Genomic DNA, 136793 nt, shown 5'->3' on the forward strand with positions numbered 1-136793 from the left:
TGTCTCTCACGGTCCTCTCCAGCCCCTTCAGTTGGCACCTTTGCAGGGGAGGGCCCCTGGCCGTCAGTTGCCAGGAGACAGGGTGTTGGCCATTCTCTGTGCAGACACCATCACACTGACCCTCTAAGGCTCTGCAACAATCACACCCCCTTATACCACCACCTGGATACTTAAGAAATACATAGGGGAAACTGAGGCACCCACACAGTATTCAGAGAAAACATTAAGAACATTCCCACTTTGTCACAAAGGGCAGTCACAGCCCCAAGCTGGTGGTTCTCCACCTCTAAGGCACCAAACCAGCCAGACAGAGAGGACTTTGGTCTCACCCCACTGGCTAACCACAAGTCACACAAGCAATTCCCTTCGACACTCCAGTTTCCCAGGATCACCACCAGGGCCACTCGTTATGGGGACGAATGATTATGAAAACCAAGACCCCAGTGAAAGAAAAATGGTTCTCTCCATCCCAACGGATGAAGCCCCAGACCCAGGTCAATATACAAGTCAGATCTTACCCACAAATCTCGCTGTTGCCAACCCTTTAGAATCTAAAATCTAAAGGTTTATTCATAAAAGAAAAAATTAAGACGAGAGCTAGAAACGGTGAAATGGAATCAATGACATCCAGTGATGGCCAAGTTCTTGGTTCAGGCTTGTGGCAGTGATGGAATAAACGGCAGGTTCAAATCCAGTCTCTGGAGAACGTCCCCAGCTGGGAGGGGTCGTTCAGTCCTTGGTTCAGAGCTTCAGTGTAGCCAAGTCCCTCCAGAGGTCAGAAGCAGGATTGAAGACAAGATGGAGGAGCTGCCGCAGCTTTTCTCAGTCTCTTGCCAGGTGGTCTCTGCTTTCCTTGTCCCAGAGACAAGCTGCCCCTCACACGGCCTGGAAAACCCTCAGAGGTCTGGCCATAGGCAGGTGCCTGCGTACCTGGCTGAGTCGCAAGGTGTATCTGCCTTCTCTCAGTGGGTCAGGTGTGTCGCTGATGGTCCTTCATGGGCCAGCCAGCCGGCTAGGCAGAGCTGAACCAACATGTCTGGGGTGTCACCCAGAAGCAGAGCACAAGTTTGAACTACAGACAGTAGAGAGCCAATGCTTATAACTTTAAATACAACAATGATACACGCAAGCAGACAGCGTAATCCTAAGCAGCAAACCCTGACCTTGTCTTAGACACCTTATTTGACCCCCTTTATAGAAGATTTGGTGCCACTACAGGACCTTGGTTGCAACGCTGATCTATACGGTCCCAGTTCATGTCAATAACGTCACAGGGGTCTAGTGGGTAGAGCAGGGGCCGGGGAGCTGGGACTCCTAGGACTCCTGGGTTCTATTCTCTGCTCTGCTGGTCGCTGTGAGTCTGCCAGTGTCCCGGCCTGACTCACTGTCCCTTGTGCCAGGCGTTCAGCTGCTCTCTGGGGAGGGGTGGCAGAGGGCAGCAAAGGAGCTAGGGCGGGGGGGCACTGCACCCTGGGGCCCTGCCAGCTGGACTGATTGCAGGAGCAGGCTAGGAGGGGGGGGGAGTGGACGCAGGGCTGGGGGGGGCTGGCACTGCCTGCATGGGAGCAGGCGGGTCCAGGGCTGCCCTGGCGCTGACCCACCCGTGTGTCTCCTGTCCCCAAGGCCTGGCTCTCTGCAGACCCCCAGCCACACCCAGGGCCGGCCTGGGCCCCTGGGCAGGGACGCCGAGTGGAGCCGGGGACAGGCTGCCCCAGCAGGACGGTAAGGAGCGGGCACTCCCAGGGGGCCGAGGGACAGTGCATTGCCAGCTTGTGCCAGGCCTGCCCCCGGGGCAATCACGACCCCCCCCTCCCCTGAACTGGCATTCAGCCTCACTGGCTGGGCCACTGGGTCATGGGTCCTTGTCCCACAGCTGCCAGCCCCCCATAACTCCCCTCCCTGGGCCATGGACTGCCCTGGCAGGGGCTCTAAGGCAGGGTAGCTTGGGCTCCGGGGCCCGTTTACCCTGACCGTGATGCCCAGGGGGCACTGGGGACGCCTGGCCTCCAGACTGAGACTCCCACAAACTCACTGCATGCCTGGTCTGCTGAGAGCCGGGATCCAAGCCAGCTGGGTGCTGATGGGACGCTCTGTGCCTTGTGGGGGCTCATCCCTGGAGAACGCCCCCCCACAGGCTCTGCCCTATCTGTGCCCCCTGCCAGACACTCACCGGTCGCCCTCCCTCCCTGCAGGGTGCGGGCACCGAGGACAGCAGCCTCCTGGGCCCCTGGGCAATGCACCGGCCCTGGCAGCTCCTGGATGGGTAAGTCTGACCCCCCTCCCTGGCACTGCTGCCCTCCCCTCGCCCATGTCTGACAGTGCAGCGCCCCCCAGGACCTTTGCCATGTACATCAAGTGGGCGCAGCCAGTGCTAAGCCAGGAGACAACAGGGTGGGGGGGACGGGCATCGCCGACCTGCTCCTGCCCCATTGTAACCCGAGCAGTGCCATGGCGGGACACAGTTGGGGGGTCCGGGGTGAAGCCCCACCACCCCCTCCCCCTCCCCCAGCACCCAGCACCGCCTGTGGGAAGCCGGGCCCCGGACACTGGCACCTTCTTGGCCCAGGAGCCCCTGGCACCAAGCCAGGGCCCAGGGGAACCCACAATGGGGCAGGAGCCAGGCCAGACGGGCCCCATCCAGGGCAGAGGGTGGGACTTGGGGCCAGACGGGCCCGATCCATCTGGGGAAGCAGTCATGCGGGGTGGGGGGGGGCGGTCATGGAGCCCCAGAGCTGGGGGAGACTCCTGGCCTTGCTGTAACGTTGCCTCTTCTCTGACTGACGCTCTGGGGCTGGCGCTCTCTCACTACCCCCCAGGCTCAGGCTCCATGGCACTGCTGCAACCCCACTAAGGGCAAGTGGTGGGCACCTGGCTGGGACACCCTCAGCAGCACCAGGCAGGCCCGAGAGCCTGGAGACGTCCCCATCCCCCCCGTTCCTCAGTTTCCCCCCTGTGTGGCTGTGCTGTGAGGTGTCCCAGACCCCGGGGGGAGGCCGCGAGGGCATGGGGCTGGGTGTGAGTGCTCCCTGCGGGCGCAGGCCAGGCGGGACGGAGGACCTAACCCTGACCCCTCCGTGGGAAGGTTCTGGGACTCGGCGCCCTTCCAGGTGGTGTCGCGGCGCGAGGCGCTGGCCGGGCCCAGGCTGGTGGCGGGGCGGCGAGCGGTGCCTAGCTGGATGAGCGGGGCTCTGTGGAGCAGAGCTGCCCAGGTAGGAGCTGGGCGGGGGGCCAGCCACAGCCCGAAGATCCACACCCCCCTCCTACCACCCACCCCGCCACTGTGCCTGCCCTGGGCCCTGTCTCACTGTCAGAGGCTCTCCTGGGTACGGGTGGGTCCCCCCTTACTGCTCTGCCTGGCACAGTGCATGGGCAGGGCAGCCCCGCTGGGCCCACTCAGCCCCCGCTTGTCTTCCCATGGTGGGCACTCCTGGGTGGGTGTGGGTGAGCGGGTGCGGGGCACGGCCAGGGGAGGGGCTGGGGGGCACGGTGAGGGGGTGCGGGGCACGGCCGGGGGAGGGGCTGGGGGGCACGGTGAGCAGGCGCAGTGGGGTGGGGCACGGCCAAGGGAGGTGGTGTCTCCAGGGAGCTCGCAATATCTGGTGCCAGGGTGGCTGCCAGGCCTGGGACCTGGGTTGCTTCAGCGCCTCCTGGTTCTTGCTCCGTCCTCAGGTGTGAGCTCGGCCCAGCTCCCCGGGCTGGCCTGGCGCTGAGGAATCGCCTTGGTGCCAGGCTCTGCCGCTGGGCCATTGGCCTGGCTGAGCAGCTGGACGTGGCGTGGCCCGGGTGGGGCAGGACCGGCAGCTTGCACGGCCACGGGGCTCCGGGCAGCCTGTGCCGGGCAGCTCACAGCCACGTGCTGTGCGGGGCGGGTCCTGGTCACAGTGCGGTGCCATGAGGGGCGGGGGGGAGGGACTGGGCACAGCATGGAGGGCGGGGGGGGAAGTGGTCGCGGAGCCCGTGGCTGATCCCGCTGCTCCTGTGCCGTGGCCCCACGTGACCAGAGAAGGGGGGTCAGATCTGGTGGCACCAGGCGCCGGCTGATAGCGACGGAGGGGTCCCAGTGGGGCTGGCGCACTCTGGGACTTCCTTCCCCGGAGCCAGGGCCGGGACACGGGCTGGCTCACTGCCCCCACCCGCCCCCCCTGCCCTCCCCACGCTTGGCCGTCTCCTGCCCTGACGGGTACAGCCCCTCAGCAGCTACTGGGGGCAGCGAGGCCATGGGGGGCGGGGGGTGAGTGCCCAGACGAACCTGTGCAGTTATACCTGTGGGGGGCACCGTGCCCTCTCTGGTCAGCAGCCCAGCTGTGGCCCCTGCCTCGTTTCCGGGGGAGGGGGTTCGAGCCTCCAGAGATGCCCACCCAGGTGGACCCAGCTGGCTTCGGGCAGGTGACTCGGGACAGCACCAGGGAGCAGAACCCAGGTGCCCGTTGGCCCCGACCACCAGCCCTGCCGTGGGACGCAGGTCCCAGTGCCTGTCTGGCTCATGCCCAGCTCGCACGGGTGCCCCTGCTCCTGGCCACACCTGTGCTAGGTACCATCAGGGCAGCCACGAGGGGGTGCTGTGTCCAGCCTAGCCCCCACCCATGGGCTGCCCCCTGCTGGTCCCGAACCCCTCCCCCATGCTGCTCTGGGGCAGGGCTCCCCATGGCTGAGCGGGTGGAGGGGGGTCGTGGGGCCCCAGCAGCCCCAGGCAGGGCAATGAGTTTATCATCGGGCCACCACAGGGTTCGGGGTCCATAGAGGGTCTATAATGTCTGGCTGTGTCTCGTCTAAGCCCCAGGAGATGCCGTGCAGCGAGCCGGGGGCCCTTCCTGCCTGGGAGCTGCTGCAGAGAGAAACAGGGGCCCGGCAGCCCCACGAGCAGAGGTCGCCGGAGGCCCCGGGACCCCCCCAGAGGGGACAGCGGCTCCTCCTGGCCCCAAACGCGCTTCAGCGGCAGGGAACTCCACAGCCGGAGCCAGAGGCCCAGGAACGGGGGGAGCTGGAAACCCGGCAGCCGCGGGGGTCTCCACCAACGGCCCAGCGGGGGCTACAGAAAGCGCCGGGGGCCCAGCCGCTCCAGGGAGCTCCGCAGACAGAGCGGGCGGCTCCTGAGCCCCAAGATCCACAGGCCCTCGAGGCCCAGGACCAGGGGGAGCCCAGGGCCCAGAAGCCCCAGGGGCGCCCACACGGGGAGCAGGTGCCCCTTCCGGGGCAGTGGACCCCACAAGGGGACCCAGTGGCTCTTGAGCCCCCCGAACAGAGGGAGCCACTCGTCCTTCAGCCCCAGCAGCTGGACCCCCCTGAGCCCCCACAAAGGGAGCTGGGGCCCCGTCAGGCTCAGGGGGTGCTGCAAAGGAACAAGACTCCACTGGGGCTGTTGGGGGCCCTGGAGCCCCAGGGGTCCCTGGGGAGGGACCTCGCGGCCCTTCAGGCCCAGGAGCCGTGGCAAAGGGAGCCGGAGGCCGGCCAGCCCCAGGACCTTCGCGCTGGCCTGGGACCGATGGGGCTGCGAACCCCTGAGCCTGCCCAGAGGCAGCTGGAGACCTGGCAGGCCCCAGGGAGGCCGCAAAGGGAGCCAGGAGCTCCTGAGTCCCTGGGGGTCCCTGAGCTCCAGGAGGTTCTGCGGAGGGAGCCCCAAGGACAGCAGGCACCGCAGGCCTGTCGGCTCTGGGGGGCTCCACAGTCAGAACTTAGCGCCCCACACCTCCAGCGGGAGCCCCAGGCCCCTGCACCCCAGGAAGTGAGGGGCCCCCCAGAACCCCTTCAGCCTCAGGGATCTCTGCAGAGTGACCTGGAGCTTCTGCAGGGGGAGCAAGGAAGGCCCCAGGAAGGGAGGGAGCCAGTGGGCCCCGTGCACCAGGACCCAAAGGGGGCAGAGCTCCTTCTGCCCTGTGACACTCCCCAGAGCGAGCCAGAGCCTTGGGGGACCCAGGGGGCTCAGCTGATGGAGCCCTCAGGAGCCCCTCAGCCCCAGGGAGCTGTGCTGAGGGACCCCCCCTGGGCTCATCCCCAGGGACTGAGGGAGCTGAGACCAGCCCCAGTTCTGGGGCCAGGGAGCATCCAGGCCCAGGGGATGCTGCACGGGGAGGAGCTTCCAGCCCCTAGGCTCCAGCCAGCGCTGCCAGGGGAGGCCACCCCGCTGGAGCTGGGGCCGCTCTGGGCCCAGGGGCACCTGCAGGGGGACCCCAAAGTGAACCAGCCTCGGGAGCTGGGGGGGCCACGGATCCCACAGCTCCACAAAACTCCACTGGGGCCACTCCAGCCCCGGGAAAGTCCAGAGCTCCAGGAGCTGAAGGGAGAAGAGGCTCCCCAGGTCCCTCAGCTCAAGGGATGGGGGCCAGGGGCCTGTCAGCCCCAGGGAGCACTGCTGAGGGAGGCTCTTGGGCCCCGGGAACTTGGGGGTCCCCAGGTTCTTCTGCCCCAGGCACTGATAGGACCAGAGGTGGCCCAGCCTTGGAGAGCTCTGCTGCTGGAGGTGGAGCCTGCTCAGCACCGGGAGCAAGAGGCCCTGGAGCCCCTGGAGCCCCAGGAGCCAGAGACTGAGGAGCCCCAGGTGTCCCTGCAGCAGGAGCTGGAGACTGAGGAGCCCCAGGTGTCCCTGCAGTGGGAGCTGGAGACTGAGGAGCCCCAGGTGTCCCTGCAGTGGGAGCTGGAGACTGAGGAGCCTCGGGAGTCCCTGCAGCGGGAGGCAGAGACTGAGGAGCCCCAGGAGTCCCTGCAGTGGGAGCCAGAGGCCCTGGAGCCCCAGGTGTCCCTGCAGCCGGAGCCGGAGGCCCTGGAGCCCCGGGTGTCCCTGCAGCGGGAACTGGAGACTGAGGAGCCCTGGGTGTCCCTGCAGCTGGCTGGGGAGGCGCTGCCAGCCCAGGGTGCTGTCCAGTGGGGGCGGCAGGCCCATCATCTCCTAGAGCCAGCGGAAGCCACTGGGCCTTCCCCGCCCAGCCCCGGGCATCCTGGCCAGAGCCCTGGGGAGGCCCTGGAGTGGGATCAGGCAGTCCTCGGTACTGGAGGCTGTGGGGCGAGCCCTGGCTGGGCGGACCAGCACAGCGAGCGTGGAGAGGAAGCCATGGGGCCATGCTGGGTAAGGAGGGGCAGTGGGGAGGGAAGCCCTGAGGCAGGGGATGGAGGTGGGGACCATGGTGCAGAGGGGGTGTGGCCTGTGCCATGGGCTGGGGGCTCCATGCCTGGTGGGGGAGGGGGCGTGGCCCATGGTGCAGAGGAGGTGGGGCCAGTGCCATGGGCAGGGGGCTCCATGCCTGGTGGGGGAGGGGGTGTGACCAGTGCCATGGGATGGGGGGGGGCCCATGCCTGGGGGCAGGGGTTGGTGGCTGGGTTGGGAAAGCTGCTCAGGGATCTGGTGTTCCCCAAAGCGCCACAGCCCTGCAGCCCCCTGCCTGGAGCCCCCCAACCTGAAGGGAGGAGACCAGGGCTCCGCACGGCCCCAAGCAGCTCACGCAAGGAGCGCCGAGTGTGGGAAGCTGCCACCGGAGCCTGCCCTGGAGATAAGAGGGGTACACAGGCCCCCCCCCCACCAGCACGGGCACTGCCAGCTGGGAGGGGTTTGGCCCAGCCCCCAGGGAGCCAATTGTGCTGCTTCTCACTCCTGGCAGCGGGGGAGCCCCAGCCCAGCTGCGCTGAGCTCAGAGCGGGCCGGGTCCAGGTGCCCCCCAAGCCGACCCTGGCATGGGCCTATCCTATGCCCGCTAGCCATGTCCCAGCCCTGTAGAGTCACAGCTGGACCATGGCTTGGTGCCGGCCCGAATGCCCATCTTCCCTGGCCCGGGCACTGCGGGGTTAGCGTGGTGCCCGTCACGGTGCCCTCTGCACAGACCCATGGGCCAGGGAAGATGGGCATTCGGGCTGGCATTCGGGTCGCATCCCTTGTGCGGTGGGGGTGCTGCAGCCTGGGAAACCCAGGGGCTTGGGGGGTGGGCCGCGCTCAGAGGTCACCCGTTGTGGGGAGAGGCACATGAAGGGGGAGGGGTGTCTCGCTCAGCTGCCCAGGCCCCCTGGCACCCCCGTCCCTAATGCTTCTGGTGCCATTGCAGCCCGGCCTAGCCACCCCGTGGGGCCAGCTGCGGGGCAGCCCCCTGCGCCGGGAGAAGGCCTTTGTCCGCCCCTCCCGGAGGGAACAGCAGGAGGCCGTGCGCAGGCTGGCGGAGCTGCAGATGGAGGGGGGGCACAAGCGCCGGCGCGACAAGGAGCGGCAGCTGCTGCGGGTGAGGCGGGGGGCGGGGGCTGCCCGGACTCGCCCCGCACGTGGGCCCTGCTGTGGGGGCAGGGGACGTCCTGCCCAGGGCGCCCCCAGGGGTGAGGCTGGGGAGTGTCGCTGTTCTGGGCCCGGCCCCTGTGGTGTGGGGATCAGAGTGCCCGCCTCAGTGCCCCAGGGCCCGGCTGCCCCCTGGCGCTGCCTGGGAGGTGGGATGGGATCCTAGGGGCAAAGATCGGGCCAGGCAGGGGGTGTAACTCCGGGGCAGGCTGGCACCCCAGGGGGCGCTGCACCCTCTGCCCTGGCCTGTCCGGAGCTGGGGGGTGGCTGGGTCCCACTCTGGGCACTCTCTCCAGCCCCGTGGAGGCTCCGTTCCCCTGCCCTGGCAGGGCCAGGCCCCAGGAGCTCCCCGGGCAGGGCTGGCACAGCTGCTGTGCACCTGGAGAAGGGGCCACTCCTTGCCCAGCTGCCCCCTCCCCGGGCTCTCTCAGGTTCGGGTTCAAGCCCCCCCTTCTCCCCCCAGTTCCAGGAGCGACTGTCCATCGCCAGGCACAGGTCGGTGGAGAATCTTCTGGGGAGACCCCAGCCCCCTGCGGAGCCTCAGCTGCAGGCAAGGGCCCTTCTGCTGCCCAAGGGGGGGTCCAGCCCGGTGTGGGGCGGCGATCACCCCAGAGGGTGGGGGGTGGGATCCAGCCCCGTGTGGGGCCGGGGGGAGGCGATCACCCCGGGGGGGGTGGGAGCCAGCCCAGCATGGGGGCAGTAGGAAGTAGTTGCCCCAAGGGATGATGGGGGGGTGGGATCCAGCCCAGCGTGGGGGCAATAGGAGGGCCGGGGGAGGCAGTGGCCCCGGGGGTCAGGGCACAGATGCACCAGCAGCGGCAGATGGCAAGACCCTGTTGGCATCTCCCTAGACGGGGCAGGGGGCTGCCTGGGGCTCAGGGAGGTGGCCTGCCCCCCTGCCCCGCTCTCTCTGGGGCGCCGCTCCTCCACGCTCGAGGCTCTTGGCCGGCCAGGGCAGAAGTCCCCAGGCGGCTGGCTGTGCCCGGGGGGCAGGCTGTGCCTGGGGGGCAGGCTGGGTGGGGCAGCGTTGGCTCAGCCTGGCCCGTCCCCCTGGCAGGAGGCCCGGGCGCAGCAGAGGGAGGCGCTGAAGCAGCACCTGGAGCAGGTGAAGCGGGCGCGGACGCACGGCATGCAGGCCAGGGGCCACAGGCAGGTGTCCGTGGGGAGCGGCATGGCTGGGGGGCCGGGGGGGCAGGGGGGCAGAGGAGCAGTCCTGCAGCATGGGGCCGGGGAGCCGCGGGGGTGCCCTGGCGTCTCGTCTCTCGCTCCAGCCCACTGGCTGCTCCGAAGCAGGGCTGGGGTCCCTGCCATTCCCTCCCCCGCCCCCCGCATCTCTGCCTGGGGGCAGGCCTGGCCTGGGCAGGAGGGGGTCGGAGGGGAGTGCGGCTTGCGGGAGGGGATCGAGCAGAGCAGCAGGGCGTGTGGGGCCAAGACCCCCAGCTCTGGCCTGGGCCATCCCACCCCTGTGCTGGCTGTCCTGCCCGCCTCCCCCCAGGCTCATTCTGGCCCCAGGGTGCCCCCCCTCGCTTGCCCCAACTCTGGCCCAGACTGTCCAATCACAACCCCCCCATTGCCCTGCTCCCCCAGGGCTGGCCGCCCCTCTCCTGTGCTGCCCCAGGGCTGGCCGCCCCTCCCCCGTGCTGGCCCAGGGCTGGCTGCCACTCCCCCGTGCTGGCCCAAGTCGGGCCAGGCTCTCCGGCCTCACGCTGACCCATGCTGATCTCTCCACAGGAACACGCTGAGTTTCCAGGAGCTCTTGGAGTTGCTGGTGGCACCGGGTGAGGAAGGCAGCGACCTGAGCCGGGCTGGGAAGGCCTGAACGTGGGTGGGCACGCAGGGATGGGCAGCCCCCTCCCATCGCTCCCAGCCCGGCATTGCCCAGCCGCCAGGGGGCCGCCAGCACGCAGTCTGTGATGAAGTGGGGGATTTGCGTAATGTGTTGTATGAATAGTGTGTGCGCCTCAGTTTCTCCATGCGTGCAGCACGATTAACTAGGTGGGGGGACTCAGGTGTGAGCGTCTCGGGCTGCCTGGCCAGACGTTGTGACCGATTTTGCCGGAAAGACAACAAAGGACGGAGGAGGGGCACCTGGGCATGACTGGGGGTGGGGGGTGGGCTGTTGGCCACAGGACACCCTCCAGGTTTGGGACTCGGGGGAGAGCCCAGGGCTCTGGCCCCCCCAGATGGACTTTGCTGAAGGTTCCTGCTTTCTGTGCTAACAAGCTCTGTTCTCCGCTGTGTTCCCGACCACTAATAAACCTCCTGTGTCCCACGCTGGCTGAGTCCCTGCTGGCTGCGGAGTGGGGGTGCCTGGCCCCATTGGGGGTGTGTGAGGCTTCCCCAGGTGTCCCAGCCAGGTGGCCTCACTGTGGGGAGCATGGATGAGGGGGCTGAACGCTCCGAGGTCAGACCCCGGAGATGCTGTACCCAAGGGGGATTGCCCTGGTGAAAGCACGCCCTGAGGGGTGTCACACTGCCCCCAGGGTCCTGTCGGGCCCCCCCTGAGAGCGGGGCCAGAGCCCCGAGCGCCTGGGGAGTCCAGGGAGCCAGAGCCACCCCACAGCCTGCTGCCCAGCCACCCTGGGCTTTGACTGAGGTGGGGCAGACACCACGGCCGGGTGTGTGCAGGGCTGGCCTCATCCTTCTCGGCTCCCCCCATGCTCACCACGGCTCGGAGCTGTGGGGCTGGAGATCCCGGAGTGTGGGGGGTGCTGTGGGGCTGGAGATCCTGGAGCGTGGGGGGGGCGCTGTGGGGCTGGGGCACAGGGAACGACAGGAGCGGCAGCTCAGGGGCCATTCCCAGGGGCTGGAGAGGAGGCTCAGGGGTGCTGTGGGGCTCAGGCCCCCCTTCCCCCAGTGGTGGCTCTCTGGGGGGTCCCCACCAAGAGGGCGAGGGACTGCCGGTGAGGACAGTGGGCAGCCACCAGAGAGCCCCAGTGGATGGAGACACTGGCTAGGCAGGGGAGCCCCCCTGGCGCTGCCGGGGGCCTTGGAGAGGAGCCCGCAGGGCTGTGCAATGGCTCTGCCCACATGCGGCCCAGCCTGGCACAGCCTACAATAAAGTCACTCACCCTTCACCTTGGCACGGCCCCGGGGCTGTTACCATGAAGGATGTGCCAGGCCCTGCTGGCTGCCTGTGCCCACCCTGGACTCGCCGCAGGGCCTGGTGCCCAGCCTGCCCCTCACCGGCTGCCACTCCCAGAGCCTTGACCCTGCTTGGAGGGGCCCTGGCAGCCACAGGCTGGGCACTGGCCAGGCGGGGTCAGGCTCTGCCAGAGCCGGGTGCCAGGCCCAGCTGCCTTGGCATGCCGCTTTGCACAGAGGCGGTTACAGGGGAGGCCCCCGGGCCCTACATTTGGTTAGTGCCCGGCCGGGTGGGTGAAGGATGCACAGAGCCAGCGGGGCAGCACCAGGCGGTCGTGTTAGGAGAGCCCAGCGTCCCAAGCAGCCAGCGTGGTCCAGGGGTGGGGGGACTGGCCCGGTCCCAGGCCCAGAGCCCCATGGCGGGGGCGGGGGGTCGGGCTCTCACAAGGCCACATCGCGTGGGTCCAGCAGCGAGAAGACCCCATTCTTGCGGAAGAAGCTCTCGATGCGGCACTTGGGCGATGGGGGCACGTAGACGTTGGTGACTTTCCCTGGGCAGAGACACAAGGGAAGGGCGGTGAGCTGGGGGGGCAATGAGCTGGGGGGGCAGACCAGAACTCCAGACCCATCCCCCCCCCAAGCTGACTCATTGCCAACCTTCCCCCCCCTGGCAGCACTGGGCTCCCACGATCTTGCTCCGTGGTGAGTGTCCCCTGGCACAGGGGTGACCCCAGCGAGCCAAGAGGGGACCCCGGCTTTAACCCCAAGCCCTGGCGCCCTCCCCAGGCAGAGCCACTCGCTGGGCTATTGGCCGGCAGCTGGTGCTCCGACTGGCAGGGGTGAAGGGCTGGGGCATGAGGCCACCGTGGGCAGAGGAGTTGGCTTGGGGGGCAGCTGGGGAAGCTGTTGGGCCAGTCTGGCTGGGAGCCCTCCCACCCCCGGGAGGCAGGCCCAGAGCATGTGAAGGCTGAGGGGACATGGTGACTGTCATCGCAGTTCCAGAGCCCACGTGGGACCTGGCTGCAGCCGCAAAATGCTGAGAGCCTGGTGGGCTTTGCTCAGGGGGTTGTCACAGCTGGTGCTGGGCTGCAGGCCAGGCCCCCTCAGCACTAGAGCCTCCTGGCCAAGAACCACGGCCCTGCTTCTTGAGCCAGAGGGGAATCTCCATCACACCCCAGCACTATAGGGCCTATGACACACAGAAGACGAGCTCTCATCCCATCCAGCAGAGGGCAGGGCTGCCCCCTCCCCCAGGTCATTGCACTATTAGCACAAACCCAACCTGTGCCAGCCAGGTGCCCCGACACCGTGGGGGAAGGGGCTGGGGAACCCCCGGCGCACAGCGCCAGCCACAAGAGATCTGCTGTATGCAAATGAGCTCGGGCCGGCTGTGCTGATTGGCCCAGCCCGCTGCGAGGTCACAGCCGGCGTCATGGAGCCGTTCCGGGGGCACTGCCCCGAGGGGAGAGCGCCACCTCGTGGAACCCCCCCACCTCTGCGCCCCCCCACGCCAGCGCAGCCCCGGGCTATGGGGCGAGGTGGCCCTGCGGGCACAGGCGTGAGGCGGGGGCAGGGCTCTGCCCCCCAGCGCCCGCTGCCCCGGCTCACCCATCTGCCAGCCGTAGACGAAGTTGGTGGTGACGGGGGTGTAGTACTTCTCCTCGGGCCCGCGGGTCGTGCGGAGGCGCAGGTACCGCCGCCGGCCCTCGCCGTCCTGAGAGATGCCCTGGTACAGCAGCTTCCGCACCTCCGGCGCCACGGGCTTCATCTCCCCCGCCGGGACGCCCGGGGCGGCCTCGGCGGGGGCCTCGGGCGGCTGCTGGGCCTGGGCCACGGGCGCCGGAGACCGGAGGGCGGGCAGCTTGAGCGGCTCCCTGGCGGCCCGGCGCCGCTGCTCCTGCTTGGCCTTGACGGAGGCCCCGAAACGCTGGTGCCAGCGGAAGCGGAGTCTCAGCTCCTTGAGGTACTCCTCCTTCCAGAAGGCCTGCTGCTGCGTGTCCATGCTCAGCTGGCGTGCCATGCTGGCACCCGCCGGCCGCCCCCGGGCGCCCTGCGCTCAGACGCCCCCCCCGAGAGCTGCTGGGGGCCCCCCTGTGGCAAGGCTGAGCTGCGCCCCGAGGGCCTCCTGCACCGGGTACCCTGTGGGCACAAGTCCGGGACTCGGGTCCCGTCCCTGCTGTGCCCCCCCCCCCAGGCCAGGGGCAGCTGGTACCATTGTCAGCTGTGTTGCCATGGCAGCTGCATCACACCCCGGAGCTCACAGAGGCCGGGGGGCAAGGGGCTGCCTGGCACTGACCCGGCTGCTGCCCTGCTCCGGGGCCCCAGCAATGGCTCCAGGGCAGGGACGTCTGAATCTCACCCGGGGCAGCCCCCCAGCGGTGCCCTCCATCAGCAGCGGCTGCCCGCGGCCCCTGCTGGCCAGCCCAGGGGGCACTGAGCCTGGGCATCGCTGCTCACATGCTGGCTGCCCCGTGGCACCTCGGTGAGTGTGTGTGGGGGGGAGACCAGCTGCCCCAAGGATCAGATGGGCCAGGGCTGTACTGGTGCTGATGGGAAAGGGGGGGATGCTCTGGGAGTCACCCCCCCCCCCCCCCGGTGACATTATGAGTGTAATATAACGTCTCATTGAAAGGTGACAGGGCCAGAAAGAGTTAATTACCTCCCAGCCTGACCCAGGGCCAGACCCCACCCCAAACCGCCCTCCCCTGGGATCCCACCCCCTATCCAACCCCCCTGCTCCCAGTCCCCTGACTGCCCTGACCTTTATCCACCCCTCCCCAACAGCCCCCCAGGGACTCCCACGCCTTATCCAACCCCCGCTGTGCCCCGACCGCCCCAGAACCTCCACCCCATCCAACCGCTCCCTGTCCCCTGACTGCCCCCCAGGGCCCCCTGCCCAACCCCCCCACCGCCGCCCCCTTACCCTGCCGCTCAGAGTGGCAGGAGCTCGCAAAAGGGGGGACAGCGGTGGAGGGGCCGGAGCTCAAGGGCCGGGCAGGATGGTCCCGTGGGCCGGATGAGGCCCACGGGCCATAGTTTGCCCACCACTGGGTTAATGGATAAATGACCCTGTGCTAATTGCCAGGATGTTTGGGAGAAGGAAAGTTAAGCGTATTGTTTTCTCAGGCCAAGAAGCTGCAGGAAATGTATAAAAACCCTGGGACAGGATCCTTCTTCATCTCAGATCTGCTTTGGGTTCAGGAGGGGGAAACCCTGAGCCATAAGGATGGAGATCCCCAGTCACTGACCGGAGTCACCCTGAATATGGACATTCGGCTATAGCCTCTGGACTATTTCTAAAAGGACTTTTGGCAACTACAAACTCCCCATCTCTGCTCTGCATCTGGACCTCAAGAAATTGAACCCAAGTCTGTCTGTATCTTGATCTTTCAACCAACTCTCTCTTTTCTTTTTAAATACATTTTAGTTGACTTAATAAGAATTGGCTGTAAGCGTGTATTTTGGGTAAGATCTAAGTTATTTGACCTGGGTCTGGGGCTTGGTCCTTCGGGATCGAGAGAACCTTCTTCTGTCACTGGGGTGTTGGTTTCCATAACCATTCGCCCCCATAACGAGCGGCGCTGGTGGGGACACTGGTGTGTCTGAGGGAATTGCTTGTGTGACTTGTGGTTAGCCAGTGGGGTGAGACCGAAGTTGGGCCGGCTTGGTGCCTTAGTAATAAAGGACACTGAGCTCTGGGCTGTGACTGCCCTGCTCTAAGCCATAGGTCCTGAATTGATACTCTCCGTTGTGTCCCCCATGAGCTCTGCAGTGGCCTGGTACAAAGCCCAGCCCCCTTCCCAGGGGCTGCGAGCTCCTGCTGCTCTGAGGGGCATGGCAGTGGGGGGGTTGGGCAGGGGGCCCTGGGGGGCAGTCAGGAGACAGGGAGTGGTTGGATGGGGTGGAGGTTCTGGGGCGGTCGGGGCACAGGGGGAGGTTGGATAAGACATGGGAGTCCCTGGGGGGCTGTCGGGGAGGGGTGGATAAGGGTCGGGGCAGTCAGGGGACTGGGAGCGAGGTGGCCGAGAGGCTACAAGCCCCAGTGGATTAAACCTGGGCCTGTACTTGTGGCTGTTAGAATACCCCCCGCCCCCCAAGGACTTGCAGAGGGACGCAGAGCAGATGGCGCCCGCCAGCAGATGCCAGCTCCAGGGGGCAGGTGCTGTGCTTGGGGTGGGCGCTCGCAGCCCAGACTCCTGGGTTCCCAGCTCTGCCAGACTGACCTTGGGAGGGTCAGTGCCTGGCTGCAGGTATTTGGGGCCAGGATCCAAGGTTCTGCCGGGGGCAGCCTGAGGCTGGCAGGAAGCAAGCTGTGCAGAGGGCAGGGGCCCCCAAAGGCACTGCCAGCTAGGCAGGGGGCAGATCAGTGGCATGCAGGAAGCTTAGGCCAGCCCTCAGAGGGAGCAGCACGGGGTGGTGCAGTTCAGATAGCAGCTGGATAGGGGGGCTCTTGCCCCACTAGGAGGGGTCACCCACCTGGGGTGCCCCTCAGGCTCATAGACTGGGCACAGCCCCTAACCTGCATGCCCCACAGGATGGGCAGTGAACGGGGTGGGGAGGGGGCGGCTGGGAGCCAGAGCAGACAGGCTCCCTGGCCCCTGGTTCCCCAGGGCTCAGGGGCCCTCTCTGGCTCTTGACACACAAGCTCGAATCAAGTCCCCCAGAGCGGCACATGCCACACGCCCCAGGCTGGCACCTCGGGGGCTGGGGAAGGCTCTGTGCTGACAAACTCTGGGACAGGGCTGCCAGCACCAGGCCGTGGAACTGGCGAGGCCCCAGGGCAGAGCACACACCCTAGAGAGCACCTGGGCTCCGCCCGGCCTGCCCAGGGAGCGTGGAGCAGGGGGGCATCATCACTGCACCCTCAGCTGGCCCTGGAATGGGGGTGGGCTGCTGGGCTTCCCTAGCAGCACCCGCCTGAGGGCAGACCCAGAGACCCCCCGCTTGTGATCAGCTCCCAGCCCAGAGCCCAGCCCAGCTCGCTCTATAAACCATGCCACCCCCAGCCCTGCTGAGCTGTGCCAATGGTTAATTCATTGGCCCTGAGCCAGCCCCCCCGGCCGCGCTGGCCCCAGCTCAGTGCCCTCCTGGCTCATCTGCCCAGGCCGCTCTAGCGCCCCCCTGCCACGCGGGCACCCTGTAGCACTGACTGTGGAAGCTCCTGGCCGGCTCCCAGCACCACGGGCACAGTGGCCTGGCTAAAGAGTCCCAGCACCTCCCCGGCTCTCCCTCCGCTCTGCAGCAGCAGCCGGCCCACACGGCTCGGCACTTCCACCGCCCCAGCCCTGCCGGCAGCAGCAGGGTGCCCCTGGGTCTGTCACGCTCTGTGCAGAGCCAGGTCCGGGCAGGGGACAGAGAGCTGCCCCCAGGCAGGAGGGCAGGCCCAGAACCAGGCTGGGAGCGGCCCCGGCCGGCTGGAGCTGTCCCATGTGGGCAGGGAGCTGGCACAGGCCAGCTCCTCCCCTCAGGGCTCTGCCCAGCATTGCAGCCAGCTGGGACATGGTGAAACTGAACCCGGGAGGCCGGAAGCAGCCAGGGCAGGGAGAGGAGCAGCCACCAGGGGAGGGAGAGGGACAGAGCCCGGGGGCAAGGAGACAGCAGCACCCATATTCAGTGCCCCCTCCTCCTGTTTAGGAGCAGCAGATTCACCAGCCACTGGCACTCCCCACCTAGCGCCTGCGTTCATGAACTAGCTGGTGCCACCAGGCTGGAAGGGCAGAGGGCATCACCCGCTGGTCAGCTACCGGCCCAGCCGTGGCTCCGCAGCCGGTTTCCCTGGGGCCGTGGCAGCCCCATGCGCAGCAGCCAGCAAGCGCGGCGCGGTCAGCAGGGGTGCACGTCGCTGCACGTCCCTCCGCCCACCTAGGTCAGGGCCAGGAGCCAGGCCAGCCTGGATGCCGCCCGCCTAGGTCAGGGCCACCAGGCCTCGGGCTGGTGCTGAGGACAAGGCAGCTGCCGGCTCCTCAGAGCCGCATGCGGGTGAGTCGCAGCCACTTCCCCTTTCGGGGTCACGGGACGGGCTCATAAGCAGCCCCCCCGCCGGGGACAAGCCAGCGCCTGCCTGGGGAGGAGGTTTGCTGGCAGAGCGTCACTGGGAGCGAAGGCTGGTGACTGCCGAGAGAGGCTAGCCTCCCCGCAGCCCCTGCCAAGGGCAGGTGCATACAGGAGAGGGGGCAGGTGTGTGTGTATGGGGGGGGAGGTCAGGATTGCGCGCACACCCCCATCTCCACTGCAGGCAAGTGACCGGCCTAACCAGGGAGCTCCCGGCAGGCGGGAGAATGCCAGTGCAGAAAACCGGGAGCTGGGCTGGGCCTGGCCCCGGCCGGCAGGAGCTGTCCCGGACAGGCAGGGAGCTCAGCACAGGCCAGCTCCTCAGCCCGGCTCGGTTTTAACCCCTCGCCCTCCAGCTGAGCCCCCTCCCTGCTGGTGCTCTGCCCACACCGGGGCCCTTGGGGCGCAGCCCAGCTCGGGAGGGCGTCTGCCCCAGCACAGAGCACAGGAATCGGGGGTGGGGGGGGGCTCCTCTGCTTTAATGTAACAGCTCAACCGTCACAGGAACATACACGAGGCGGATCTGCCGGCAGCACACGGAGGGACGGGGGAGCCGGGGCTCTGGGAAACGGGAGGGGTGTGGCCGAGCCAGGGGCATGGGCCAGCTCTGGCACCCACCTTGCTGCTGCCCCCCCAGGCCAACGGGCACACAGCCCCTGCCCCCAGCACACAGGGGCTTGGGGAGAGTTTGGAGGCAGCAGCATGGATTAGGTGCATTTGGCCCTCAGCCCCACAGCTGGTGGGAGGCCCCTGGAGCCCCAGAGGGGGTCAGAGGAGCAGGGTGGGGAGGAGAGCCACGTAGGCCTAACACGCCCCCCCCACACTCCCGGGGAGCCAGTCTGGGCCCAGACGCCCCAGCACAGGGGGCTGCAGCAATTCAGCCCTGGGGAGGGGCAGATGCTGTTCGGTGCCCCCGAAGAACGGCAGAAGCAGCCGCTCCCCCGGGGGTCAGCTGGGGCCCGCTGGGGCGACCGGGCCCGAGGCTGGAGGGAGGGAGCCGGCCGGGGCCCGGGGCCGGCGAGCGCAGCCCCTAGCGCAGGTCCTCGGCGGTGAACATGCCCCTGGCGCGGCGCAGGATGGAGTCCTTGGCGGCGTCGTAGGGGTGCTCCTTGGAGGGGATCTCCAGCACGGCGGGCAGCGAGCGGGTGTGCGCGTCCAGCACGTGCCGGATCAGCTCCGCGATGAACTGGTTGATCAGGATGATGCCGATGTCCTCGCGGCTCAGGAAGCTCCTGGGGGGGGATGGAGGGGGCTGCACCAGGGGGAACTGACAGCCCCCCCCTCGAGCCAGCACCTGCCCCCCCAAACCATCACCTGCAGACCCCCCAGGGAACCAGCACCTGCACCCTCCACTGGATAAGCAAAGCCGGACTCCTGGGTCCCCCGCAGCTCCAGGCTCAGCTCCCCGCACCCCCTGGCTGCCCCCCCCCCCCGCGCCCCGGTGGTCCCGCCCGGCTCCCCCCCGCCCCCGCGCCCCGGCGGTCCCGCCCGGCTCCCCCCCGCCCCCGCTCCCCGGTGGTCCCGCCCGGCTCCCCTCCGCCCCCGAGCCCCGGTGGTCCCGCCCGGCTTCCCCCCCACCCGCGCGCCCCGGTGGTCCCGCCCGGCTCCCCGCCCCCCCGCTCCCCGGTGGTCCCGCCCGGCTCCCCCCACCCCCGCGCCCCGGTGGTCCCGGCCGCGCACCGGAAGGTCTCCTCGATCTCGGTCAGGCTCGTGTCCTTCTCCACCACCAGGAAGTTGGGCTTGCGGTGCTTGTTGAGCTCGCCCACCCCGCCCAGCAGGAAGCCCGTCACCGTGTCCTCGTCCCCCATCACCGCGATCAGCTTCCCCCGCCCGGCCATGGCTCGAGTCCGCCGCCGCCCGCCGCCGGCCCCTGAGACCCTCGGCGCGCACGGCGCATGCGCGGCCGGCCCCTGCAGCACCCGGCTGCGCGTGCGCGGCTGGCTCCCCCGCCCCCCGCCATTCGGAGCATGCGCATCTCGCGCCGAGCGCTCGGAGCCTGGCGGAGCGATTCCACGCGTGCGCGGGCGCTGCTTGTGACCCGCGGGCTCGTGCACCTCTGCGCTGTGCTCCCCCTCCCCCCGAGCTCGGAGAGAACCCAGGAGTCCTGCCCCCTCCTCCACTCTACCCCCCCAGACCATGTGATGAAGTGGGAATTGTTTGTAGTATTTCTTCTGGCGCTTGGCCGTGCCTCAGTTTCCCGGGTGTGCTGCTTTGTTCCCAAGCGGGGCCGGGCCGGGAGGACTCACCGGGGTGGCCCCAGCTGGCTGGGCCCTGGGCCCTGCGCCCTGGGCATGCCCCCAAGCACCCAGTGCCCCCCGGAGCGCCGAACCCCCCGCCTGGCCGCAGGGCCGGAGCTGCGGGAACAGGGCCCGGGGGGCAGGGGTGGGTGGATTCGGACCATGGACTGAGGGAGCCTGACCCTGGGGCTCTCTGCGGCCTGGCCTCGCTGGGCTCTGGGCTGCCCCGAGGCCTCCTCGGCGGGGCGCCCGCTACTGCCTACACCCACCGGTGCGGCCAGCCGGGGCAGCGGTGCCGCAGATGCCGGGCGCGGGGCCAATCCCCAGGGGCCCTGCACCGCTCCCCCGCGGTGGGACGCCCTGAGCAGAGCTCATGGGAGGGGGGAGCCTGGGGGGCTGCAGGCCCAGCCTCAGGGCACACTGAGACGGCGGGGATTAGCCTGGAGGCCATGAGCCCCCTTGGGAGTCTGCCCCACTGAAGGGCTCCTCCCAGAGACTGAGTCAAAACTGGGGACACAGCGCTGACCATGTGGGTCCACGACAGACCCCACTCCCCTCCCAGAGCTGGGAGAGAACCCTGGAGTCCTGGCTGCCAGGCCCCCCTGCTCTAACCACTTGACCCCACTCCCCTCCCAGAGCTGGGAGAGAACCCAAGAGTCCTGGCTCCAGCCCCCTGCTCTAACCCGCCCCCTCCCAGAGCTCGTGTAGGGCCAGGCCCTCGTGCGCGGGGTGTTGATTTGTGGGTGCTCAATGTGTGGGTGCTCAGCCGCCCTGGGGAACGTTTGCAGAGGCTCCTTTGTTCGCTGCCGAGCCAGGGCCTGGTTCTGGACCCCGTGGCGTCATTCTGCTCTGGGCGGCCCGACTGGCAAACCCACGGGCAGAGCACTGCCTGGGAGTCTGGCGCACCCGCTCTGCCCGGGTGGCAGCCACTCCGGCAGCACGTGGAGCGGGAGGCGGGAACGCTGGGCCTGCAGTGATGGCATCACGCTACGGAGCCACCTGCCAGCAGGCCAGGGCCAGCCCAGGGAGCCCAGCTCAGCCCCCAGCCACTGTGCGTGACCCCAGCCTCAGGGGGGCGGGTCAGAGGCACCTGGCTCTTCCCTCCCCCCCCTTGCCAGCTGGGCCACACTGCACTGAACTGTGCCAGCCACGGGGCAACCACCCAGGCTGTTCCCCAGCTCCTGCGGGGGTGGAGGTCACCAGCTCTGGCTCCACAGGGCGGGGGACCCAGCTAATCCAGAGTAGCCCAGACCATAATTTGGGTTCAGGGTAGCCTGGTCCTGTGTTTAGGGCCCATGCCCAGCCCCCACATTAGGGGGCACCGAGGGGGTCGGCTGCTGGCCCCATCTAGGGGGATCCACCCCCAGCAAGCTCCAGGAGCAAGGCACCACTTTTTGGCCCTGGCCTGTGTCTGTTGCACCCGCTGTTTGTGCCACAGTCTCTCGGCCTTCCCGATCTAAACTGGGATCCCCTGGCAAGGCACGGCTGGCTGCCCCATCCTTGGGGGGCTCAGTGCAGCTGGCAGCAGGGGCAGGAGTCGCCAAGCTGTGACGAAGTGGGACTGTTCCTAATGTTTCCTCTGAATACTGTCGGGGTGCCTCAGTTTCCCCTATGCATTACTTAAGTCTCCAGGTGGTGGGATAAGGTGGGGTAATTGTTGCAGAGCACAGGGCCAGGGTACATAAATGGCCGACACTCTGTCTCCTGGCACCTGATGGCCTGGCCCTTCCCCCCTGCAAGGTGAGAGCTGAAGGGTTGGAGAACAAAGGAATCAGGTGACCTCCTGGCCGGGACAGGGACAAAGCCCAGAGGAGGAGGGGCTGGAGGGGGAGTCAGTTGGGGGCTGGCTGGAGGGGGAGTCAGTTGGGGGCTGGCTGGGGACGAGGAGTGAAGTGCAGACGGGGTTGTCTGGCTCACTGCCCCCCAAAATGGACCCAGCTGAGGGGTTCTGTTCTCTGCACCTACAAGCTCTGTGTTAGACCACGTTCCTGTCGTCAAATAAAGCTTCTGTGTTACTGGCTGGCTGAGAGTCCCGTCTGACTGCGGAGTCGGGGGGCAGGACCCTTTGGCCCCCCCCAGGAAGCGCACGGAGGGGTAGAGGAGGCTGAATGCTCCGAGGTCAGACCCAGGAAGGTGGAAGCCGGGTGAGCTGTGTGTCCTGCAGACAGGCTGCTCCCAGAGAGGAGGCTCCCCCAGAGTCCTGCCTGGTTTCGTCGGGAGCAGTCCCAGAGCATCGCCCGGGGACGCCGGGACACCGGCCAGCCCCACTCATGGAGAATCGGGGGGGGGGGGGCAGGGAAGGGGGGGGATGAACCAGCCGGAGGCTAACATTACACAGGAGGGGGCCAGCCGCTCTGCCTGCCCTTCAGTTCCCCGCAGCTCAGTGGGTGCCAGAGCATGAGGGAGCCCAGCTGGGTAGGTAAGACTTGGCATAGGGCCGGGCATGCCTGGCACTGGGGAGCCACGTCCCCAGGCCACGGAGGCAGCCCTGGTGCTGGGAGCGGCTGGGGCGGGGGCCTTTCCTGTCGCCCCATCGTGGCCCCACGGCGCAGGACACACAGGCAGCAGTACAGGGCACCTTAGCAAGTCACTTTATTTCCCTGGCAGGTGGCCGGCCCAGCGCTCGGCAGAGAACGAAGCCGGGAGCGCCAGGGGCTCCCCTCGCCTGTACAGACCCAGAGGCACTCGCAGACCACGCACCGGGGCTGGGCACCCGGGTGGGGGTATTTTTAGGGTGTGTTTTTTTTCAAAAAGCATCAGAAGCCAGACAGCGAGTTGGCCACTGAGCAGCCCAGGAGGGCCGTGGGCAGCGCCAGAGGCCAAGGAGGGGCAGAAGGGCACAGCAGCCATTGGCCAAGGGCAGGGGATGCCCAGACACCTACCAGGCCCCCAGCACCCTTGGGAGCTCCCCACTTCCCTAGGCTCTCTGGGCTGTGTGCATGGGGCCAGTGGGCTCCGGCCTGGGGGGTGGTGGGTATCACAGCCCACTTGGTTTTCCCCTCCCTGGCACCGGTCCACGGCCTGCTGCCCTGGGCTCGCGGAGCGGACCCCAGACACTTCCTGCGGCCTAGCCCCTCTCAGCACCTGTGGGGCAGGGACCCCTCAATCTCCCCCTGAGCTGGGCTGGCATGTCCCTTGGTGGCACCCCCCTAACCAGCCCCTCCCAGGCCCCTCCCTCGGTCCTCAGGGCTGAGCCTCTCGCTCAGAGTGGGGAGAGGAGCCCTAGGGTGCACACTGACCTCTCCCCCCCGACCACCACAGCAGCTCACCCCTTGCCCACGTACAGCCGGGAGCCCCAACCCTGGAAAGCGGCTTCCTGCCCCTGGCCCTTTTCCTGCTCAAACCTAGCCTGTCTACAACCTCATCTGCCCTGTCATGCCCTGGGCCATGCCCTCTGCCAGTCTGTGCCCAGCCATGCCCTGCACCCATCTACATCCCAGCCATGCCCTCCTCCCCATCTGTGCCTGGTCTGCACCCCAGCCATACCCTCCACCCCTTTTGTGCCCTGTGCCCACCTGTGCCCAGTCTGCACCCTGACCATGCCCTCTGCCCTGCCTGTGCCCACTCTGCACCCTAGCCATGCCCTCTGCCCTGCCTGTGCCTGCTCTGCACCCTAGCCATGCCCTCTGCCCTGCCTGTGCCTGCTCTGCACCCTAGCCATGCCCTCTGCCCTGCCTGTGCCTGGTCTGTGCCCTGGCCATGTCCTCTGCCCCTCCAGCTAGGCTAGTACTGGAGGAAAGCGAGAGAGGAAGTGATGAAAAACCACTATAAAAAGTTCCTCTCTTCCTTTCACCCAGTTCAATGCCCCTATCAGGGCCCCGCAGAGAAGTATTGTGGGCAGCAGGCTGGTGCCCCTGCAGAGAAGCATTGGGGGCAGCTGGAGGGCAGCCTCGCAGAGGAGTATTGTGGGCAGCTGGCGAGTGCCGTTGGACAAGAACAGTCCTTGGTGCCGGGCAGGACAGTGGAGTCCGTGGCTGATGGCTCTTCACCCGTGGACGGGACGGAGATCGCGGGGCACCGGCCGGGGGGGGGGGGGGGGGGGAAGCGTGTGTGTGTGTGTGTGTGTGTGTGTGTGTGTGTGTGTGTGTGTGTGTGAGAGGAGGGGAAGGGGGTGGGCGCCTCGCCGTGCCCAGGGGAGGCGCCGCAGCTCCGGGCGCTGGCTCCTGGCTAGGGCACGGTGACCTGGTAGGGGCTGCCCGGCACGCCCTCGTCGCCCCATTTGAGGATGAGGACGTAGTCCCCCTTCTCCTTGACAGTGTAGGTGACGTTGTACACCCGGTTGCCCATGTGCTTGACGTACACCTCCTCGCACGGCGTCTTGGGGCCGTGCACACCGACCATCAGCATGTTGGTGCCTGGGGGGGCAGAGAGCACAGCTGGGGGTGAGGAGGAGAGCGCGTCCCGGGGGGGCGGGCTCAGCTTGGGCCAGGTCCCTGCAGAGCACAGTGCCCCTAGCACCAGAAACCCCATGGAAGCCGGGCAGCCACAGCGACGGAGGTAGGGCCCACGTCCTCCCCCCATATGCCCGCCCACTGTCCCCGCTGGCTCTCGGGGGCTCATGCTGACCCCCAGCGGTGCCCAAGGAGACCTGGTTGCTGAGTTATGTCCTGTGCCCCATAGAGCTCACCCCACATTAGCGCCTCTCCCCCAGCCATGTGACCCACTAATCCCACCCCCTGCTGGACAGGCTCATCCCCTCCCCACTAAGCCCCATCCCTCTCCACCAGGTCCACCCCTGGAGGCCAGAACCCGCCCTTCCCACTAGACCCCGCCCCATGAGGCCAGGCCCCGCCCCTCCCGTACCAGCCTTGCTGCAGTCCACGGTAAAGGTGTTCTTCTGGCCCACGAAGGCCTTGGTGAGCCCGGGCCCCCGGGCCACCACCTTGCTGGCGTCGGAGGAGAACTTGGGCATGGAGCTGAAGCTGCTGCCCACGGAGGACGAGGACTTGGTGACCGTCTCCACCAGGACAGTGGACGTCTCGTGGAGGCTGTGGCCGCCGGAGAGACGTGGCCCTGGAGAGGGGCAGGGGGACACGTAACCAACCACCCCCACCCACGCGGTGACCCCCTTCTGGCCTGCAGCCTCCAGCCAGCCAGCCCCTGCTGCCTGAGCCCCACACCCACCTTTCACGCCCCCCAGCCCGACCAGGATCCTCCCCTGCACCCCAGCCGAGGGCATGGCTGGGACCCTGCCCCACCAACCATGCGTGGCCAGGCTCCGCCCCCTCCCCATGCGTGGCCGTACCTGTGACCTTGGCTTTGAAGGGGCTGCCCACGATGTGCTGGGGGCCGCCGTACTTGATAGAGATGAGGTAGCTGCCGGGCGCCATGGGCGTGTAGGTGACTCGGTGGCCCTCGGGGCACTCCTGGCAGTCCAGTTTCACCTTGGAGGGGCCGTCGATGGTGACGGCCAGGGCGCCCGAGCCAGCGTTCACGGTGTTGACGAAGAACTCCGAGGACACGCCTGGGACGGGACAGGGGTTAGGGGGCAGCGCCTGCCGGACCCAGACCCCGGGTGCCAGGAGCAGGGACTCTCCACAATGGAGGGGCAGGGGGCTGCAGTGCCAGAAGCTACGCGGAGCCGGGGACAGTGAGGGCCGTGGGTGCCCACAAGGGGGAGATACCAACCTCCGAGGGTTACACCTCTGGGTGTCGGGAGAGAGACGGGCACAGTCCCCCGAGTGCCAGCACATGTGGGGGCAGCCCAGGGCAGAATGCCCCCTTCCCCAACCCACCCCACTGCCCGCTGGATCTCCTTGGCAGGCTCCCATCCAGGCTCGGGGACTGGCTCCGGTGCCTGGATCCCCTCCCTCAAGTGGCGCCAGGCTGGGCACAAGGGCACCAGCCGGCGCCACGTCCTTCCCCCCTGCAGAGAGCAGCCAGGGGCAGGGTTGGGAGCGGGCCGCGGGCCCCTACCTGTGATGCCGCCCTCCAGGCCCGGACCGTAAGCAGAGACGAGGCCCGGGTCCCCAGCCTGGCTCTGCTCCCCCACGCGGATCTTGAAGGGGCTGCCCGGGATGTGGCGCCCGTTGAACTTGACGTCGATAGAGTGCACGCCGTTCTCGCGCGGGATGAACCGGATGGTGGATTTATCTGTGGGGAGAGCAGGGCTTAGAGAGCCCGGCCCGGCCCCTTGCCAGCATCCGCCTGGCCCGGAAGACACACCGAGCCTCGGTGGGTCTGAGGAACCCGCCCAGCCCCTCGCCGGCACCCGTCCAGCCCACCCAAGGCTCAGGGGGTGTGAGGAACCCGCCTAGCGGCTCTGAGGAACCCGTCCGGCCTGGCACAGGCTGCCAAGGCTGCTCACTGGGGTCCAGCTAAGACGGCGCCACCCTCAGGCCAGTTACTGGCTCTGCATCTTCTGAGTCTCCAGGCCCCTGTGGGGCAAAACCGCCCCCGGCCCGGAGCCTTGGTGCAATCGCCCATCTGGCCAGCCCTGGGCACCTCCTCCTGCCCATGGCCCGACCCTCGCGCTTGCCCTGAGCCCGGGCGCCCTCACCGCTGTCCAGCTCCGAGATGTAGCACTCCTCCACCATGCCCGAGGGCGTGTGCACTTTGGCGTCGATCACGCCCCGCGCCCCGTTGAGCTGCACCGCGAAGGACGCTGGCTGGTTGACCTTTAACCCTGTCTCCTGCAATGGCAAAGGGGGGTGACGCCGAGGCCGGGGCGATGCTGGGAGTGGCAGGGGCCGGTTTCCGGGGGGAGGCCAGTGGAGCCTTGGGTTAACCCAGGGTGGGACCGTCACCCCCCAGCACAGAGGGGGGCAGGGGGAGACCCACAGCAGTGGGCACGTCAAAGCCCTGCCCCCTGCTAGATCTGCTCCCCGGACCAGATGGGCACATGGTCGCGGTTCTGGGGTCTTTCCAGGCTGCAGGGACCATGGCCCCACTGCAATCGCCCCATCTGCTGGGGGACATGCAGGGGGCTGCGGGTTGGGACTGAGGGGCCCTGGTGGGGGGGAGGGGTGGGGGGGCTGAGAGTCAGGATTGAGGGGTATCGGCAGAGCTGGGAGGGGGACTTCAGGGCTGGGCTATCAGGGGGCTGCGAGTTGGGACTGAGCGGCCCTGGCGGGACCGTGGCTCGCATCCCTCTGGTGCCAGCACTGTGTGCACTGGCCCCTGGCACCGAGCGCCCGCCCCCCCGCCAGGCTGGCCACGTGGTACCTGGAGGCTGGTCACCGTCAGCCTGCGGGCGTCGTCGGAGAGGGAGGCCACCGGCACCACGAAGGGGCTGTCGGGGACATGCTCCTCGTTGAACTTGATGGACACCTCGTAGTCCCCTGGGGAGCAGAGCCAGCGGGTCAGGCTCAGGCCCGGCAGCCCGGGGCACCGGCGCAGCTCTAAAGACCAGGCTGCCGACCTGTGCCGGGTCCCATGGGCCCAGGGCTGGCACCATGACGGGAGCAGGGATTGGGTGCTGGCCCCAGGGCCACTGAGTCCCTGGGGGCTGAGTCCTGCAGCTCCCAGGCCAGGCAGTTGGCCCCGGAGGACCCAGAGAGCTGGCCAGGCCGGGTTCAAGGGGCCCCGCAGACGGAGGGGGTCTGGGGGTAGAAAGGGGCAGCCTGATCTGGTGGGGGAAGGACTCCTTTGCCCCCCAAAGCTGCCAGATTGGGAGCAGGAGGCTGGGGGTGTGGGATGGCTGTGGGGACGTGCAGGGCCCTCCATGCCGGTGGGGGGACGCCTGGGAGCGACGTGCAGGGGACGGAGCCCAGGGATTGCCGGCCTCTGCACCGCCGGCCGCCCCACAGCGGGACACGAGGGGTCCGACCCACGGGCGGCAGCAGCCCAGGCTATGGAGGACAGCCAGGCAGACGGGGGGCAGACGGGGGGCTGGCGGGGCAGTGAGGAGCTGGGGCCCGGCTCCCCGCACCCACCTGGCTCCTGCACGATGTAGGAGACGCCGCAGGAGCCGTCCTTCCGGTCCTCAAAGGCGATCTCGGCCTTGCTGGGCCCCTCGATGGCGATGGAGAGGCCCCCAGCGCCCGCCTCCCGTGTCCAGATGCTGAACTCGGCTGGGGGCAGAGCGCGCCGTCAGGGGCGGGTTCTGGGCCCAGCACACCCTACACTCCAGCTCCCCTGGGGCCCCAGCTGCCCCCCCAACGTCCCAGCCACCCCCAAATGCCCGAGCTGCCCCCCTCCCAATGCCCAAGCCCCCCCTAAATGCCCAAGCTGCCCCCATCCCAATGCCTAAGCCCCCCCTAATGCCCGAGCCGCCCCCATCCCAATGCCTAAGCCCACCCAAATGCCCGAGCCGCCCCCATCCCAATGCCCAAGCCCTCCAATCTCTCCCCCCTACCCCCAATGCCCCATGCTCCCCTCCAGCCCTGCGGGCTCTGGTGCCCACCCGGTGCAGGACCCCCTACCTGGCACTCCAGCGACGCCCCTCTCCAGGCCAGTGCCCCCAGCCCGCACCTTGTGGGCGCCCCCCTCGCCCATGGGCCCCACGGTGAACTGGAAGGGGCTGCCAGGCACGTGCTGCCCGCGGTACTTGACGTGGACGGTGTGGGCGCCCATCTCCTGGGGCACGAAGCGCACGCTGTAGGCGCTGTCCTCGCCCTCGATGATCTCCGCGTCGGCCGTCTGCCCCGACGGGCTGGTCACCTGGGCCGTCATGGTCGGGGCGCCCGCCTCGCCTGGGCAATGAGAGACGGGCGGGGCCGTCAGCCAATCACAGCCCTCCCCCTGCCGCCAGCACTGCCATGCAGCCACCTCTGGGGCAGGGCACATCTGACATCCGCAGACTTGACCACCCGCACGGCCCCAGCGGGCACAGGCTGTCCCTGCCACACTCGGGGGGTGCTGAGCCACAAGCCGGCAGGCAGCTGCGGCACCCGCCCCAGGGCAGTTTGGGACAGGAAGGAAGGAGGGTCCTGGGATGAACGGGCAGGGAGTGGGCACGGAGTCACCTGCCCTGGGATCTGGGCAGGGTACCGGGGCTAACGCCCCTGTGGGGCAAAGAGCCAGGGGGTGACAACGGCCAGAGATGGGGCCAGCAGCAGAGCGCCCCCTAGTGCCACCCTGGGGCATCGGGGCCAGCACTGACTGTGAGGGGAGAGCACCCCCTGCAGCACAGCGCCCCCTAGTGCCTCGTGGCTCGCGTGGAAGACACCGACACGTTTGCGTGGGACGCGCCTGCAAACCCGATGTGCCCAGAAGACCCCCAGGGCTGCCCCATCCTTTCCGCCTGCCCCGGCAGAGCCAGGGACAAGCTCCGGCTGCCCTGTGCATGAGGGGGCGCAGCCGCCTCCCCCAGTGCCCCCAAGGGCAGGACGCCCCCCCACAGCTGCCATGCTGCTGCCCATGGATAAGGCACACATGTGCCCCCCCCCCACTGCTCCACAGTTTGAGGCTCTTTCCCCCGTGCCGGGCACGCACCCTCCTGGGGCCGGGCGATGCTGCCGAAGGACCCGAGGCTCTCGCGGCCCAGGAAGTCGCCGAAGACGTTGTGGAAGGGGGCCCCGCCGACCTGCGTGGACTCCTCCACCCGCACCTCCCGCGTGGTCTCGCCGCCCCGCGTCTTGCTGATCTCGGTGCGCTCCGTGCGCGTGTACGTGTGGCTGCTGCGCGTGAAGGTCCGCGTGAGCCGCTCCTGCGCTGACACCATCTGGAACCAGTTCCCTGCGCCGCGCCGGGGGGCGGGAATCAGAGAGGGGGCGCTGGGCCCCTGCCCCTCTGCCCCCGCCCCCAGGCCTGGACCCCCCGCACGTCTCCCGCCCGCCCCCCGCAGTGCCTGCTCCTCCCCAGAGCCAGCAGCCTCCCACTGCCAGGGAAGGGCCCTCCCCGTCATTTCCACCCCGGCCCCAAGCCCACCGAGGGCTGCGAAAGGCTCCCAGTCCTGGCCCCCCATCTACAGGGCTCAGCCTTCCTGCCAGGGGCCCAGGCGGGGCAGGCAGCCCCCCCCCCCGCCCCACATCAGTGTTCCCTCCTGCCCGGCTGCATATGGCACAGGGCTGGGGGCCCCAGACCAGGCCCACGGGGCTGGGCATGTTCCGCAGGCTCGGAGCAGAGCTGCCCCCCGTTTCCCCCCCCAGGCTGTACCTGGGATCTTGAGGTTGAGATCGCAGGTGCTGCCGATGCTGGCGATGGAGGGTGCCTGGCGCCGGCGCGTGATGCTCTCCTTCATGCGCCCCTCGCCCGTCACCTTCACCGTGAAGGGGCTCCCTGTACACGGACACGCCAGTCAGCCGCGCCCGCCCTGCCCCAACCCTGCCCGCAGCACCTGCCCCGCCACTGCCCCGTCCGTGGCACCCCCCCCCCCCGTGGGGGGTGGCAGGGCGCCTCGGGGGAGCCTGACACAATGCAGCCCCTGGCACTTCCAAACAACTTCAGCCAGGGGCTTGGTGCCTGCACCCCCTGGGCTGAGGGGAAACCGAGGCACGGAAACGGCTTCCCCAATGCCCAGGAGCCACCTGGGTTGCTTCTCTGCCTTCAGTAGCAGAGCTGGGGATAGAACCCAGGAGTCCTGGCTCCCAGCCCTTCCCCCCGCTCTAGCTGCTCCACTGAACCACATTCCCCTTGGCAGGCTGCCGTCCCCGGGGGCCAGTCTCAGCCAGCCTGGCTGTGCCCCGGCCATGCCCCCCGCACCTGGCACGTGCTTGTCGGCGAACTTGATGTTGATGATGTAGTTGCCGGGCTCGGTGGGGCAGTAGGTCACCTTGCAGGTGCCGTCCTCCACGTCCTCGCAGTTAATGTCCACCTTGCTGGGCCCCTCGATGGACAGGCCCAGCCCGCCATAGCCTGGGGGCGAGTGAGCGTCAGGGGCACAGCGCCAGCCAGAGCCCCCAACCGGGCACACTGCCCGTCAGCACAGCGCCTGGGACCCCCACAGCGCCAGCCGGAGCCCCCCACAGGGCACACTGTCCGTCAGCACAGTGCCTGGGACCCCCACAGCGCCAGCCGGAGCCCCCCACAGGGCACACTGTCCGTCAGCACAGTGCCTGGGACCCCCACAGAGCCAGCCGGAGCCCCCCACAGGGCACACTGCCCGTCAGCACAGTGCCTGGGACCCCCACAGCGCCAGCCGGAGCCCCCCACAGGGCACACTGCCCGTCAGCACAGTGCCTGGGACCCCAGAGCGCCAGCCGCAAGCCCCAACCGGGCACGCTGCCCGTCAGCACAGCGCCTGGGACCCCCACAACGCCAGCTGTAGCCCCCCACAGGGCACACTGCCCGTCAGCACAGCACCTGGGACCCCCACAGCACCAGACGGAGCCCCCCACAGGGCACATTGCCCGTCAGCACAGCGCCTGGGACCCCCACAGCGCCAGCCGGAGCCCCCCCACAGGGCACGCTGCCCGTCAGCACAGCACCTGGGACCCCCACAGTGCCAGCCGGAGCCCCCCACAGGGCACATTGCCCGTCAGCACAGCGCCTGGGACCCCCACAGCACCAGCAGGAGCCCCCCCCTGCACTGGGCATGTGGAGGTCAGCCCCACACTTCGTTCCCAAGGGCTCAGCCCCAGCTAGACCTAATCGCCGGAGCCCCCCCTTGTCAGGGGGAATGGGGTTCCCCGTCCTTCCCCTGGGGTCAATTCCAGGCTGGATCCATGCCCCCCAGCTCTGGTCAGGACGTCCCCCAGATTGTCCCCCAGATCCCAGCCCTGTTGGGAGCCCCCCCGCCACTCCCCAGCATGAGCCTCACCTGCGGTGCGGGTGTCCACGATGAACTCAGACACCTCGAAGGTGTGCCCCTCCACCAGCCCCTTGCCCCACACCTTCACCTTGCTGGCGTCGCCGATCTCCGACTGCCCCACCAGGATCTTGAAGGGGCTGTTGGAGACGTGCTTCCCGCTCTTCCGCACACTCACCACGTGCTCCCCCACCTCCTTGGGGGTGAATGAGATGCCTGGGGGAGACGGGCAGGTCAGTGCCCGCGGGCGATGGGAACCGCTGCACAGAGCCACGGGCCCAGCCGGCCCGGCGCCCCCTCCCCCGCCGCCCACGCCAGAGCCACGGGCCCAGCCGGCCCGGCGCTCCCTCCCCCGCCGCCCACGCCAGAGCCACGGGCCCAGCCGGCCCGGCGCTCCCTCCCCCGCCGCCCACGCCAGAGCCACGGGCCCAGCCGGCCCGGCGCTCCCTCCCCTGCCACCCATGCCAGAGCCACGGGCCCAGCCGGCCTGGTGCCCCCTCCCCCGCCGCCCACGCCAGAGCCATGGGCCCAGCAGGCCCGGTGCCCCCTCCCCCGCCGCCCACGCCAGAGCCACGGGCCCAGCGCCCCCTCCCCCTCCGCCCACGCCAGAGCCACGGGCCCAGCCGGCCCGGTGCTCCCTCCCCCGCCACCCATGCCAGAGCCACAGGCCCAGCAGGCCCGGTGCCCCCTCCCCCGCCGCCCACGCCAGAGCCACGGGCCCAGCAGGCCCGGTGCCCCCTCCCGTGCCGGCCCGCTGCCCCGCCCCCGGGGCTGTACCGATGTGGCGGTTGGGCAGCCTCTTGAGCAGGCAGGGCTCCTCGTGGCCGGAGGGCGCCCGGATGGAGGCCGTCAGCAGGCTCAGGTCGCTCTCGCTGATCTTGAGCGACACGTCGGTGGAGGTGCCCACGTTGAGCTGGGACGTCCGCATGGAGTCGTCCCCTGTCATAAATACAAAGGGAGGCTAACCACCTTTAAATCCCTCCTGGCCAGAGGCAAAACCCTCTCACCTGTGAAGGGTGAAGAAGCTAAAGGTAACCTTGCTGGCCTCTGACCACAATGACCAATGCGGGGACAAGATACTTTCAAAGCTGGAGGGGCGCAGGGGGGGACAAAGCCTCTCTCTCTCTGTCTGTGTGATGCTTTTGCCGGGGACAGAACAGGAATGGAGTCTTAGAACTTAGTCAGTAATCTAGCTAGAGACGTGTTAGATTATGATTTCTTTAAATGGCTGAGACAAGAGCTGTGCTGAATAGAATGACTATCCCTGTCTGGGTGTCTTTTTTGTAACTTAAGGTTTTGCCTAGAGGGATTCTCTATGTTTTGAATCTAATTACCCTGTAAGGTATCTACCATCCTGATTTTACAGAGGTGATTCCTTTACTTCTATTAAAATTCTTCTTTTAAGAATCTGAATGCTTTTTCATTGTTCTTAAGATCCAAGGGTTTGGGTCTGTGGTCACCTATGCAAACTGGTGAGGATTGTTATCAAGCATTCCCCAGGAAAGGGGGTGTAGGGTTTGGGGAGGATTTTGGGGGGAAAGACGTTTCCAAGCGGGCTCCTTCCCTGTTATATATTGATTAGACGCTTGGTGGTGGCAGCAATAAAGTCCAAGGGCAAAAGGTAAAATAGTTTGTAACTTGGGGAAGTTTTAACCTAAGCTGGTAAGAATAAGCTTAGGGGGTTTTCGTGCAGGTCCCCACATCTGTACCCTAGAGTTCAGAGTGGGCAGGGAACCTTGACATCCCCAGATGGCGGGAGCGGGGGTTGTTACTGGGGGGCGCACCCGGGGGTGGGGGGAGGGTTTGGGGGGTGCAGCTGGGCCACAGGGAGGGGCCTGTTGCAGGGGGAAGTGGCCGGGCAGGGGCAGGCAGGGGTCCTGGGGGCTGGGTGGGGGTCTGTTGGGGTGGCGAGGGCTCCGGGGCCTGGGTGAGGGCAGGTGGGGGTCCGTCTGGGTGGTGGGGGCCCCAGGGGCTCGGTGGAGGCCCAGTGGGCTGGCAGGGGCCCCGGTGGCTGAGTGGGGGTCCATCAGGTGTAGGTGAGGGTCCGTCGGGGTGGTGGGGGCTCCAGGGGCTCGGTGGGGGCCCGGCGGAGTGGTGGTGGCTCTGGGGACTGGTTGGGGGCAGGCGGGGGCCCGGCGGGGTAGCTCACCGGTGATCTTGGCAGTGAAGGGGCTCCCCGGGACGTGCTGCTCGTCGAAGCGGACGATGACGCTGTAGTCGCCGGGTGCGGTGGGCAGGTAGGACACGGTGCAGGTCCCGTCCTTGTTGTCTTTGCAAGTGATCTCGGCCTTGGACGGGCCCTCCACGGCCAGCGACAGCCCCCCTGGGGAGCCGGCCGTCAGGGGTGCCGCAACCACGGCCCCCCGCCCTTCCCCTGCCTGCCCCCTGCCCTTCCCCCCAGACTGCCCTGCCCATCCTCCCCCACCAGCCCCCCATCCTCCCGTCAACCTTCCCCTGCCAGCTCCCCAGCCCTGCCCCACCCCTCCTTTCCCTGCCCCCAGCTGCCCCCCCGGTACCTTCGCCGGCGCCCTTGGTGACGATGGTGAAGGTGGCCGGCCTGTTGACCATGCCGTGGCTCAGGCCGGGCCCATAGGCGCTGACGTGGCGGGGGTGGATGGCGTCCACGTAGAACTGCAGGGGGCTCCCTGGGGAGGGGGAGGCAGGGGCACCGTGACTGGGGGCTGGTGGGGTGTGTGGGGCGGTCCTGGGGGGCAGGGGCACCCTGATAGGGGGCTCATGGGACACTGGAGGTCCTGTGGGGCAGGGAGGAGTGGGGGCTTGCAGAGGGATTCTGGGGGGCATGGCCCCAGGGGCTGGGCCAGGCTCAGAGCCTTCCAGCTTGGCCCAGCCTGGAGGGAGAGGCTGGTGCTGAGCCCTGGGGACCCCAGGGGCAGGGGGTCCCATGGGGAGAAGGCTCGAGAAAGCCCTAGCGCCCCCCGCCCACAAGGCCTGGGCTCTCAGGGGCCATGGGGGGCCGGCTCCTCAGAACCAGGCTGGCGCTAGGGGGTGCTGGCTCTGCGGAGGGGGCAGAGCCTGGGGGCTGGGGAGGAAGGGGCCATGGCACCAAGGTGGGGGGGATCATCTGGGGGCTGAGGGGATGGCCCCAGGGCTCTCTCGGGCCTTCTCCCCATGGGACCCCCTGGGCCTGGCATACAGGGCAAGGCCCTGTCGGGAGCATCCCATCTCGTTAACAAGGGGAAGGGACGAGGGCGGGGTACTCCCATCACCCCCATGGGGAGCTGCGGGTGGGCCGGTCCCAGGTGTCCCCCAACCCCCCAGGAGCCGTGGCCGGGCGGGTCCTGGAGCCCCCCAGCTGTGGGCGGCTGGTCGCTCACCGGGGATGTGGTTGCCATCGTATTTGATGTCCATCTCGTGCAGCCCCTTCTCCACAGGTGCGAACCTCACAGTCACCGTCCCGTCCTTGTTATCCGTGATGCTGGGCCGGGCCGTCTTCCCCGAGGGCATGCGCACCTCGCCTGGGGGGAGGGAATGGCGGGGGGAGGGGGGGGGAACACACCATCAGCGGGCTCCCTCTGCCTGCCCAGGCACTGCCCCATGCCTCCCACACTGCTCCGCTCCCCACCAGCTCTCCCCCTGGTCCGCCCCCCCAGGTCTCCCACCCCCACACCTGCTCTGCCCCCGAGCACTCCCCCCGTTAGTACCCCCCTGAACTCTCCCACCCGTACCCCCTCCCTCCAACCCCCCCAGCTCTCCCACACCCTCATCTCTCCCACCTCAACATCTGCTCTGCTCCTGAGCTCTCCCCCGTTACTACCCCCCTGAACTCTCCCACCCGTACCCCCTCCCTCCAACCCCCCCCCAGCTCTCCCACACCCTCAACTCTCCCACCCCAACACCTGCTCTGCTCCTGAGCTCTCCCACCCTGACCCACCCCCAACCTCCTCTCCCACCCACTCGCTCCAACCCCCCCCCCCGACCTCTCCCCCCGCAGTGCCGTCCCGCCCTGCCTGGTGCTGTGGAACTGGGTTGGAGGCCCCACGCCGCCCACCCCAGGCTGGTGCCCCGCCCACAGGGCCCCTGTGGCGCGGTGCCCGGCTCCCCCCGCCCGTACCGGTGATCTCCCCTTTCTGCACGGTGAGGGGGATGACGAGGTTGAAGGGCCGCAGCATGGAGTCCAGGCTCTCGGCGGGCACGACGGGCTGGTCCGTGGCCTGGCGGGGTGGAGGGAGGGGGCAGAGAGAGAGAGCATTGGCAAGGCAGGCAGGGTGCCTGAGGCGGAGCAGGACAGGAGCAGAGAGCGACAGGCCCAGGGCCCCGCACGGGCCCATGGGAGACAGAGCTGCAAGAGAAGGGGGGCGTGAGGGTGTGGGGACCTGGCGCAGGTACCCCAGACGGGTGGAGCTCATTGTGCGGGGGGGGGGAAATCACTGCACCCAGAGCTTTGGGGGGACCCTCATCCCGTGGCACCAAAACCCTCTCTTAAGGGAGACAGGCGGGGGTCCCCCCGAGTCTGCGACTGCCCTCAAGCCTGCCTGGCATTGGCACACGGAGCCGGGGCCTGTGCCAGCTGGGTGTGAGACAGGCAGTGGCCACGCATGGCCACGGCGCACCAGGCACCCGGGGGATTCGCCCCTGGGCACATGCCCGGGCACCTACAAGGGAGGGTAACGACGGAGGCTGGTGGGTGCCCTGCTGAGGGCGAGGGGGGCCCAAGCGAGCCCAGGGCTCAGAACCAAGAAGCGTCCTGGGCAGAGATGGGGGAGAGACAGCAGGATAGGGCAGAGAGAGGCAGCGGGGCCGAGGGGGGCTCCTGGTACCCAGCGCGCCGGGTAGCCGCCAGCCTGGTGCGGAGAGAAGGGCTGGTGCAACTGGAGCGAGTCGCACGGCTCTTCGACGTGGGGGATGGTCTCGCACGCCTGGCGGGAGGCAAGGAACAGGTTAACGCAGGCGGCCATGCCGGGCTCCGTGGCTCGTAGCCACGCTCCTGGGGGGAGCCCCGCAGGATCCCACAGACCAGGCGCAGGGATCGCTCGCCCGGCACTGAAATGCAGCCACCTCTGGGGTGGGACGCGGCAGCTGGCTAACAGTCCCGCAGCAATAGCGTCCAGCGAGGAAGGGGCCCTGCAGCTAAGGTGGGGCTCCCCTGCCGCACCCCAGCTGGGGGACCTGTAACACCCAGGGCCCCCACACGCTGCACGATGGCAGCTCGGCGCCCCCTAGTGCCACCCTGCGGTACTGACAAGGGGCCTACACCCCCTCCTGAGCCCCAGCACAGCGCCCCCTAGTGCCGCACTGGGGCCAGCACTGACAAGGGGAGCACACTGAGCTCCCCCCCTCCTCCCCCCAGCACAGCGCCCCCTAGTGCCGCACTGGGGCCAGCGCTGACCCCGACAGTCCCAGCGGGACCCCCAACCCCCAGGTTTCCCAGCAGGTCTCCCCGCCCACGGCCGGCCCAGCCCCACCCCGCCGAGCTCGCTCGCCCCCGGACCCACCAGCACGTGGAAGGGGCTGTTGGGGATGAGCTCGCCCCCGAAGCGGATGGTGATGACGTATTTGCCCGGCTCGGGCGCCGTGTAGTAGATGTCGAAGGTGCCGTCGTGGTTCTCCACCACGTCCACGTCCAGCTCGGCCCCGTCCGGCGTGGACACCTTGCACGTCACCTTCCCCTTGCCTGCCGCCTTGGCATCCACCGTGATCACCGTCTCCTCCCCAATCTGGATGGTGGGGCCCAGGCAGGCGCCTGCGGGGTGGAGGGATGTGGTCGGCAAGGAGGGGGGGCAGGTGCCAGGGCCGTGCCCACAAGCAGGGATGGCATCTAGCCCTGCCACCCCACCCACCCAGCCGAAGGGAGCTGAGCATGGCCAGGGTGTTGTAGGGGCCCTGGCCAGCCACTGGGAGGAGCTGTGATCCCTGCCCTCAGCCAGGGGTTCAAATCCCACCCCAGGCAGCCCACGCCCTAGGAGTCGGGCTCAGAGCAACCACCAGAGGCCCTGGCTTCTGGCCGCATTGCCCTGCTTAGCCTGGCCGTGCCCCGGGTCCCCCCCATGGCTCACAATGGCCAGAGCCTCCCCCAGCCCCAGAGAGCAGGACTTACCCAGTCCATGGCCCCCAATGGACACTGCAAAGAGAGGGAGGGAAAACTTGTGAGAACGGGGCCAGCCACAGAGCTGGGGAATGGGGCTTCGGGTCGGGAGCGAGGGGCAGAGGCCAGAGGCCATGTGGGGCGGGGGACTGGAGGCCGTGTGGGGCAGGAGGGGGGCTGGAAGCCACAGAGGCTGCGTGGGGGCGCCGGAGGCCGTGGAGGCTGCATGGGGCGGAGGCCACGTGGGGCGGGGGTCAGTGGCTGCGTGGGGGCATGGGGCAGAGTTTGGGGGCCACAGGGGGCAGGAGTCCGCATGGGGCAGAGTCTGGGGGCTACCTGGGGCAGGGGCTGGAGGGCACGTGGGGCAGAGTTCGGGGGGGGTCACAGGGGGCAGGGGCCGGAGGGCGCATGGGGCAGAGTCCAGGGGCTGCATCAGGAGGGGCCGGAGGATGCGTGGGCCAGAGGGCGCATGGGGCGGAGGGCCTGTGGGGCAGAGCCCAGGGGCTGCATCAGGCAGGGGCCGGAGGACGCGTGGGGCAGAGTCTGGGGGCCGCGTGGGGCTGGACCCACCTGTGACCAGACACTTGCTGGCGTCGCCGCTGGGCTGGGCCAGGGTGCGGAAGGGCGAGAAGGGGATCTCGTCGCCCCCATACTTGATGGTGATGGTATAGCGCCCTGTCAGGTCGGGCACGTAGGACACCGTGTAGGTGCCATCCCCGTTGTCCCGGATGTTGGCCTTCTTGGGCTTGCCCTCAGGATCCTGGCCAGGCACAGACGGGTCACAGCCGCTCAGCCACCCCAGCTCCCCAGCCCAGGGCAGCGGGCAGAGTCTGGCCTGGGGGCCCTCCCTTCCAACCCCTAGGGGGCTAGTGCCCCCATCACAGCCATGAGCCCCCCAGCCCAGTACCCCCCCGGTCACAGCCATGGGCCCCCACAGCCCAGTACCCCCCCATCACAGCCATGGGCCCCCACAGCCTGGCACCCTGCCATCAGAGCCCTGGGCCCCCCTAGCCCAGTATCACCCCAACAGAGCCCTGGGCCCCCTCGCCTGGTACCCCACAATCACAACACCATGGGCCCCCCAGCCTGGTACCCCGCCATGAGAGCCCTGAGCCCCCCAGCCTGGTACCATCCCAACAGAGCCCTAGGCCCCCCCGCCTGGTACCCCACAATCACAACACCATGGGCCCCCCAGCCTGGTTGCAGAGCACCCCCATCAGAGCCTTGGGCCCCGGCCCCCAGCGCCTGGTTGCAGAGCACGCCGGAGCCGTGCCAGCACTCACCAGGATCTGCACAGTGAGCAGCCCCTCGCCGGCGTCACGCGCGTCGATGGTGAACTCCACGGGCAGGCTGGCGGGGATGCCCGCGGCACTGAGGCCTGGCCCGCTGGCCCGCACCTTGCTGGCATCGTGAGCCGGCAGCGCCTTGATCTTAAACGGGCTGGAGGTGGAGAGGCCGGAGTCAGAGCTGGGCCGGGCCAGCCGGGCGTGACTGAGCCTGGGCTGGTGGAAACTGGTCCGTCTCCAGGTTTGGGACTCGGGGGGAGGGGGGAGAGCCCAGGGCTCTGGTCCCCCCAAGCTGGACTTTGCTGTAACTTCCTGCTTTCTGGGCTAACCAGCTCTGTTCCCGACCACTAATAACCCCCCTGTGTCCCACGCTGGCTGAGTCCCTGCGGGCTGCGGAGTGGGGGTGCAGGGCCACTTTGGGGGCGTGCGAGGCTGCCCCAGGTGTCCCAGCCAGGTGGACTCACGGGGTGAGCCGGGGGCTGAATGCTCCAAGGTCAGACCCAGGAAGCGTTGAAGCCGAGGAGGCTCCTTGCCCTGCGGGGAGACGCTGCACCAGAGTCCAGCCCGGCTCCATCCCCAGCGGGGCAGGAGCCCCGAGCCTGGCACTCCGGGACGGTTAGGACTCAATCTGACCTTACTCCGGAGCCTGCCCCAGCCCCTGCCTCCGGCCGGCTATTTGTCCAGCCAGGCCCGCGGGCTCCAGCAGCCATTGTACTTCGGCCTTGTGCTCCCCCCCGCTGGCACTAGCCCCCTCCCCCCACACTACCCCTCCACCGGGCTCACCTGCGCGGCACCTCCTGGTCGGCGTACTTGACGGCCACGGTGTAGGGCCCGTCGCTGGCCGGGGTGTAGTTCACCTTGTGGGTGCCGTCCCCGTTGTCCCGCACGTCCACCGGCTCGGCCAGGCCTGCGGCAGAGGGGCACAGCCCAGCGGGCTCAGTGCGGGCACCAGGGGAGCCCCCCCAATGGGTACCGCCCTGCTCAGAGCCCCGCAAGGGGGGGAATGAGGGGGGATGGGTAGCAGGGGCTGCCCCAAGCCCCCTCTCCCCATAGGCCACCCCTTCCGCCAAGCCTTCCCATCCCCCACCCCCAACCCCAAGCTGACCCATCCCCCGCCCCTTATGAGCCACCCCATTCCCCACCCCTTGAGTTATCCCACCCCCCTACAAGCCATTCCCAGGGGGTTTGATGCCCCATTCCCACCCTGCGCCCAGCCCTGTCATGCCCGGCCTGGCACTGCCCCAGCCATGGTGGGGGGAGCCCAGGGGTCTGCTCCAGGTACCTGAGGGCCCGAGGACCGTCACCTCCAGGGGCGCCAGCCCGGCCTTGCTGCAGTCGACGGTGAAGGTCTGGGGGACGTGGGCCCGGACGCCAGCCCCCAGCCCGGGACCCGAGCACTTCACCTTGCTGGGATCCACCACGTCCTTCACGGGCACTCGGAAGGGGCTCCCTGTGGGGAAAGGGGTGGTTACCAACCGGGGGGCAGCTGGACCCCAGCCCCCAGGGCAAGGCAGGGAGCCTGGCCTGCACTGACTTCAGGGGGACGTCACACCCGGCTCGGGAACAAACCCCACGCCCCAGGGGCCGCCAGCCTGGCCGGGAACCACCACACCAGCCAGCCCGGTGCCCCCCGGCCCCGGACCAGAGCCGGGGGCCCAGCCACCCCGGTGCTGCACCCAGCCCACCCTGACACACCCTTGGCCAGCTCCTACCAAGTCACCCTGCTGCACCCCGGCCTGAGGCGCACATGGCAGGACGAGGAGGTGACCCCAGTCTCCCAGCTCAGCGGGCTGTGACCCCATCCCCCAGCCCTGTGACCCCGCCCCCCCGCCCAGCCTGTCCGTGGCCCCTGGCTGTGGCCCCTACCTGGGATGGGGCGCCCCCCGAAGGTGATGTTGACATCGTAGTCGCCGGCCGTGAAGGGGATGTACTCCACGCTGCAGCTGCCGTCCTTGTTGTCCTTGCAGGACATCTTGGCCTCCGAGGGCCCCTCGATGGCCAGGCCCAGCCCGCCGGTGCCAGCGCCCCTGCCAGGAGAGCCCGGGGCCGGTCAGAGCCCCCGCTAACCACCCGGGAAATCCAGCTCCACCTCGGCCACGGGCCAGAGCAGAGGCGTGGGGGGATGGGGGGAGGGCATCTGGGGCCTGGCCCCGCAGTGCACAGCTCCTAGGTCAGGGGGCTGAAGGGGGGCTCTGGCCAGGAGCAGCTGATGCCAAAGGCAGCGTAGGGGGTGACCTGCCCGAGGGAGCCCCCTCCTCGCTGCCAGCCCTCAGTTATCTCCGGTGCGGCTGCTCTGAGCCAGGAGGGTCCCATTCGCCCCAGGCATGGCACAGGCTTGCTAAAATCTTGCTCAGCTCTTGGCCTCTTGTGGCAGGGAGTTCCACAGGCCAATCGCAGTGGATGCATTTAGTAAGCGTCTGTCCTGGCCCTGTGCTGTTACCCAGAGTCCCCAGCCAGACCTTCCGGAGCCAGGCCACGTGGCCGGCCAGCAGTGCCAGGACAGGGTTTTCCTTCCCGCAGGGCCGTGCCCATCCCCCCTCAGGGCTTTCACAGCATGGGGCAGGGAGTGGTGTGGGAATGGGAGCCAGGGAGCCAACCGCCTACATCCATCCCCCACCCCGGCCCGGGCCATGACTGCGGCGGCTCCGTGGTCTCCCCCTCTCCCCAGCAGATCCCGGCGGGACGGGGGCTGGTACCTGGTCTCCACGGTGAAGCGGTTGGACTTGTTCACCAGCCCCCCCTCCAGGCCGGGGCCGTAGGCGCGCACACGGCTGGGCTCGCAGCCCTCGGTGACGGCCACGCGGAACGGGCTCTTGGGTACTGGCACCTCGTCATATGTCACCTCCACCCGGTGCAGGCCTGGTGTGCCAGACGGGGCGGGGAGGGGTCAGGAGCTGCCTCTGCTCCCCCAACTGCCCCTGCCCCCCAACTGCCCCTGTTCCCCCAGTTCCACACAGGGGTCAGGAAGCTCCCTCCCCATTGCCTGCAATGCCAACTGTGGGGCAGGGAGCCATGATAACCCTCTGTCCCCAAGGGCCGCTGCACCCGCAGACCCCACTGGGATTTTGGAGCTGGGGGAAGGTGGGGGCCTGGTCTCTGCTCCCCATCACGAGAAACCAGGCTAGGTTTGACATGGGTTCCTTCCCCTCCAGCCCAGGCAGCCCCATGGGGTATAGAGGCCCCTGGGACACCCCTCCCCAAACTGAGCTGGAACCTGTCCCACCCCCACCCCAGTGAAATCCTCCTTCAGGAAGCCCCGAATCCCAAATCCACCACACCCATCCCCACCAGGGTCGGGCCGTGGACCCAGCTCCCAGGCGACAGGTGCACCTGGGGCCCCCCGCCCTGGTCAGAGCACGCCAGGGGTCTCTAACAATAGCCACAGACTCAGGGCAGCTGGCAGGGCCTGGGCACCAGAACGCCCCCCGCTTGCCCGGCCCAGGGCACCTGCTCCCTATGGACCAGCGATAAATCATCCCCCGGCTCGGCCACGGTGTCCCAGCCTTCCCAACTCGGACACTGATTTATAGTGTGACCTCAGCCAGTCGTTGCACCTCTCTGTGTGCCTCAGTTTCCCCCTCTACGCTGGGGATAATTACCCTGACCCTGGGCCTATATGGTGCTGTCTGAATGTCAGGGCTACTACACGTTGAGGGCAGGGACAGCCTAGCCCAGGGCTGGAGCTGTGGGTGGCCCTGACTGGGAGGGCAGGGCTCCTTACCCTCCTCGTAGGCCGTGTACTGGACGCGGTAGGTCCCGTCGCCATTGTCTGTGAGGTAGGTTTCCGTCTTGGCGCCCGAGGGGTTAATGACGCGTGCCTTGATGTGGCTGCCGCCCGTCTTGGTGAGCGAGCGGGCGTCCACGGTGAACTCGGTGGTGACCTCGCGAAGGACACCTGGCGGAGCGAGCGAGCGGGCGGTGAGCGCCAGCCTGCGGGCGCCGCTGCCCCCCAGAGACAGCCGCGCCGGCCTATCAGCGCGCTGGAGCCCGGGCTGTGCCAATCAGCTGCCAGCATCTTGGCTGAGGTGGTACCCGCCAGGACATTTGGTGGAACCCCCTTCCCTGGCAATGGGCCCCGGGGGCCCCCATCCCGCCCCCGGAGCCAGGCAGAGCTGCACAGGGCCAGGGAAAGGACCCCATTCAGGAGGGAGCAGGTCGGCCTGGCCACTCCCAAAGAGCAGAGATGGGGGGTGGGTACTGGGACATACGGGATGGGGTATGGGGACAGAGGGGGAGAGATGTGTGTGTGGGGGGATGGATGGAGGGGCATGTGGGGCAGATAGAGAGAGAGACAGGTGTGTACAGGGATGGATAGAGGAATAGACAGAGAGAGGATGTGGGGGGGGTAGATAGATAGATGTGTACAGGGATGGGCAGATAGACAGGTAGATGTGGGTGTCGGGGGATAGCTAGACAGACAGACAGACAGATGGGGGTGTCTGGGGACAGACAGACAGGTAGATGGGGGTGTCAAGATAAATAGACAGACAGTTGTAGACAGACAGACAGATGGGGGTGTTTGGGGAGACAGACAGACAGGTAGATAGGGGATGTCGGGATAAATAGACAGATTTAGACAGACAGGTAGACAGGGGGTGTCTGGGGACAGACAGACAAGTGTGGACAGACAGGTAGATAGGGGCTGGCTGGGGATAACTAGACTGGTAGCTAGGGGGTGTCTGGGGACAGACAGACAGGTGTAGACAGACAGGTAGACAGGGGGTGTCTGGGGACAGCCAGCGGGGCCCTCACCTCGCGGCTCCACGCCGGGCCCGAAGACCTTGACGGCGCTGGTGTCGACGGCGGGCTGGACGTTGACGCGGGCGGGGAACTTGGGCACGGCGTGCCCGCCGTACTTGATGGTGATGGTGTAGGTGCCGGGGAAGGCGGGGCTGTAGGTGATGGTGTAGGTGCCGTCGCGGTTGTTCTGGATCACCACCTCGGCCTTGACCCCCGCCTCGGAGACGATCTCGATGGTGAGCGCGGCCTCGCCCGCCTTGGAGCAGTCCACCAGGAAGGTGGCGGTCTCACCCGCCGTGCCGCGCTCCAGCCCCGGCCCGCTGGCCGTCACCTTGCTGGGGTCGAAGAGCGGCTGGATGTTGGCCTTGAAGGGCGAGCCGGGGATGTGGGACTCGGCAAAGAGGATGTTGATGGAGTACTCGCCCGGCTCCGTCGGCAGGTAGGACACGGAGCACGACCCGTCCCCGTTGTCCTGGCACTCGATCTTGGCCTCGCACGGGCCCTCCACCGTCAGGCCCAGCCCGCCAGTGCCCGCACCCTTGGTGTCGATGGCAAAGGGGGCTGGCTTGCCCACGAAGCCGCCTTCCAGGCCTGGCCCGTAGGCGCACACCTGAAATGGGAGCGGGCGCACATCAGCGGGGCAGGAACGGCCCTGGGGGCAGCTGCCAGCGATGTCTTCTCTCCCCTCTGGCCACGGGAGGAGACGCGAAGGCTGCCCGCTCCCGGTCGGGGTTACGTCTCCCTACATGGCATGGGGGGTACCCCAGCCTGGCTGGGCAGTGGCAGACCCTGCCCCCCAAAAAGTGATCCCAGATCCAGCCCCAGGGAGCAGGCTGGGAGGGACCCCATCGGGCCCAGCCCTCCCACCCGGCCCTGGAGCCTGGGACACTGCCTGGCATCTCCTTAGCCGGGTAGCACCCTCCTGTGTCCTGCAATGCCCGCTCTCTGCCTGGCACCAGAGCACCGGAGGGTCAATTCCTCACTGCCGTGCGCCGGACCATGTCATAGCTCCAGTCTGCGAGAGCTGGGAGCGCAGCCCCTGGAGTGGAGAGGGGAACTGGGGGGCACCGCAAAGACGCCCCGGAGCAGACCGGGTGGGCGGGGGAGCCGGGGTAACCCCGAGGGGCTGGGTATGAAGCAACTCCTCCCGTGGCATGCTACCAGGGCGATAGGAGATGGTGCCCGGCCGCTCACCTTGGACGGGTCCGGAGGCATCACCCCCTCGACGGAGAAGGGGCTGCCCGGCACGGGGTGCCCATCGTAGGCCACGTCCACCTTGTAGGGCCCCTCCTCGGGGGGCATGTACTTGACGGTGTGGATGTCGTTGCTGGTGCCCGTCTCCACCTTGCAGGGGATGGGCCGGCGGGAGGGCGAGGTGATCTTCACGTCCACCTGGCCCTGCCCTCCGGCACCACGTGTGTTCACCGCGAACTCCTGGTCCCTGCCCACGTCCACCTCTGCAGTGCGAGATCAGGGCAATGGAGCCGCGCCCACGGTGCCAGCCCCTGGCCCGACACACCCCACCATGCCAGCCCCTCGCCCGCCGTGCCCCACAGTGCGAGCACCTCTCCCACCGGGCCCCATGGTGCCCCCCCTTGGCACCCAACCATGCCAGCCCCTCGCCCGCCGTGCCCCACAATGCGAGCACCTCTCCCACCAAGCCCCACGGTGCCCCCCCTTGGCACCCCACCATGCCAGCCCCTCGCCTGCTGTGCCCCACAGTGACACCCTTTGCCCACCACACCCCATGGTGCCAGCTCCTCGCCCACCCACCCACTCGCCTGCCGCACATCGCAGTGCCATCTCCATCTCCGCCCACTCCTCCTGCACACCATTGAACCATCACCCTGGCATTTTCCAGCCCCTCCAGCCCATCCCCCGGGTCTCTGGGCGCGGCCCTGCCCCCACTCACTGTTGTTGAGTCCCTGCACTTTGACCTTGCTGAGATCCAGGGGAGGCGCCACGCTGACGGTGAAGGGGCTCTTGGGCACGGGGTCCCCCCCGTACGTCACCGTCACAGCCAGATTGCCCTGCGCGGGGAGAGCAACCGAGTCAGGGAACGGACGGGGGGTGATGCCCGGCAGGGAGCCGCAAAGCCCAGCTGTGGGTGTGCAGGGGGGAGGGGGGGACGATCTCCGGTTGCTGGGCGTGTGGGGAACGATGCTCGGCTGGGGGTGGGGTGGGGTGTGTTCGATGCCTGGCTTCTGCATGTGCGGGGAGGGTGATGCCCGGTTGTAGGAGGGGGCGATGCCCGTCTAGGTGTGTGTGTGCGGGGGGGATGATGCCCAGCCCTCGTAGGGGGACGGTGCCTGGCTGGTGCAGGTGTGTGGGCGTGATGGCCGGCCCTGGAAGGGGGCGATGCCTGGCTGGTGTGTGGGCGGGGGAGGGCGATGCCCAGCCCTGGAAGGGGGCGATGCCCGGCTGGCGCGCGCCCCAGCCCCTCACCTGCTGGACGGCAGTGTACTTGACGGTGTAGGAGTAGTCGTGGTTATCGATGATCTCGAAGTCCCGCACGGCTGGACCCTTGGCCGCCCCAGCGAACTGCACGTCCAGCTTGGCCTTGCCAGCGCCCTTGGTGAACACGGTGAAGTGGGTGGGTTTCCCGACCTCCACTCCTGGCGGGAAGGGGATCGAGGCGCCGGGTCAGCATCCTGCCTGCCCAGCTTCCCCCGGGCGCCCTGCACCCACCCGCCACACAGCGCCCCCTGGTGCCACGCAAGGCATCGGGGCTGGCACTGACTGCCTGGGAGAATGCCCCCCGCCGAGCCCCCACCCCGCTCCCCGCCCCCAGCGCAGCGCCCCCCGCCGAGCCCCTGCCCCGCTCCCCCCCCCAAGCCCCGCCCTGCTCCACCCTGTCCCTGCAAGCACCCCAAGTTCTCTTCAGAGGTCTCCCATCCGGGTGCTGTGCAGGCCCCATACTGCTCAGGGGGGACTGCCAGCCTTGGGGGGGCCCAATCCCCTGACCGGGGGGTTGGGGGCACTGCAGCCTCCCAGCCCACGGACACCCCCTCACCTGTCCTGCTGAGCCCGGGCCCCTCAGCCTTCACCTTGCTGGCGTCGTGGGACGGGTCCACCTTGATGCGGAAGGGGCTGGTGGGGATTTCCTGGGGGGCACAGGAAAGAGAGAGGGGTGAGAGAAGTGCTGCTGGCTGGAACCTGGGGCTGGGGGGCCAGGATCCCACGGAGGGCCAGGCAGACCCTCCTGCTTCTCCTCCTGGAGCCCCCCGCCTGCCCGGCAATTGCCCAGCCGGCTCCAACATGCTGCCCCCTCTGGGGTGGAACACGGCAGCTGGGCGGGTGGGCTGCATCCACCAGTGGGGATGTGAATTCGCAGCCGTGGGTCCCAGAGCTGCCCTGGCCAGGCCCCTCCAGCAGCACAGACGCCCCCAGGTATGGGCTCTGCGCTGGCCACAGGGCTCCCATCACTCTCCCCCCGGGGCCTCCTCCTTAGCCTGGGACAGCAGCAAGCCCAGCCCAGCCCAGCCCCCACCCCTGCCGGCTCAGGGGGGCAGCCAATGGCAGGTCCCTCCCAGTATCCCCAGTGCCAGGGTGAGAGGTCACAGGGAGCCCCCTACAGAGCCCCTCGAGATGCCCCCCCGGGGGGGGGCACCTGGGGAAAACGGTGGCTTTGACGCTGGTCTGAGCCCCCCTGAGATGAGATGGCCCCATGCGCCATTCCTCTGCCCTGTGCCCAGCATCAGTCCCACACCCGGCTGGCGAAGAGCACCACAATGGCGTAATACCTGGTGCCAGGCCATACCCAGCTGGCAAAGAGCACCATGATGGCGTAACGCCTGGCACCAGTCCATATCTGGTTGGGAAAGAACACCACGATGGTATAGTGCCTGGCGCCAGTCCATATCTGGTTGGGAAAGAACACCATGATGGCGTAACGCCTGGCGCCAGTCCATATCTGGTTGGGAAAGAACACCATGATGGCGTAACGCCTGGCGCCAGTCCATATCTGGTTGGGAAAGAACACCATGATGGTATAGTGCCTGGCACCAGTCCATATCTGGTTGGCGAAGAGCACCATGATGGCGTAACGCCTGGCACCAGTCCACACCTGGTTGGCAAAAAACACCATGATGGCGAAATGCCTGGCGCCAGTCCATATCTGGTTGGGAAAGAACACCATGATGGTATAGTGCCTGGCGCCAGTCCATATCTGGTTGGGAAAGAACACCATGATGGTATAGTGCCTGGCGCCAGTCCGTATCTGGTTGGCAAAAAACACCATGATGGCGTAATACCTGGTGCCAGGCCATACCCAGCTGGCAAAGAGCACCATTATGGCGAAATGCCTGGCGCCAGTCCGTATCTGGTTGGCAAAGGACACCATGATGGCGTAACGCCTGGCGCCAGTCCGTATCTGGTTGGCAAAAAACACCATGATGGCGTAACGCCCGGCGCCAGGCCATATCTGGTTGGCAAAAAACACCATGATGGCGTAACGCCTGGCACCAGTCCACACCTGGTTGGCAAAAAACACCATGATGGTGTAACGCCCGGCGCCAGTCCATACCTGGTTGGCGAAGAGCACCATGATGGTGTAACGCCCGGCGCCTGGCGGCGTGTACTTCACTGTGAATGTGTCGTTGTCGTTCTTGATGATGTCAAATTCGATGTCAGCCTCCACCGGCCCCACCACGCCTGGGGCGCATTTGATCCCAATGCTCACATCCCCTGCAACAGAAGCCGAGGCAGCCCCCATCACCGGGGAGCCAGCCAAGCCGCTGGGGGGCTGGCACGCAGGGCGCTGGTCATGGGGGGCTGGACTGGCTGAGCCCCAGGGGCAGGGGGGCTGGCACACAGTGGGGGCCGGGTAACGGGGGGGGACTTGCTCTCTAGCCCTGGGTGAGGGCGGGGAGGCTGGAGGACACAAGCAGCCCCCATCACCCCCTAGGCCTGCCCCGAGAGACCCTTTGAGGCCAAGGGGCAGCTTGCTCTTCATGCCCCATGTAGCCCGCGGACCCGCAGCCAAGCTGGCCAGTCCAGGCCCCACAAACATGGTGGTGTTTGCAATAGTGGTGTGCCCATCCCACTAGAGATCCGGCTGAGACCCATCACACCGCTACACACGTGGGCCCCTGAAAGCTATCAGACGGCAGCCCTGGCAGCGGTGCCCTGAGCACAGCTAGAGTCCCATGGGGCCGCGCGCCACCCAGCGGAGGGCACGGAGGAGCAGGGATGCCCCACGGCCCCTTGGCCGGCCCTACCTTGCCCGGCCTCGCTGCAGTCCACAGTGAAGTAGGTGGGTTCGTTGGCTTTGAGCCCCGTTTTCTCCACGCCGGGGCCGTACACCTTCACCTTCTCCGGGTGGCTGCCCTCACCCACGGTCACCTGCCGGGAGCAATGTGCCGTGTCCATGGGCTCTGGCTAGCTGCGGGGCCCAGCCCCCCGCCCCACACCCACAGGGGGCCGTTCCGTCCTTGGCGGGCTGGGCAGGACGCCCAGGCCAGCTCCTTTGGGACGCCGCCGGGAAGGGGGTGTTTCCAAGCCACGTGGAAGGCTGGGATCCCCCTGAATCCGGAGCCCCCTCAGCTCCCTGCCATTGCCTCGTCGCTCCTCTGGGAGCTTGGCGGGGTGCCTAGCCAGCGGGCACCGGTGCCCGCTCAGTCCCCCACCGGAGGGCCAGCAAGAGGTGGGGTCACTCACCCGGAAGGGGCTCTTGGGGATGTTCACCCCGCCCCAGGAGATGATGATGGTGTGTTTGATGGGCTTGGTGGGCACGTAGACGCAGTGGAAGGTGTTGTCACCGTTGTCCTTGATCTTGATGTCAATGGGGAAGCCCTCGGCGTCCTGTGGGCACAACTGGGAGCTCAGCCGCAAGGCGGGCACCAGAGGGCAAAGGTCACCCCCGCCCCAGGCTGTGTGCGGGCCAGAGAGAGCCACCCCGCCTGCTCCCTGGAGGATCCTCCAGTTCCCCCTGTGGAACCTGGTACTGCACAGGACAGGGCTGTGGCTGGCACCCCACTAGTGCCACGTGCTCTGGGGGATTCCTCACTTTGGACTGGATTTATAGCCGGTCTAACTCAGATCAGATCATGAGCCCATCTGGCCCGGTATCCCGCCTGCCTGCTGCTTCGCGCCATGGGCCCCTCTGGCCCGGTATCCCGCCTGCCTGCTGCTTTGCGCCATGGGCCCCTCTGGCCCGGTATCCCGCCTGCCTGCTGCTTTGCGCCATGGGCCCCTCTGGCCCGGTATCCCGCCTGCCTGCTGCTTCTTGCTATGGGCCCATCTGGCCCGGTATCCCGCCTGCCTGCTGCTTCGCGCCATGGGCCCATCTGGCCCGCTATCCCGCCTGCCTGCTGCTTCTTGCTATGGGCCCATCTGGCCCGGTATCCCGCCTGCCTGCTGCTTCGCGCCATGGGCCCCTCTGGCCCGCTATCCCGCCTGCCTGCTGCTTCGCGCCATGGGCCCCTCTGGCCCGCTATCCCGCCTGCCTGCTGCTTCGCGCCATGGGCCCCTCTGGCCCGCTATCCCGCCTGCCTGCTGCTTCGCGCCATGGGCCCCTCTGGCCCGCTATCCCGCCTGCCTGCTGCTTCGCGCCATGGGCCCCTCTGGCCCGCTATCCCGCCTGCCTGCTGCTTCGCGCCATGGGCCCCTCTGGCCCGCTATCCCGCCTGCCTGCTGCTTCGCGCCATGGGCCCCTCTGGCCCGCTATCCCGCCTGCCTGCTGCTTCGCGCCATGGGCCCCTCTGGCCCGCTATCCCGCCTGCCTGCTGCTTCGCGCCATGGGCCCCTCTGGCCCGCTATCCCGCCTGCCTGCTGCTTCGCGCCATGGGCCCCTCTGGCCCGCTATCCCGCCTGCCTGCTGCTTCGCGCCATGGGCCCATCTGGCCCGCTGTCCCGCCTGCCTGCTGCTTCGCGCCATGGGCCCAACTGATTTTACAGTAAAGATTTTACCATTTCATAGTAAAAATCACAAATGAATCAAACTGTCCCATAGACTCTGCCTGGAGAGAAATTCCAGGCTGCAATAAGCAGAGTACAGCAGTGGGGATGTATTACCGACCGCCTGACCAGGGTGGTGCAGTGACTGTGAAATGCTCAGGAGATTAGAGAAGCTATAAAAATAGAAAACTCAGTAATAACGGGGGATTTCAACTATCCCCATATTGACTGGGTCCACGTCACCTCAGGACGGGCTGCAGAGATAAAGTCCCGGACACTTTCAAGGACGGCTTCTTGGAGCAGCTGGTCCTGGAACCCACGAGAGGAGAGGCAACTCTGGATTTAGTCCTGAGTGGAGCCCAGGATCAGGCCCCAGAGGGGACTATAGCTGAACTGCTTGGTAATAGCACCAACCGTGTAATTAAACGGAACATCCCGGGGGAAGGAGATCCCACCCCTCCCGAGGGAACCCATTCCAGGGCTTCACCACCCTGCTCGTGAAAAAGTTTTTCCTAACTTCCAACCTAGACCTCCCCCACTGCAACCTGAGACCATTGCTCCTCGTTCTGTCATCTGCCACCACTGAGACCAGCCCTGACCCTGGACCCATCTAGCCCCGTCTCCTAGTCTCCAACAGCAGCCGATGCCGGCAGGGAAATGCCCCCAGTGCACCCCACAAGGAGGAACCTGCCCTCTGGGTAATGCTTGGGTCCTCAGCAGAGATTGGCCCTTGGGGCACTGCTCCGGATGCCCTGCCAGGGCTGGCCCCAGCAAGGTGCCCCGCGCTGAGACCCCCACTGGGGCCCCTCCTACCTGGGCATAGATCTTGAGCTCGGCTTTCCCTGCTCCCCGCGCGTCGATGGTGAACTCCGCCGGCTTGTCCACGATGCAGCCGGTGGGCTCCAGGCCGGGCCCGAAGGCCTTCACCTGCCGCGGGAGAGCGGGACCTCAGCCAGGCAGCCCGCCAGGAACGCACGACTGGGAGGGGTGCGCCGTGCCCTGCGTGGGCCGGGCAACAACTCCCTGCCCCAAAGGGACCCCCCAGGGGAGAGGGGACCCCAGCCTCCCACCACCGAGTGCCAGCGCTGCGGGGAGAGAGCCCGTCCCTGCCAGGGTGCATGGGGGGCTGGGACCCCTGGGAACGGGGCTGGGACGCCCCCAAACTCATTTCACCCAGGCCCCAATGCAACTATTGGATGGCAATGATCTTTACTCTGTGCTGAGACAGCGTCCCCTAGAGGGGAAAAGCCCTGTACCCCATTCCTGACCCCACTGGGCCAGCCAGTCCCCTGCCCTGGAGCCAGATCAGAACTAGCGCCCCCTGGAGGAGAAAGGCCCTATGCCCCATTCCCCGCCCCACTGAGACAGCCACCCAGGCCCCCCCCGTCCCCAAGAGGATCTGTCCTCAGTTTCCCTAGTTAATTTCAGACTCATCCATCTGGCCAAAGTTTTATAAAATTCCTTCTGTCCCTGTCTCCTGAGACCCACCCCGAGCTGGGCTCCTGGGGGACGGGACCCCCATGCCTGGGGAGGCAGGGGGAGAGCGGATGAGCCGGAGTGGGGGAGCAGACAGGCGGCAGAAAGGTTGGACTGCAGCTGATGTGTCATAGGCCCCATACTGCACAGAGCTAACGGAGAGTCTCTTGCAGCTCAAGTGGCAGGGGCAGGGGCTAGGGAGGCCAGGAAGGGCCGGGGTGGCCGTACCTTCTCTGGGAAGTACTCGTTGGTGGCCGGCTTGATGTGTGCGATGAAGGGGCTGTCCTTGATGTCCTCGTCGTCGCAGATGACATGCACGGCGTATTCCCCGGGCTCCGTGGGCCAGTAGCGCACGTCGCACGACCCATCCCCCTTGTCGTCGCACTCGATCTTCGCCTGCGACGGGCCCTCGATGGAGAAGCCTGCGGGGGAGCCGTGGGCCAGCATCAGCGGCTGGGCCAGGGCCCCCCTCCCGCCCCGTGCCGCAGCCGCCGCCCCCCACCCGGCCCACGAGGCCCCGGGACGATGGCAAAGGCTGCCCAAGCCCACCAAAGGGGGGATGCTCAGCAAATTCCTTCCACGCACCCCGCTCCCCCTGACCCCTTGCCCCGCCCGGGGCCCCGCCGCCCGCTCCCCCAAATCCCGTCCTCCCCCCGGGGCCCCGCCGCCCGTTCCCCCAGACCTCTCGCCCCCCCTGGTCCTGCCACCCACTCCCCCCATATCCCTCCCTCCTTCCCCCCGGGCCCCGCCGCCTGCTCCCCGAGATCCCTTCCTTCTCCCAGGGCCCTGCCGCCACCTCCCCCAGATCCCTCCCTTCCCCCAGGTCTCCGTCTCCTGCTCCCCCAGATCCCTTCCACCCCCTAGGGCTCCACTGCCCACTCCTCCAGGTCCCTCCCTGCCGCCCGCCGCCCGCTCTCTTACCCAGCGTCCCCACTTCGGTGCCAATCGCCTCCACCACGAAGTCGGCTGATTTGCCCACCACGCCAGTCTCCAGGCCCGGGCCCCAGGCCCTGACTTTCTGGGTGCCCGGCTCCGGCGCCACCTGCACCTCGAAGGGGCTGCGAAGGAGACAGAGGGTCAGAGCCAGGGGACCCCGGGCGGCCAGGCTGCTGCTCTGCGACCGGGACACCACTAGTGTAATGACCGTGACAGGGCTCAGGCCGCTCCCCGGCTCGAGAGCGCAGAACGACCCTGGGCAGGAATCTGCAGGGGGTGCTGCCAGGGCGCTCCGAGCTCCTCCTCCCGTGCACGTGCGTGTGCAAGGCTCCGGCACTTGTCCAGACACGGCTCCAGCCCCAAGCGCCATGCTCCAGGCCGGTCCCTTACCTGCGGGGGATGCTGTAGCCACCCCAGGAGATGGCCACCACGTATTTGCCAGGCACCACGGGGTAGTAGTCACATTCGTACACCCCCTCGCCAGCCTCCCGCACCTTCACCGGCTCCTCCGTGCCTTCTGCAGAGAGAGGGGCAAGGCGGTGAGAGCCGAACCAGGCCAGGGAGCACCCCGCCCGGCCTGGGCAGTGCGCGCAGCGGGACTGCTGCCCGGCCACCGCGCCCGTCGCCAGTGGGGCAGAACCCGGCGCCTTCCGCTCCAGACACACCGCGCTACAGAGCCGGCCAGTGTGCCATGCTCTGTCCAGCAGGGGGCAGCAGTGACCCTCACACACCACTCCTCCACCTCCCGCTCGACACGTGACTCAGTTTCCCCAGCACTCTGGCCCAGGTGCTGTTCTGCCCCAGCTGAGGACAGGCTGACAGAGAGAGATGGATCTTTCCCGTGATGCTCCAGGGCACTGGCCCTCGCCTCCCGCCCGGGCCCCACACAGCTTCCCCTCCTGCTCGGCACTCACTCGGCCCCTTCACCACGACCTTGAGCTTGCCACTGCCAGCGCCCTTGGTGTAGACCTTGAAATCAGCCACCTCCTTGACCCGCACGCCCTTGGGCTGGAGGCCACGGCCCGTGGCCCGGCAGGCGTTGGGGTTGCAGGCTGTGGGGACAGAGAAGAAAGAGCTTAGTGGGGAGGTGCCCCAGCTGCCACCCCCCTGCTCCTCACCCAGGCCACCCAGCTGGCTTGCTGGCCTGGGCCTGGGGGCTGCACTGGGCCCGAGGCTGGGGAGCAGCTTGCCCTCTGCGTGGCATGTGCGGTGGACCAGCACCCGGCCATGTCACTTGGAAGATCTCACAGCCCGGGTGGCCTAGACCCCCTGCAGCCGGGGCACCCAGGTGTCTGTGCCCAGGCCAGGCAGCCTGTAGGCCCACAGCAGGGGCTGGAGAAGGATTAAACACACACACACACGGCCTGCAAAGGGAAAGGGGCTGTCTCACAAGGGGGCAGACAGACCTAGCCTGGAGGGGGAGGGCGGGGGAGGGGGAGTGGGGAGACGTTCATGACATAATCTGGGACCGTATAGATCATCGTTGCAACCAAGGTCCTGTAGTGGCACCAAATCTTCTATAAAGGGGGTCAAATAAGGTGTCTAAGACAAGGTTAGGGTTTGCTGCTTAGGATTATGCTGTCTATATGCGTGAATCGTTGCTGTATTTAGTTATAAGCATTGGCTCTCTACTGTCTGTAGTTCAAACTTGTGCTGTGCTTCTGGGTGACACCCCAGACAAGCTGGGGTCAGCTCTGCCTAGCTGGCTGGCTGGCCCATGAAGGACCATCAGCGACACACCTGACCCATTGAGAGAAGGCAGATACACCTTGCGACTCAGCCAGGTACGCAAGGACCTGCCTATGGACAGATCTCTGAGGGTTTTCCAGGCCGTGTGAGGGGCAGCTTGTCTTTGGGACAAGGAAAGCAGAGACCAAGTGGCAGGAGACTGTAAAAACCTGCGGCAGCTCCTCCATCTTGTCTTCAATCCTGCTTCTGACCTCTGGAGGGACTTGACTACACTGAAGCTCTGAACCAAGGCCTGAACGACCCCTCCCAGCTGGGGATGTTCTCCAGAGACTGGATTTGAACCTGCCATTTATTCCATCACTGCCACAAGCCTGAACCAAGAACTTGGCCGTCACTGGATGTCATTGATTCCATTTCACCGATTCTAGCTCTCATCTCTATCTTTTTTCCTTTTATGAATAAACCTTTAGATTTTAGATTCTAAAGGATTGGCAACAGCGGGATTTGTGGGTAAGATCTGATTTGTATATTGACCTGGGTCTGGGGCTTGGTCCTTTGGGATCGAGAGAACCGTTTTTCTTTCACTGGGGTATTGGTTTTCATAACCATTCGACCCCATAACGAGTGGCCCTGGTGGAGATACTGGGAAACTGGAGTGTCTAAGGGAATTGCTTGTGTGACTTATGGTTAGCCAGCGGGGTAAAGCCAAAGTCCTCTCCGTCTGGCTGGTTTGGTTTGCCTTAGAGGAGGAAAAACCCCAGCCTGGGGCTGTAACTGCCCTGCTTGAAGCAATTTGTCCTGAATTGGCACTCTCCGTTGGGTCCCACCAGAACCAGCAGCGTTACAGTCCGAGTCTGTCCATAGGCAGCTCCCGGCACACCTGGCTGAGTCGCAAGGCGTGTCTGCCTTCTCTCAATGGGTCAGCTGTAAAGGTGCCACAGGATTCTTTGCCGCTTTTACAGATCCAGACTAACACTGCGACCCCTCTGATACTTTATTCATACAAGCTCTGCAAATGTGTGGAACCCAATTAACATCGTCAATGTAGATATTAATGTTGTCCATAGTATAGGAATCTTGGCAGTTAGCCGTGAAAGCAATATGGTAGTGTGCCTCAGTTTCCCTTTTCATACAGCACATTAGCTCTGGAATGTCTTTTCCCCAGTGAAAAGTTTCAAGCCTGTTTAGAGGCACTAACTGTGAAACATCAGTATTACAAGGCCTTTTTAACATAAAGTGTGTTTTTATGTATCACTCTGAGCAGGTTTAAGGGTTTTTGCATAAGATTAGGCACATTGTACATTTTTACAGTTCTTGTTAATAGCAACACATTAGTTACAAAAATTACCGTGAGCAATAATAACAAATTCATTGCAAGCGTCCATCTACAGTCAGAAGACTGGGAGTGACTGGGTCATTACACATACTGAATCTATTTCCCTAAGTTAAGTATCCTCACACCTTCTTGTCAACTGTCTAAATGGGCCATCTTGATTATCACTACAGAAGTTTTTTTCTCCTGCTGATAATAGCTCTTCTTAACTAAGTAGCCTCTCTCAGTTTGTATGGCAACTTCCAACTTATCTGTATGTATATATCTATCTTCTTACTATATGTTCCATTCTATGCATCTGATGAAGTGGGTTCTAGCCCACGAAAGCTTATGCTCAAATAAATTTGTTAGTCTCTAAGATGCCACAAGTCCTCCTTTTCTTTTTGCGGATACAGACTAACAGGGCTGCTACTCTGAAACCTGTCATCTACAGTCATGTTTGTCATGCCACACCTTTGGCTCAATACCATTGGGGTTTTGGCATTTTAGGGTTAACCTGTGGCTTCCCTTTATAAAATTAAGTTCTCTTTTTCCTCCTTGTCCTGAAGGATCAAACCCTGATTTCTCTTGCTTAACAGAATTCACTGGCTGGTTGGGTGTGCTCTCTGTGCTAATAGCTATTAGCAAGTCCTTATTCTCCCTGCTAGCCAAGTAATTTGCATTACCCCAGACAGGAGCCAGTTCACCAGTTTTCAGATCCTAAACCGCTACCAATTCCAAGGCTGGACTCTGTCTTAAAGAGATACCGTCCATTTTCACTAACAAGCTAGACTCAAAGTTCTGTGGTCCTTCCATTACCAACCTCTGATTCCACATGGGATTAGATGTTAAGTTCACCAAGATACTATAAGTCATATCCAAAGTGCCTGGAGATGAGAGTTTACCAGCCATCCCCTGCATTCTCAAGAGATTAACTGCCCAGCTGTTCTGCTCTGCGGACTCAGCTACCCAGTCTCCCCTCTGAACCGGAGACACAGACTGCTCACTTACCGAATCAGCATGGAGACACTCCTCTCTCGACAACCTTGTCTCCCCCACAAGCTGGCCAAACCCAGCCACTTGGTTATAGGACTGTTCAACTTTCTTAACAGCTTTCACTCCATCTGAGACCTTCTCAGAGCTATCCACACTGGATCTTTCAACAGGAAAGTCAGTGGATCCATTCACAGCAGAAAATGTCCGGCTGTTAGGAACTGAAACTTTCTTGGTTAAATCACTTTCACACCCTTCAGTTGCTGTAAACTGCTTGCAAAGACTCCATGAGGATTCCTTTCCCTAGGGGCTTTTCTATGCAACAATTCATCCTTCACAGAAATTCTGCCTTTTCCCTCTTCACCTAGGGCTTGCTCTAGAGGAACACTTTCCTGAGCAACAACAGACTCTTTCTGGGTCTCCCTTACATCCAGAATCACCTCTGGCCCATCAGGCGGATTCCTACACAATCCCCTTTCAGGCAAACTGACAGATTTCCTAGAGAAAAGGTCAGAAGCATTCTCCTTCCCTTTGCCACACACAAGTTCAGGAATCTTTTCCTTCTTGCTACAGGTTTCCACACCCTCAGTAGGTAACACAATCAAATCCCCTTCATGCTCTCCTTGTGCCCTGGCTAGGATTTCACCCTGATCAGACAGAGTTGCGACACCCTTTCCCAACCACACACTAGCAACGGGCGAAATACAAGCACCAGAATTGTCTGGGCTCTGGGATTTCGCCATGACACTGACTGGATGCAACCTAGTTACAGGGCCATTCTCCCAAGCAGACACAAACTTAGGACCCTTCCCTTCCTGGGCTTTAGCTGAATCCAGAACCAACTCTGAGACAACTGCACTACCCTCAACCATCACAGGCTGAATGGCCCCTTCTGTCTGCTCCACAGACAAAGAAGAGCCGGAGACACATTCTCCTTTACCTGACACCCAGCTTGGGATCTCATTCCCCTTGTCCCAGCACACAAGGCTGGTCACAGACAACTGCTTGGAGACCGGGGTAGCTCCCTCCATAGGCAAGTCAATACCCCTGACAGACACAGGCACGTTTCCTTCCCTGTCACAATTCTCCACCCAGGTAATAGGTAAGGTCTAGGGACACTCATCTTCCACTCTCCTCGCCTTCCCACCCTGCTGACTAGACACAGCCATCAGCTCACAAGGCTGCCTAGGCTCATCCAAACATTCCTTACCAGGCACATTGCCACTCCCAACAGATAACCTGCTGCTCTTTTCACTACTCTGAGGTACTTCCAGCAAATCACAGTTACCTTTTCCAGGTTCACTTTTACAAGCTGTACTAGCCAACAATCCATCACCCATCAAAAATCGACCCTTTCCGTCCTCAGTTAGGGCTTCCACCTGACCATCCACTTTCATCTGCTCCTGAGAAACATTGTCCTGACCAATGAGTTCTTTCTGCTCTTTATCTAACTCCAGATTCACTTCTGAGACATTAGACAGACATTCTGAAACCTCATTCATAGACAAACTGCTCTTTTCCTTAGACAAACCTTTGGAGAAACCCTCCCCAGGCAAATCATTGCCCATAATAAACACAGGTTTAAGATCATTCCTTTCCTGTGACTGGCTACCTGGACTGAACAAAGCTTTAATATTTTCCCCAGTCAAAAGATCCTTAGGCAGTAAATTCCTTATACCAACTATAACTTCATGCTTAGTACCATCTTATCCAAGGTGGATTCTGGCTAAAGGCACGCTTACAGTAAACTCACAGAGGACTACAACATTCACACTATGATTTGGTAAGTAATCTTCCTCTTTCACTAGATCTGCTTTAACAAGAGTGATGTTAGAAGCCATAATTTGCCCTAAACAGCTTTTACCATTGACTTTTACACTCTCTCAATTTTTCACCACCACTCCCATACAGAGCATTGGCACAATTTATGGGGCCACCCTCTACTGAACTCACAGTAACAGCATTTACATATAAGGTGGCAGTGTTGGGGTACATTCGGTTACACCCAGACAACTGCTCAGAGTTATGCAACATACCAACATTGTTATAAACTGGACTTCCAAGAGGATACAATTTCTGCTCTTCTTCCATTGCTTTTTTGACTGGAAGCAGAGGTCTGCGCGTCTTCTGTTGCATCTGGTGAGCTTTCTTCTTCCTTTCATCAGCTTCTTTTTCGAATTCAGCATTCCTTTCTTTGGCTTCTTTCTCCAGCTGGGCCAAGGCTTGCTTCGCTCTCACTCGAGTATCTGCCAGTTTTTGTTCATGCTCAAGTTGCAGATTACTTGCTGCCTTCTGCATTCTAATTGCTTCTGCAGCCTCAGGTAAGCCCTGTGCTCCTGCCTTCTGATCCCTGGCCATTAACAGAGCTCTCAGTTCTTGATTTGTAGCTTTCTTTCTAAAGCTTATCCTCTTTTCTGAACACAAATCTTTCAGGGCTTTTTTGTCAAGCCCCTCGTATGCTCTTTGCTCACCCATTGCAACTACTCTTTAACCAACCAAACTCTCAATACCAAAAGTCAAATTTGGATAGCGTGGGGTTCTGACCCAAAGCTTAATTGACCTGGTTCTGTGGATCCTAGCACGACTACGCCACTGTAACGCTGCTGGTTCTGGTGGGACCCAACGGAGAGTGCCAATTCAGGACAAATTGCTTCAAGCAGGGCAGTTACAGCCCCACGCTGGGGTTTTTCCACCTCTAAGGCACCAAACCAGCCAGACAGAGAGGACTTTGGTTTTATCCCACCGGCTAACCACAAGTCACACAAGCAATTCCCTTCGACACTCCAGTTCCCCAGTATCACCACCAGGGCCACCCGTTATAGGGTCGAATGGTTATGAAAACCAACACCGCACTGAAAGAAAAAAGGTTCTCTCGATCCCAAAGGACCAAGCCCCAGACCCAGGTCAATATACAAATCAGATCTTACCCACAAATCTCGCTGTTGCCAATCCTTTAGAATCTAAAATCTAAAGGTTTATTCATAAAAGGAAGAGATACAGAGGAGAGCTAGAATTGGTGAAACGGAATCAATGACATCAGGTGATGGCCAAGTTCTTGGTTCAGGCATGTCACAGTGATGGAATAAATGGCAGGTTCAAATCCAGGCTCTGGAGAACGTCCCCAGCTGGGAGGGGTCGTTCAGTCCTTGGTTCAAAGCTTCAGTGTAGCCAAGTCCCTCCAGAGGTCAGAAGTAGGATTGAAGACAAGATGGAGGAGCTGCCGCAGCTTTTCTCAGTCTCTTGCCATGTGGTCTCTGCTTTCCTTGTCCCAAAGACAAGCTGCCCCTCACACGGCCTGGAAAACCCTCAGAGTTCTGTCCATAGGCAGGTGCCTGCGTACCTGGCTGAGTCGCAAGGTGTATCTGCCTTCTCTCAGTGGGTCAGTTGTGTAGCTGATGGTCCTTCCTGGGCCATCCAGCCGGCTAGGCAGAGCTGACACCAACATGTCTGGGGTGTCACCCAGAAGCACAGCACACGTTTGAACTACAGACAGTAGAGAGCCAATGCTTATAACTAAATACAGCAACGATTCACGCATATAGACAGCATAATCCTAAGCAGCAAACCCTAACCTTGTCTTAGACACCTCATTTGACCCCCTTTATAGAAGATTTGGTGCCACTACAGGACCTTGGTTGCAACGATGATCTATAGGGTCCCAGATTATGTCAATAATGTCACAGGGGGGTGGAGAGGCCCAGAGCTGGGGGAAGAAATGGAGGGGCAGGGCTAGCAGCAATGAGGGGCACTGAGCAATGGGAGAGGTGGCAGCTCCCAGCAAGCTGCAAGGGCATCCTAACCCTGGCTTGCCCTGTGCCTCAGTTTACCCATCTGAAGAATGGAGCCCCCCACCCCACCCCTGGCGAGCTAAGGAATATGTGGGGCTGTTATATGTAGACCACTGGGGACAGGGGGGCGCAGCACAGGGCCCGGGGCATGGGCTAGAGGGGACCTAGCAGGCCCACCCCACTGGCCCCAGCCCGGCAGCACCATTCCCCCCACTCCTGCCAGTGTCCCAGAGACCACACCCCTGGCTCGCTGCCCTCCTCCTGGGGGAGGCACTGTGCCCCGCAACCCCTGCTGTGCGGGCATCCAGCCGGCCAGGAGCTGTTGGACCCTCCTGGCCTGCGGAGCTGGAGCTGGTCTGCCTGGGACCTGGGGGGCACTGTCACTGGCTCCCCCCCGGGTGGGGCTGAGTGTGAACGGGGCGTGGGAAGCCATCTCAGGGCGGCCCAGCAGCGGGAGGAAGCCACGGTGAGTCAGGGATTCCTGTTTGCGTGGTGGGGCTGGGGCTGGCGGGATGGGGAGGTCGCCCGGGGCTTCCGGGTCACAGAGCAGCCCCGGGCGCCGCATACCAGGGACAGGTGTCTCCTGGCCGGCAGGGGGATCAGCACCACCACTGGGGTGTGGGGGGGCGTTAAGAGCCCCCCTTCCCACAGGCTGCAGCAGACAGGGCACAGCCACCCCGTGGGGCAGAGGCTGTCCGGGGCAGAGTGCTGCAGAGCACCCAGCAGAGGCAGAGGCTGCCACAGAATCATAGAATCATCGAATATCCGGGTTGGGAGAGACCTCAGGAGGTCATCTAGTCCAACCCCCTGCTCAAAGCAGGACCAATCCCCGACTAAATCATCCCAGCCAGGGCTTTGTCAAGCCTGACCTTAAAAATATCTAAGGAAGGAGATTCCACCACCTCCCTAGGTAACGCATTCCAGTGTTTCACCACCCTCCTAGTGAAAAAGTTTTTCCTAATATCCAACCTAAACCTCCCCCACTGCAACTTGAGACCATTACTCCTTGTCCTGTCATCTGCTACCACTGAGAACAGTCTAGATCCATCCTCTTTGGAACCCCCTTTCAAGTAGTTGAAAGCAGCTATCAAATCCCCCCTCATTCTTCTCTTCCGCAGACTAAACAATCCCAGTTCCCTCAGCCTCTCCTCATAAGTCATGTGTTCCAGTCCCCTAATCATTTTTGTTGCCCTTCGCTGGACTCTTTCCAATTTTTTCACATCCTTCTTGTAGTGTGGGGCCCAAAACTGGACACAGTACTCCAGATGAGGCCTCACCAGTGTCGAATAGAGGGGAACGATCACATCCCTCGATCTGCTGGCAATGCCCCTACTTATACAGCCCAAAATGCCATTGGCCTTCTTGGCAACAAGGGCACACTGTTGACTCATATCCAGCTACTCGTCCACTGTAACCCCTAGGTCCTTTTCTGCAGAACTGCTGCCGAGCCATTCGGTCCCTAGTCTGCAGCGGCGCATGGGATTCTTCCGTCCGAAGTGCAGGACTCTGCACTTGTTCTTGATGAACCTCATCAGATTTCTTTTGGCCCAATCCTCTAATTTGTCTAGGTCCCTCTGTATCCTATCCCTGCCCTCCAGCGTATCTACCTCTCCTCCCAGTTTAGTGTCATCTGCAAACTTGCTGAGGGTGCAATCCACACCATCCTCCAGATCATTTATGAAGATATTGAACAAAACCGGCCCCAGGACCGACCCTTGGGGCACTCCACTTGATACCGGCTGCCAACTAGACATGGAGCCATTGATCACTACCCGTTGAGCCCAACAATCTAGCCAGCTTTCTATCCATCTTATAGTCCATTCATCGAACCCATACTTCTTTAACTTGCTGGCAAGAATACTGTGGGAGACCGTGTCAAAAGCTTTGCTAAAGTCAAGGAACAACACGTCCACTGCTTTCCCCTCATCCACAGAGCCAGTTTTCTCGTCATAGAAGGCAATTAGATTAGTCAGGCATGACTTGCCCTTGGTGAATCCATGCTGACTGTTCCCTACCACCCCGCTCTCTGACCAGGGTCGCCTCTGTGCCCCGCCCCCAGCCCTGGCATCAGGGATCCCCCAGCCCCACTGGCTGTTCGGGGAGCACCTCCTGGTGGGCTGTGGGGCTGGCATGGAGGGTGGGCATCAGCTGGGGGGCATAGGGCTGGCACAGAGGGTGGGCACCAGCGAGGGGGCACGGGGCAGGCTCTCACCTTCGGAGATGTTGACGGCGAAGGGGCTCCGGGGGATCTGGGTGCCGGCGAAGGTGACGCAGATGGTGTGGGGTCCCTCCAGCACGGGCCGGTAGGTGCAGCGGAAGGTGCTGTCACCTTTGTCCTCCAGCACCACCTCCACGGTGTCGCGCCGGCCCTGCGGGTCCACGATGACCACGCCCACGTCACCCGTGCCCGCACCTGGCACAGACAGGCAGCGTGAGCGCCAGACCCTGGCAGGGCTCCCCCAGCCCCCCCCCGGCCCTGGCCTCCGCCCCGCACCCCTACCTGCTGTGTAGATGTCGAAGTAGGTGGGCTTGTTGGCCACGTTTCCCACGGGCTCCAGGCCGGGCCCCCGTGCGGTCACCTTGTTGGCATCGCCCAGCGCCATACCCACATGGACATTGAAGGGGCTCTTGTCGATGTTCTGCCCGGCAAACAGCACCGTGACCTGGGCCAAGAGAGCTCTGGGTGAATCCCTGCCCGGGCCCCAGGGAGCAGGCGAGGGGTCAGCCACGGCCAGGGGGGCACTGGGACGGCGGCACAGCCCCCTGGCCAGGAGGGGGCTGGGCTGCTGTTTGCATAGGGCCTGTGACCTGCCAGAGCACTTCCTGGCCTGAACGCTCCTGAATGCGGCCACCTCTGGGGGGGGACATGGCAGCAAGGACAGGAGAACCCAGCATCCAGCAATCGAACAGCCCCCTGTGACTGACATAACCTGTGACCAGGCAGATCATATATATATTTGCAGCAAATGTGGTACAGAGGTTGTCGTGTGAGGTGTCTATGGAAAGGTTCGGACTGGCTGGGTAGGATTATGCTGTCTGTCTGGGTGTATTGTTGTTGTGGTTGAAGAGATGAACATTGGCTACGTACCTGTATCTCAATGTGCTTGATTCTAAGTAGCCTCAGGGAAGCATTTGGTCAGCTTCTTGAGAAGGGGCTATTCTCAGTAAGTGCCCAGTCAAGAAACACTTAACGGACAGTGGACCTTGGGAGAAGCCGATCCACATCTGAGCCCTCCTGGGAGCCTTCAAACTAAGTAGGTGGGATTTGACAGGAGCCTACTGAAGGGGGGTCCAAAGAGGATGGAGCTCGGCTGGTCTCAGTGGTGGCAGATGACAGAACGAGGAGTAATGGTCTCAAGTTGCAGTGGGGGAGGTTTAAGTTGGATATTGGGAAAAACTTTTTCACTAGGAGGGTGGTGAAGCACCGGAATGGGTTACCTAGGGAGGTGGTGGAATCTCCTTCCTTTGAGGTTTTTGAGGTCAGGCTTGACAAAGCCCTGGCTGGGATGATTTAGTTGGGGATCGGTCCTGCTTTGAGCAGGGGGTTGGACTCGATGCCCTCCTGAGATCCCTTCCAACCCTGATATTCTATGATTTGAACATGTAAACGATGGCGTCGGCCTGTAAAGAGCTGAGTCATGCAGGGACATGTGACTTGCCCAGGTGACTCCAAACGCCATCTTGCTGCTGTGAGGGGACCTGCCACCTGGAGGAGACGATAAAAGGCAGCTGCCTCATCTCCATGTGGTCTTCAGTCCTGCTTCCTGCCTCTGGAGGGACCTTGCTACAAACTGAAGCTCTGAACCAAGGACTGAACGACCCCTCCCAGCTGGGGACGTTCTCCAGAGACTGGATTTGAACCTGCCATTTATTCCATCCCTGCGACAAGCCCAAACCAAGAACTTGGCCATCACTGCATGTCATTGATTCCATCTCACCCATTCTAGCTTTCATCTGTATCTTTTTTCCTTTTATGAATAAACCTTTAGATTTTAGATGCTAAAGGATTGGCAACAGCGGGATTTGTGGGTAAGATCTGATTTGTATATTGACCTGGGTCTGGGGTTTTGTCCTTTGGGATCGGGAGAACCGTTCTCCTTTCACTGGGGTCTTGGTTTTCATAACCAGTCGTCCCCATAACGAGTGGCCCTGGTGGTGGTACTGGGAAACTGGAGTGTCGAAGGGAATTGCTTGTGTGACTTGTGGTTAGCCGGTGCGGTGAGACCGAAGTCCTCTCTGTCTGGCTGGTTTGGTGCCTTAGAGGTGGAGACCCACCAGTGCGGGGCTGTAATTGCCCTGCTTGAAGCAATTTGTCCTGAATCGGTACTCAGTTGTGTCCCGCCAGAGGCCGCATCGTTACACCCCCCGGGACATGGGGAGCCCCCCCAGCCCCCACACAGCAGCTGTGTGCCCTGGACAGAGGGGCCGAGAGGGCCCAGCCAGCGGTACCAGCCCTTCCCCGTCCCTCAGCACCGGCTGGGGGCTCCAGCCGGGCGGGCAGCTCACCTTGTGCAGCCCAGCCACCTTGGGCACGTAGGTCACCGAGTATGTCCGCTTCTTGTCGTTGTTGGGGACCACCTTGGCCTGCGGAGGAAGGCCCCAGAGGTGAGGCTGGGGCAGAGGCTGTGCCAGGGGGGCTGTTCCCCAGCACCCCACCCTCAGGAGGGCCCCGGCCGTGCCCAGCTGTGCCCCAGGGCGACTCACTCACATGGTGCCCACCAGAGAGAGGAGAGCAGCGAGGTGCAGGGCACCGTTGAGAGTCACACGGCAAATCAGGGTCAGAGCTGGTGATAGAACCCAGGAATCCTGGCTCCCAGGCCCCTGCTCTAACCCCCCAGAACCCAACCCACTCCCCTCCGAGCTGGGGATAGAACCCAAGTGTCCTGGCTCCCAGCCCCCAGCTCTGACCCACCAGAACCCAGGCCCCTCCCAGAGCCGGGGATAGAACCCAAGCGTCCCGGCTCCCAGCCCCCCAGGTCTAACCACTAGACCCAGCTGCTCAGAGCTCCTGCTCTCTGTTTGCCCTGGCCCCACCAGGGAGATCCCCAGGGCAGGGGGTGCGGGAGTGGCAGGCCGGCCCCCAGGAGCCCCTACCTCCTCGGTGTGTCCCTCGGGGTCCTCGATGTAGACCAGCACCTCGCCCAGCCCCGCCTCCAGGGTCTCCACCGTGAACTGGGCCGGCTTCAGCACTGTGTTCCCGTGGGGCTCGATCCCTGCGGCGCCAGGACAGCGGGGCTCAGGGGGGGGCACCAGCCGGGGCTGCTCACCCATAGCCCTGCCCGGAGCGCTTCTACCCCTCCCCCACAGCACCAGTTCCTGCCCCTCCCCCTGTCCCTCCCCCACACCCAGTTCCCTGCCCCTCCCCTGCTCCCAGTTCCTGCCCCCATCCTGTCCCCTCCCCCTCCCTGCAGCCCTGGCTCCCAGGGGCCCCTCCCACGTGGGGCAGGGTGTTATGGAGCAGGTACCCCTGTCCCAGGCCCCCCCAGCCCCAGGGGTGGGGCCCTACCGGGGCCGTAGGCGATGGCCTTCTTGGGGTTCAGCTGCTTGGAGCGCAGGGGGGCCCCGGGCTTCAGCTTGGCCTTGGGGAACTGGGACAGGTAGGTCATGACGGAGTGTTCGTCCACGTCGGGGTCCACGATCTCCTCCGGGGCGATCACCTGGGGGGAGGGAGCGGGGCCTGTGCTCAGGGCGTGCCCCCGAGGGCCCCCCAGCCCCACCGAGAGCCCCCACGGCCCGACGCGCCCCTGCCCCCAGGAACCCCCCAGCCCCACCGAGAGACCCCCACTCGACGCGCTCCTGCCCCCGAGAGCCCCCCAGCCCCACCGAGAGACCCCCCGCCCTGACGCGCCCTTGCCCCCGGGAACCCTCAGCCCCACCGAGAGCCCCCCCGCTCCACGCACCCCTGCCCCCAGGAACCCCCAGCCCCACCGAGAGCCCCCCGCTCGACAAGCCCCTGCCCCCGAGAGCCTCCCATCCCCACCGAGAGCTCCCCGCCTGACGCGCCCCTGCCCCCGAGAGCCAACCTCCAGAGCCCCCCAGCCTCCCCAAGAGCCCCCCGCCCGACGCGCCCCTGCCCCCGAGAGCCCCCCATCCCCACTGAGAGCCCCCAGCCCCGACATGCCCCTGTCCCCGAGAACCCCCCAGCCCCACCAAGAGCCCTGAGCCCCAACGCGCCCCTGCCCCCGAGAGCCGACACCCAGAGCTCCCCAGCCCCACCGAGAGCCCGCTGCTCTGACGCGCCCCTGCCACTGAGAGCCCCCCCAACCCCACAGAGAACCCCACAGCCCCAACATGCCCCCCCCACAGAGCTCCCAGCCTCCTAAGAGCCCCCAGCCCCAATGTGCTGCCCCCAGGGCTCCGCTGCCCCCCAACCCTGACTGGGGGGGGGCCGAGGGGGCAGAAAATGTCGACCTGGGTTCCCAGCAGCTGGCCAGCGTGTTGGGGGCCGTGCCAGGTGCTGAGTGGGAGCCACCAACCCCTTCACCCCGAGGTGCCAGTGTAACACCCCCTTCCCCCGCCCCGGATGCATTCCCCAGCGCAGGGATAGGCCCTGTCTGGGTCCCTAACAAGGCTGGGGTGACACCCAGGCCCACCCAGCCCCAGGGGCAACTCTCCCATGTGTACCCTGAGATGGGAAGCAGGCCCGACTGGTTCCCGGGGTGCTGGCTGGGGGAGCTGTGCCCATGCCTGGCTTCCCCGCCTGCCCCCAGCCCAGAGAACAGCCCCGGAGTGCCCAGGGTTGCCCCCCCGTCTGGCCCCCACGCGGGGGAGGGGCTGTGCCCCAGCCCAGAGAACAGCCCCAGAGTGCCCAGGGGTGCCCCCCGTCTGGGTCCCGTACCTGGGGCACGCCCAGCCAGTCGTCCGCTTGCTGCATGGCTTCCCGGGCATTCTCCACCGGCTGGTTGGGGTCCCAGGTCTCCCAGTCCGGGCACAGGCCTATGGGGCAGGAGTTCGGGAGATGGAGTCAGACCGGCGGGCGGGGCGGGCACGGCCTTGGCAGAGAGATACATCTCGCCAGGAGCCCTGCTGACAATGGGGCATTGTGGGCTTCCCTGGCACTGTGCCAGCTCCGGTCTGGGGGCTCCTGGATCCCTGCCGGGGTCTCCACAGGCATGGGAGCCCCCCACTCTTGCAGGGGGGAGGAGACAAACAGGAGCCAGATTCCTGTGCCCCCCCAATTGGACTCAGGACGGCTCCTTCCTTGCTCCTGTCCAGCCTAGAGCTGCCTGCGGAGGGAGTGCGCCGAGTGGGTAGAGCCAGGCCTGGCCTCAGTTTCCCCATCTGGGCCATGCAGCAGGCACGGGTGTATTGGCCCGGCCAGGCTGGGAACGTGTTGGACGCTTGGCGCTCCCAGGCAGGGAGAGCTGGCGAAGGGCAGAGAACTGGACTGCTCCAAATATTAGGCTCAGAGCGATGTGCCCGTTGGTGCCACGCCCAGAGCCGCCCTCCACGTGGTGCTGCACTCCCCCCTACCCTGCCCAGTGGCACCCAAGGTGTCTGGCTAAGCCCGGCCGCTGCCAGGTACCATGTCCCCAGCGCTGAAATGCAGCCCCCTCTGGGGTGGGACGCAGCAGCTGTCTGCCAGAGCAGGGCAGCCGGGCAGGATGGGAAGAGGAGATGGCAGGCCTACAAGCCGTGTGCGCAGGGGGACAGGGAGCTGGAGGACCCCCAAGCTGGGGGGGGATAGGGAGATGGGGGCCCCCCAAGCCGTGTGCGCAGGGAGAGGGGGCACATGTCTGGGGGGGATCTGCACTGCCGTGTGCTGTGGGATCTGCATGTTGGGGGTGGGGGTAGGGCAGGGCATGGCCTTGTGTGTTGAGTGTAGTGCACAGGCCCTGAGGGGTTCCGGGGGGGCTGTGTGTGCTGGGGGGGTGCTGTACAGGGAGTGGGGGGCAGGTGTGTACAGTGTGTGGATATCGGAGCTGGGTGTCTGTCAGGGGGGATGGGGGTGTCTGGGGGGGTGAACAGGGGCTGTACAGGGGATGTCTGTAGGGGTCTTTGTAGAGGTGGGTGTCTGTAGGGTGCGCGTCTAGGGGAGTGTACTGGGTGTGGGTATATAGTGGATGTGTGGGGGTGTACCGGGCAGGTGTGTGTACAGGGGGTGTACTAGGGACGTGTACAGGGCTACAGGGTAGGTACAGGGCAGGAACAAGGGTGTGGGGGGCATACAGGGAGGTACGGGAACGAATGGGTGCCATACGGGGAGGTACGGGAATGTATGGGTGGCATACGGGGGAACAGGGCAGGTACAGGGGCATATGAGGGGTATGCGGCATATGGGGAGTACAGGGGGCATATGGAGGGGTACAGGGATACGGGGGGTCCGAGGCAGGTACAAGGGGTATGAGGGTGTATGGGTGGATCCGGGGCAGGTATGGGGGGGTACAGGGCAGGTATGGGGACAGGAGGGACAGGGGATATGGGAGGATCCAGGGTGTCCGGGGCAGGTCTGGGAGGGTCCAGGGGTGTATGGGTGGATACAGGGGGTCTGGGGCAGGTCAGGGGGGTGCAGGGGATACGGGGGGGGGGGAGGGGGGTCCAAGGGTGTATGGGTGGATACGGGGGGTCCAGGGCAGGTCAGGGGATATGGTGGGGTCCAGTGGGTCCATGGGGGTATGGGTGGATACGGAGGGTCCAGGGCAGGTATGGAGGGTCCAGGGGGGTATGGGTGGATATGGAGGGTCCAGGGCAGGTATGGGTGGTCCAGGGGGGTATGGGTGGATACGGAGGGTCCAGGGCAGGTATGGAGGGTCCAGGGGGGTATGGGTGGATATGGAGGGTCCAGGGCAGGTATGGGGGGGTCCAGGGCAGGTATGGGTGGATACGGGGGGTCCAGGGCAGGTATGGGGGGTCCAGGGGGGTATGGGTGGATACGGGGAGTCCGGGGCAGGTCCAGGGAGCCACTCACCCGGGGCGCAGTTGTCCACCAGGGCGCCCAGGGCTTTGCCGTCCTGCCAGTCCCGGTGGAAGTTGGTGATGGGCAGCTGGGGCACCTTGTTCTGGATCCAGCCCAGCAGCCGCTGCTTCGGCGTCTGCTTCTTGGCGTCCTCCTCATCCTCGTCCTCCCACATGGGCATGGAGATGGAGTAGTGCAGGATCAGCGTCCACACCAGCCCCAGGATCAGCTTCAGGTTCCCGTCCACGATGGCTTTACTGTCTGTGGGGACAGGGGGGTCAGGCAGGGGGTGCCGGCTGCCCCTTGGGGGGGGTCTCACGGGCATCAGCAGCCCCCTTGTGGGCACCGGGCCGGGATCGCCCGGGACATGGCTGGCAGGTGCAAAGCAGCCCCCCCAGCGCCCCTCACGCCCGACCCGCAGCCCCATCCTGCCCCCTGTCCTGGGGGAGAGCCAGAGGCAACTTGCTCAGGGCGGGGGCAGGGGGGAAAGATCCCCATCGCCAGTACTCCCCCCATCCCAACAGTATCCTCAAACTGGGCAGCTGGGGGCTCCCCTTGGCAGTGACCTGGGGCCCCCCCGCCCATGGCTCTCCAGCGGGGGTGCATGGGGTGCTGTGTGACCCTCCCCTGCCCTGCCCCACCCCCGTGCCCTGTGCTCTGGCAACGCGCCAGGCCTGGGTCCAGGGAACAATGCGCCCGCCCGCCCCTTCCTGCTCCTCACTCTTTCCATAAACACTCGCCGGGCGGAGCCGCAGGGGCTGGGCTGAGAGCAGAGCGGGGGGAGGCCCTAACAATGGACCCCCCCCAGGTCTTAGGCTCAGGAGGGACAGGGGGTGCCCCTGGCCAGGGGGGCCCAGTGCAGGCCGAGCACCGAATGCCTCCAATCCAGCCTAATCCCCTCCCCCCCCCCACTGCAGCTCCTTCCCCCTCCCCGTGCGCCTCTGGTCTCTGCCCTGGGTTCTCCCCACCATGCTGTCACTCCACCGCCCCCTCCGCCCCACACGCCAGGCATCCTGCTAAGCCCAAGCTGCGGGAGAATCCCCGCCAGCGCGGAGCGCTACGGAGCTTCTGACACACAGCCGGCCAGTTCCACTCCCAGCCCGCAGGGGGCAGCGCTCCTCCGGGCAGCATTGCGCCACGGCCTGTGGGAGATGGGAACGCCGGCCCGGCTTGCTTCACACCCCCAGCAGGCCCTGCACCTCTGCCCGGCTGAGGGGGCAGCTGGGCCAAGCGGGGAGACGCCAATGCTGGAGGAATGGTGGGCCCATTCCTGGGCGCGGTGCAGGCTGGGTCTGTGCCAGCCCTGTGCCCCAGCTGGACGCCAGTGGGTATGCCCCTGGTGGGCAGGACTTTCCCACGAGGGTGCCCTCCGCTCGGTGCTAGTGTCACGCGGCGGGGTGTGACCCCTGCCATCCCGGCACTTGTCAGCTTTGCTGGCCATGTTCTGCCCTCCCACGGGGCAGGGAGGGACTGTCTCGTACCCAGCATCACCCAGCGGCCGCACCTCACCCCAGAGGTGGCTGCATTTCAGAGCTGGCGGCCCAACCCGCGTGTGGGTCTGAGACGTCCATGGGCCGCTAGCTCCGCACGCCGGGGACGCGAGGCTGGGGGCTGCCGGGCTCAGCAAAGCATGAGCGGCCTTCCAGCGGCATAGAGCCTGGGCTCCCGGGGGGCATCGCTGCACAAACCCTCCTCGCCCGGACTCACAACGGCCCCCTGCCCCCCGCCAGCACCGGGAAACTGAGGCAGGGCGACTGACGCAACCAAGACAAACCAGTGATTCAGTGGAAAAGCCAAGCACAGAACCCAGGAGTCCTGGCTCCCCCCATCTCCCCAACCATTTAACTCCCCTCCCCTCCCCCAGCCAGGAATGGAACCCAGGAGTCCTGGCTCCCAGATCGTCTGCTCTAAGCACTACACCCCTCCCCAATATAGCCCCCTGGCCTCCCGCTCCTCCCCACTCCCAAGGATCAGATCCCCCCTCCCCCGCACCTTCGCTCTGTGGGTCCCCCCCAGGCAGCCCATGTGGGACAGGGGGAGTTGGGATGCTAGGTGAGTGGGGGGCCCTGCGCCGCGGCCCCCCAGCGTGTGGGAGAGGGGAGCCGGCATGCTAGGCGGGGGGGAGGGGCTCTGCCTGTGGGCACCCCCCCCCCCCAGCGAGTGGGGGAGGGGCGGTGGACATGGAAAAAGCGATTGGATTTGGCCCAGGGAGGTAATGGGCTGCAGATGTTCCCAGCCAGGCTCCATCGATCCCCGTGGGGGGAGGGGAGCACGTGGGAGGGGGCAGAGCAGGGGCGGAGCTGTCGCTGAAGGGGACCCCCCCCCAGAGGGCGCAAGGGGGCCGGGTCCCGTGCCCAGCGCCGACCCTGACGCAGGCCGGGCGTCCTGCCCAGCCAGCCTCTGACCTTGAGGCGACCTGGGGGGGCTGATCCCGCTCCGGCGGGTGGGGGGGGCAGGTCTGGGAGACCGGGGAGCACCCGGCCCCAGCTCAGCCCAGGATGGGGCGACCGAGGGACTGGCCCAGAGCGGCCCAACCCCACCCCCAGCTCTGCCAGCCGCAGTGCCAGGGCTCGAAGCCTGATTTGTTCTGGCTCGGAGGGGGGCTGCGCTGGGGGGGCAACAGCTGCTGTTCCCAAGGGCCCCCCCGGCTGCCTTTGTCCGCCAAAGGGAGCCGCTCAGCTGTTCGTTGCAGAAGGGGCAGCAGCCGGGCAGCAGCTGCGATGGGGGGGAGGGGGGGTGCTGTGGGGGGGACACGCTGAGAAACTGGCTCTTTTGTTCCAAGGGGCCAGAGGTCTGAGCAAAGAGGCCTGGGGCCCGATCCTGCACCCAGGCCGCCGAGCCTCAGCCCCAGGGGATTCGCCCCACAGATGGGGGGGTTAGGCCCCCGGGTTTGGAAATGACCTGTGCATTCCCCACCCCCCACCCCGTAGTTGTTGCTGGGAGCCTTGCAGAGATCACAGCGGGGCCAGCTGGAGGGGCAGTGTCCCAAGGAGATACTACGTGGGCAGAGCAGGGGCTCAGCAGGGGGCGCTGCGCTGAGGGGCAGGGTGGGGGCTCAGCAGGGGTGCTGCGCTGGGGGGGCAGGGGCTCAGCGGGGGGCGCTGTACTGGGGGGCAGCGGGGCCCCCTCATGCAGGTGCTGCCTTGCAGAGGAGGTGCAGAGGTGAGCTCCTACCGAGCTGGCATCGTTACAGTCCAGGGGTCCTTGTGCCCGTTGCTGGCGAGACCCCCCAGCCAGACAATGCCCCAGTGCTCTCAGGGCTACACTGAGCTCATCTTAATCCCGGCCCCCCGCATCGAGACAGTGTCACTGTGCGGCTCTCAGCCGACTGCCACGTTCCCCAGAAGTGGCTGCACTGCCCCATGGGGCCAGGTGTGCACCCTGGGATGAAAGGCTCTCCATACCCCCAGCTGTTATGGGGGGTGCCCTGGCTCAACCCAACATTAGGGGCACCAGGTTTAAATCCCGGGGGGTCGGGGGGATAGGCCCCCTTGAGCTACACCTGCTCTGGGCCTGCCCCCCCCCAGCCATGTCTAGGCCCTGGGGACCAGGGGCAGGCCACACTCAGATCCCCCTTTTCCATCCCCGCACTGGGAGGGTCCCCCCAACCTCCCTCAGAAGGGCCCTGGTCCTGGATGGGAAGGGGGGGGGGGTCGGCCTATCAGCTCTGCGGCTGGATCAGAGGGGCCGGGGAGCAGGACAGCATGTCCGGGGGCCCCTGAAACCCACCCCAGAAGAGGGCAGCAACTGGAGACCATGAACATCTGCGCCCAGGTGTGGGGTCCCCCACCCCGCCCTGCTGCTGCACTTCTGACGGCTGAGTCCATCCCAGGGTGTCACCCCTTGGCAGGCCCTGGTGCCAGCACTGCAAGCTCTGCCCCCTTCCCGGCCCCCCAGAGCAAGGGGAGACCCGAGGCCCCCCGCTGGGGCGGATCCCCCCGCCACCGGGTCTGAACATGCCAGCTCCATGCGTGTAACGAGTGTACAAGGCTCAGTTCCACCAGGCTGAGGGGGCGATCAGACAGGTGGGGCAGGCAGGTGACTGGGGGGGAAGGCGCGGGCCGGACCCTGCCGTCCTTCCTCCAGAGGGCTTTGCGGCACTGCTGGGCCAGCAGGACGGGTTGGGTCCCCGGCAGAGCCCGGCTGACCCGGGCCGAGCGGTTGCGAGGTTTCCCAGGGCTCCAGCAGGGGAAACAGCCCCCGCGGGAAGCTCGGCTTTCCGGCCCCGCGGCTCCGGCCACCCCCCCGCTCATTGCTGCGGCCTGAGGTCAGTGCCGAGCAGCCCAGCCCGCCGTCTCCGGAGAGATGAGCTCACCACAGCACTGGAGGGAGCCAGCGGGCGGCTGTGAGCGCAGCCGGGGGCGGAGGGGCCTGGCGTGCGGCGTGGCCCCTCCCGGCCCCGGCAGGGAGCCGCAAGGGCCGCCCCAGGCCCAGACCATGGGGCTCACTAGGGGCCACGCAGCCGCCTGGCCTTGCTGTCTCCCGGGGGTGGGGGTGGGGGGTGCCGCCCTGCCTGCAGTCCCTGCCTGCGATGCCCCAAGGGTCTGCCACAGCCACCGGGCCCACGCACGGCGCCACAGCCCGGCTGGCTGGCACGGCCGGTCGGGGAGCAGGGATGGGGACGAAGAGCGGGGTGGGGTCACTGGGGGCAGGGCTGGACGGACGGAGCCGCGGTGGGGCGGGTGGGCAGAGCCACGGTGGGAGCGGGCGGGCGGGCAGGCAGAGGGAGCGGGCGGGCAGACGGAGCCGCGGAGGGAGCGGGCGGGCGGGCAGTGGGAGTGGGCGGTGGGAGCGGGCGGTTGGAGCGGGCAGGTGGGCAGGCGGGCAGTGGGAGTGGGCGGTGGGAGCGGGCAGGTGGGCAGGCAGGCAGTGGGAGTGGGCGGTGGGAGCGGGTGGTGGGAGCGGGCAGGCAGAGCCACGGTGGGAGCGGGCGGGCGGCAGTGGGAGGTGGGAGCAGGCGGGCAGACGGAGCCAGGGGGCGGGGGGTGTTTCCACATCAGGAGGCATCAGCCCCGGCACGTGGGACGGGCCCCTTACCCGGGAGAGGGGCCTCTGACCCCCCCAGCACGACCCGCCCCCTGCCCCAGGTCCACACGTGCCCCAGAACCTGCCAACTCAAGCCCGTCCCTGGGCTCCCGACCCCCCCCCCACTGCTTGAGAACCAACCCGAGTGCGACCAGTTAGCAATGTGCTGATTGGCTGTTTCCTCTGACATCACAGACCCCGCCCCATTGCTCTCACCTCTGTTTGACCCACTGCTGTAACCCCACCTGCTCCCCCCACCCGTGACACCGCCCCTGCAGCCACTCCCAGCCACGCCCCGTGACCCCACCCCGCTGTTTGTCCCTGCCCCGCCCCAGTAACTCCGCCCCTTCCCCAGTGACCCCGCCCCTGCTGTCAGTCCCCTCCCTGTCCCCAGTGACCCCGCCCCCACAATTGTTCCCCTCCTGCCCCTACCCCAGCCCCACGTGGCACCCACTGTCTGCCCATTGCCCCGTCCCCCCACCACACCCCAGCTTCCCCCCCAAACTCCCCATGGCAGCTCCCGGGCTCCTTGGCTGCCCAGCGGGGGAGCTGCCCGGCCTGGGGGTGGGGGGAGAACAGCCCTGGGGACGGGAGAGGGGGGCACTGGGCCTGGGGCCGATGGCCCAAGCTCAGCTGCTCATGGCAGCTGCCCCGAGCGAGCAGGGGCTGGGCCCTTGCAATGGGAGCAGGAGGCAGGATTAGTTGGAGAATGTCGCCCCAGCCCCTGCCACCCACCAGCTGCCGCCCAGCCCCACACTGGGGTGGGGGGGAAGAACCAGGCCTAGGTGCCCCCTCAGGGTGCTTCTTCCAGCGCCTCCCTGGCTGGGGGCGGCGGGGGAGGAGGAGGGGAGGAAGGGCTCCATCTCCCTGGGACACCCGGGATGGGGTGGGATGCTGTGCTGGATGCACCCATGGGGCAGGTGGCGGGGGGGACAGTGGGGTAGATGGGCCTATGAGGCGGGGTGGGGGGAAGGATACTGGGGTAGATGGGCCCATAGGGTGGGGAGAGATCCGGGGGGGGGCAGGGTAGATGGGCCTATGGAGCAGGGAGGGGCAGGACACCAGGCCAGATGGGCCTGTGGGTCTGACTTAAATCGCCTGGCCTGTGGGCCGCCCGGGGGAGCGCTCTGGGCCCAAGGGGCCTCGCCAGCCGTGGGGCAGGGAGTGGAGCCGGGACAGGTGCTGGGGAGATTCCTGGAATTCCAGCCTGGGGCTGGCCCTGCCGCCAGGCCCTTCAGACCAGCCCCGGAGGGCTCCCTGCCCCACGGCCGCGTGGAGACGGGGCCCCGCTGCCAGGGGCCCCACGGGGATCAGCTCACGGCTCGAGACTAACAGCAAACTTCTACCAGTGCCCCTCACTCCCGACCCGCAGCCCCTGCCAGCCCAGCTCTGGGCTCCCCCCCGAGCTCTGCCGGTGCCCCTCACTCCCGACCCACAGCCCCCTGCTAGTCCAGCCCAGGGCTGGGAACCCTCCAGACCCAGCAGGTTGGATTTCTGTGGGGCTGGGGGTGGACAGAGACTGGGGGCTCAGCCCTGCCCCAGCCCCCTTGCCCTGCAATAGGGCAAGCCCTCCCCTAGCAGAGAGGATGCCTGGGGAGCCGAGGGGATCTGGGACACGTGCCCGTGGCTCTAGAGAGCCAGCCCCAGGGCACACGCGGTCCTGGGCGGCGCAGGTAGCATGGGAGGGGAGAACAGCCCCCCAGGAACCCCCAGCCAAATCCCAGGCAAGGGCAGATCCGAGCTCAGAAGGCACCAGCCGAGCAGCGGGGTAGGGAACGGGGGAGCCAGGCCTCCCCCTCCTTTGGCCAGGGCCTCTCCGCCTCCCCTGCCCCACGGGGGCCGCGTGGGGAGCCGGACTTAGCCCCTGCCCCCGCGCCACAGGACGGGTATCTGCCAGCTGTGAGCCCCCCCCTTCTCCTCTGGCCCTGCAGCCCCTTTGCCATGTCCCACTGCCCCATTCGCCCCCTCACAGCTCCTCCCTGCCCCAGCCTGCGGGCAGCCCCCTGGGCCCAGACCCCGTCCTGGCTGCTCTCACTCGCTCCCATCCCAGCTACCCAGAGCTCGCAGCATCTGCCCTTATCAAACCCCCCCCCCCCCCAAACACACCCCGTGCCCAGGAGCTCACCGCCCACTCAGGGCGGGAGGGGGGACGGTTTTGGGCACCAAAGGGTTAACTTCGCAGGCTAAGCCTGTCTCCACAGCCCTTTTTAGGCTTCAGATCCAGGGTCTGAATTCCCCCCCCCGCCCCCCGCACCACCCAGAGGGAGAACAATAAATCCGGGCCAGGCCGCCTCTGCAGCCAGGCAACAGCTGCTGGGATCAGCTCTCGGCACGGCACGGCCTGGGCTGGGATCTGAGCGGGGGCCCGGGCCAGGCTGCAGCCGCCCCCTCTGAGCGAGAGGGAAGCCAGGCGGGGCGGCGCGGGTCAGGCCTGGGCGAGGGGCCAAAGCTCTGTCCTGGCTCAGGCAGGGATGAAATCACAAATGGACCGTCACGGCGTGGGGCCACGGGGGGCTGCAGGGTGGGGGAGGCTCCACGGGGCTTTGCAAACGGCCACGCCGACCCTCAGTGGCCTGCTGCCCCTGCAAGCGGCTCTGGGCCCAAGGGAATCGCTTGCCCTGCGCCGGAATGCAGCTGCCTCTGGGGTGGGACGCGGCAGCTGTTTAACCGCGGCACGGCAATGCCGCATGTTTCAGGGCTGAGCCCCCTGTGGAACCAGCGCTGGGCAGACAACAAGGGCCAGAGCTGGGGCTGGATCCGCCCCACGCTTCGAGGGGCCCCCTCTCTGCTCAGGAGGCTGGGGCTAACCCCACACACTGCTCGCAACAGATCTGCGAGCCCTGCCCTTCCCCTCGCTCTGTGAGCCAGACAGGGACGCTCAGAGACGCCAGGGAACAAGTGTGCAGGCTGGGGGGGGCTGCTCCAAACACTCAGTTCCTCCCCTACTATGAAGGCTGAACAAATCAAAGCCCCAGACCACCCAGAAAGCTCCCTGGAGCATTTACTGCCCCCTCTCGCTTTGCCCCCATGCCCCCTGCCAACAGCAGCAGCCTGTCAGCACCCCCAATGGATGGGGCAGGGGCAGGCACAGGTCTCCCCCACACCCCCCGGCCTGTAGCCCAGCCGGATCCCGCCTGTCCTCCTCACACGGGGAAACCCCCGCCCCTCGCCAGGCCGGGTGGGGCTAGCCACGGGGATGGGAGGACAGGAGCCCCCTGCACAGAGATATGGGGCTGGGGCTGATCTCACTCCGGCCAGCTTTCCGCCAGGGGCCTGGCGGGTTTCAGCGGGGGCCATGAGAGCCGGGGCCCTTGGATTCGTTTGTTTTTCCTTCCTGCCCATGTGGCTCCAGCCATCCCCCCCATGCCGGCTAATCCCCTTAATTCCCTGGGCCAGCTCACACCCAGCAATGGGCAGCAAGCGCCCGGGCCCCCGCACTGGTCTCCCCCTGCCTGCGTCTCCCGCGCTGCCCAGCCTGCTGGGGCAAACTCTTGGGAGGGGGGCAGCCTGGGAGGGGGAGAGCCCCCCCAAGAGAGAGAGGGAGAGTTTCACTGTCCCACCAAAACACACACAAGCAAAACCAGCACAGGAGAAGGAGCCGCCTGGGCCCGGTATTGACCTCTCCGAGGAAGGGCACCTGGCTGGCCGGCTAGTGAACTGCATACCAGGGAGAGGCAGCAGCTGTGTGTGTGAGTGAGTGTGAGTGTGAGAGAGAGACCTGGGGGGTGTACGTGTGATATCAGCATGGGGGTGATCTGGGGGTCAGGGTGAGCAGTGCGTGTCTAGGGGAGAAAAAGCGAGGTACATGTGTAAGGAGGCCATCGGCTTCAGTGTGCGGCACCCTGTGAAGTGATGGGGGGGGGGCGGAAATCGGTGTGTGTGTCAGGGCCACAGAGATCAGTGGGTGTGTCAGTGGCAGAGCACAGTGTGCGAGAGATCTGTGTGTGTGTGTGTGTGTGTGTGTAAGGGGAACAAGGGCATTCGTGAGACACAGAGATGTGTATGTGTGTGGGTGCGTGTGTGTGACTGTTAGTGACACACAGAGATGGGGGGGCGTCTGTGCTAGTGACATGCGGAGACCAGCGGGTGTGAGGTATGAATGTATCAGTGTCACTCGCAGATCAGTATGAGCGAGCGTGTCTGGGGCACACAGATCAATGTGTGTGAGCAGGTGTTTCAGGGGCACACACAGATCAGTGGATGTGAGGGACAACACATTGTGTGAGAGAAATAAGTGTGTGTGAGCAGGTGTGTCAGTGTCACACACATATCAGTGTAAGTCAGTGACTCTGAAACTTTTGTACCGGTGATCCCTTTCACATAGCACGCCTCTGAGTGCGACCCCCCCTTATAAATTAAAAACACTTTTTCTATATTTAACACCATTATAAATGCTGGAGGCGAAGTGGGGTTTGGGGTGGAGGCTGACAGCTCGCTACCCCCCACGTAATAACCTCACGACCCCCTGAGGGGTCCTGTCCCCCAGTTTGAGAAGCCCTGGTGTATTTGAATGTGTCAGGGACACACAGATCACGGTGTGTGAGCAGGTGTGTCAGTGTCACATGCAGATCAGTGGGTGTGAGGGTGTGTGTCAGAGACAACACAGTGTGTGAGAGAAACCAGTGTGTGGGTGAGTGGGTTGAGTGTGTCTGACATGCAGCTCAGTGGGGGGAGTGTCAGTGGCACCACACCAATCAGTGAGTGTGAGGGGGTGTGTCAGTGGCACACTCAGATCAGGGTTTGTGCAGGGGTTTCAGAGACAGAGCACAGTGTGTGAGATCAGTGTGTGGGTGGGGGGTGTCAGTGGCACATGCTGTGAGTGTCAGCGGCATGTGCAGATCAGTGGGTGTGAGTGGGCGTGTCAGGGCACACCCAGATCAGTGTGCGTGCGTGGGTGACTCAGGGGCACACTCGACACTGTGGGTGTGGGTGGGCGTGTCGGGGCACACTCAGCACCATGGGCCTGTTGGGGGCACACTCAGCGCCGTGGGCGTGAACGGGTGTGTCAGGGGCACACTCAGCGCCGATCCCGCTCTCTCCGTCTCCTCCCGCCCCGCCGCTCACCCATTGACACCAGCTTGAGGTGCTCCCGCCCCGGCCCCTCTCGCCCCGGCGCTCACCGATGGACACCAGCTTGAGGTACTCCCACCCCGGCCCCTCCCGCTCCGGCGCTCACCGATGGACACCAGCTTGACGTGCTCCCACCCCGGCCCCTCCCGCTCCGGCGCTCACCCATGGACACCAGCTTGAGGTGCTCCCGCCCCGGCCCCCACCGATGCACACCAGCTTGAGGTGCTCCCGCCCCGGCCCCCACCGATGCACACCAGCTTGAGGTGCTCCCGCCCCGGCCCCTCCCGCCCCGGCGCTCACCGATGGACACCAGCTTGAGGTGCTCCCGCCCCGGCCCCTCCCGCCCCCGCGCTCACCCATTGACACCAGCTTGAGGTGCTCCCGCCCCGGCCCCTCCCGCCCCGACGCTCACCGATGGACACCAGCTTGAGGTGCTCCCGCCCCGGCCCCTCCCGCCCCGGCGCTCACCGATGCACACCAGCTTGACGTGCTCCCGCCCCGGCCCCTCCCGCCCCGGCGCTCACCGATGGACACCAGCTTGACGTGCTCCCGCCCCGGCCCCTCCCGCCCCGGCGCTCACCGATGGACACCAGCTTGAGGTGCTCCCGCCCCGGCCCCTCCCGCCCCCGCGCTCACCGATGCACACCAGCTTGACGTGCTCCCGCCCCGGCCCCTCCCGCCCCGGCGCTCACCGATGGACACCAGCTTGATGTGCTCCCGCTCCAGGAACTCCAGCGCCACGGACACGTTCTCCAGCTTCATCTGGCGGAAGTTGGGGCGCGCGTGGTACTTGCGGTACATGCGCTTCTGGCTCAGCACCTCCAGCAGCGCGATGAGCCGCAGCCCGTCGCCCAGGTCGCGCTGCAGGTCGCCCAGGCGCTTGTGCACGCACTTGAGGTGCTCGTTGCACCAGCGGGTGAACGTGTTCTGCTGGATCTTCTTCCAGGGCGCGTCCTCCGCCAGGTCCTTCTCCGTGGCCGGCATCTCCTCCGCCTCCTCGCCGGCCGCCGGCGCCTCGGGGCAGCTGTGGCTGTTCATCTCCGCCGCGCGGGGCGACCCGCCCCGGCCCGGCCGCGAACTCGCTCCCGGACCCGCCCCGGCGCGGCCGCGAACTCGCTCCCCGACGCGCCCCGGCCCGGCCGCGAACTCGCTCCCCGACGCGCGGCTCTCCCGGCCGCGGCGATCGCGAGGGGGGCTGGCGCCGGCGGCTCCCGGCTGCGCCCCAGTGAAGCGGCGGGCCCCGCGCAGGGGGGTTTTAACGGGCCGCCTCCGGCCCGCCCGCCGGCCCCCCCGGGCCCCGCGTCAGGACGCAGGACTCCCAGGAATGCCGGGCCCTGACCATATACAAGTAAGAGCCGAGCGGGAACTTTCTCTTCCTCCCCGCGGAGATAACGCCCGGGCCGCGGATTGGGCGCTACGGAGAGCGGGGGGCTGGGATTGGCTCGGCCGCCGCCCCCCCGGCTGACGCCGGGGACATCTGGCTGCTATTTTTAACCTGCCCCAAACCGGGGGGAGGGGGAGGATCCTCTCTCCTTGTAGACAATGGCAGGGGGGCAGGGCCCCTGCACCCCCCACAAACTGCCACAGGACCCCAGTCCGTGGGGGGCACCCGAGGAAGAAGTGGGGACGGGCATGTGGGGGCTGGAGGGGGGACCAAAGGCGAGCAGGCACCTGGAGCTCTAGGCGCTGTCCCCGCCCCCGGGCTTTGCTCCAGGCCTCCCTGTGCCTCAGTTTCCCCCTCTGTCCCTCGGAGGGGGGGATACCAAACCCACGTGGGCGGGCGGGCCGGACTTCATTCATCCGGGTGTGCGCCCAGCGCTTGGGGATCCCGGGTGGAAGGTGCTAGAGCGCGGCCGAGTGTGATCAGCGCTCAGAAAAAGCCCTCTCATGGAAAGCCCTGGCGAGCACGGGGGAGGGGACGGGACGGGCCTGGAGCGCCGGAGGGGGCTGGGAGCCCGGAGGTTCATATTTCTCTCATGATGCGCCGCTCAGAATAGCCCATGAGCTGTGTGGTCACAGTGAGCCCGCAGCTCGGTGCGTGACGTGACGGGCAGCTTGGCCGGCTGGCTGAGCAATGGGACGGCTCAGGCCCGACAGCGCGGCCGGGGCCTCACCTGGCAAACGGCTCCCGCGCCGGGGTAAACGGCTCCCGCGCCGGGGTAAACGGCTCCCGCGCCGGGTGAACGGCTCCCGCGCCCGGGTAAACGGCTCCCGCGCCCGGGTAAACGGCTCCCACGCCGGGTGAACAGCTCCCACTCCCGCCCCTGGTAAATGGCTCCCAAGCGGGGGTAAACAGCTCCCATGGCCGGTAAACAGCTATGGGGCCTGGTAAACAGCTCCCACCCCTGGTAAATGGGTCCCGTGTGGGGTAAGCAGCTCCTGCCCCTGGTGAGCAGCTCCCACGCCTGGTAAACAGCTCTCACCCACTGCCGCAGGGTGGGCAGCCCAGCACAGAGGACTGGACCCCGTGCGGCTACTCTCTTTCCCGGGGCACAGGAGCTACTGGCCAACCCCTAGGGTTGCAGGAGGTATCTGGGCATCTCCCAGTCCCCTGGCAACGTCTCCACTAAACCAGCGCTGCTCCTGGGACATGGGAAACCCGAGGCTTTTGGGTTCTTGATGGGCACGTGGGCCCAGCACCTCTCTCGGGGCCCTGCAGGGGACGTCAGGGCCACTCCCGCCTGCTAGCGGGCCTTGCCGGTGTCACGGGGCTGAGAGTCCGGCTGTCAGGGAGGAGCAGGAGTCATTAACCAGCGACTTTGCCAGGCGGGAATGGCTCCGGGCCACCAGGGTTCCCCCCGTCAGGTTTCACCACAATGTTTCTGCCTTTTCCCTTTGCTCTGGGGCTGGCCATGGGATCCTGGGGCGCTGGGGGGTTCCCATGTCACATGGTGGGGCTCCCCCCGCCCCCAATGAGTGTAGCACTGGGGTCACGTTCCCAGGTGAAAGCTGGCGGGATGTCACTGTCACATCCACTCCCCATCCCCACCCAGCATTCCAGCGTGTCCTCGAAATCCGCTCCCCGCGCCCCCGGGTGCACCCCGTGTCCGCTCCCCGCCAGCCGCTGAGGGTTGGATTCCAGCAGCTCGGTGCTGACGGGCCGCCAGCTCCCCCGAAGAGAAGCCGGGTTGTGATTGCACCAGTGCTGCCCGGTTCCCCCCGCTCCCCCTCTGAGCTTGGCCCAGGTTTCTCCTGTTTCAGCCCTGCCCTTTTCCCTTCTCTTCCCGTGCGCCCGGTTTGAGCCCAGTGGGAACCACCCTGACCCCCCCACCCACCCCCCGACCCACGTGCCGTTCACTCGGCCCGCCACTGCTTGGCTGGCAGCACAACTCCCGAGGCAGCAGACCGCATTCGACCCAGTTCTCCTGGATAGAAATAACCCACCTGGTCACCCAGGCCTGAAGAGCACCCAGAGCGGATAGAATATCAGGCCGCGTTTCCTCAAGGGACAAAGGACACGGCGTGTCTGAATCCCGCCCGCCCCGTGTCATCCCAGCTCCTCCCGGGCACTTGGCTGAGCTCCTAGGAGCAGGGATGCCCTGGGGGACCATTCGTTCCCGCTCTCTCCGCTCCGGCTCGTTCCTTACCACGTCTGCACCCTAGAGACAGCGGGGAGGGAGCCGTAAACCTGGACACTGGGGTGATGGGCCTGGTGGGGGCACGTGAGTCAGACCCCACAGCTCTGCTGCACAGACCTAGAGCCTCCCCACTGTGCATCCCACGGATGGCAGCCAGTGGGGGGCCGGGGCTGCTGGGGTCAAGCAGCTCCTCCCGTGGGGTGGCCAGCGCCGGCACGTGGCCAGCGTTGGTGGCTGCCGAGGGGCCTAACCCCTGGAGGATCAGAAAGGGGATGGAAATCAAGCGCAGGGCAAGCAAGGGACATGCATGAATAACACACAAGCTCTGGGCTGGGGGCTCCTGAGGTGAAAGTGGCCGAGGAGGAGAGAGACAGTCTGATGGGCAGCCCCTCGGGGGCACCGGAGAGGCACTTCCAGCCAAGCTGGGGCCGGGTTCGTAGCGTCGGACAAAGCACTGGCCAGACGTCACCTGGAATCCTGCGTGTGGGAGAGCCGGCTGCACCCCGGCGGGGGGCGGACCAGGGCTGGGATGGGGGGCTGTCTCACGACAGGAGAGTGGACATGCCTGGGAGGGGATCTGTCGGGGCCGGGGGTGAACGCCAGGGACAGGGAAAGCCAGGGAAGCTAAAGGATGGAGCCGGCACAGGACCAAATAACTGGCCAGGAGGGAACTGAAGCTGGCAACGAGAGGATGGCCTCCTGGGGGGCCAGCATGGCAAATGAACCGGCCTGCAGCTGGAGGTGGGGAGATGTGGGAATGGGATCACGCAACGGGGCTGGAGTGACCCAGGAGTCTCGTCCGGTCCTGTGTTCCCTTCCCCACGCCCCGTCCCAGATCCCGGCCGCCAGCATGTGCCCATGAGCGCGTCACCCCACCCGCGCCCACCACCGCGCCCCCTGGCATCTCAGCACTGCCCTCCTTCGGCTCCCGGCCCTGACCTTGCCGCCCACCCGGCCTCAGCCTCACACCCTGCTTCTTGCCCCAGGGCCTCATCCCGCTCCTCAGCTCTCGCTGCCCAGCTCTGCCTCCCTCCGACCTCGGCTGTGCGCGTCTCTGCACAGCCCACCATCCCCTCTTGTGTTTGCTTGTTCGCGAAGCTCCCTGCCCTGGGCTGCAAAGGCGGGGCAGGGGGGGGAGTGCGCCCAGAGGCAGGGGTCTAGAGTGGGAAACACCCAGGCTGTAGTTTGGAGAGGAAACGAAGAGGAGGGGGCATTGGCAGGGGGCAAACGAAGCCCTTGTTTACAGAAGGCAGAGTTGGCCTGTGGAACTCATTGCCACAAGATGGAATGCAGGCCAAGAGCTGAGCAGGGGTCAGGACAGGCCTGGCCATTAGTAGAAATAACGAACATCCGCAGTCCCCTGCACATGGGCAAGGGTGGGGGGCCCAGGCGTGGGGCATCGGCTCTTGCGCTGCCTTCTGGGCAGGACAGCCAGCGGGGGTCGGGTGTCCCCGTCGGTTCCGGTTTCTCACTCAGACAGCAGCTCGGGTTTAAAGCGGCTCCTGTGACCAGGCCATGAATCATCCTCTGGTCCTGCCTCATTACCCGTCCTCTCCGATCTCCCGGCTCACCGCCAGCCCCTGGAACCTTCCAGCCCATGGAGAGCCAGCGTGCGCCCGGCTACAGCAAAGGGCAGCAGGCCCCCTAGTGCCATGGTTGGCCTCGGGCTGCCCCATGACCCCCCCCCCCCCAGAGCTGGCAGGGGGCAGGTTATGGTCACCCCCAGGGAATGACTAGGAGGAATGGGATAGGATAGAATTAGGAAACGATCCAGGGGCGGTACAGTGCGGGGGGGGGGGGGGAGGCAGCACAGTGTAGTGGTTAGAGAAGCGGTTTGCTCGGAGTCAGGACTCCTGGGTTCTATCCCTGGCTTCTGGAGGGGAGGGGGGTCTGGTGGTTAGAGCAGGAGGGGTGAGGGTCAGGACTCCTGGGTTCTATCGCTGGCTTCTGGAGGGGAGGGGGGTCTGGTGGTTAGAGCAGGAGGGGTGAGGGTCAGGACTCCTGGGTTCTATCCCTGGCTTCTGGAGGGGAGGGGGGTCTGGTGGTTAGAGCAGGGGGGTAGTGGGGGTCAGGACTCCTGGGTTCTATTCCCCGCTCTGCCCCTCCCCTCTGGGTGAGTCCCCTGAACACTCTGCCTTGGTTTCTCCAGCTGCGATACAGGGACCCCCGCCCACCGGCCGCCCTTGCTGGGGGAGCGGATTGCTTGCCAAGGGCGCTGAGCCCCTCGTGGCAGATGCTGGAGCCGGGAATGGCCCTTCAGTATTTCAGAGCCAAGGTGACTCCCCCGCTGGTGCTACAAGCTCCATCGACCCAGCTGAGCAAAGAACCGGAACAAATGAGCAGCCAGTCGAGTGGCTGACAGCCCAGCCGGGGCCCTTGCCGCGAGGACGGGGCTCCCTCGGCTCAGGGGCGGATGGACGGACAGCGGGGCACAGGGAAGGGGCAGCTGGTCACACCCCCAGCTCCCAGGCCCTGCCAGGCATGTGCCCGATGCCCTGCACTTAGTCCGCGAGGAATCAGCCAGCCCCAGCTCCGAGCTGGCCCTGGGAGACGAGCCCCGCTGGGCAGGCACGGAGCAGACACGGTGGCCAAGCAGGTGCTGGAGGACCTGGGCACCGTCTGCCCAGAGGCCACGGGGCAAATGCCACCCTGCCCTGGGTGAGAGACGTGCTGCATCCCAGGTAGGCCCAGAGCTGGGTCTCCAGGCCACACCAGACCTGCATCCCCCACCCTGCGGCACCTAAGCAGGCCATCAACCCACGGAGCCTGTGTCCTGCCCTGGCACAGGTGCTGACAGCTGCTGGGGGCGGGGGGGGGGGGCGGGGGGATGTCGGTCCTAGCCCTGGCCAGCATGGTACATAGTGAGGAGACCCCTGCAGGGATCAGCCTGAGCTTTGACCTTATTCATAGGCTGCCCAGCTCTGAACACTATCCAGCAGCAGCATCCCCTGCGGCAAGGAGTTCCCCAGATCAGCTCCACGCAAGAGGTGGCGCCTTGTGCTTGCTCTGCGCCTGCTGCCCTGGGTGTGTCCTCTCCATGGGGTGGGGGTGAGGAGCTGGGGCACAATGGGAGCCAGACCAGAGAGAGGGGGGCTGCCCGACGGTATCCCCGAGCGTGGCGTCACGCGAGGACCTGGAGCCCCAAAGGCCAGGGAGCTCTCCCGAGATGGCGAATCCCCCACTGCCCCAGTCACCCATGCTCCCTGTTCACAGGGCATGCCTGGTTTCTGATTGAAATTGGTCCAGCTTCAGCGTCCGGCCGGGGCTGCTTGTGCCACCTTTCCCTGCCAGCTCGGAGCACCCAGGGGTGCCCGGGAGTTTCTCCCCATGGATGGCCTCCCGCCCTGTAATCCATTCTCCCCTCGCTCTCCTTTGGGTGAGCTGACCCGCTGAGCTCCTTCAGCTGCTCACAGGCACCAATTTCCTCCAGGCTTTGCTTGCTTCCGCGGCTCTGCTCTGCACCCTCTGCAATCATCCCACATCCTTTTACCACCTGCCCCTAGAACGGGGGGCAGTATTCTCCCCAGCAGCATGTGGCCAGCCCGCTGGGGTGGGGGCTAGTGAGAGAGGCCGTATGGGCTAGTGGGCTAAGCAGGGGATCCTGGGTCCCATTCCTGGCTTGTTGGGTGACCTCGGGCAGATCACCTCCCCTGCACTGTGCCTCAGTTTCCCCCTCTGTACAGTGGAGAGCTTGGCCTGACTGCCCCCCTCCAGGGCTGGCTATTGGGGCTTGGGGGGGGCTGTATTGGGGAGAGGGCTGGGCAGGGAGGTACCAGGAAGCTGGAATGGGCCCAGTGGATCCAAGCCCCAGCTAACTCCCCACTCCCCAGCCATCATCTCCAGGCTGCAGTCCCTGCATTGGGCTCATCAGGGAGAGTCCTGTGCAGGGCCCTGGGGGAGGGGAGCTCCATGCTCGGGGTGGGGGATGGGGGTCTCTGCAGCCTGCCGCCTGGGATTCCTGAATAACCAGGAGCAGAGGGAACCCGAGCCGGGGCCGCTATTAATAAAGGGCCGAGTCAGAGTGGACCCGGCATCAGCAGCCAGAAATACTCCTCGCCCTTTGCACACTCACGCCAGGCGCTGGGGACAGTCACAAAGCACACAGTGCAAACGACAGGGCGTGTGTACGGAGACAGACAGACAAATAGATAGATGGTTAGACTAGATAGATATGGCCTAGCTTGACTTTAGTCAGGCTTTTGATACTATCTCGCGTGACCTTCTCATAAACAAACGAGGGAAACACAACCTAGATGGAGCTGCTATAAAGTGGGTGCAGAACTGGTTGAAAACCGTTCCCAGAGAGGGGTTATCAGTGCTTCACAGTCAGGCTGGACGGGCATAACGAGTGGGGTCCCGCAGGGATCAGGTCTGGGTCCGGTTCTGTTCAATATCTTCATCAATGCTTAGATACTGGCATTGAGAGGACACTTAGAGAGTTTGTGGGCGATACCACACTGGGAGGGGTTGCAAGTGCTTTGGAGGACAGGATTAAAATTCAAAATGATCTGGGCAAACTGGAGAAATGGTCTGAAGTAAATAGGATGAAATTCAGTAAGGACAATGGCAAGCACTCCACATGGGAAGGAACAATCAGTTGCACGCATACAGAATGGGAAATGACGGCCTAGGAAGGAGGACTGCGGAAAGGGATCTGGGGGTCCTAGTGGATCACAAGCTAAACATGAGTCAAGAGTGTAACACTTGCAAACAAAGCAAACGTCACTCTGGGCTGTATTAACGGGGGTGTTGTAAGCAAGACACGAGAAGTAATTGTTCCACTCTACTCCGCGCTGATTGGGCCTCAGCTGGAATATTGTGTCCAGTTCTGGATGCCACATTTCAGGGAAGATGTGGCCAAATTGGAGAGAGTCCAGAGAAGAGCAACAAAAACGATTAAAGGCCTAGAAAACATGACCTGTGAGGGGAGATTGAAAAAATTGGGTTTGTTTAGTCTGGAGAAGACCAGGCTGAGAGGGGACATGACAGTTTTCAAGTACATAAAAGATTGTTACAAGGAGGAGGGAGGAAAAATTCTTCTCGTTAACCTGTGAGGCTAGGACAAGAAGCAATGGACTTAAATTGCAGCCAGGGAGGTTTAGGTTGGACATTAGGAAAAACTTCACGACTGTCAGGGGGGTAAGCACCGGAATAAATTGCCCAGGGAGGTTGTGGACTCTCCAGCGTTGGGGATTTTTAAGAGCAGGTTAGACAAACACCTGTCAGGGATGGATAATACCTAGTCCTCCAGCTCCATGCTCCCCCCGTCAACTCCCCGGCCAGCCCAGGAGCGGCCTGCCGGCCACACTGCTGGCGACACTCAGGTGCCCCCCCTGGGCACGTCGGCCCCTCGAGGTGGGACAAGGACTCTGTATACATGCAGCACCTGGCGCCCAGGGCCCCGGCCCTGACTGGCAGCTCTCGGCACCATGGCACTGAGGATGCGGCGTGGGGAGCGGGGAAGAAGGCTGCAGGTGCCAGGGGCGGTTGTACAGGATGGTGAGGAGTGGGGGCTGTTTGAAAGTGGAGAGAGATGTGGGGGGTGTCCGTCCTGGGGCTGTGTGTGTGTGTGTGTGTCCTGGGGGGTGTGTATGTGCTCTCAGCCTGCCCCCTGGCTCCGCCCCACAGGACTGACCCCCCACCCCACTCAGGACATGGCTCTTGCTGGCAGCCCAACCACTGGGCGCGCTCCTCCGAGGGGCACCTGGGGTCCAGCTCTACCAGGGCCAACGCTGCCCCCTTGCCCGGGTTGCCCCGGTGCTTCCAGGGCTCGGCCTGCTCCAGCCCCCCGGCTCACTGGGGGGCTCTAGCCTTGCACGGGCTGAGGAAGGCGTCGCCCCTCCCTCCATGCAGCCCCTGCGCTTCCCAGGAGGCTGCCACCTGGGGCCCATTCCCCTCGTCCCACCGGCCCGGGCGGTCTCTCGGCTGCTCCCCCAGCCCAGTGGGGAGGGTCCCTGCTGGGGCCTAGCCAGAGAGGCCCAACCCAGAGGGTCAGGTGGGCCGATTCTGCTCCAGCATGAGCTCCGGGACCCCCTGCACAGACCTGTGTGACGGCCAATCTGCCCTGTCCCCCGGGGAGCCGATCCCGGGATCGGTCACCACCCTGGCCACAGATAGCACTGTGGGGCCAGCATCCGCCTCGCCTCAGCGCCAGCCACCGGCTCTCGCTTGGCCTCCATCAGCTGGTCACAGAGCCCCCCACTCTCCGAAATCCCCCCCGCCCCAGGACCTGCAGATGGGATCCAGCCACCTCACACCCGGTCTTGGTGAAGCCGGCACACGGGAGGCCTCTGGCATGATGCGATCCCCACAGCATGGGGTGGCAGGAGGCTGGGAGGGGAGCCCCGGGCCAGAGGGGGCCAGCAGCAGGGAAGGGGCTCAGCCCGTGTGATTTAGGGGCAGGCTGAGAACCCAGAGCCTCACTGGGCACCTCCAGCCGGGGCTGCCTGCCGAGCACTGGGGCTGGCCAGGGAGGGCAGCGTGGCCAAGCCCTCCGGTTACGGGGGGCCCCTCGAGCAGACAGCTCCCTGGAGGGTGATCTGCCACGCTAGGCCCTGGCCTCGCACACACTCAGCCCCCATGCTGCTGAATCTGGGGGGGGCCCAGCCCCCAGGAGCCTGGCACCATCAGACAGTCACACTGTGCCTGACCCTTGCAGCTCAATATAGCAGCTGAGCACTGGCCCGAAGCACCTGGCTGGCGCGGCCCGGGGTGAGGAACACGCTCCCTGCCAGAGGCAGAGAACACGGTGTGCTTGGCCAGATGGGCCCTTGCCCCTCCGCAGAGGGGCTGTGCGGGTCAGAGCTCAGGGGAGGGGGCTTCGGGCTCGCAAGGGGCATTTCACCAGCCAGCCACCCCCTGCGTCTGCAGCCCCAGTGGGGTCCCACCGAGCAGCCTCCAGCCGTGTGGGGGAGTAGAGAACCTAGACTCGCGCCAGCACTTCACAGCCCAGCTGACCTGGCCCAGGTAGCCCCGATCCCTGGACCCCTGCCTGGCTCACCGCCCTGAGCCCCTGGGGCTGCGGGCCACGCGCTCCATGCAGTGCCCACGGCAAGGGGGAGTGTCCTGGCTTGGGCTATGCTCAAGGCTCTTATGGTGCGTGGGGGGCAAACTGGTCCAGGCCTGGCCCTGAGCCTGCTCAGGAGGGGGCTGGACAGGGACAGGCTGGGCTAGAAACCTGGAGCTGAGGAGAGCAGCTGGGGAGCGCTCTGGCTCCTGCCTGAGCTGGCTCTGGGGAGAAGCTGGAGCCCCATTTCTCCAGCCTGGCGTTCTCTCCACCGTCACGGAGCAGCGATGCAGGTGTGCCATCAGCTAGCCCCCGAGGAGAGCGCCCCTGCGCAGTCACAGCGGGGCCCAGCAACCCCCGCAGCCAGGAGCTCCTTCTGGGCTTGGCTTTACGCTGCCTTGGAAGGTGCCCATCCCCACAGCATCTGGGCCATTCTGGACAGGGCCCAGGGTTGCAGCTGGGGGAAATTTCCCATCGACTCCCCCAGAGCAGGATCCTGACCCATGGCTTCAGAGCAGGCAGCGGCTCCCCTCAGGTCTGTCTCCCAGCACAGGCTGGGCCAGCCCCCTTTGGTGTCCCCAGAAGTGGGGCTTGCTCAGGCCGGGTTCTTGCTCTACCCCGGGTCCAACTTGTGCGTCTGGCTCAGCCCCCGCCCAGCACGAGGCAACTCCCAGGACAGATCCAGGCTCCGTGGATTTACAAAGTTCTTTTACCAAGTTACAACATTCAACAACCACAAAGAGAGGGAGCCCCCGAGCGCGCGAGTCGGGGGTGCAGCCGCAGCTCCAGTCGGAGAGCAGGGACGCAGGGCTGGGCGGGGACAGACCAGAACAGGAGCCGGCCACGGGGCCAGGTCAGCCCCCCGCAGCCCAAATGCAGGCACTTCCAGAATACATGCCCAGGGAAAGGTGTCAAGCTTCGGGGCCATTTTGAAGCCCCCATGAGAGCCCCTTTCTCTTCAACGGCCCCCTCCCTGCCCGTCCGTGCTGACCGTTCACGAGTAGTCGTGACACCAGTGCGCGTGCAAACGCCACCCACACAGCCCTGGGGCCAGCGCCCACGGCTTGCACACCGAGGGCAGAAGAAAGGGGTGCGCTAACACTGAAATGAGGTGACGGGGGAAGGTTTGTAGCAGGGGCCCTCGGGCGAAGGGGTGACAGGGAGATGCAACGCCCGGGTGGAGACGAGGAAACCAGGGGGGCTCCCGCTTTAAAAATAAATAAATCTCTCTCCCTAGGGACTGTCTGGCACCTGGGTCTTCCCTGCTGAATGGCACCGAGACAGTCAGACCTTCCCAGACGTGGAGCACAAGTGTAAAGACAGATTTTAAATATTGCCAACTACAAACTCTGGCCCAGGCTTGCCCGCTGCTTCAAGCACCCCGTGATCTCCTTGGTTTTCAATTTATTGCAGTGGATCACGCCGAGCGCCGGGCCAGCAGGGGGCAGGGTTCTGGTGGGTGGGGCGGGGAGCATTGGGTATTGGTCTCTAGCGCCCCCCTCAGGCCGACCTGGAGAGGAGCCAATGTGTTCTGGAGAGGGGAGTGGGGAGGAAGAGGTGGGCGCAAGTTCGGAAGGGCTGAGCTTCGGTGGAGGTGTAGGCTGGAGACCTGGCACAGTCCCTGGCAGAAGGGGGGGTGGCAGGCTGGTGCCCATCCTCCCTACCCCGGCCAAGGCCTATCCTGCCACTCCCAGGCTGTCGGCAGCTTGTCCAAGGTAACAATGCTCCATGGCAGTGGCCACATAGGGGCGCCGAGAGCCAGGCAGTGTGAACCTCCCCTGGCGGGGCACACAGAGGGGCTCCCGGCGCAGCTGGGCTGGCCTGGCTGGGAACCAGACTCGCGCTGGAAATGACCAGAGCCCTGGCTGGGGTTCCCTTGGGATCCCAGCTCCCCCATGGCAGGGCGGGGGCTGGGATGGCGGGGGAGCAGTGCGGGTCAGGGTGGGGGCTGGGATGGAGGGGGGCAGGGTGGGTCAGGGCAGGGGCTGGGATAGAGGGGGCAGGGCAGGGGCTGGGGCTCCACTGGAACAGGTTCTGTTTGGGGAGTCGATGGCAGGGACCCCTTGTATCCCCCACCTCCCCACTAGTTGGTGCTATGATCCAATGGGACCGGACCCAGCTCAGAGGGGGGAGCCCCAGGGATGGCTGAGGCCGCTTTCCAGGGAGCCCCTCACTCTCCCACGGGGCCTACAGCCCACCCCCTCCCTATCCCAGCCACCCCACACATCCACGCATCCACCAGAGCAGCATCCTGGGCTGACCTGCAGGGGGCTGGAGTCTCCCTTCCCTGCCCCACAGATGCAGTGTCCCTGACCCTGAGCCCCGATGCAGTAACGAGGGGGCAGATGCTGCCATGGCGTGACTGACCGGGGGTGGGGGGTGACCTCCATGCACTCAGGGGGGCTGGAGCAAGGGTCTCCAGCCCTCCCAGTGGCAGCAGGCCATGGGGGGTAAGGGGGCGGATCTCGCGTGCGTGTGTGGCATGGCCCGGGCGCGGCGCTCCTCAGGCTGGCACGGAGCTGGCGCAGGACCGCTTCAGGCAGGGGTACAGAAGCAAGGCAACTGCAGCTACCGCAAAGAGGATGATGGGCTTCAGCCCCCCGGCCGGGACCTGTGGGAGGAGATGGGGGGGAGGTCAGTGCTGTGCCCCCCAGCCTTCCAGCGCCTCCAGGGAGCCCAGGCTGCTCAGCGGCTGCAGGGTGGGGGCCAGGCTGGGAGGCACCTGGAGCCTGGGGGGGCGGGTTCTCCTGGAGCCCCCATTCCAAACGCGCCCGTGGCCCAGCTGCGGGGTGATGCCAGCAGGAGCGGACCCCGGCAAGCAGGGAGCGGTGGGCACCTCGGACCCGGAGTTCACCAGCCGCCCTGCGGAGCTACTGGCTAGCGGCTAACAGCTGGGTGGGGGGCAGCCTTCCCCAGGGGAGCAAGGAGAGATGGGGTCCCTCGCTCTTACACGCTCCCTCTCTGGGGGGACCCTGGGCTCAGACCCAGTGGGCCCCAATCTCCCAGGGCCACTCCCCCATCTTGTTTCCCATGGCCCCAGTGATGGGGCGCCCGCCCCTCCCCTCGCCTAGCCCACTGGTTCCCACCCTCTGGGGTGCCAAACGTTGTCCCACGATTCTTGGCAGCCACAAAGGATTGTGGGATTTGAGTCCTGGGAAAAAACCATGGGCAGCTGGGGGATGCTGTGAGGGGGTGGGGGGATGGTGAGGGGTCTGAGGCATGCAGGGGGCTGGCTGCTTAGCAGGGGGGTTTGTGCTGCGCTCCTTGCCCCGCAATGGGCACTCAGAGGGCTTTGCCCGGGGATCCCAAAGCCTCTCACCAGGGCAGGGACCTGGTGCTGCACCCCGATTGTGGGGAACACACTGGGGCTCTGGCTGAGGAGGCAGTGGAGATGGGGCTAGGACCCCGGTGCTGAGGGCGTCACACCTCATTACTGATGCCCCTCGAATCCTCTGCCTGTGCACAGTGCCCCCTGCTGGCCACCTGGGGTGCAGGCCCTGCCACTGGGCTCAGAGGGGCAGGAAGGGCATGGTGTGACAGCAGGGGAAGGGAGTTGGTTGCCCCAGCGCCACCCCCACACACACACACAGGGGCAGTGCCCGGGGCACCCGCAGGGGCACTTGTTGCCCTCAGCAGTGGGGACGAGGTGCCATGTCTTTAGGGTATCTGACCTTTGAGGCACCAGCCCCTTTCCCAAGCGGGCATGCCCCTCCCCAGCACTGTCTCTGGCTGGCGGGCCGGAGCAAGTGCCTGGGGAGATGGAGAGCAGAGGGGTGGATGAGGGGAGAGGCGAGGGGCAGGGATCGGAGGCAGGTGCTGGAGGCCCAAAGCAGCGGCGGGACTGGGAGCAGCCTGCCATGCACGGGGAGAGCCAAGCAGGGGCCTGGGCCAGGCTGCGGGGAAGGGGAGATACCAGTACCTGGTCGGCATTAGGAAGAGGTCTCGGCCCACCAGCACCAGAGCAGAGCCGCTATAACAACCAGTCCTATGAGGGGGAGGGAGATCTCGGGGGCGGGGTGGCTCTATGGGGGGAGAGCAGGGAATGGAATGGGGCGGCAGCCACAGGCCGGGGGGTGGATGGAGATGAGAAGGGAGAGAAAAGAGAGATTAAATCACAGGCTGCTTGGCCTTGTCTCGGTGTCACCCTAGCCCTGCCCCAGCGGGCTCTCAAAGCTGGGGAGGGGGCGGCTCCTGCTGGGGGGCTGAGCCACGGGAGGGGGCACTGGGGTGGGCTCGTGGGTCAGGCTGGGCTGCGGGTGGGGGCTCCCTGGCTGAGTGTCCTTGGCCCAGTGTGCACCAGGTCAAGCCCCAGCACCAGTGGCTATTGACCAGCCCCGGGCTCAAACCGTCGCCGTCCGGGCCCAGCACTGGGCACTGCTTCCTGCACGCCACTGGCTGAAACCCCCATATCGCCCCCACTCAGGCTCCCCACTGGCTCCCTGGAGCAGCGTCCCCCTCTGCCTCAGCGGGTCCAGCCAAGAACGGGGTCTGTGGGAAAGTGGTGGGCACCCACGAGGCGGCAGCTTGGCACAGCCATCGCCCACAAGCCCCATCCCTTGTGGGAGCGTAGCACAGTCAGCACCCACCGGGCACCCCCACGGCAGCGTGGCAGCGTCGTTACCCACACCTGTCACCTGCGGCGCCCCTGCCCGCGGCCGTGTGGCACCCCCGGGGCACACCTACCCGCCCGTCAGCGGGGACGGTGCCGTTGAGTCTCTGGATTTCCGCCCGGCACAGCCTCAGCTCCTCCTGCAGCTGCTGGCGCTCCTGCTGGATGGCCTGGTACTGCCGCTGCAGCTCCCGCAGCTCGGTCTGCATGCTGTCACACTGCAGGGGCAGGGAGAGGGGCATGAGCAGCCCCTGGGGAGCCCCTCCCCTGCCCTGCAGCCCCCGCCCGGGCAGGGCCAGGATGGGTACCTTGCTCTGGGCCAGCTGCACCTTCTCCTCCTCGCTCTGCAGCTTGAAGCGCAGGCTCAGCTCGGAGTCATCCTCCTCGTCCTGGCTCAGGGGCTCCTTGCGGCTGGGGGTGCTGATGGTTCTCGTGTTGTCCACCATCTTGAAGGAGACGCTGCCGCTCAGGCGGGGGCTGGCGCGCCGGGGAGAGAGGGTCCGGCACACCGGGGCATGGATCACTTCCGAGTCCGTCGACTTGTGAGACTCTTCCGACCTGCTCCTGGATCTGCAACGGGAGCCCGCGGCCCCGGGCAGAGACTGCAGAGCCGCTTCTGGCCCACCCGGCCCCCATGGGGAGGAGGCGCCTGGCCCAGCCAAGGGCAGAAGGCTCCCGGCCCAGCACAGCCCCGACTGGCCCAGCCCAGCCCAGCCAGCGGGAGGTGGCCTGGCCCAGCTCAGCCCAGCCCAGCTCCGCTCCAACAGCCCAGCCAGGGGGAAGTGGCCTGGCCCAGCCCAGTTCAGAACTAACCAGTCCAGCCCAGCACAGCCCTGCCCCAGCTCAGCTCCGACGACCCAGCCAGGGGCTTGCCCACCTGCTCACAGATCCCCTGAAGATTCTGGTTCAAGCCCCAGCTGCCAGAGGGGACAGGAGGCAGGTCCTGAGCCCAGCTGCTGCCTGGGGTCTGAGGCTGGACTCCCCGGCCTGCCCCACCCTGTCGACCCTTCCAGCCCCCTACCTGTACTTCTGGGCTTCCAGGTTCTCCAGATGGTGCACCATGATCTTGTTGCTCTCTTGCAGGGTCTGGTACTCCTCTGTCAGGTCCCGGTACTGCTCCCGCAGGGACAGCAGCTCCTCTGGAAACACACAGGCTGCAATGGGGCACAGCCCGCAACAGGGCAGCCACCTGACAGGAGACCTTCACCCCCACACTGCCCCCTACAGCCCCCGCCTCACAGGAGACCCACACCCCCACATGGCCCCCACTTCACAGGAGACCCCTCCCCCCAGCCTCCACCTCACAGGAGACCCACACACCACAGTGCCCCCCATGACCACCACCTCCACAGCTCCCTGGGGCTGCTTTCCAAGCACCCATTCCATTCCGATGCCACCAGTCTGGGGCTGCGCCTGGCTCAGCCCTGGGGCTGGGGGTTCCTACCCACCACCACCTCCCTGCTACCAGTTCCCACCCACGCGGCACAGCTGGGAACCAACCGCTGGGAGCAGAATCCATCTGGGTGCAGACAAGGGGAGGACACAGGGGCTGTGCACGACACCCCCAGCACCGTGCTGACAGACGGGAGCCTGCCCCATTCTGGACTACCCACCCCACCCGCTGCAGCACAGTGCCCCCTAGTGCTGCCCTACCCAGCTCCTTACAGCACAGTGCCCTGGGACAAAGTGGGAATTTTCTTAATGTTTTGTATGACTACAGAGTGCCTCGGTTTCCCCTATGTGTTGCACAAATATCTAGGGCTAGGTGGTGGGACAAGGGTGTGTGATTGTTGCACAGACCCCTAGGAAGCAGGTGTGACTGACAGATGGCTGCCTGCGCAGACATGGCCAGGGCCCATCCTCTGCAGGTGTTGGAGAACAAAGAAAGGTGGAGGCCAGGTGCCTGGCTTGCTGGGAAAGAGACAAAGGAAGGAGGAGGGGCAATGGGGCGTGACTGAGGGTGGGCTGTTGGAGGCTAGTCAGTCTCCAGGTTTGGGACTCAAGGGGAGAGCCCAGGGCTCTGGTCCCGGCAAGCTGGACTTTGCTGTAACTTCCTGCTTTCTGTGCTAACAAGCTCTGTTCTATGCTGTGTTCCCGACCACTAATAAACCTCCTGTGTCACACACTGGCTGGGAGTCACTGCTGGCTGCGGAGTTGGGGTGCATGGCCCCACTGGGGGTGTGTGAGGCTTCCCCAGGCATCCCAGCCAGGTGGACTCACTGTGGGGAGCATGGGTGGGGGGGTCTGAACGCTCCGAGGTCAGACCCAGGAGACGCTGTACCCAAGGGGGATTGCCCTGGTGAGAGCACACCCTGAGGGGTGTCACACTGCCCCCAGGGTCCTGTCGGGCCCCCCCTGAGAGCGGTGACAGAGCCCCAAGCCTGGGCACCCGTGACAGCCCCCTAGCGCCACGCTCGGGTATTGGGTCAGCACTGACTGCCAGGGGAGAGCGCCCCCTGCTGAGCCCCCCACTTCCTGCAGCACAGTGCCCCCTAGTGCCTCACTGGGACCAGCACTTACTGCCAGGGGAGAGCATCCCCTGTTGAGCCCACCCCACTCCCCACAGCTGAGTGGGGATCCCAGTGGCAAAACCTTGGAGCACAGCCAGCTTGTCAGCGGGGCCCTCGGCCCGGGCCTGGCCGCTGGCCTTCATCGTGATCTCGGCGCGCAGGGTGGTGATCTCCGTCTCGTACTCCTCGTGGACCCGCTGGAAGCGCTGCAGCTCGGCCTGCAGCCGGCACAGCTGCTCCTGCAGGGCGGCGATCTCGTTCTCGTGGATGGCAGCCACCTCCTCCGCCTCCAGCCGCAGGCCGTGGATCTCTTCGTTGGCCTCCTGCAGCTCCCGCTCCACCTGCTCCAGCTCCGACTCCTTCATATCCTGCAGGGAGCTGAACTCATCCTTCAGCGTGCGCATCTGAGCTGTGGGGGGAGAGGCGGGGTGAGAGCCTGGCGCCAGAGAACCATTACTGCCCCGTCACCTGTCCAGTGCCTTCTGGCCAGGGGATTGCAGTGAGGGAGGCGTTCGAGAGCCAGAATGATCCCAAAGCACTCGCCAGCCTGCATGCACTAGGATCACTTCGCCCACCACTGAAATGCAGCCACCTCTGGGGCGGGATGTGGCACTTTGGGACAGGAAGTAGGTATAACCACATAGCCAACTGAATCTCTGGGCAGTGGATCCGGGGAGGCAGGATGAAAAAAGGGGAATGGCGCACCCCACCCAGTCCCCACAGAACAGCCAGGCTCCCCAAGAGACACCTCCCACATGAGGGTGCCTGGCTCCCACCTGCAACAATGCCAAACGGCTTTGCCTCCCAGCCCATCTGCCGGCTGCCACAGGACCTTCTGCTGGCCTGTGCCAGCGCCACCCCTGGGCTGGCTCCTGGTCCTGCCCCAGGAGCCTAATCCCTGCCAACCCACCTGCCCCCCGCTGGGGCCTGCTCCGACCACCAGGCCAGAAACAGACAAGAAGGGAGGAGCGGTGCCTGGAGAGCACCCACTGGGTGGGCACAGGGGGAGGGAAGTGGGTGGAATGAGGAGCACAAGCCGGGGGGGGGCCCTGGGGACAGTGGGGTTGGGGAGGCAGTGGGGGAGCGCCTGGGGGAGCTGCAGGGGGGGTGGATATAGGCCAGGCAGGCTGTGGAGGCAAAGAGCTGGGAGTGTAGAGCAGGGGGACCCATGGCGTGATAGGGTGAGAGAACCGTGGGGTATGCATTTGGGAGTGGGGGGAGGGGTGTGTAGGGGTGAAGAGAGCCATGGTGGGTGCTGGGGATGACAGTTTGGAGGGGAGGGAGTGGTTGGGAGGGGCGACTCCTGGCGGGTGCAGGGTGGATCCCTTGGGAGCAGGGGTGACTGGGGGAAGCTGGGCTGCGGCTGGGTGGGGGCAGGGAGTACCCCCTGGAAGGCTGACCTTAGCGTTACGGTCCCCTGAGTGAGTGGTCCCTGGGGGGAGGAGCTGGGGGGTGGAGACCCTGGGTGAGGGTGCCAGGTGGTTGCTGGGGGACCCCTAGAGGGTGGTTGCCGAGTGGGGGATCCTTGCTGGGCGGGGAGTCCCCAGGGGGCAGTTGCCAGGTGGGGGGTCCCCGTGGGCCGGCTGTCAGGCGGTGGTCCCCAAGGGGTGATTTCTGGCTGGGGATCCCTGAAGGGCGGTTGCTGGAGGGTTCCAGGGAGGTGGTTTCTGGGTGTGGGGGACCCCTGGGGGTGATTGGCAGGCAGAGGTTCCCCGGGGGCAGTTCGACTGGGGGGTCTCTGGGGCATGGTTGCCGGGGGTGGGGTATCCCTGGTGCAGTTGCTGGGGCGTCTCTGGGGGGTAGTTGCCAGGGTGCCCTGGGGGAGGTTGCCAGGGGAGATCCTCAGGGGGCAGTTGCCGCGGGAGCTCCTGGGGGGTGGCTGGGAGGGTCCCTGGGGGCAGTTGCCAGGGTGATCTCCAGGGGGCGGTTCCAAGGGGGTCCCCTGGGGGGCAATTTCCGGGGAAGGTCCCAGGGGGTGGTTGCTGGGGGGATCCCCAGGGGGTGGTTGTCAGGGAGATTGCCAGGGAGCAGTTGTTGGGGGGGTCCCCAGGGGGCGGTTGCCGGAGGGTTCTGGGGGGCAGTTGCCGGGGGGTGGTTGCTGGGGGGGTCCCTAGGTGGTGGTTGCCAGGAGGTCCCTGAGCCGGTTGCCAGGGGGTGGTTGCCGGGGAGTCCCCAGGGGGCGGTTGTTGAGGGGTCCCCGGGCCAGTTTCCAGGGGGCAGTTGTTGAGGGGTCCCCGGGCCGGTTGCCGGGGGGTGGTTGCCGGGGGGTCCCCAGGCCGGTTGCCTGGGGGGGCGGTTCCCGGTTGCCCGGGGGCGGTTGCCAGGGGGTCCCCAGGCCGGTTGCCGGGGGGCAGTTGCCGGGGGGGTCCCGGGCTGGTTGCCGGGGGGCGGTTGCCGGGGGGTCCCCAGGCCGGTTGCCGGGGGGCGGTTCCCGATTGCCGGGGGCGGTTGCCGGGGGGTCCCCAGGCCGGTTGCCGGAGGGTGGTTCCCAGTTGCCGGGGGGTGGTTGCCGGGGGGTCCCCAGGCCAGTTGCCGGGGGGCGGTTGCCGGGGGGTCCCCAGGCCGGTGGCACTCACTGCCCACGGAGGTGGAGGGCGTGAGCTCCATGGCTGCCTCCCCTGGCTCCAGGCCGGGCTGGCCCCTGCGCGCAGCCCGGGCGACCCCGCGCGGTTCCAGCTGCTCCGGCCCGGCCTGCGGCTCGCGCCCTCTGCTGGGGGGGCCAGGCCCAGGGACCGGCAGGGCCGGGGCCTTCTCCTCTGCCCCACCAGTGCACCCCCTGCCTGGTGCCCCCAGGGCCCAGTGCGACACACCCCTGTGGGCCCCAGCGTGGCACGGCCCCCGTGGGCTACAAGCCCCAGCGTAGCATGGCCCCCATGGGCTATGGGCCGCAGTACGGCACGGCCCCCGTGGGCTACAAACCCCAGCGTGGCACGGCCCCCGTGGGCTACAAGCCCCAGCGTAGCACGGCCCCCATGGGCTACAAGCCCCAGCGTAGCACGGCCCCCATGGGCTATGGGCCGCAGTACGGCACGGCCCCCATGGGCTATAAACCCCAGCGTGGCACGGCCCCCGTGGGCTACAAGCCCCAACGTGGCACGGCCCCAGTGGGCTACAAGCCCCAGCGGGCTACAAGCCCCAGCTTAGCACGGCCCCCGTGGGCTACAAGCCCCAGTACGACACAGTCCCCATGGGCTACAAGCCCCAGGGTAGCACGGCCCCCAGGGGCTACAAGCCCCAGTACAGCACGGCCCCCGTGGGCTACAAGCCCCAGCATAGCACGGCCCCCATGGGCTACAAGCCCCAGTACAGCACGGCCCCTGTGGGCTACAAGCCCCAGCATAGCACGGCCCCCATGGGCTATGGGCCGCAGTACGGCATGGCCCCCATGGGCTATGGGCCCCAGTACGGCATGGCCCCCCGTGGGCTACAAGCCCCAGCATAGCACGGCCCCCATGGGCTACGGGCCGCAGTGCAGCATGGCCCCCGTGGGCTACAAGCCACAGCGTGGCACAGCCCCCATGGGCTACAAGCCCCAGCGTAGCACGGCCCCCATGGGCTACGGGCCGCAGTGCAGCATGGCCCCCGTGGGCTACAAGCTACGGCGTGGCACGGCCCCCATGGGCTTTGGGCCCCAGTATGGCATGGCCCCCATGGGCTACAAGCCCCAGCGTAGCATGGCCCCCATGGGCTATAGGCCCCAGTACGGCATGTACCCCGTGGACTACAAGCCCCAGCGTGGCACGGCCCCCATGGGCTACAAGCCCCAGCGTGGCACCACCTCCTTGGGTTACAAGCCCCAGGTGGCACTGCCCCCATGGGCTACAAGCCCCAGCGTAGCAGAGCCCCTGTGAGCTACAAGCCCCAGCGTGGCATTGCCCCCTTGGGCTACAAGCCCCAGCATGGCACTGCCTCCTTGGGCAACAGGCCCTGGCTGGTGCCCCATGCAGCTTCTCATGGACTCTCAGGACAGCAGAAACCATCTAGTCAGCCCCTCAACCCCTGCTCCTTACTGGGCTCCCCTGGGCTGAGACACTGAGCTCCCCAAATCTTCATTCATAAGCTTCAAGTTACAGAGAATCCATCATTTACTCTAGTTCAAACCAGCAAGAGCCCTGTGCCCCATGCTGCATGGGGCCAGCTGTAGGACACACACAACCTACTGGCTCTTGGTGTGACCTGGGGCAGGTTTGATCCCTGGAAGCCTATAGGATTTGGGTCCTGGCTCCCCACCCAGAGCACCAGAGCATTGTCACTGGCAGGCCCCGAGGACGGGAGGCAGGAGCTTGCTTAGATCATCAGAGCCTGAGTGTGTTCAGATGACAAGTTTGGTTGATAGAGACGGGATGCTGGCAGGCCAGATGCCGGCTCATGCCATGGTCCCCTTGTCTCAGCTGGACACTGACAAGCTCAGTATTAGAATTGTAAGAATGTGTTGAGTGTTTAACCTTGATGGCCGGTTGTGAGTTGCTGCTGACATTAATCCCACCTGTAACATCTATGTCCCGTATTGTATGGTAATATTCAAGCAGTTGTGTTGTGAGCCTCTGTGACTGTAAATCACCAGCAAGAAGAGAGACATTAACTCGTGGGAAGGGCTGATCTCCAGCAGAAGGTGTCACGCCCTGCCCAGCAGGAAAGGTCCATGGATACCAGACAGACTATTGTGGGACAGGAATTTCCCTACACACCATCAGCAAGAGGTTCTGCTCTCCTCCCAGTGGAGAAGAGTCAGGCAAGTGGACTCCTCCCATCAGCTGAGTTTGCAGCTCAGAGCATGTGGCAGGAAGGGGATAAAAACCCCAAGCCAAAAGGACCTGGTGTGTATCTCTATGATGCTTGGACTCTGGGGGGGCCCGGGGGGAAGGTGTTTGTAGGAATAAACAAGAGATCACCAGTGCTTAGCCTGGGTTAACCCTGAAGGACATGCAGAGCTTGCTTATTACAGAAACGTCTAGTACTTTGTGGAAACTTAAGACTGGAACTCATTTGTGTATCTATGGTTACCTGCTTTAACCTGGTACATAACTCTCTGGTTTCCTTTTCCCATCTTTTGCTAGTTTATTATAAGATTGGCAACAAGCATTGTCTTTGGTGTGAGATTTAAGGTGCAATTGACCTCGGGCAAGTGACTTGTCCTTTGGGACTGGCAGTAACCTGAATATTGCTGTGATTCTTGGTGCAAGGGACCATCTCTCACAAAGGCAGGCTCCCCTGGGTGGCGAGACAGTTCAGAGCACCCAAGGGGATTGTCTGTGACTCCATGGTAAGGCTGTGGAGTTTACACTTGATAATTGGTTGGTGAAACTGAAGTACAGAACTCTCAGCCAGTTTGGGGTTTGTGCCCCAGTTCCTAAGAGTCTGCCCTGAGGTTGCTAAGTATCAGAGGGGTAGCCGTGTTAGTCTGTGTCCACAAAAACAAGTCCGGTGGCACCTTAAAGACTAACAGATTTATTTGGGCATAAGATTTTGTGGGTAAAAAACCCACTTCTTCAGTGGGGTTTTTTACCCACGAAAGCTTATGCCCAAATAAATCTGTTAGTCTTTTGTGATGTTATTGACATGACCTGTGACCGTATAGGTCATTGCTGCAGCCACTGTTATATATTTGCAGCAAATATTGTACAGAGGTTGTCGTGTGAGGTGTCTATGGAAAGGTTCGGATTGGCTGGGTAGGATTATGCTGTCTGTCTGGGTGTACCGTTGTTGTGGCTGAAGTGATGAACATTGGCTATGTACTTGTATCTCAATGTGCTTGATTCTAAGTAGCCTCAGGGAAGCATTTGGTCAGCTTCTTGAGAAGGGACTATTCTCAGTAAGTGCTCAAACAAGAAACACTTAACTGACAATGGACTTTAGGAGACGGCAGTCCACATCTGAGCTTTCCTGGGAATGTTCAAACTAACATGTAAACAATGGCGTCCGCCTGTAAAGAACTGTCATGCATGGACATGTGACTTGCCCATGTGACTCCAGGCTCCATCTTGCTGCTGTGATTTCCACAGTAAGAACGGAGGGGTGTCCTTCCACATGGCAAGAGACTATAAAAGGCAGCTGCATCTCCTCCATCTTGTCTTCAATCCTGCTTCTGACCTCTCCTACGAAATGAACTTTAACCAATTTTAGCTCTCATCTATATTTCTTTCTTTTTATGAATAAACCTTTACATTTTAGACTCTAAAGGACTGGCAACAGTGTGATTTGTGGGTAAGATCTGATTTGTACATTGACCTGGGTCTGGGGCTTGGTCCTTTGGGATGGGGAGAACCTTTTTCTTTTCCTGGGGTGTGACGTTGCACTCTATATGATTTTATAAAAATATGCTAATGAGTGTGAATATAATGTAACTGGAATAGGCTTCATGCAAAAGGTCTCTTGTAAGGTATCATTACAAAGCTTATAATCTACTGAGTGTGGTCATCCTATTTGTATAAATGTATCACTCTTGTATGTGAAACTAGAAATATGAAATATAACTCTGAGGTCCTATTGTAGTTATGCAAAGTGTGGGCCATTAATGGTGGTTTGGAATCTTAATGGCTCCCATTAACCAGGACTTTGTGACTTTATCCTCACCCATAACTATTTCACATTTGGGGACAAATGTATACCTTTAAATCACCTTTAAGTACCCGCATGGCCCCACAGTATGCCAACATTTTTATGGCTGACTTAGAACAATGCTTCCTCAGCTCTCGTCCCCTAATGCCCCTATTCTACTTGCGCTACATTGATGACATCATCATCTGGACCCATGGAAAAGAAGCCCTTGAGGAATTCCACCATGATTTCAACAATTTCCATCCCACCTTCAACCTCAGCCTGGACCAGTCCACACAAGAGATCCACTTCCTGGACACTACGGTGCTAATAAGCGATGGTCACATAAACACCACCCTATACCGGAAACCTACTGACCGCTATTCCTACCTACATGCCTCCAGCTTTCACCCTGACCACACCACACGATCCATCATCTACAGCCAAGCTCTATGATACAACTGCATTTGCTCCAACCCCTCAGACAGAGACAAACACCTACAAAATCTCTATCAAGCATTCTTACAACTACAATACCCACCTGTTGAAGTGAAGAAACAGATTGACAGAGCCAGAAGAGTACTCAGAAGTCACCTACTCCAGGAGAGGCCCAACAAACTAAATAACAGAACGCCACTAGCCATCACCTTCAGCCCCCAACTAAAACCTCTCCAACGCATCATGAAGGATCTACAACCTATCCTGAAGGACGATCCCTCACTCTCACAAATCTTGGGAGACAGGCCAGTCCTTGCCTACAGACAGCCCCCCAACCTGAAGCAAATACTCACCAGCAACCACACACCACACCACAGAACCACTAACCCAGGAACCTATCCTTGCAACAAAGCCCGTTGTCAACTGTGTCCTCATATCTATTCAGGGGACACCATCACAGGGCCTAATAACATCAGCCACACTATCAGAGGCTCGTTCACCTGCACATCTACCAATGTGATATATGCCATCATGTGCCAGCAATGCCCCTCTGCCATGTACATTGGCCAAACTGGACAGTCTCTACGTAAAAGAATAAATGGACACAAATCAGATGTCAAGAATTATAACATTCATAAACCAGTCGGAGAACACTTCAATCTCTTTGCTCTCTCGATTACAGACCTAAAAGTGGCAATTCTTCAACAAAAAGACTTCAAAAACAGACTCCAACGAGAGACTACTGAATTGGAATGTATTTGCAAACTGGACACCATTAAATTAGGCTTGAATAAAGACTGGGAGTGGACGGGTCATTACACAAAGTAAAACTATTTCCCTATGTTTATTTCCCCCCCACACACTGTTCCTCACACGTTCTTGTCAACTACTGGAAATGGCCCATCTTGATTATCACTACAAAAGGTTTTTTTTCTCTCCTGCTGGTAATAGCTCACCTTAACAGATCACTCTCGTTATAGTGTGTATGGTAACACCCATTGTTTCATGTTCTCTGTATATATATATATCTTCCTACTGTATTTTCCACTGCATGCATCCGATGAAGTGGGTTTTAGCCCACAAAAGCTTATGCTCAAATAAATTTGTTAGTCTCTAAGGTGCTACAAGTCCTCCTGTTCTTTTTGCGGATACAGACTAACACGGCTGCTACTCTGAAATCTGTTTTACTTGTAAGTCTTCCTGTATACCTGTGTGCCGGCAAGTGAGTAATTAAGTCTTACAGTGACATGTGATCATGTCACCTGAACTGGACTCCATCTTTAACCTGGTGCTTTTCCACTGAGAAGGAGGGGTGGGAGACAAGACGGACAAAGGATTCCCGCCTTATGCAAAAGATATATACGTGGGTGACAAAGTGAGCAGCCATCATGAGAAATCCCCTAGCTACCACCTGAGCTGGAGGAAGGTCTGTACCAGGGGAAAGGATTACATCCAGACTAGAAAGGTGTCCGGTCTGTGAAAGAAACTTATTGAAACATCTCTAAGGGTGAGATTTTATCTGTATTCAGTTTTCACTACTGTACTAGACTTAGACTTGCATGTTTTATTTTATTTTGCTTGGTAATTCACTTTGTTCTATTACTACTTGGAACCACTTAAATCCTACTTTCTGTATTTAATAAAATCACTTTTTACTTATTAATTAACCCAGAGTATGTATTAATACTTGGGGGGGGGGAACAGCTGTGCATATCTCTCTATCAGTGTTATAGAGGGCGAACAATTTATGAGTTTACCCTGTATAAGCTTTATAAAGGGTAAAACAGATTTATTTAGGGTTTGGACCCCATTGGGAGTTGGGCATTTGAGTGTCAAGGACAGGAACACTTCCTAAGCTGGTTTCAATTAAGCCTACAGCTGTTAGGGGACATGGTGCAGACCTGGGTCTGGGTTTGCAGCAGGCTAGCAGGTCTGGCTCAAACCAGGCAGGGCACTGAAGTCCTAAGCTGACAGGGCAGGAAAGCACGAGCAGAAGTAGTCTTGGCACATCAGTTGGCAGTTCCCAAGGGGGTTTCTGTGATCCAACCCGTCACAGGATTGGCAACAGTGTGATTTGTGGGTAAGATCTGATTTGTATGTTGACCTGGATCTGGGGCTTGGTCCTTTGGGGTCAAGAGAACCGTTTTTCTTTTACTGGGATATTGGTTTTCATAACCATTTGTTCCCATAACCAGTGGCCCTGGTGATGATACTGGGAAACTGGAGTGTCTAAGGGAAATGCTTATGTGACTTGTGGTCAGCCAGTGGGGTAAAACCAAAGTCTTCTCTGTCTGGCTGGTTTGGTTTGCCTGGGCGTGCAAAGGAACCCCAGCCTTGGGCTGTGACTGCCCTGCTCTAAGCAATTTGTCCTGCATTGGTACTCTCCGTTGGGTCCCACCAAAGGCAGCATCGTTACGTCTCTACGGTGCTACCGGACTCCTCATCGTTTTTTCGCCCTGAGATTGGGACTCACTGCTGAGTGACTGCAGGCAGCGTTACACAAGGTAATAGTGTTGTCAGGCCCTTAGACTCTGTAAGGCATGTGACTTGGTACCTCAGGCCATTTTGATTCAGATACAACAGTGATATAAAATTCACCCGGCACACGTTCAATGGATTAGAAGCCGGCTCACTGCTAGGTCTGAAAACATAACTGTCAATGCGGGTGCATGTCTAGTGGGGTCCCACAGGGATCGGTTCTGGGCCATTTTGCATTTTTATCAATGCCCTGGAAGAAACCTGGTGCAGTTTGCAGTGACACAAAGCCTGGGGCAGTGGGAAATGAATAAGAGGAGAGGTCACTGATTCAGCGCGATCTGGATCGCTTGGTAAGCTGGGCACAAGCAAACAATATGCGTTTTAATACGGCCAAATGTAAAGTCAAGCATCGAGGAACAAACAAGACAGGCCAGACTTACAGGACAGGGGTGGGACCAAATGGGAATTGTCTGTTGTATTTTTATGACCCTTTGTGACGGGTTGTACCAACCGCACACAGGAGAGGCAAGGGTTAACGAACTGCTCTGGGCCCAAGAGGCCATGCCCCTGTGGAGGGAGCATTAAAAAGGGAGCAGGTCAGCTCAGTTGAAGCTCACCGAGGAGGAGAGCAGCCAGGAAGCCACTGGGCTCCAAGCCACCAGGGTCACGCCTCCTAGCCGCGGGAAGCCATTTGACCGCGGGAACCGAAGGGGACGACCTGCTGTGGCCAGCAGAGGAGACTCTGGAGACTAATCAGAGGGAACACGAGAGGGACCCCACATCCCACCCCAAGACACCACCAGAGGGACGGGAATGAGGGTAGGAAGCGACACAGGGAATGCACGTGAGGGTGTCGGGACCTGAACCCTGTGGCAGGATCCACTGTTTCGAAGGGCTCTGGATCGGAACCCTGTGGAGTAGGGTGGGCCCGGATTCCCCTACCTTCCCCCACCACTAGGCGACACTACCCCCTGAACTATAGCCACTCGGCAAAGGGGCCTTTGGACTCTCACCGTGATATGGCACACCCCAGAGCATTGCCATTAGGCAGCGCTGTCAGCCCAGAGCACTCAACTAACCCCCGGAAACCCCTACGCATGCCTCAGTTTCCCATATATGCTGCATGGTTACCCAGTGTGGGGAAAGGGACTGTTTGTTCTCAGGGCAGGCTGGAAGACATAGGCGTGCATGTCCCCCAGCTGTCTGAGCTGGATGGGTCATTAAAAAGGACTGGCTGAGGCTGACCTCATGTCAATGGAGGGTCCGAGAAGACAATGGCAAGCCCAATGGCCCAGACACTGGAAGCCCATGCCCCAGAAGTCCAGTAATCCCTGCGGAGTGACCAAGTCCCTCCCAACGGGCTGTCTCCGTGGGACTGGCTGAGCGGAGTTCCCGGTGTGAAACAGAAGGGCTGGAACCCCATAGCTTCAGTCTAGGAGGCGGGGAGGCTGCGTGGCCATCGCTGGAGAAAGAGCGAGACCCCGTGGAAGGGCTCCTCCTAGAGACTGTTCCAAAGCTGGGGGCAAAGCCCTGACCCAGGGGCTCTGAGACAGGGCGATTCTATCCTGGGAAGCGGAGACTCTGAAAGAGACTGGGGGGGTCACGGAGACAATCAGCTGAACACGCTATGGCCAAAAGGGCTAATGCGATGCCTGGCTACGTAAGCAGGAGTAGAAGGGAGGTTCTGTTATCTCTGTCTTGGGCACTGGGGCGACCGCGGCTGGGATTCGGTGTCTGGTTCTGGAGCCCGCCCTTCAAGAAGGATGTTGGTAAATTGGAGCGGGGCCAGAGAAGGGGCGGGGAGGGATAGGTCAGTGGTTTGAGCATTGGCCTGCTAAACCCAGGGTTGTGAGTTCAATCCTCAAGGGGGCCATTTAGGGATCTGGGGCAAAAATTGGGGATTGGTCCTGCTTTGAGCAGGGGGTCGGACGAGATGACCTCCTGAGGTCCCTTCCAGCCCGGATAGTCTATGATTCTAAGAGCCACAAGAAGGATCAGAAAAGCAGCCTTACAGTGACAGCCTCAGGGAGCTCCATCTATCCAAAGCAACGGGGTGACTTGATCACGGTCCATAAGTACCCACATGGGGGCAGAATCTGATAACAGAGGCTTTTCTGTCAAGTAGACAAAGGTCGAACAAGCTGCAGCGGCTGGAAGTTGACCTAGGCAAACTCGGGCTGGGAAGAAAGCGTCATTTTTAACAATGAGGGTAATTGACCTTTGGACCAATTCACCGGGGTCGTGGTCGATTCTTCATCACTGACCATTTCTGTATCCACATTGCATGTTTTTCCGAAAGATCTTCCTTCTTTCAAACAGGAATTAATTCAGGGGAGTCCTCTGGCCAGGGTTTCACAGGAGATCAGAGCAGATCATCACAGTGCTCCCTATGTCCTTATGATTAAGGCTATGATTTAGTTACGGGGTTTGCGGAAGTCACGGAATCCATGACTTCCAGCGACCTCCGTGACTTCAGCCTCCGATGGTCGGGAGCTCCAGGGTCCCCCGCTGCTCGTGGGAGCAGGGAGCTGCAGGGTACCCCACCGCCTTGGTGCTCCCGGAGCTCCAAGCTGCTGCGGGTGGCGGGGAACCCCCGAGCTCCTGGCCGCCACAGGGGAACCCCGAGCTCATGGCCACCGCAGGCCCCTAGAGCTGTGGGCGGCGGGGGTACCCCACAGCTCTTGGCTGACACTGGATGTGGGAGCACCCCCAGCTCCCAGCCCCCACAGGCAGTGGGGGGACCCCCGGAGCTGCGGGTGGCAGGGGTACCCCCCAGCCCCCAGCTGCTGCAGATGGTGTGGGCACCCACAGATCCCCATTTTCTCACGTTTTTAGCAAAAGTCACGGACAGATCACGGTTTCTGTTAATTTTTCTTTTTTGTCTGTGACCTGTCCGTGACTTTTACGAAAAATGTCCCTGACAAAATCTTAGCCTTACTTATGCTCTACGAATCTCTGCCTCACAGGGCCCGGGGGAGGTGTCAGAGTAGGGAGGGGGCTATTCTGAGCAGAGAAGCTTTTCGGTTACGGTTGTAACGATTCTACACCCAGGCAGGGCTTCGGCACACAGGGGTCCTCCTGGAAGCAGTGGGAATAACTGCTCCAAAAGCCTCACCTACGGGGAGCTAAAGAAGAATCCCTGTCAGTTGCTAGCAGAATAGGGCCTATGAGACACACCTGAGCAGTTCTGATTCCACCCGGGAGAGCACAGAGGAGATGTGTGATTCCTGTGTGGTGCTTAGCTCTGGTGGGAGACCAGCACTTCACCAGCAGAAGCTTTGCAGGCTGAGAAGGTTTGAGTTGCTCTGGGGAGGCAGCTCTGTGGAAAGTGACCACTCACCCCTGATTTCATGGTACCATCCCCAATTAGTTACGTTCAAAGCTGACTGCGAAAAGTTCCAACGGGATCTCACAGACCTGGGTGACTGGGCAAGGAAATGGCAGATAAAATTAACTTGTTGATAAATGCAAAGTGATGCACATTGGAAAACATAACCCTGACTATACAGAACGAGAGGGTCTAAGTTAGCTGTTAGCACTCGAGAGAGAGATCTTGGAGTCACTGTGGATAGTTCTCAGAAAACATCCACTCAATGGGCAGCGGCAGTCAGAAAAGCGAACAGAGTGTTAGGAACCATCAGGAAAGGGACAGATAACACAGAAAATACCGTAATGCCACTGTATAAATCCATGGTACGCCCACAGCGTGAATACTGCGTGCAGCCCTGGTTGCCCCATCGCAGAGAAGATCCATTGGAATTGGACAGAGTACAGCGAGGGCCACACAAATCAGTAGGGGTCTGGAGCAGCTTGCATGTGACGAGAGATTAAAAAGACTGGAGCTGTTTGGCTTGGGAAAGAGACCATGGAGGGGGAAGTGACAGAGGCCGTGACGAAGTCAGGCCAGACAGCTGGAAGGCAGGAGTATTAGCCCTAGAATGATTAAGGTCCTTTTCCCTACAAACTGAGAAGGGGTCACCTCAGGTCAATTAGGGACCCCGAGACCAATTAAGGGCTGCCTGCATCCTTTGCCACCCCCACTCCAAAGGAGAGTGGGAGCGTTATTCACCTTTGGTTTGTAGTGGAACTCGTTTCTTTTTTCCCTTCAGTTAGTGGAGGGGCACTGCGTGGGCCTGCCTGGGAAATATGCCTCCCCCCTGTACAGCAGGAGAGTAAACGCCGTCCGGAGAGGGGCTGACTTTCTCCCAGCCCCACCACCAGAGGGGGAGCACTGAGCCGGCCGCGGTGCAGGGAGGCGCCTTGCCACAGGGCTATGAAATCACGATTGGGGTGGAGAAAGTGAGTAGGGAAGTGCTATTTACCCCTTCACAAAACACACGAATCAGGGCTCACCCAATGAAATTAACAGGCAGCTGGTTTAAAACACACCTAAGGAAGTATTTCTTCACACAATGCGCAGTCAACCTGTGGAACTCCTTGCCAGGGGATGTTGCGAAGGCCAAAAGGGTAACTGGGTTCAAAAAGAACCAGACAAGTTCCCGGAGGACAGGTCCGTCAATGGCCATTAGCCAGGATGGGCAGGGATGCAACCCCACGCCCTGGGTGTTCCTAAGCCTCTGTTCACTGGAAGCTGGGACTGGGCAACAGGTGGAAACGTGGATCACTCAATAATTGCCCTGTTGGGTTCATTCTCTCTGGGGCACCTGGCACTGGTCACTGTCGGCAGACAGTAGACTGGGCTAGATGGATCATTGGTCTGACCCACCATGGCCATTCGTATGTTCTTGATTTGTCCCTTAGCGCGACTGCTCCGTATTTTCGGATGTACTGAAAGGCGTTAAAACGGAACAGAAGGAGCATTTCAAACATGACATGGAAGCTCACGAGAACTGTGTGGTCTCCTTGAGGGCGGCAGACATGTACCCGTCCTGCTACGGGAGCTGGTGTTTCCCTGAAATGTCCCGCACAAGAATGTGCCGTCCCTCACTTTTCACATGGTTTTTCCACCCCACAGAGGGGATCGCCCCAGCGCTGCATCCAGCAAGGACAGACAGGGACAGAGCACAGGGGGCTGGGAGACCAGGCGGTCCCACGAGAACAGCTCTGACCACATCTGGCTGGGCTGAGTGATGCCTCGGGGGAGGCCGAGGGAGCACACACCGGAGAGAATAATTCCACACTGGCCGAGGGATGGGCCAAGGGGACCCACTAGGCCAGGGGCGTCCAGGCCAGGAGGGGCCTAGCTCACTAAGATTTTAAATCAGACGGGCTCCAAACCCCCAACGCCCTGTGCTCTGGCCGGTCCCACAACAGTAAGGCTCTTCCTGGCTGTCCATTTCCTCAGGCCTGGGACTGCAGAACTACGAAGAGGCTCCCCGCCTGCCCGGTAGCAGACACGTGTGAGTGTGTGCTCACGTGCGAGTGTGAACACGTACGTACCAGCCAGGGCAGGTGCTATTTACAGCTCCATTGTGCACGCGTGTACACACACAGCGCTAAGTAACGGAGTCGGGGCTAGAAATCACAGCAGAGGGGACCCGGTAACCTCGCCACATGCTGGCAGGGAAGCTGAGCCCAAATCGATTTTCCCAGCCGCCAGAGGAGCACGGGACACGTCTGGGGTGTGAGGGTCAAACGGATCAGAATATAAAGGTGCCAGTGAGTGACGAAGCAGGTCCCCCAAATACCACGTCACCAATTGTTTGAGGAGTTAGGGGGGTCCTGCACCCCGCATATTTGTCCTCGTGTGGAACATAGGAACAGCCAGACTGGATGAGAGCCAACGAACACCCCGCGAGCCCAGTGTCCTGTCACTGGCAGTGCCCAGCACCAGATGCTTCAGAGGAAGGTGTGAGAACCCCACAGTAGCAGACGTGGAATAATCGGCCTCCCACTTTAGGTGTCTACTAGTCAGCGACCAGCTCAGACCCTGAGCCAGGCGCTCTGCTAGCCCTGCGGGAATGCCTGTTGTCATTAATAATGCTGCAGAGCCATGGCCAATCCCTTGCTGAAGCTTGGATGAGTTCTTGGCCTCAACAACTTCCTGTGGCAGGGAGTTCCACAGCCCAAAACACAACCAGCAGAGTGCGTGGCCCTGGGGTGAGCAGAGGTGTTTTGTAATTGAATTCAAGGGAAACATTCCCCAGACAGAGATAAAAAAAAACAAACCAAAACAAGGTTCATGCTTTTTTTAAAAATGAGCCGGGGGAGGGGGAGGGAGGAATAAAGCCGAAAATACAGTCAATCAAAGGAAGCAGAAGATCTGAAAGGGGAAACGTTATTCTTATACAGACACAGGTTCCCCAGTGCTACTTTTTACGGATGGGAAACTGAGGGGTAGCTCAAGTGATTTGCCCAAGGTCATACAGGGAATCTGTAGCACAGCTGAGTACAGAACCGAGATCTCTGTGCCGGCCCCACCCCGAGGGCCATCATGGCTCCAGCTCGGCTGAATTCATCCCAGGGCTGGGGCTGTGCTCAAAGCAGGGAGCTGTAGAGAAAAGGGTCTTTGTAGGGCCTTTGCACCACCCTGAGCCTAGATTCCTAGATTCCAAGGCCAGAAGGGACAATTGTGATCACCTCGTCTGACCTCCCCTATAACAAAGGCCAGAGAACGCCCCTAAAGTAATGCCTAGAGCAGAGCTTTTAGAAAAACATCCCGTCTTGATTTACAAATGGTCAGTGATGGAGAATCCACCACGACCCTTAGTAAACTGTCCCAATCGTTAATTGCGGTCACTGTTAGAAAGGCATGCCTTATTTCTAGTCTGAATTTATCTAGCTTCAACTTCCAGCTGTTGCGGTCGCAGTACACATTTCTCTGCGAGGGTGAAGAGCCTGCTAGCAAATATTTGTTCCCCTGGTAGATACTTACAGACTGAGATCAAGTCATCCCTTAACCTCCTCTTTGTGGAGCTCCTTGAGTCTGTCACTATCACAGACCAGAAGAAGGGCTCTGGGTAGGGCGACCAGATGGCAAGCGTGAAAAATTGGAGCACTTCTTTTGGGTCTAGTTGCGTATATAAGACAAAGCCCCTAATATGAGGACGGTCCCAATAACACCAGGACGTCTGGTCCCCCTAGCTCTGTCTGGTGTGAAAGTTCGTCTCTTTTGCTAACAGAAGTTGGTCCAATACAAGATAATATCTTGCCCACCTTGTCCCCTCTATCACCACAGGGCAGGTTTTCTAATCCAGGGGCTCTCAGCCTTCCGGAAGATGGGACCTCTTTCAGGAGTCAGATGTGTCTTGCATTCCCCCTTGTTTCACCTCACTTAAAAACCACTTGCTTACAAAATCAGACATGAAAATACCAAAGTGACCCAGCACCCTAGTACTGACAAATTGCTGACTTTCTCATTTCATCTGGGTGAAATCTGAGTTTGTACTGACTTTGCTAGTGCTTTTTATGTGTTGGAAAACTAGGTCAATCTCTAGATGAGTTGATGTACCCCCAGAAGACCCCTGCGTGTCCCCAGACCAGGACACAGGATTCCAGCCACGGCCACACCAGTGCCAAATACAGATGTAATTTACCCTCCCTGCGCCTACTTCTGCATCCAAGGATGGCATTAGCCCTTCTGAACACAGCTTCACCCCATATCAGGGCGACTTGCCCCTTTAGGGCGGGCGGACCTGGGTCTAGCTGAGCTACCGAGGCACCCCTGGGCTGGATCGGGTGATTCCTATAAAGGGCAGCAGGTTGCTGGAGCGCAGGGCAGGAAAGAAGACAGGCAGAAGACCCTGACACCAAGGGGTTTGGGCCTCAAGACGAGGAATCTGTGGCTCCAGCCAAAGCAGCAAAGGCCCCAGCAGGAGGGCCTGGGGCAGGGGGAATTGGAGACTGCCGGGTGTGGGCACGCTGCAGCTGAAAGACCTGAGATATGGGGTTTCCCTCGTGAGGCCGCAGGCAGGGAAAGTGTGGGAGGACCCGAGGGGAGGCTCACCCTAGGGGGGCCGTCCTGGGACTCGGTGGTTCATGAGGTGAATTGCAAAGGGCTGGCGGGTGGGTGAGGCAATCCCTGGTGGAGTTTGGGTCGGAAGGAATTAACAGGACACTGCAGAGCCACCCCCGGCCATGATGGGGGGGGGCCCTGGACACAGGGGACCCCACTTCGGCTGTATTGAATTGCACATTGTCCGCTTGTGCCCAGCTAGTCAGCTCGCTCTGTGTCTCTGACCCGTCCTCTTTGCTATTCACCGCCCCCTCTTCCCCTGTCTCTGGGCCCTCTGCAAACTGCCAGGGAGGAGTGAATGTTTCCTCCCAGGTCATTAAGGAAATAGCACAGGGCCAGGAGCCGATCCCTGCAGGACCCCACTGGAAACACCCCGTCAACGCTGGCTCCCCATTTACACTTACAGCGGGAGACCCAAGCCACGGGGGCGGGGGTGGGGCGGGGTGTCATTTGTTTTCTTTCGTTAGTGGCCCAGACAAGCGTCTGAGCTCCCCCGAGCTGGGAAGGGACCCAGAGCGTCCCAGCGAAATACAAGCTGGGCCAGAGCGTCCCAGGAGTGAGCCCCTTCTGCCTGATCTGGCCCACCTTATAATTCGCTTGCCCACTCTGGTTCCCTTCCCCCGACCTGCAGAAGAGCTCGGGGATGCTCGAAGGCTCGTCCACTTCAGCAAAGCTCCGTTCCCTTGGCTCTCGAACACCCTGGCACCAACACGGCTACCACACAGCGAGCAGGGCGAGCCCCAGCAGTTAGGCAATTTTAATCCATTTAAGCCACCAGCACAGATTAGAGCAACCCCAAGGCCTGCCCCCGGTGATAACTGGCAGTCTGTGCCCCCGCAAGCCCGAGGAAGGCCCCACAGGCTGCTGTAGGGGGTGGAGTAGAGCTGGACGCCCGGGGTATTGCCCTTTGCCCCGATCTAGCTAGCACACAGCCCCCTGAGCCCTAGGGGCTCATCTCTAGTCCCCTATCTTACTCGCCCTCTGGAGAGTGCTTTGTTTAGAGCAGCAGCAGGTGGCTCGGCCCTGCCTCTCCTGAGCCCTCTGAGCTGACACCCCTGGGGGCGCTGCGTGTGCCTGGGAGCAGGGGCAACGGGGGAGCCCTGGGGTGGGCAAAGGCCCCGTTTCTCGCACTGACTCATGACTGACTGTTTCCAGACACTTTGGAGCCCAGCAGCAGCCGCTCAGTGGGGAGCCGGCAAAACAGCCCTGCCCCACAGGGCTGCAGCAGAGTGGGGCGGCTGCTGGGAAATAAAGGGTTAAATGATCTGGAAAGAGAGCCGCAAAGCCAACTGATCACCCGGCCAAGCAGTGATGGGCGGCCACTGCTGGGCCGGGGCCTGGCAGCTGCTCAAAGGCCCACAGCAATGCTGCCCGGCCATTCAGGACAGGAAGCGAAGAGGAATCTTGTTTCAAGGGGATGGAAGGAGCGAGAATGGAATTGCCTGAGTTGGAATTTGGCCAGGACATTGGGATTAACGTCTGTCTGTCTGTCTGTCTGTCTGCCAAATGAGCCCATCGCCAGCCACTGCTCCATCTAATTTCTGGGAGAGTCAGAACACGAAGCAAGGCAGGACATGTGAAAGGCCATTCGCTCAGGGAAGGCCCCGGCCAGTCCACCAGTGCTAAGTATTCCCAGTCTGGGAACAAGCGCACCATGGCGTGACCGGGCAGCAAAGGAAACCGTTTTATCCCCAGCACGGGCAATAATTAACCTGTGGAACTCACTGCTGGGGGGGTTACCTTGGAGCCTCTGGATCTGTTTGGTGAAGATCTCAGCCTGCCGGGCACTGGCCAGTCGCTCGTCCTCCAACAAGCCTGCAGCGGAGAGCGCGAGGTCAGCAGGTAGCGTGCAGAGACCCTGCTCCTGCACCCACCCTGCCATGCTGATCAAAGGGACGGGGCTGCAGACCCCCAGGGCCTCAGCTGGGCTACATGCCACGGTGCACAGGGAGGGACGTCCTGGGGGAACATGAGCCCAGCTGAGCCCTCCAGGGAGGAGAGGGAGAATTGCCCCCAGCCACCCCACAAGCATCTGGAGAGAGACAGAAGGGACATGGGAAGGGCATGGGAGGGGCTGGGAGCCCTGCGTGGACCCCAGCCCGCCCAAGGGAACGGGAAAGCACATGGCACCGAGGGAGCTGTGCATGGGAACCTGTGCAAGCACGAGCCCCCCGTGCCCCATGGTGCTCACGAGAGATCACAAGCCCCCCGGTGCCCAATGCATGGGGACCTGAGAGAACATGACAGAGATCTGGTGAGGCCACACCTGGAGTATTGCGTCCAGTTTTGGGCCCCTCGCTACAGAAGGGATGTGGACAAATTGGAGAGAGTCCAGCAGAGGGCAACAAAAATGACTAGGGGCTGGGGCACATGACTTATGAGGAGAGGCTGAGGGAACTGGGCTTACTTTGTTTGCAGAAGAGAAAAGTGAGGGGGGATTTGATAGCAGCCTTCAACTATCTGAAGGGGGGTTCCACAGAGGATGGAGCTCAGCTGTTCTCAGTGGTAGCTGATGACAGAACAAGGAGCAATGGTCTCAAGTTGCAGTGGGGGAGGTCTAGGTTGGATATTAGGAAAAACTATTTCACTAGGAGGGTGGTGAAGCACTGGAATGGGTCCCCTAGGGAGGTGGTGGAATCTCCATTCTTAGAGGTTTTTAAGGTCAGGCCTGACAAAGCCCTGGCTGGGATGATTTAGTTGGGTTCGTCCTGCTTTGAGCAGGGGGTTGGACTCGATGACCTCCTGAGGTCTATAGGATTCTGTGGAACATGCACTGTGCCAGTGCACGAGAGACGCCCTGTGCACACAGGTCACCTTCCCGTGCTCTCCTGCTCACACGACGCCACATGGCCCCAGGCCAGCGTGTGCCGCCCTTACCCTGTAGCTCCAGTGAGTCATCCTCGTGCTTCACCGCCAGCTCCCGCGTCTCCTCCAGCTCCTCCAGCAGCTGCAGCACCTGGGCCCTCAGGTCTTCCATCTCCTGGTCCGTCAGGTCCAGCTGTTTGTTGTCCTCTTCCGTGACGCCCACTTTCCCCACATCCTCCTCCTCTTCTTCCTCTGGGTCCGGGGCATCCACATCGCCTGGCAAGGAACACTGTGTGAGCCACATGCCGCTGGCCTCCAGCCCCTCGCAATGCACTCACCGCTTGCGCCCCAGGCCACGGCTTGCACCGGGGAGCCAGACCACCCCCTGCCATGCCAGCCTGGTGCCAGGCCTCTGAGCCCGCGGCAGAGACAAACCTCTGAGTCATTGCAGCGTGGAGGGGCAAAGGCCACCCTGGCCCGGCTGGAGAAGTGGATTCCGCCCCGCCACACGTGACCCACTGGCTCCACCTGACGGCAACGGGCGGAACCTCTCCAGCCAATTGGCTCTCGAGGTGGGGCACCCGCCGGGCCCACACTGGCAGCCACAGGGATGAAAAGGGGGGTCCCCTCCTGAGGTCCATCCAGAGCTGACCCCAGGGGCCTGAGAGAAATGGCTTGGCTGGAGGCAGATGGGGGAGAATTGACGGGGCTTCCCAGAGCCGCTCGTTAAAATTCTGCCCCCATGGTGACAGGGGGAAGGGGTGGGGGCTGGAGTCACCTCCACCGATACTGCTAAGCCCCCATGCCAGCCACTGCGTACCCCTGGCGCTCGCAGGACCACTGCTCCGGGGCCACAGGCAGGCATTTCCCAGGGGCTTGGGGTGCCCCGCAAAGTCCCCGTTTCTCCACCCGTCACAAGCACACACCATCCCCCCGTACAATTGTTTCCTCCCTACGTGGCTTGCTGGGCATGGCAGGAGAGGACAGATGACCTGGAGGTCCCTGCTACCCTGGGCAGGGGTGAAGGGCTGGGATCCCCTCTCAGCGCCACCCCATCAGAGGCGCCCATGCTTCAAGGGAAAGGGCGGATTCTTCTTGTCCCGTTGCCGGCACCCTCCAGTGGCAGAGACTCTTCCCAGCTGGGCAGGCTCACTAGGCCAGATGTGAGCTAACCCAGGGGGACCCAAAGGCTCCAGCCTGTGACACCCCCCTGCCCCCCCAGGCTCGCGGGGGTGAGGAGCAGGGCTGGAGCGAGCGGGCTGGGCTCTGAACATGCCCACGGAGCAGAGCCACTGAGTCAGGAGGGGACGTGTTTATCCAGCCGCTTGCCAGGAATTACCGAACTGGACTTTAGCCCCCGCAGGTGGGCTCAGGGGCGCCCAGCGCTCTGGGCTGGGGAGAGGATTGCTCTCCGGGTGGGGGGCTGGCGGCTGCCTTTCCTCACTTTGCCTGTAACACAGACAGTGGCAGCCCCCCACTCCCTGGGACGGGGGGTTCAGCTTACAAGGAGGAAAAATGGACCACACAGGGCCCCGCCCGCTGCCTCCGTCCTGCCCGTTTGCCCATCTAACACCCCCCCCACCCCCTGCAATGGGGAACATCATCGACTGCTCGGTTAGAACCATCGCTCGCTGCTGTCCCTCACCATGGCATCTGGGCGCCTGCCATATACAAGCCGTAGCATCAGCCAAGTCCCCAGTGGGCTTCAGGGAATCTGTGGCACCTCTCCCTTTGGGGGCGTCTGGGGAGAATGCAGCTAGTTTAATCACATAGAAACGTCAAACCTGAGTTCATGCAATGGCCAGATGACAAAGGTAGGCCCTAATCCTGCAAATGCTCATGCACGTGAATAACGTCACACCCGGGACTAACCCCAGCACGACCAGTTACTCACACGGGGCACATAGGATCAGACCTCATTCCCGCAGGACGCCGGGCAATCCCAAAGTTAGGGATCTCCTAGCAGCCCTCAGTCTCCCCACATGGCCCAGCGTCGGTCAGATTCTCGTCTAGTTTACACCAGCATCAGTCTGGATTAACTCCGCTGACGTCAACAGCCTTACCCCAGGGTTAAAGCGACTGGAGAGGAGGGTCACAGGACAGAGATCCATGGAGCCACCTGAGCGGAACTGACAAGCTCACGGACAAAGTGTAAGGGGCCAGGGTATGAAATACGAGGTCAGTGGCCTCACACCAGGGATGGACTTGGCCCAGTCCATACAATGGGAATGAGTTACTGTTGTGGTATTCCTGCCTCCTTGTGTTTTAGAGAGTTGACCAAGGGGGGATAGGCTAGAGGTCTATAAAGTCATGACTGATGTGGGGACGTGAATCGCGAAGTGTTATTTACCCCTTCCCATAGCACTTGAACCAGGGGTCATCCAATGAAAGTAAGAGGCAGCAGAATTAAAACAAACAAAAGACAGTACTTCTTCACACGACACACAGTTAACCTGTGGAACTCATTGCCAGGGGAATATTGTGAAGGCCAAAAAGGAATTAGATAAGTTCCCGGAAGATAGGTCCACCAATGGCTATTAGCCATGAGGATGGGCAAGGATGGTGTCCCTAGCCTCTGTTTGCCAGGAGGATCAGGGACGCAGCCCCCCATGCTCTGAGTGTCCCTAGCCTCTGGCTGCCAGAAGCTAGGAGTGGACGACAGTGGATGGATCACTCGATAACTGCCCTGTTCTGTTCATTCCCGCTGAAGTGTCTGGCACCAGCCAGGAGACAGGGCTAGATACACCATGGCTCAGTCTGGCCATTGTTATGTTCTTAAAGCGACAGCATCAGGTTAAAACCTTTTGTTTTTTAATCAGGGGGCAGACTTTCAAAGACACACAGGAGCGGGCCATGCCCACGCAGGAGGCCAATGGGAGCCGGGCATTTGCCTCCCCCTGCTGCTTTTGAAAACCTCTCCCAAGATAATGAAACCGGTCAGTTCTTCCAGCCCCAGTCCCTCGGTTACTTTCCACAGGTTCCTCAACTTGGAGAGTGAAACCAGGCTAGTCCGGTCCTGCTGCCGACTCGCCAGGCCTGGCTGGAGGCGGCCAGGGCCGGGTTACGGACCCCGCAGGACAAAGCGGGCGTTCTTTAACAATCCAGTCTAACGGGAACTGACAGGACAAGAAACGAAAATAAACCCAGAGACCAGATTCTCTTGGTCCCACGGCTACTCTGCGCTTCTGTTTACAAAACCGAGGTTTGGGCAGCTTTGACCTCCACGGTGCCTTTACACTTGCAAAATTCTCTTCTCCCCATCACCTGAGCAGAGTTAAGTGTTTTCTATTTGGATGGTCACGTAGGAAGAGGCTGAGACAACGTCTCTGTTGCGCTGGCCCGAAGGCTGGGACATGGCCCTTTGCTAAACACACAAAGGGTATTTTTAAGGAGCGCAGTGGTGCCTGATTTTGATGATTTACGACGGGGAGGCTGTTCCCCACCCAGAAAAATAACTTGTTTCTTCTGCTTGCTTTTTACCCCAAGCCTCAGGGACATGGAGTTTGGTCTGGGTTGACTGGAGGAGCGGTGGGAGGTCTCTGGGAGATGCAGGAAGCCGGTGCAGGGGTATGAAGCCTGAGCCAGCCTTGCTCCCCTGGGAGGGGCCTGCAGCACAGCCCATGACCCGGCCCGACAAGGACGAGGCTCACACGCACTCCACTTTAATCTCCTTGGCAGGTGGGTGTCTTCAGCCAAACTGCAACATCGCACGGAGCTGCCACCGAACGACATGTTACGAGGCCTGCACCATGAGTGCCACAGATTCGGTAACGATCTGGCGGGACGTCTGGGTCAGAACTGTGCACCCATGTGTCATATGCACTATACTGCGACCAGCTAGTGATGAGTCCCCTTTAGCTCTGCGGCCGGTGCATTTGGAGCAGGAGGGGTCTGGGTGCGAGCTCGGCTGTCGCTGGGGAGCTCTGGCTGTCCAGGGTGGCCCTGGAGTTATTGCAATAATGTTTCCACCTGCACAATTGGAAAAGCAGCCAACAAATGAGTCCCTGCCCCACACACGCTTCCCGCAGACAGATCCGAGGTCCCCTGAACCGAGCTGGAGCAAGGACTCGCTAGCTGAGACCCCCCTCTTCGATTAGCATGCTGAAAGCCCTGGCACCAGCCCGTCCCCCTTTAGAGTGACTCTCCCTTGGCTAGTAGGGACAGAGGAGGGAGCCAGCCGGCTCCTAGTCCGACCCCAATCTCCTTGGCAAGCTCCATCCCACTGGGTTTGCCAGCTCTGCCTCGGAGAGCAGGGGTTTGTGACAACTCGAGGAGCTAGGCAGGCCGGGGCTCTGCTACTGACTTCTCTCTGTGGCCCTGGGCAAGTCCATTCAGCATCCAGTTCCTCAGTTTCTCCCTCTGTAAAATAGGGGTAAGGATCCCAAGCCACCCACCCTGAGGAGCTGGGAGGATGAACTCCTTAAAGTGCCTTGAGATCCACAGGGAGGGAGGGAAGCGGTCAGTGAAAAGCATTGCCAGGGCCCATACACCATTCCCTGTCCCACCGCACTGGGGCAGCCGGGGGGCTCCATCCTCAGCCAGGCAGCAGGCTGATTTCTTGGGCACGTCCATCAGAGGGCTCTTTGGTCTCCTCTCAATGAGCTCCTTGCAGCCCAGCCATGGGGCGCTGGTAGCTGGGGGAATCTGGGCTCCAGAGGAGTGGGGCTATCTGGCTGTCCAGAGCCCTGGTTTCTCTCTTCCCACTCCGCCAGCCCGGAATCCCGTCCCCACGAAGAAGACAAGTCATGGGGCACTCGCATGGGACGGCTCGTTCTGGCCATTCTCCCGCCCGGGGTCCGTCTGGCCGATTTCCAGCGTCGGCTCTTCGGGGCGCCTGCTTGGTGCTGCTGTAATAAACGGGGACGGGGGGAATCGTCGATCCGAAGGGAGGGCGCCCCTTCCCGTGCGCAGCGTGAGACCGCAGGGCTGGCTCGGCCGGGGCTGGGGCGATGGAGGCCCAGCTGTGAGCGGTGAATCCCTTCCACAAGGAATAAAAGGAAGGAAAGCGAGGTTTATCCTGCTTCTTTCCCCGCCCCCTGGGATCTCCGGCCTCCCTGCCCCAGAAGGCCTGGGATAACCCCATCACCGCGCAGTGGGGGTCTAGCCCGTCGGGAAGGAGGCCGGGACAGGCACCTCCGCTGGGAAGAGAACCCCAGTGGCACAGGACCCAGATCTCCTGATTCCCAGTGCAGGGCTCTGGGCCCTGGGCCCCACGGTGGCCCCGATGGTGCATGGACGGAGAGGGCCCTGTTGCCTCGCTAGCCAAGTCCTTCAGCCCCCAGCCTCTCTGCTGAGGCTGCCAGCCGGGTCATGGGGGCTGACCCCCCCCCGCCCTCGCCCCATTGCACAGTGGGCAGATCGGGCTCCCCGGGAGGGGCGGAGCCACCAGGAGCTGCGAGCCCCAGAGCCCAGGGCTGCTCAATAATGCATGGCCAGCCGGGCCGGCAGCGCTGTCTGGGCCATGTGGGGAGGGACCGGAGCCGCCCGAGCCACAGGCCCGGCTGGTGAGGCAGCCTGGCAGCCCCTGGTCTCCGTGGAGGAGACGATGGCCCCGGTGCAGGACTCTCCCTGCAGACCCCCAACCTGCCCGGGACAGCCGAGCTCTCCCGGGCTGCAGAGACGGGGGGTGGGGAGGCGAGCGACCGGCGGGGGTCTGGGAATCCAACGGGCGAGCGAGGCTGCGCCCCACCCACCCGGCGCGGGGGAGAGACCCAGGCTCCCCCTGCAGGAGGGTCTCCACACACGGGGGGCAGCGGTGACGGGGGCGTAACAGACACTGCCTCTGCTGGGGACCCACCCCAGGCCCCTCACCACCGAGCATCTCAGCTCCCCCGAGCATACCAAGGGAGAGGCTCCACCCGCCGGGAGGGAGTAGTAGGCTGCTCCGGCCGCTGGGGCTGGCCACTAGGGGGAGCCGGGATCGCGGCCTGGCGGGAGCCGGGCAGGATGACACCAAGGGGCAGGAGGCTGCAGTCTGGGCTCCGCTGTCCAGAGCCGGCCCAACGGGGCGAGCTGGGACCGGGCAGGCAGGAGAGCAGCTGGGCAGCTCCCGGGCTAAGGCCTTGCAGAGACTCTGACGCTGGGCTACAAGATGCCACCGTCTGCCCCTGAACTCAGCGGGCTGGACCGGGCCAGGCTGGTCGAGGCCAAGCTGGGCCGGGAGTCTCCTCTCCAGGCCAGTCCCCAGGCCGTGGCTGTGCCCAGTGGCTGGCAGCGCTGGGACGGGTCCATGGAGCATAAGGAGGGGGTGTGAGCTGCAACCAAGGAAGCAAGTGAAGGTTGCACCGCCCGGCAAGCGTCTGAGGGGCACTGGCAGAGCTGGGGGGGTGGGAGCCTGGGGCTGGGCTAGCAGGGGGCTGTGGGTCAGGAGTGAGGGGCACCGGCAGAGCTGGGGGGGTGGGAGCCTGTGGCTGGGCTAGCAGGGGACTGCGGATCAGGAGTGAGGGGCACCGGCAGAGCTGTGGGGGTGGGAGCCTGGGGCTTGGCTAGCAGGGGGCTGTGGGTCAGGAGTGAGGGGCACCGGCAGAGCTGTGGGGGTGGGAGCCTGGGGCTGGGCTAGCAGGGGGCTGCGGGTCAGGAGTGAGGGGCACCGGCAGAGCTGGGGGGGGTGGGAGCGTGGGGCTGGGCTAGCAGGGGACTGTGGGTCAGGAGTGAGGGGCACCGGCAGAGCTGTGGGGGTGGGAGCCTGGGGCTTGGCTAGCAGGGGGCTGTGGGTCAGGAGTGAGGGGCACCAGCAGAGCTGAGGGGTGGGCAAGACCCCAGGGCGAGAACCTTACGGAGGCGGCAGACTGGGGGGGTTGAAGGGCAAGCTGACCTGCAGCACCCACCTGCTGTTCCAGTCCTGGGTACCCCCCCCAGCTCTGCCCCCCCCAGCTCAGTCTTGCACCCCTCCTACCCGCCGTTACAGCAGCCCGGGGCAGAGCCGACACCCAGAGCCGGGCTGGGCAGAGCCGGGCAGTGGCTCGTACCCACACAGGGCGGGCAGGCCAGGATCTCACAGGGACACGTGCCCCCCGCACCCCCCAACAGAGTTCACTCTTTGACATGCCCACCCGGCCTGGCAGCGGGTCCCACTGGGGGGGGCACCGAGTTCCCCACACCTGTGGGCCAGGCTCTGGGGTGAGCCTGCCCCACGCGTTCAGGCGGACTCCCCCGCACTGCCAATCAGACCCAGCCCGACAGGGGCACGGGGGGTGGGGGGAGCAGGTCTCTGGACTGGTTCATTCAGCCTCTGGCCCCCCCACTAGCCTCTGGGCTATTTTTAACCCTGATCTATTTTTTGCACTGGGCCCCCGCTGTTAATTACGCTCCTGTTCCCGTGACAACCGAGGGGAGCCCAGAGACATCAGCGGCCACAACCCGCGGGAATCTCACCTTTGCCACCTACCGGCTGGGCTCCTGGGGGGGCCTGGGACCCACCCCCTGGAGCGTGCTCTGGGGAGGGGCAGGGACGTTTCCCCCACCATCACCACCCTCCAATTCTGCCGGTGCCCCTCACTCCCCACCCCCCACCCACAGCCCCCTGCTACCCCAGCGCTGGGTCCCCCCCAGCTCGGCCAGTGCCCCTCACTCCTGACCCGCAGCCCCCTGCTACCCCAGCCCTGGACTCCCCCCCCCCCCCCGAGCTCTGCCAGTGCTCCTCATTCCCGACCCGCAGCCCCACCCCCGCTATCCCTCTCTCGGCCAAGCCCTTCACAAACTGCTGCCCCCTTGGAGCATGGAAGGGAGAGAGCGGCTGGAGCAGGGGAAGAGACGAGAGTGACTCACAGAGGGAGGGGGGAAGGGGGGGGAAGCTGACAGTGAAAGTCGCAGGAGGAGGGGAGATGAGGCAGGTGCACACAGGGCCCCAGCCTGGGCGACCAAGTGCCCCGTGCCTGCGCCCACAGACAGCTCGGAGCAATGGGCACCGCCACCAGCCCATCCCGGGGGGGGCACTGACTCTGAAACCTACTGATGGCAGGTACCCCAGCAATCCGCGGGCTCACTCTGGCACAAGTGGGAGGGGCTTGCCTCTTGGGCGGAGCTTGGGAGAGTCCATCCCCTCGTTCTTTTCCAAGCTGACCCTTGGCGCAGAGCCGCTGCCCAGCAAGGGGGAAGCCATGGCAGCGAATCAGCCCAGTTCCGGTTCCTCACAGGCCCCGTGGACCAGTCCTCCCCGCACAGCCCCTGTCCCCGGGGGAATGGGCAGCCCAGAGAGCCGTCGGCCCATGCTGATCCTAGCCAGGACGCTGCGCTCCAAGAGCCACTCCCCCCACACCCCCATCCGCTGCTGTGCTGTGACAGCACATGGGGGGGTGAGCTCCCTGGCACCCCCAATCTGCCCCCCCAACACACACATGCTCTGGGGTCCTGCCCCCAACTCTGCAAGGGGAGTGGGGTCTAGTGGTTAGAGGTGGGGGGGGCTGGGAGCCAGGACTCCTGGGTTCCAATCCTGTCACTGATGCTTTTCCCTGAGTTCGCCGGGGCAGGGGATTCTGAGGCTGAATGTCTAATGCGCCCTGATTTGCTCAGATGCCAGGGCAGGACAGAGCACCGTGGTGCCCTCGCTTCTGCTCACAGACTGGGGGGCATCAGGACTCGGGGAGCCAGCCTGTCCCCCGCACTCCAGGGGCCAGTGCAGGATCATTTTCCAGGGTTCTCACCCCGCAACTGGACAGGGGCCCCTCCATGCCCCACACACGGACCCATTCCAGCATCTCCTCTCCCTCCCGGTAGCCCTGGTCACTCTGGGGAGGGTGGAGGCTGCAGGGCTGGGACGTTCGCCCCCCTCTCCCCCCATCCAGAAACAGCTCCTCATCTGCGTCCACAAGTTAATTACATAACTGGGTCACGTGCCATTCCCGGGGGGGAGGAATGCAGCCAATGTGCGTTGAGCTCCCAGGGATGGAGGGGAGTCGCCTGGCACAGAGGCCAGCTGCCTGCCCAGGCAGAGGTGCCCCATCATACCCCACCCCCCCGTAGTCAACGGGCACCTGGTCTCTACCCTGGGGAGTCAGGACTAGAACCCGAGTCCCTCTGCTCCAAAGAGCTGGGCTGAGCCCACTGGAGCAAAAGGAGAGCTCCCTCGGCCAGCGCAAGCACTGGGCCCTTATCCCCTCGCAGGGCGAGGTGCACAGATGTGCCCCCAGGGGAACTGCACAGCTCTCCCCCAACTCTGCCGAGCCGTGGTGCCCCTAACTGCCCATCCCCATGCCAGCAGAGCAGCCCCATCCAGACAGAGCATCGTGCTAGACAGCCTGGCCCCAGGACATAGCCAGACATCCCTGGGGTCCCCGCAGCCCAGCCCCCGATCCCAGCTGGGCACCCCTGGGGTCCTCGCAGCCCAGCCCCCGATCCCAGCTGGGCACCCCTGGGGTCCTCGCAGCCCAGCCCCTGATCCCAGCCGGGCAGCTCACTCCCCCGCTCCCTGCTCTGGGGGGCACTGGGGGGGTGGAGGGCGCGGCATGCGGGGCGGGGGGCAGCCCAACAGTGAAGGGATGGAGAGATGTGGGGAGGTGGAGGGCCCAGCGGGGACGGTGGAGAGTTGTGGGGGGTGCGTCCGGAGTGGGGGGACCGGGGGAGGATGGCAGCCCGGCGGGGGGACTGGAGGGTTTGGTGCGGGGGGGTGGAGAGATGCGGGGGGCGGTGTCCAGCGGGGGGGATGGAGACATGCAGGAGGGGGACTGGAGAGTCTGGTGTAGGGGAGAATGGAGGTATGCGGGGGAAGGGTGTCCGGCGGGGAGGGGGGTAGGATGGCAGCCCGGCGGGGGGGGGGGGGGGGGGGCGGGACTGGAGGGTCTGGCAGGGGCGGGGTGTCTGACGTGGGGGGGGCACTGGGGGAGGGTGGCAGCCCGGCGGGGGGGATGGAGAGATGCGGGGGGGGGTGTCCGGCACGGGGGGGGGGCACTGGGGGAGGATGGCAGCCCGGCGGGGGGGGATGGAGAGATGCGGGGGGGGGGTGTCCGGCGCGGGGGGGGCACTGGGGCGGAATGGAGGGTCCGGCGGGGGGGGATGGAGAGATGCGGGTGGGGGTGTCCGGCGCGGGGGGGGGGGCACTGAGGCGGAATGGAGGGTCCGGCGAGGGGGGATGAAGAGATGCGGGGAGGGTGTCCGGCGCGGGGGGGGGCACTGGGGGAGGATGGCAGCCCGGCGGGGGGACGGGAGGGTCCGGCGGGGGGGGTGTCCGGCGCGGGGGGGCACTGGGGGAGGATGGCAGCCCGGCGGGGGGGGATGGAGAGATGCGGGGGGGGGGGGGTGTCCGGCACGGGCGGGGGCACTGGGGCGGAATGGAGGGTCCGGCGGGGGGGGATGAAGAGATGCGGGGAGGGCACTGGGGGAGGATGGCAGCCCGGCGGGGGGACGGGAGGGTCCGGCGGGGGGGGGGTCCGGCGCGGGGGGCACTGGGGGAGGATGGCAGCCCGGCGGGGGGGATGGAGAGATGCGGGGGGGGTGTCCGGCGCGGGGGGGGGGCACTGGGGCGGAATGGAGGGTCCGGCGGGGCGGGGATGGAGAGATGCGGGGAGGGTGTCCGGCACGGGGGGGCACTGGGGGAGGATGGCAGCCCGGCGGGGGGACGAGAGGGTCCGGCGAGGGGGGGTGTCCGGCACGGGGGGGGCACTGGGGGAGGGTGGCAGCCCGGCGGGGGGGGATGGAGAGATGCGGGGGGGGGTGTTCGGCGAGGGGGGGCACTGGGGGAGGATGGCAGCCCGGCGGGGGGGGATGGAGAGATGCGGGTGGGGGTGTCCGGCGCGGGGGGGGCACTGGGGCGGAATGGAGGGTCCGGCGGGGGGGGATGGAGAGATGCGGGTGGGGGTGTCCGGCGCGGGGGGGGGGCACTGAGGCGGAATGGAGGGTCCGGCGGGGGAGGATGAAGAGATGCGGGGAGGGTGTCCGGCGCGGGGGGGGCACTGGGGGAGGATGGCAGCCCGGCGGGGGGACGGGAGGGTCCGGCGGGGGGGTGTTCGGCGCGGGGGGGGCACTGGGGGAGGATGGCAGCCCGGCGGGGGGGATGGAGAGATGCGGGGGGGGGTGTCCGGCGCGGGGGGGCACTGGGGGAGGATGGCAGCCCGGCGGGGGGGATGGAGAGATGCGGGGGGGGTGTCCGGCGCGGGGGGGGGCACTGGGGGAGGATGGCAGCCCGGCGGGGGGACGGGAGGGTCCGGCGGGGGGGGGTGTCCGGCGCGGGGGGGCACTGGGGGAGGATGGCAGCCCGGCGGAGGGGGATGGAGAGATGCGGGTGGGGGTGTTCGGCGCGGGGGGGGGCACTGGGGGAGGATGGCAGCCCGGCGGGGGGACGGGAGGGTCCGGCGGGGGGGTGTTCGGCGCGGGGGGGGCACTGGGGGAGGATGGCAGCCCGGCGGGGGGGATGGAGAGATGCGGGGGGGGGGTGTCCGGCGCGGGGGGGCACTGGGGGAGGATGGCAGCCCGGCGGGGGGGATGGAGAGATGCGGGGGGGGTGTCCGGCGCGGGGGGGGCACTGGGGGAGGATGGCAGCCCGGCGGGGGGACGGGAGGGTCCGGCGGGGGGGGTGTCCGGCGCGGGGGGCACTGGGGGAGGATGGCAGCCCGGCGGAGGGGGATGGAGAGATGCGGGTGGGGGTGTTCGGCGCGGGGGGGGGCACTGGGGGAGGATGGCAGCCCGGCGGGGGGACGGGAGGGTCCGGCGGGGGGGTGTTCGGCGCGGGGGGGGCACTGGGGGAGGATGGCAGCCCGGCGGGGGGGATGGAGAGATGCGGGGGGGGGTGTCCGGCGCGGGGGGGCACTGGGGGAGGATGGCAGCCCGGCGGGGGGACGGGAGGGTCCGGCGGGGGGCTGCAGCCCCACTGACCTGCGCGCTCCTGCCTCCGGCCCGGCTGCTGCGCCATGGCCGCTCCCCGAGCCGCTGTGCGGACGCGGAGCCAGGGCGGGGGCGGGGGCAGGGGCGGAGCAGGGCCGCCCCCCCAGCTTGGGGGCGGGATCCAGCCGCGCCCCCCTCAGGGCCTGCTGCGGGAGAAACCCCCCACTCCCGGCCTGCTCCGCTGCAGCCGATGGGGGGGTTCACCCCCCCCCCCACGGGGGCCTTTAACTCTTCGCCTGCTGGAGCCTGGCCGGGGGGGTTACCGGGGGCCACGCGAGCCCAGGGCGCGGACAGGGCAGGATCGGGGCCCCCTGCTCCGGGAGAGCCATGCTCCGTGCTCCGGCCCCAGCCCTGCGCAGCGCCCCGGGATCGCTCACCCAGGGAAATGCAGCCGACTCTGGGGTGGGGCATGGCAGCAGGGGCATGGCCCTGCGGCCGCCCCGCCCCAGGGAGTGGGGGAGGGGAGACCCTGTGTCCAGCTGGGGGGGCCCGGGGAAGGCTGAGGCTGGGGGCTTTGGCCAGGAGGGCGGAATTTAGAGCCCGGCCGGAGTGTGGAATGACCAGCAAGGGCCGGGGGGGTGGGTCCCTGCCCCCTTCAACCCACAGGAGGCAACCCCGCCCCCCGCTGCACAGCGCCCCCTTACCGTGCTCTGGGGCATTGGGGTCAGACTGGCTGTGAGGGGAGAGTGCCCCCTGCTGAGCCCCTGCCCCACTGCACAGTGCCCCCTAGTGCCACATAGGCGTCATCACTGAATGAGTGGGGAGGCCCACCAGGGAGCCACTCACATTAGTCCCCCTTTCTCGGGGCCTAGCGAGACCCCACCTGGGATCCTGACTCAGCTCTGGGCCTGAAGCACCACAAAGCTATCGGCATGAATACGAGTCAGGGCCAGCGAAAGCACACACCCATTCCCCCTGGCAGGGGGCCGGGACCCTGGACGCTCTCCGCACCAGCTCTCTTCTACAGCCCGCCGCGGACAAAGCCGGATGGCTGTGGGAAACGTGGCCCGGCGGAGGGAACGCAGCACGGAGAGCGGGCGTCCCTAGAGAAACAGGTTACCAGGCACTGCCTGCCTTTTCAGGTTGTTGGGGTTCTTTTTACCAGGATCATATTGTGTATGCACCACGTTGTTATTGTAGGGTTGCCCCTAGGAGCGCTGGGCTCCGTGCTGTGGTTTGTTATTATACGGTTGCCTCTAGGCACAATGGGCTCCATGCTGTGGTTTGTTATTTTAGGGTTGCCCCAGGAGCGCTGGGCTCGATGCTGTGGTTTGTTATTGTAGGGTTGCCCCAGGAGTGCTGGGCTCCATGCTGTGGTTTGTTATTGTGGGGTTGCTTTGATGGTAATGCCTGTGGGAGCCAGCGAAGGTCACTCAATCAGGGTGAACTGGAAACAGAACGGGGCAGACAAACCCCAAACGCTGGGGGATATTCCAATACTTAGATGTACCAAACCAGCTTCTTTCACACCTCACTGGTTACTCAGAAGTCCAAACAAGGCAGTTCCCTTCAAGTGCCCAGCCTCCGACCTCCCTCTAGATGCACACGTCAGATATGATGACGGTTACTGGAAATCTGATTTCATCATATAAAAGAAAAGGCCCTTCCAACCCCAAAGGAGCAAGCCCCAGACCCAGGTCAAATAACTTAGATCTTACCCCAAATTCACGCTTACAGCCAATTCTTACTAACTCAACTAACATTTATTAAAAAAGAGAAGAGAGAGTGTTGGTTAAAAGCTCAAGATACATAAATACTTGAGTTCAATTCTTGAGGTCCAGATACAGCGCAGAGATGGGGAGTTTGTAGTTGCCAAAAGTCCTTTTAGAAATAGTCCAGAGGTTATAGCCCAATGTCCATATTCAGGGTGACTCTGGTCAGTGACTAGGGATCTCCATCCTTATGGCTCAGGGTTTCCCCCTCTTGAACCCAAAGCAGATCTGAGAGGAAGAAGGATCCTGTCCCAGGGTTTTTATACATTTCCTGCAACCATTTGGCCTGAGAAAACAATACGCTTAACTTTCCTTCTCCCAAACATCCTGGCAATTAGCACAGGGTCATTTGTCCATTAAACCGTTCAGACACAGGCTATCCCAACCTTCAAAGAGACATACAGACAACAATCCTCTTTCACTCAAGTGTCTTCCTAAATGTTAATATTCCTTTTTTGATCTTTGAATCAAAGCCATAGCAATAGACAAGACTCGTTTGCTGACATCACAAGACCTGAGCCAACATCTCCCCTTCTACCGCTAACAATGCCGGCTGCATTTCACAGCTCGGTTCATGTCCAGATCTCCCTAACCAGTCTTTAAAGTTCGGCCCTGGGCCCGGTCAGTCTGTGAGTTAATTAACTCTTTCTGGCCCTGTCACCGTTCAAAGAGATTTTATATTACACTCAGAATGTCACAGTTGCCCTCTAGACACAATGGGCTCTGTGCTCTGGTTTGTTATTATAGGGTTGCCCCTAGACACAATGTTATTATATGGCACTACACTGGCCCAGCTCTGAGCTGCTTCCCCCGCTCTGCGGGCAGTGCCCACGAGGCCCCGGGCATCTCAGGGACCCAGCACATGCCCACGAGGCACTGAGCAAAGGAGCAGTGGCAAGAGAGAGCCGTGCGCTTTGGACATTGTCCGCCCTGCAGAGGGCAATGGAGGAGGCAGGCCCACACACAGACACACACACTCACGATACACACGGTACATCACACCTGCTGCCTGATCCCCAGCGCCCCCGCTCACCCCTCTCCCCCTAATTCCTCAGCACCCCACGTCGCTCCCCACTGAGCATCTGCTCTGCCAGCTGCGCTGATCTGCAGAGCCCAGAGCCGGGCCTGATGCCTCGTGGCTGGGCCTGCTCTCCGAACCCCTTCACTTTGCCACAGACTGTGCACCCGGGACAGGGCCCTGCACCAGAGAGGTGGCTGCCAAACTGTGCCTGGGCCCCCGTTAAAGAACCTTTTGAACGCCCTGCTCACCAGCCGGACGAGGGCCAGCCCATGTCCAAGCTAAGAACGGGCCTGGAACTTGCTCGCCGCTCTCCGTCCCTGCCAGGACTGGAGTTCAAGGCTCCAGGTCCCCTCGGCAATGCAGGATGACACCCCGGGGCAAGGCATTCAGCACACTTTGCTGTGGCTGCTCCGAGTGAGGCTGGTGTCAAGGTTCTCTCCCCACTCTGAACTCTAGGGTACAGATGTGGGGATCTGCATGAAAACCTCCTAGGCTTACTTTTACCAGCTTAGGTTAAAACTTCCCCAAGGTACAAACTATTTTACCTTTTGCCCTTGGACTTTATTGCTGCCACCACCAAGTGTCTAACAGATACATAACCAAGGAAGAGCCCGCTTGGAAACGTCTTTCCCCCCAAAATCCTCCCCAAACCCTACACCCCCTTTCCTGGGGAAGGCTTGATAACAATCCTCACCAGTTTGCATAGGTGACCACAGTCCCAATTGAGCTTAAGAACAATGAAAAAGCAATCGGATTCTTAAAAGAAGAATTTTAATAGAAGTAAAAGAATCACCTCTGTAAAATCAGGATGGTAAATACCCTACAGGGTAATGAGATTCAAAACAGAGAATCCCTCTAGGCAAAACCTTAAGTTACAAAAAGACACAAAGACAGGAATATCCATTCCCTCCAGCACAGCTTATTTTCTCAGCCATTTAAACAAACAGAATCTAACGCGTCTCTAGCTAGATTACTGACTAAATTCTAAGACTCCATTCCTGTTCTGTCCCCGGCAAAAGCATCACACAGACTGACAGAGAGGCTTTGTTTTTCCCTCCCCCCAGCTTTAAAAAGTATCTTGTCTCCTCATTGGTCATTTTGGTCAGGTGTCAGCGAGGTTGTCTTAGCTTCTTAACCCTTTACAGGTGAAAGGGTTTTTCCTCTGGCCGGGAGGGATTTTAAAGGTGTTTACCCTTCTCTTTATATTTATGACAGCTGGCATCAGCTCGGGTCTCAGCAGACTAAAAGACATGCACTAGGTCTTAAAACATTGTACCAAATTAGCGTCCTTCTGAAAGCCTGATAGTTTTCCAGGCTGCAAAGCAGAGTCACTCCCAGCGAGAGGAGGGTGGGACCTCCGAATCCCTGACCCCCTGGGACAAAGTGAGAATGTTCTTAATGTTTTCTCTGAAGACTGTGTGGCCTCAGTTTCCCCAATGTGTTACTGAAGTATCTAGGTGGTGGGACAAGGGTGTGTGATCACTGCGCAGAGCCCTAGTGGGAAGGTGTGATGCCAATTGGCTGCCTGGGCACAGACAATGGCTGATACTATGTGTCCTGTCAACTGATGGCTGAGGCCCATCCTCTGCAGGAGCCAGCCGGAGGTGTTGGAGAACAGAGATCAGGTGACCTGTTTGCCCTGGGAAAGAGACAAAGCCCCGGTTGGGGAGCGGCTGGGCTGGTGCAAACTGGTCAGTCTCCAGGTTTGGGACTCAGGGAGAGAGCCCAGGGCTCTGGTCCCCCAGATGGACTTTGCTGAAGGTTCCTGCTTTCTGTGCTAACAAGCTCTGTTCTACGCTGTATTCCCGACCACTAATAAACCTCCTGTGTCCCACGCTGGCTGGGCGTCCCTGCTGGCTGCAGAGTGGGGGTGCCTGGCCCCTGTGCGGGCGTGTGAGGCTGCCCCAGGTGTCCCAGCTAGGTGGACTCACTGCGGGGAGCATGGACAGGGGGGCCGAACGCTCCAAGGTCAGACCCAGGAAGGGTTGAAACCGAGGAGGCTCCTTGCCCTGCGGAGAGTGGCCCTGCCGGGAGACACTGCACCAGAGTCCTGCCTGGCTCCATTCCCAGCGGGGCCGGAGCCCCGAGCCTGGGACTCCGGGGCACCCCCAACCCCGCCGCTTCTGCCACAGAACCAAAGGAGAATTGCCATCGCTAGGACACATGGCAGAGCAGTTCCCCTTCTATCCAGCAGTGGGCAGTCTCTGCCGTCACGCTGTTGCTCATGACAGGTTCTAGTCCCCAGTGCAGTGAAAGGAAGAAGTCCGTGTTAGTTCAAGAGTGTGCTCCTTACATTGCTGTGGCATCTTCCGAGCCAAACGACCCCCAAACACCTCACTCGCTGATTGCTACCTCTCTAACCCGCTGGCCTGCAGCCACCTCTGGGGCGGGGCGGCGGAGCTGTTAAACCGTGGCCAGCAATGCTACAGACAGCGGAAGACAGGAAGCGGAGAAGAAGCCAGCTGAAACCAGAGGAGCTGGGTTGTTAGTCCAAGAGAGGAATCACTAAATGGGAACCTGGACGGGGCATCAGGGTTCACACCCTGAGCCTTGCCGAAGTTGCCAGGGGATCTTTACCTGTGCCCCGGACCTTGTTTTTATCATGGATCGTTTGGAAGGGGGCCTGTCTAGCAGCACTGCGCCCTGCAGCATCACGCCCACTGGGCACAGGGGTTAGCACCAACTCAGCTGGGGGCACCTCTACTGAGCCCCCCAGTTGCTTCCTTCAGGAACCCCCTGGCACCACAATAGGGCACTAGGGTCAGCACTGAGGCAGAGGGGTGACTGCTCCCTTACTGAGCTCTGCACCCCACTCCCTGCTGCACAGCACCCCCTAGTGCCCCACTGGGGTATTGGGGTCTGCACTGGGGGAGCGCCCCCTACTGAGCTCTGCACCCCACTCCCTGAAGCACAGCGCCCCCTAGTGCCACCCTGAGGTACTGGCTGTGGGAAGAGTGCAATGAAGCTGCTTGCAGCACGCGGATTTTCCCTCTAGGTCCCCCCAGTGCTGCTCCTGAGATCCGAGTCTGCCCTCGGTGCCGGACGTACCGCACCTGCTGAGGTCCCTGGCTCTGCTCACCCGTCACCCCACTAGCCCCCGTGTCTAGCGAGCACTTACCCAGCGGGAGAGATCCCAGCTCCTCGCGCCCAGGGAGGGTCCCTTCCGCCGCCCGGGGAGGGTTGCACTCCGACGGCCTGGCTGCGCGACAACCCTGGGCTGGGACTCGAAGCGGCTCGCCGCCATGCTGGAGAAGAAGAGTAAAGCAGGGGCCTGTTCACTCGGTAAAACTCCACCTGGGACACAGGGGCAGCCAGTTAGTGCCCCTCCCAGCCCCAGGGGGAGACAGGCCAGGTCCAGCCGCAGGGCCCGCCCCCGCTCAGACCACCCCTGCCCTGGGGGAGCTCCCTCTAGAGGGGAGAGCAGGGGCGGCCGGTCGACGGGGGGATTGCGGTGGACTCCGGTCCCTGGGAATTGCCCTGAAAACCTCCGGCTTCTCTCTGGATGGGTAGCCCCTGCCAGCTGGAGGGGGAAATGTTCATTCAGGCCCTCTGCCTCTGTAACCGAGTGGATCCAATCCGCCAGCCCAGCCCCGTGCGTCGCCCCATCCCCTCTCCGGTCGCTGCCGTCAGTGATGTGCAGGGGCTGAGTCTCGGGGTGTCTTTCCCCGGCAGCCAGCCGGTGCTGTGCAAGCTACAGGAGGCCTCCACCCCCGTCCTACTGTCCTGTTTGTAGGTGCTTCTCCCGTCCGCTCATGGGGCTCGCGTATCCCGGGGCAGGCTCTGCCTCCGGGTGAGGGAGTTAGGGCCAAATTAATGCTGGGGAAGGGGGGAGGGGAGGAATCCATTTCCCCATGATAAAAAAGGAAATCTCGTGATGTTCTGTTGAACGGCTGTGCCATCAAAATGGCAGGGGGATGGGTGTGAGTGCTGAAATGGGGCCAGGAAACAGCCCTGCGAAGGGCACGAGGGCCTTGCGGTGACCCTCGATATTGCTGGGACTAAGTTATGGCTCGTTCAAAAACGGCCGCCTTTTGATACCTTTCTGAAAAGGAACCCCACCCCACACATCCCTCCGAGGCAATTCCACCTTCAAACCCAGGGTTAAGGGAGTATTAGGGGTGCACAAATAAGAGCTCAAAAACCAGGCTGTGACAAAGTTAAGTCAGGGGACCTGACTCCATCGCTTTTAAGCCATGGTCCTGAACTAACGCAGTACGGCTGCTGCCTGAGAGCTCTGGACCGTCGCTCTGGCTGCGGGGTCCCACTGAAATCTGACCCGGCCGCCCTGTGACTGGATGGTGGGGTGGCTGGGCCACATGGCGCTGTGACCCAGCGCACAGACACTCTGATCTGGTACGGCCCCGCACAGGGGACTCTGCCAAGACCTCGACTCCTGGATCTCCGTCTCATTCACTGTGGGGGCAAGAGCGAGGGGGGGCTGCCCTGCCGAGGGAGCCCCGGGTGCAGGGGGACAGACCAGAATTTCCCCCCTCACCCCAAGAAATATCTGAATTGGCACCACTGAGGTTAGGTCATGGGCAACCTTAACTCTGCCCCCTTGCAGGCATCCTTTATGCTATAGCCTGTAGGTACATGATCACATATGATTTCTCAGCTATGACAATGTCAGACATTCATTCACTGCAGCCTTAGGTACTTGGGTAGTGTCTTGCAGGGCTGCATCCTACTCTGTATGACGGAGTGCCCAGGAAAGTCATTTATAGTTAAGTACACTGGTAATGTTCTTATATGACGTACGACAGATTACGTGGAACACCACAGACTTGGATGGCAGATGTAGGCCACCCAAGTTAGCCTCCTCATCCACTGACTCACACCCAGAAAGGCCGTGCTGTGGGTGGAGAAGAAAATGCACCGTTCTTATCTGCTAGGGAAATGATTGTGCTACATACCTTGGAGCGAAGATAACCCAGCGCAGACCAGGACAATGACTAGTATGATAATGAAAC

General features: G+C 63.7%; 4 protein-coding genes across 7 annotated transcripts; all 4 read right to left on the reverse strand.

The window, feature by feature from the left end:
* Positions 1 to 9970: 9970 nt before the first annotated feature.
* ATP6V1FNB (ATP6V1F neighbor) lies at positions 9971 to 13569 on the reverse strand. The gene is made up of 2 exons (XM_037902737.2): positions 12941 to 13569; positions 9971 to 11883 (listed from the first exon to the last, which is right to left on the reverse strand). The coding sequence occupies exons 1-2, from the start codon at positions 13350 to 13352 to the stop codon at positions 11774 to 11776; spliced, it is 522 nt and encodes a 173-aa protein (XP_037758665.1). The 5' UTR covers positions 13353 to 13569; the 3' UTR covers positions 9971 to 11773.
* A 4273-nt stretch (positions 13570 to 17842) lies between these two features.
* Positions 17843 to 19309, reverse strand: ATP6V1F (ATPase H+ transporting V1 subunit F). The gene is made up of 2 exons (XM_037889432.2): positions 19064 to 19309; positions 17843 to 18615 (listed from the first exon to the last, which is right to left on the reverse strand). The coding sequence occupies exons 1-2, from the start codon at positions 19219 to 19221 to the stop codon at positions 18414 to 18416; spliced, it is 360 nt and encodes a 119-aa protein (XP_037745360.1). The 5' UTR covers positions 19222 to 19309; the 3' UTR covers positions 17843 to 18413.
* A 2886-nt stretch (positions 19310 to 22195) lies between these two features.
* FLNC (filamin C) lies at positions 22196 to 80621 on the reverse strand. Of its 2 annotated transcripts, XM_037889433.2 has the most exons (48): positions 80093 to 80621; positions 69318 to 69566; positions 67248 to 67345; positions 65916 to 66066; positions 65504 to 65622; positions 64916 to 64993; positions 62910 to 63072; positions 62622 to 62822; positions 53542 to 53679; positions 53018 to 53144; positions 52613 to 52749; positions 51920 to 52113; positions 51029 to 51142; positions 48977 to 49120; positions 48538 to 48661; positions 47844 to 48004; positions 46332 to 46422; positions 45764 to 45933; positions 45231 to 45348; positions 44513 to 44775; positions 43331 to 43928; positions 42300 to 42473; positions 41275 to 41437; positions 40445 to 40605; positions 39861 to 40028; positions 39362 to 39485; positions 38576 to 38732; positions 37863 to 38052; positions 37305 to 37328; positions 36703 to 36950; positions 36028 to 36126; positions 35322 to 35421; positions 34585 to 34725; positions 33766 to 33894; positions 33399 to 33572; positions 32027 to 32188; positions 31262 to 31465; positions 30205 to 30357; positions 29659 to 29781; positions 28996 to 29238; positions 27984 to 28253; positions 27495 to 27632; positions 26785 to 26900; positions 26120 to 26252; positions 25537 to 25713; positions 24866 to 25084; positions 24424 to 24633; positions 22196 to 23975 (listed from the first exon to the last, which is right to left on the reverse strand). In XM_037889433.2, exons 1-48 carry the CDS (start codon positions 80436 to 80438, stop codon positions 23788 to 23790), a joined length of 8172 nt encoding a protein of 2723 aa, XP_037745361.1. In that variant the 5' UTR covers positions 80439 to 80621; the 3' UTR covers positions 22196 to 23787. The 2 variants fall into 2 exon arrangements, with proteins under 2 accessions (XP_037745361.1, XP_037745362.1); XM_037889434.2 differs by lacking the exon at positions 36028 to 36126.
* A 10054-nt stretch (positions 80622 to 90675) lies between these two features.
* On the reverse strand, positions 90676 to 129174 carry CCDC136 (coiled-coil domain containing 136). Of its 3 annotated transcripts, XM_037889436.2 has the most exons (10): positions 129082 to 129174; positions 118922 to 119017; positions 117349 to 117552; positions 116212 to 116286; positions 97186 to 97512; positions 95615 to 95732; positions 94902 to 95163; positions 94668 to 94811; positions 93904 to 94006; positions 90676 to 92595 (listed from the first exon to the last, which is right to left on the reverse strand). In XM_037889436.2, the coding sequence occupies exons 1-9, from the start codon at positions 129116 to 129118 to the stop codon at positions 93914 to 93916; spliced, it is 1356 nt and encodes a 451-aa protein (XP_037745364.1). In that variant the 5' UTR covers positions 129119 to 129174; the 3' UTR covers positions 90676 to 92595; positions 93904 to 93913. The 3 variants fall into 3 exon arrangements, with proteins under 3 accessions (XP_037745364.1, XP_037745363.1, XP_037745365.1); XM_037889435.2 differs by lacking the exon at positions 93904 to 94006; XM_037889437.2 differs by lacking the exons at positions 93904 to 94006; positions 118922 to 119017.
* Positions 129175 to 136793: the final 7619 nt, after the last annotated feature.

The sequence above is a fragment of the Chelonia mydas genome, chromosome 1 (genome assembly GCF_015237465.2).
Source record: "Chelonia mydas isolate rCheMyd1 chromosome 1, rCheMyd1.pri.v2, whole genome shotgun sequence".
NCBI classification, from domain to species: Eukaryota; Metazoa; Chordata; order Testudines; family Cheloniidae; genus Chelonia; species Chelonia mydas.

Excerpts from the sequence above, each read along its gene's own strand:
- ATP6V1FNB (XM_037902737.2), bottom strand. The coding sequence starts at position 13,352 with ATGGCACGCCAGCTGAGCATGGACACGCAGCAGCAGGCCTTCTGGAAG. Across the intron at positions 11,884-12,940 it reads CGTCTACGGCTGGCAGATGG|GGAAAGTCACCAACGTCTAC; the intron begins GTGAGCCGGGGC and ends GTCTCTGCCCAG.
- FLNC (XM_037889433.2), bottom strand. The coding sequence starts at position 80,438 with ATGAACAGCCACAGCTGCCCCGAGGCGCCGGCGGCCGGCGAGGAGGCG. Across the intron at positions 46,423-47,843 it reads TGGTGCTCTTCGCCAACCAG|GAAATCCCCACCAGCCCCTT; the intron begins GTATGGACTGGC and ends TGTGCCCCCCAG. Across the intron at positions 44,776-45,230 it reads AGTGCAGGGACTCAACAACA|AGGTGGACGTGGGCAGGGAC; the intron begins GTGAGTGGGGGC and ends CTCGCACTGCAG.
- ATP6V1F (XM_037889432.2), bottom strand. The coding sequence starts at position 19,221 with ATGGCCGGGCGGGGGAAGCTGATCGCGGTGATGGGGGACGAGGACACG. Across the intron at positions 18,616-19,063 it reads GAGATCGAGGAGACCTTCCG|GAGCTTCCTGAGCCGCGAGG; the intron begins GTGCGCGGCCGG and ends ATCCCCCCCCAG.
- CCDC136 (XM_037889435.2), bottom strand. The coding sequence starts at position 129,118 with ATGGCGCAGCAGCCGGGCCGGAGGCAGGAGCGCGCAG. Across the intron at positions 117,553-118,921 it reads GCAGGCGCCCAGATGCCATG|GCGATGTGGATGCCCCGGAC; the intron begins GTGAGGGACAGC and ends GTTCCTTGCCAG. Across the intron at positions 116,287-117,348 it reads TGACTCACTGGAGCTACAGG|GCTTGTTGGAGGACGAGCGA; the intron begins GTAAGGGCGGCA and ends TCTCCGCTGCAG.